This window comes from Trematomus bernacchii, unplaced genomic scaffold (assembly GCF_902827165.1).
Source record: "Trematomus bernacchii unplaced genomic scaffold, fTreBer1.1, whole genome shotgun sequence".
NCBI classification, from domain to species: domain Eukaryota; kingdom Metazoa; phylum Chordata; class Actinopteri; order Perciformes; family Nototheniidae; genus Trematomus; species Trematomus bernacchii.
Window position 1 is genome coordinate 17,749,084 of NW_022987720.1, and position 144,179 is coordinate 17,893,262.

At 41.6% G+C, this 144,179-nt stretch overlaps 8 protein-coding genes across 10 annotated transcripts; 6 read left to right on the forward strand and 2 right to left on the reverse strand.

Moving 5' to 3' along the window:
* Positions 1–29,078: 29,078 nt before the first annotated feature.
* On the forward strand, positions 29,079–36,821 carry metrnla (meteorin like, glial cell differentiation regulator a). The gene is made up of 4 exons (XM_034143460.1): positions 29,079–29,469; positions 31,461–31,849; positions 35,743–35,802; positions 35,926–36,821. Exons 1-4 carry the CDS (start codon positions 29,369–29,371, stop codon positions 36,237–36,239), a joined length of 864 nt encoding a protein of 287 aa, XP_033999351.1. The 5' UTR covers positions 29,079–29,368; the 3' UTR covers positions 36,240–36,821.
* A 9,720-nt stretch (positions 36,822–46,541) lies between these two features.
* LOC117493477 (medium-chain acyl-CoA ligase ACSF2, mitochondrial-like) lies at positions 46,542–52,557 on the forward strand. The gene is made up of 16 exons (XM_034144043.1): positions 46,542–46,645; positions 47,645–47,840; positions 48,205–48,333; positions 48,635–48,688; positions 49,013–49,131; positions 49,267–49,429; positions 49,515–49,610; positions 49,690–49,841; positions 49,926–50,017; positions 50,118–50,194; positions 50,297–50,404; positions 50,489–50,640; positions 50,741–50,882; positions 51,054–51,164; positions 51,248–51,316; positions 51,401–52,557. The coding sequence occupies exons 1-16, from the start codon at positions 46,542–46,544 to the stop codon at positions 51,449–51,451; spliced, it is 1,815 nt and encodes a 604-aa protein (XP_033999934.1). The 3' UTR covers positions 51,452–52,557.
* A 1,343-nt stretch (positions 52,558–53,900) lies between these two features.
* Positions 53,901–59,103, forward strand: LOC117493478 (medium-chain acyl-CoA ligase ACSF2, mitochondrial-like). Its single transcript, XM_034144044.1, has 16 exons — positions 53,901–54,004; positions 55,014–55,209; positions 55,603–55,731; positions 56,026–56,079; positions 56,398–56,516; positions 56,652–56,814; positions 56,900–56,995; positions 57,075–57,226; positions 57,311–57,402; positions 57,503–57,579; positions 57,674–57,781; positions 57,866–58,017; positions 58,118–58,259; positions 58,431–58,541; positions 58,625–58,693; positions 58,778–59,103. The coding sequence occupies exons 1-16, from the start codon at positions 53,901–53,903 to the stop codon at positions 58,826–58,828; spliced, it is 1,815 nt and encodes a 604-aa protein (XP_033999935.1). The 3' UTR covers positions 58,829–59,103.
* Positions 59,104–60,602: 1,499 nt separating this feature from the next.
* LOC117493479 (medium-chain acyl-CoA ligase ACSF2, mitochondrial-like) lies at positions 60,603–66,642 on the forward strand. The gene is made up of 16 exons (XM_034144045.1): positions 60,603–61,397; positions 62,408–62,603; positions 62,964–63,092; positions 63,385–63,438; positions 63,766–63,884; positions 64,020–64,182; positions 64,268–64,363; positions 64,443–64,594; positions 64,679–64,770; positions 64,871–64,947; positions 65,052–65,159; positions 65,244–65,395; positions 65,496–65,637; positions 65,995–66,105; positions 66,188–66,256; positions 66,341–66,642. The coding sequence occupies exons 1-16, from the start codon at positions 61,294–61,296 to the stop codon at positions 66,389–66,391; spliced, it is 1,815 nt and encodes a 604-aa protein (XP_033999936.1). The 5' UTR covers positions 60,603–61,293; the 3' UTR covers positions 66,392–66,642.
* A 76-nt stretch (positions 66,643–66,718) lies between these two features.
* On the reverse strand, positions 66,719–76,060 carry ndel1b (nudE neurodevelopment protein 1-like 1b). Its single transcript, XM_034142774.1, has 9 exons — positions 75,880–76,060; positions 73,334–73,430; positions 71,231–71,384; positions 70,301–70,449; positions 70,037–70,173; positions 68,847–69,014; positions 68,659–68,753; positions 68,381–68,526; positions 66,719–68,257 (listed from the first exon to the last, which is right to left on the reverse strand). Exons 2-9 carry the CDS (start codon positions 73,417–73,419, stop codon positions 68,167–68,169), a joined length of 1,026 nt encoding a protein of 341 aa, XP_033998665.1. The 5' UTR covers positions 73,420–73,430; positions 75,880–76,060; the 3' UTR covers positions 66,719–68,166.
* Positions 76,061–77,182: 1,122 nt separating this feature from the next.
* On the forward strand, positions 77,183–79,654 carry LOC117492495 (RING finger protein 222). Its single transcript, XM_034142776.1, has one exon. The coding sequence runs from the start codon at positions 77,364–77,366 to the stop codon at positions 77,988–77,990; it is 627 nt and encodes a 208-aa protein (XP_033998667.1). The 5' UTR covers positions 77,183–77,363; the 3' UTR covers positions 77,991–79,654.
* A 292-nt stretch (positions 79,655–79,946) lies between these two features.
* On the reverse strand, positions 79,947–107,103 carry si:ch211-114m9.1 (rho GTPase-activating protein 44). 3 transcript variants are annotated; one of them, XM_034142777.1, is made up of 21 exons: positions 106,834–107,103; positions 96,646–96,685; positions 95,654–95,773; positions 95,432–95,508; positions 95,132–95,243; positions 94,904–94,980; positions 94,680–94,794; positions 94,425–94,493; positions 94,204–94,285; positions 93,744–93,871; positions 92,901–93,012; positions 92,336–92,417; positions 92,083–92,163; positions 91,853–91,966; positions 91,673–91,764; positions 90,668–90,851; positions 89,759–89,776; positions 89,479–89,658; positions 85,823–85,968; positions 84,823–85,224; positions 79,947–83,093 (listed from the first exon to the last, which is right to left on the reverse strand). In XM_034142777.1, the coding sequence occupies exons 1-21, from the start codon at positions 106,884–106,886 to the stop codon at positions 82,939–82,941; spliced, it is 2,439 nt and encodes an 812-aa protein (XP_033998668.1). In that variant the 5' UTR covers positions 106,887–107,103; the 3' UTR covers positions 79,947–82,938. The 3 variants fall into 3 exon arrangements, 2 of the variants coding, with proteins under 2 accessions (XP_033998668.1, XP_033998669.1); XR_004556852.1 differs by lacking the exon at positions 89,759–89,776 and having other exon boundaries at positions 84,130–85,224; XM_034142778.1 differs by lacking the exon at positions 89,759–89,776.
* Positions 107,104–123,473: 16,370 nt separating this feature from the next.
* On the forward strand, positions 123,474–136,828 carry hs3st3b1a (heparan sulfate (glucosamine) 3-O-sulfotransferase 3B1a). Its single transcript, XM_034142401.1, has 2 exons — positions 123,474–124,253; positions 134,922–136,828. Exons 1-2 carry the CDS (start codon positions 123,760–123,762, stop codon positions 135,538–135,540), a joined length of 1,113 nt encoding a protein of 370 aa, XP_033998292.1. The 5' UTR covers positions 123,474–123,759; the 3' UTR covers positions 135,541–136,828.
* The last annotated feature ends 7,351 nt before the right edge of the window (positions 136,829–144,179 follow it).

Consider the following 144,179-nt stretch of genomic DNA (forward strand, 5'->3'; position numbering starts at 1 on the left):
CATCATTAGAAGAAAACGCTTACAATTATGCATTTTGAGACCCTCTCATGAATCTGGGTAGACTTTTCTCAAAAATCAATTTAAGAAAAAAAGTGAGAAAAAGTTCGTGAAAATAAACATTTGTGCGCTCGATCTGTTTCTCTCTCTCTGGTGTTTTTACAACTTCCAAACCAAAAGCTTTCATTGTGGTTTTCGTTGCGTAACAACTTCATCACATTCCCCATTGAGGTCACAGTCTAGTGAGACTTAAATGTAAATGGTATCAATAGAGTTGTTTACTTGTAACCTGTACCTGGAACCACACAGAAGGTGAAAGTCACACTGTGGTTTGCGTAGACTCCGGGGAAATGCTTTGCCATTTAGCCGTGTTGGCACAAACCGTGGAATGTCACTGGGGCCCGGCTTCCCCTCGGGGCCCATGCAGACCTACTTTTTCTGCATCAGTGGAGGTGCCAGGGACTGGAGGAGTCCCAGGCTGATAGGGGAGCCTCCCTGGATGCCTGTGGAACAGAGCCTGTTGTGTCACCATCGGGCCAGGCCTTCTCATTACGGGCTGATAGTGGCCACATTGTCTCAGCCAGCTTCCCTGCCTCACTGACACAGACACAAAAGTTGCATTATTTAAGAATTAGGTGGTTTCTGGTTGTTTATTGTACATTGCAGAAAACTCCCCATGCTCATAATCACAATATTGAATTACATTTTTCTGTAATATGATCAATTTAACTAGGTTTCATGGACATGGGTATTTCGGCTCATAAAACTAGGTCGAAAAAAAGTTGTTATTTTTATCCCATATGTTTGGCTTTGGGTATTGCAGCAGCTATTCTAATTGTGTGTGTGCTGCCCAATAATATGTAACATCTGACGATTATTGCCTGTAACTGGATAATCAGGAACACTTCAACTTTGATTCCAAACACTGTTGAAATGGGTCATCCCATTGTGGTTGAACTGCACCCTGACACAGGTCATGACCTCCAAGTGAGCATCACAGTTCCTGATTCTGTTAGCATAATTGCTCAATCATTTTAAGATTGAATTTAATTGTTTTTACAGTTCTTTGTACACATTTCTTTTTGCTTAAATCCAATAGAAATGAACATTGAACACGCTTCTACGAGACATCATTTTGGTATAAAAAAAATGGTGTGCAGGCGTTACCAATTTACAACGGTCAATTGTGGCCAAGAATAATGGATTATGAACTGTTGCTAGGTGTCATATCGCTAAATTGCCGCTGAGTTTGTGCCCCTGACAAGTAGCTTAGCTAGCCTCTTACCATTCTCATTAACAAGGCCACATTCACTCTTACCCTCCATGGGTGTTGTTGAATTTGTCTGGCTAGTCCAATATTGCTGCAGCCCATAATTCGACTTTAATTAATTCCCAGCCAGATTGAAATTCCTGTAGATTCTAATGAAAGAAATGGTGTGTTTCTCTCAGGGCGGATTGATGGTAAAGCGAGCAGCTTTGCTACAGTGCTCGGGGTGGAGAGGAATGCTAATAATTCTAAAAGGCTTACAGTTCGACGGCAGTAGCCATGGCGATTCTTCACATACAATGGTGGTCTTTTAGAGGAGTGGGGAGGGGAGGGCACTGCTCCCGTATTGACTCAGTATAGTGTGATATTAGGAAAGACCTCGGTGCACTTTCCACTGTTCTGGTGATTATGAGATTAAGTGGTACCCATAGCAATTTGCCCAAGGTAGCGATGATGGAGTGAAGAGGGCTCGAGATCTGTCCATATAGAACAAGGCCAGGGAACGGTCTACAGCATTTCTTAGATTAATTTCATTTTATGTCTACAAATCCAATCTGACCTCTGAAAAAAAAAAGTGACAGTGTTGTTAGTCATTATGTAGCCATCATCTCTCATATCAAATTGATATGATTTTTGACCTTTCTGAGCTCATGATTTTTATTATGGTCCAATCTTTTTTTTTTTATGGCTCGGAAGACAATGTGAGTGCTTGTGCAGTTTTACCGTAAATGGTTGTTATTGCTCAGAGTAAAACAGTGTGTTTCTAATTTCCCCTCATGATCCACTGATGGTTATCAACATCATAGAAGCATATATAATTAAAAGCTCTTCCGCTTTCACAATCAATGACTCGACTGTGGTGGACACAGAGGCACATCATAACTTTATTTCATTTTTATAACTATTATTATTTTTGTATTGCTCATGCTCTTATTGTTATTATGTTATTATGTTGCATTGTTGGAGAAGCCTGTGACATAAGATTTTCAACTGCATAATTACTCTGTAGCTATGTCAGATTGACAATAAAGAACCTTGAAATGTGACACTAATTGCCCTCCAGATAACCTGTTAATCATTCCGTTTTCTACATCTTATGTCCTGAGGCATGTCGTTTTATATCACAACATTACATTCATCAGTATTTCAGCACACTAAATCTGATAATTTTGCAAGATTGCAAACTTTGTTATTCAAGGGCTTATGCAGAAACACTGAAATGCAGAAATGTGGGACCTTTGCTTATGAAAACTGGCTTTAATCAATCATATCGTAGTTGTTCCTTATAGCAGTTTAGAGGTACTTCTGACACCTATGGTTAAACTGAATGTCTCCAGTTAAGCTTCACTATGAGATGGAGCTGCTGAGAGTTTATTATTGCCAGGTGTAACTCCTGCTGGGACTTCCTGTGTATGGCCTTAACACCTGGTGTAGGAGCAACAACCCTCCTCCAGCCTGTAGTCAGCTTCATTAGTGTTGCTCGGGCCCTAATTGCCCTAATTTATAGAGTGGGGGTACTCTGGAGCAGCTGTTACAACTAGCTTTGAGTTCAGGACTCCTACAAATGAAGTTTAAACGTATTATTATAAACTGCCACTAAGGTAGACATGTAACTTTGAGGGTTTTAGTTTTTATTTACTTATATTAAAGGTCACCTATTATGCAAAATCCACTTTTTCATGTCTTTTATACATAAACATGTGTCCCCTCTGTGTAAAGAGATTCTGAAAGTTTCAGGAAAAAAGATTCGCTCACTTTTTGTCCTGATCAATTTATGTAAAAACCTGTCTGAAAATGAGCTGATCAGATTTTGGCCACTTTGTGATGTCATAACGGTTTTTTAGTTTGTGTAACCATTAGCCAATAACCAACCAAGGTAACACCCCCCCCACCTTATCACCTGAATCTCCTCATAGAGCACCATTGTGTTATTTTTAACCAAATATCTCTCAGATGCGGCTTTCACACCAGCACTTTTCCCTTTCTAGCTCCTAGCTAGAGCTTTTCTGGTTCAGCTCCGGTTTCCCTTTTCTGCTCCCGCTCTGTTCACACCACCCAGAGCTGCCGCTGCTGCGTCATGACGTCACCGTTTACATCGCTGATTTTCTCCCCAACGGAGCTCACAACAACAACAACGGGGGACTGCGTCGGGTCGATGATCGTGTTGCTTTTAATCATACGAAGCCAGATTAAATTAAATAACGACTTCTCCAACCTTATACTTTTCTCCAGAGTGCCGTGGTTCATTGTTTATTAATGTGTTTCAGCGGCATTTACCGACCGCTGCAGTGCTGGCTGCTCTTCCACGGGAGTTTATTCTCCCGTTAGCTCCGGGTTAGCTCACACGGCTCTAAAGTATTCACTGTCTGACTGTCACACAAGCAGCTGATACATATCCCCAGTTCCCCAAGTGAATGTGTGTCAGTCTGAATTGACGCTATTTGGCATCACAACGCTGTTATGAAAGTTTCTCTGGTATAACATGGGTGATGTTAGCATAGCAACCGAAGCTAAACTGACTACTTGCTAAGCCTTTTACTACAGGCACATTTTACCGGCGTATTTTTCATTATGATTCTACTTGTGATAGTCGGACATGACAACCTGTGCAGCCCATGTATTGATTCCATCCGATAGCTGCTATAATAACAAACACTGCTCTCCACAATGATCAATAACAGCGAACGGATGGTCAAAGTAAGGTACAAATAAACAGAATCACACGAAGCCTGGTTAGTGTTGCCTGACTTTATAAAGTGTGTTTTTTTTATAAGTGTGTGGTTGCCTTCTAGTCACTTTGCTCAGCGCTACTGCTTGTAGGCAGGCATGACGAGACTCTTCAGTCGACCCATGTTCAGGGTAGGTGGGTTTAGTTTCCTGCACGCCTCGACGTAAGAGAGACGTAAGCGACGCCGCCTCTTAGCTCCAAAGCTCTTGCCTCTAGACCGACAATTTTTTGGAGCTGGAAGTGAACCGCATTCCGGAGCTATGACGCGGCGCCGCTGCGGTGTGAACAGGAAAAAACGGTACTTTTCAGGCTCCAGCTCCGAGCCGGAGCTGAAAACGTGCCGGTGTGAAAGGGGCAAGAGGGGCGTGGGGAGTGGCTCCTTATTTTCATCTAAAGTAAAAGACAGAGTCAGCACTTTTGGAACAGGGCTGAAACAAAGGGGATTATGGGATGCTACAATGCATGATCTGTTTGGTATTTCGATCCAAACACTTCAGAGACATGTTTTGTATATATCTGAGACCTATTATATATTGATGAAAAACAGTACTATAGGGGACCTTTAAGTTTATGATTTGTAAGACCGAGAAGAATATCAGGATATACTCTCTGCTGAATGCTATGGACATTGTGGATATGGAACCATAAAGATACACTTTAGGAAATTGCAGAAACAAAGTTTTTAGTAGAAATGACTGAAGATGATAATTATATGACTGATAGAAATAGCAGAGATACGATAATTACATGATTGATAGAAATAGCAGAAATGCTATAATTATGAATATGACAGCTGATGTGGTCTCCCTCCAGGAAACCACAGTATTTATACGTTTCCAAAAAGCCATAATCAGCAGCACACCAGGCATGCGCGCTCTGCCTCGGAAATTACCACGTTGTTTAGAATTATAGTAATTTTGAAATGGAGGCAGCTGGATAAGTTTGGCATTGTGGGTTAATTGCAAAGCCTGCGTCCTTTTATAGACCACAGGTTAATGGGGAGTGCGTTGTTATATCAACAACACACACATATTCTTATAAACAATTTGGCTAAATGAATATCCTGTTCTGCTGCTGGACTACGTTACTTTGTTGCTCAATCCCTACCAGAAGTCTGTCAAAAGTGATCGGGCTAGCCTAACGTCTCATAATCTTAAATGTGTTGTTTCAGTTTTTTCAGACAATAGGCACTTTGTACGTCCTTTAACCACCTTATCGAAGCAGTCTCATAGTCTGTGCGGGAGAGAATGTGGTTATGACCTGATAAACTGTTATCTGGGCTGTGTTTTCTGAGGGTAGGCTGGCCTTGTCTGAGAGCAGGCCGCCTCCAATTAGCCTTCCTTCCTTTCTGCTCCTGTCCTGTAGGAGACTGACAGCCATTATCAGCTTCAGCACTTCCCAGATTCCACTCATTTCAACAATAGTCGTAATAAGTTTGTATACAATGTCTATCTGAGTTGTGATGTACAGATGCTCCTGTGTTGTTGTTGCGTGGGGGGGGGCAGGAGAGGAGGTTGTCGGCCAGCTGGTCTGTTGGGGTTAAAATGATATCAAGAGGCCTGCTGAGAGAGCCTGGTGGGCTTCTGGGAAACGTCTTCCCTTGTCTGTTTGATTAAAGAAACTGAGGACTGCTTACTTAGCATCACTCTGGGTTGTCATGGTATTTCGTTCAGATAAGATTTGTTGTTATTTTTTGATAAGACTAAATGTAGCCTTGAAGCGGTGCTGTTTTTTTTCTTGTTTGCCTCCTTGTGCTTTTCTCCATAGCCAAATTATCTTTTCTTAAGATGTACCTCCTCTTCCTGTCATCACTCTGGCCTTGGTTGAACTGCAGAGAGTCTGAAGACTTAGTTCCTGGCCCTGTGTGCAGAGACTGTGTGCTTCTGCTGTTGTTCTATACTTGGAGAGTGACTTCATGGATGTCAGGGGCCTGGCTCGCCTCTCGTTTGGACCGCGGCCAGAATGAGCTCATCCATGACAGCAAACCCAGCTGTTTGTTTCTCGAACCCTGCACCCGGCTCTGGACCCAGGAGCCGGCTGGTGTGAGGATGAGGGGCTGGTGTGAGTGTGAACGCGTTCCCAGAAGCCCCGGCAGCGACTGACCACTGGCAGCCTGCCGCCCCCTCGGCGCCTGCTAAGCAGCACGGCCTCAGGCCTCCGCTGTTCCCTATGGAGAGGCCCAGTTTGTTCTGGACACACGCCAGCACTGAGCGGCAGGGGGCATAGCCAGGTCAGCTCTCAGGGGTGGTCTTGTAGTCAGTGTGTGTGAATGTATGTGCATGGGCGATGTGTTTGGAGCCAAAATGATTAGCTTGTGTTTTGTTTTTGTGTGATTCTATTATTTTTGCTTTAGTGTTAAGCCTTCGGGCTGTAAGATCTCTCTGTCTTTGTCGATCCTTCGCAGTGTCCTGGGAATGGAGAGGAGGGCAGAACATGAAAGAGCATGGTTCCAACTCATCTAACTTTTCTAAGGAGATTTACACTGACGTGCTACTGGTCCTGAGGGAAATAAGAGTTAGTAAAATAAATACTTTACCCACAAAATGACTGTTTTTATATCTGTTACTTACCGTGTTGCCTTGAGTTCTTGAAGACAACCTTGTTTTTCTGAAAAACTCAGAAAAGTCTTTGAGATGAATTCAAGTATGAGCCTTGGTCAACAACTGCAAAACTATAGTGAAATATGCATTAAATAAACTCTTGTGTTGTATAATCCAAATAAATGTGACGCCAGATGAATTCAATTCAACAAGACTTGATGTTTATTCGTTCCCCCTGGAGGCACACGGGGAAAAAAAAGTTTTCTTTAAGAATTAAAGGTAACAAGTGAGTCATTTGAACAGAAACGGTACATTTTTTGCTGAAGCGTTCCTTAAATGACAAAGAGATGACTGCATGACCATTCTGAGTGGAGCGGTGCCGCGCTATCAGTAATATCAGCCTGAGTTAGAGCTCTCTGGAGCATATAAGGTATCCACAGCCAGATAGGTAGCCCTCGGGGGGGGAGAGAGATAGCTCCACTGGGCTAAGTGAGATTCAGTTAGCGAGATTATTCTGTCACTCAGAGCTAACACAGTCAATCTGGTCTCAATCTGCGGCATAGATCACGTGTGTGGGGGCAGCCAAAGGTCAGGACCTCAGAAGGAAGCATTATCTCTTTGCTCCTCCTCCTCCTGTTCTCGTGCTCTACTGTGGCCACCTCCTCCAACCCTGCAAGCCGCTCCTGCCTGAACTCACCATTTGGAATCCATTATCCAACCCCACTCTGAGTTTTCAGATAATTAAAAGGAGACGTTCTCCCATGTTCCCCCTCAGATTAACGGCTGTTCCCTGGGTTCAGCCTGTTGGAGGGCTGACACAGCGGAGAGGTGGGTGGGAGCTCTGGAGACTCTAGGGCTGGGAGTAAAGGGCCTGGGGTGGGGGGGAATGGGTAGGTAGATGTTGGTGAGCCATGTGTATCAATTGGACAAGACATATTAAGTTGCTAGGATTACAGATTCAGGGAGGGTCTTTAAGAGGCTGTTGAAGAGGCTTCCTTCTGGGGTACAGTTTGGAGAAGCCCAGAGCTGTGGTTTGAAGAAAAAAAAAAGCTATCAAAAACATCTGTCACGTAGTGTAAGTCCTATTCTGGGCCCACGGGGTCAACTCTGGACCCAATTGGATCTGCTTGCAGAGTTTGGCTGCTTGACATGTAGGTCAGAAACTCTGTGATTGCAGCTTATTGCTACAATATCATAAAACTATCCCAACAGAGGTGCACTTGGTCAGATTGAGTTAATCATTCGTCTCTAAAATTGTGTTTGACAGCGATCACTTTTTGTTTTAGGTTCTGGCTAAACTGGGTATTTGCATTCCATTTCCCTTTTCCCAGTCGATACAAATGTCACCCGTTATTCCAACACCGCGTTATATGATCATACAAATCTACAGCTCTGATGGCAGCCATAAGTAACATAAAACCCCTGTCCAAACACATTTATTCAGTTAAACACACATCCATAAATAATGTATTATGAAGTATAAGTGGAAAATTTGTACTGGAGAGAAATATGTCAGAGGCAAGAAAAGAGAAGAGAGAAATGTGTTGATTATTTTTAATTAGTGAGAAAAACGGATGAGTCATACCAGATAGCATCTTTACCCACTCACACATCCTCCATATCTGTGTGCACATCTGCAGGGCTCAACCATGTGGTCTCAGACGATTATTATCAGATTGCATGGAGCAACACAGAGTTTGCTAATTTTCCCTGGAACATTTAAAAGTAACCAATTAGCAGTGTGAACTGGGTCAGAGGCAGTCAGTAGTGTGTGGTTGGGGCATGTGATGAGGCTGTAACACTGAGTGTATCTGATGAGCCACAGTTGGGCTCTCCGGGGCATGAGTATGAACCGTGGCTGGTCTTGAACTTGTGACTTGCAAACAGACGGACACTTCACAACCGCAGGGCCCAAAGATCATCACAGGACCCTCAAATCAGATGATACGATGGCTGCTAGAGTATTTTCGTTTTGTGTTGACAGCTTCTTCACAGTTACATTCACCTGTCATGTGATGCACCATATTTCTGTAGGGCTGTAATTGTTCAATATGTGCTTTAGTGGAAACACTGTTGCATCCTGTTCTTTATATAAGTTATGGTTGGGATGTATTTGTTCTTTAGGGCTTTGGAGTTCATGTTCAAAAGAGGTTAAGTAAAGGAGTCTTGATATCACTCTTCTCTGTGGACCTCACAGACGGATCCAAGCCACTTCAAAAGCAAAATGCTTTTGTGGTTAGCTGCATCTGCTATAGAATATATTAGAGGTAGCATCTAAACTTAAATTTGACTTAACAGCTAACTTTTGAGAGATCTTTGATATATTTTCAACACCTCTCACTTCAATAATCATTTCTGTTTGTCCATGTAAGATTTTTTAACATCTGAAATGTGGTTGAAGCCACTTGTCTGGTTAACCTCAGCGGCACAAATCCATGTCTTGTTGTTCAAAAGCAGCAGCCTGTCTCTCTGTAAGCCCCACAGCCTCCGCTTTCAAAAAACACTAAAGCCCCATTTCTTTACTCAGTCTTTACAACAATTTCTGCTGTTATTGGAGTAATTGCGCTCCAAATTACAGGGCTGGAAGCTGTGACTTTCAGGTGGTTGGAGTTTACATACTCTGCGTAACCTCTGCTTCCTTTGAAATCTTTCAGCTGTTCATGCCTCATTTCCCTCCAGCCTCCGGTGAACACAATGACCAGAGTAGTTGCACCGTGCCAGACGTGTGTGGGTTATTAACATGATAAATATCACACTAGCTACAGAGCTGCCATTTACTCGCAGTTGTGAATAGAGCACTTAAACACATGTTTTAATATAAACCACCCCTAGGAAATAGATTTTAGAGTGGAAGTGACTGTGATCATTCTTTTATGTCTACGGCAACATACATCAGGCTTGACTTACACACTGCTTTCCAGCTCTTTTAAATCCAACTGTAAGACATAAATACAAAGATAATATTGCTCTGAATTGTTGTTTAGGATTAAAATAATGGATTGTGCCCCAGCGAAATGTAGTAGTGCTACTACTACTGGAACACACTGGCTCTAAAGTTATTGCATGTGTCCATAGAACACATTGGACTAATGAATCACCATCAATCAGCTAAAAAGCTAGCTTCCTCAGCTATGCAGTCTATCGGCATGCTGCTGACACAAGACCTAGTATGTGCACTTATTATAAGAAGTTAACACAACATTGAATAGATTAGCCCCATTGTCACCAACCTGGTCCAGCTGTTTGATTCAGTAAGGGCCTGATATCAGTATCATATTAAAGTTTCACCATACTGATCAACCAGCACATGTGTCTCAAGGTAGATTTCTGTTGTTGGAATCTCAACACATCTGTGTATGCTGCAAGCACATGTGCAAATGTTGGTGTTTACATTCAAATGTAAGGAATGTCTTTGAAATCAATTATATGCTGCATGCGGGCAAAGCAAAGAGAGTTTCAGCAGAAAAAGGGGCTTCTGAGTGAGTGATGCCATGTCCCTCTCCCCCACATGGCAGGCCTGCTGCTGCGGTCATGGGTCGACATCAGCCTAATAACAAGTTTGCCGCTCTGCTCCAATCAGAGGAATTCAGACATCCGCCCAGGCCAGCCTCCCTCCTCTCTCTATTTCTCTATTTTAAGAGCCAGACCGAGGGGGGTGGAATTACACTCCAATATACTTAATCATTTCCATCAGTGATGTGGGATACTGAGCAGGGACTGAACCTTCCCTCAGAGCTACAGGGCTGTTTCCATGAGGCACGTCCACTAGCCACAGTAATGGCCTCAATAGGTTTAACAGAGATCACCGCACAACTACCATTGCTATAAAAAACTTTTTGAAACTGTCAATCATTTGCGTCACTCACGCTTTGAGCGGTGTGGCGTGTGCAGACCAATTTTAGTGCTGAGGAAAGAGAGAGAGGGGAGATTTGGGATGAGTAGACGAAGGATGGACACTGGATGCGGTTGCAGCGGTTAGCCAGCAGCTGTCATCCTAAATGACTGACTCAACTCTAGGAAGTGGCTTTTGACATACAGTCTAAAAAGGAAGTGTGCACGTTACTCTACAATGAACTGTTTATCAGTTATTTTATTCTCCACTTAATATCTAATGTGCCCAGTGTCAAAGTAGCAGTATTGTCACTGATGTCTACTTCACCCCATGGTTTTTCCCCACCCCCTCTTTAAGCAACATTATAATTTTCTTTTCTGATGTTCCTCAGACAGAGGAGAAGATACAATTGCAGGATGTGGGATTCCCCCTATGAAATGATCATCCCCCATTTATGTGGTTAAGGGGGTGGAATGGGGGGCAAAGGAAGGGAAAAGCTCAAAAGTGTGCAGGCGAGCTTCACTGTCGGGAAGATCACAAAGACTTTGGCGGGAGGGTGGCTGTGATGTGGCGGCCCGCTGACACACAATGCCACCAATTCTGTCCCTGGGTGGCAACAGTTGAATGCTGCTCACAGGAAAGCCCCGGCCTTCTGCTGCATGAAACAAAAAGTTACTCAAAGACAGCGTGGATGGTCCCTGAATCTGGTACCAATCTTGATAACTGGTGATGCAGAGCAGTCCAGTTTACGTAGTTTACATATGCCGTGAGACGCGTAGAGGCCAAAACAGGTTGTCCCATGACCAAAAATTAAACTACATTGTTCATAGGGGTGAAATTAGTCATTGCTGTCATATGGATGAAGTTGGCCAATCACATTTTGTTGTGGCATTCATCCAAGCGAATCAGTCTGTCATTGCTTATTACCGGCTCTCAGTTCAACCCCGCCTACCAACGCACTCGCTGACATATGATGCGTTGGTTGTAGTAAATGGCAAGTCTCTGCATGCGGACCGAACAATAACTAGTGTTTGTCATGTTGGCAAAATATCCATAAAAGTAAAACCAATATTAACACAACAGTCCTTGTTAAAAAAAAGTACTTTGTTCTACTGTGTGGTCCTTTCCGTTTTCTGTTATTCATTACTTAAAGTATGTTGAAGAAACTCTGACATCCACGTTCTTCAGCTGACATCCTGACAGCAGTTTGAGTTCAACACAAGTTCACTTGACTAATGAGTTATGGTAATTAGACCATGAAGTGTGAATCTTTAATCGTACAGTATTTACAGAAAACAACAGGAAATTATTCTAAAAGTGAGTAAGTGTGAAATGAAAAAAAAAGGGGACTTTCATTGCTATTCTGGGCTGTATGTGAGACTTGTGCTTATGATCCACTCACGCTAAGGCTTTATAGAAAGGAAACCTTTATCGTTTAGGGTTATCAGTGACTCAAAGCTACATTTGTTTGTATTATAAACAACTCAATATATGCAATCCAACAACCATAGATTCAATTCAACTTCTCTCTGATACAGTGCCAGCAACAACTTATCTTCAAGAGATAGGATTTATTCATTAGAGGGGTTTTGGTCACAAACATAATCAAATTTTATAAGAACAATTACTGTTGAAAAAATAGAACCGTAAAAATGTAGCAGCAGCCTACATTTTATATATTATGGAACACTTTATTTTATATCATAATGTCCTTTGGAAAGGTTTATTTGTGTTTCTTGGATATAATCTAATCAATTCATAATAACCATCCCCTTACAATAAGCTGACTGCGTACTTTTCCACATCCCTGAGTCAGTAACACCTGTAACCCACGTGTTGCATTTGAGTGTGTGAACCGTAGTTAGCGGTGAGGAGAGACGTTACAATAGTTTGTTTAAAGTCATGAAAAAAGTAATTAGTTATAAACAGCTGAAAAAGTCACCTTAAAGTGTATAGTATGTGTTTAAGTTGAGAAGAAATCTAAAACAATTTGGAGCTTTTAAGCCGCTCCCCAGGACTTCACTACTTGACCTTCTTACTCTTGAGCCTTATAGCTGTATCGTTGAGTACCACTTAATAAAGTCATCCATTTGTAGTCATTCATTCCCGAGGAACAAAAGTGTTTAGATAGTCCTCAGCATTTCACTCGAATGGGTGAGTCATTAACGAGGAGTTATGAGTAAAGTCCGGGGTTTTGCATCCCCTGAAGAGCAGTAGTCATATTATGGTTTCTCGACTCTGCTGTTTACAGTCTGTGATGGCCTTTGACTCCCCCCCTCCTTCGCTGACTCCCTCCATCAAATCCCGTATTTATTAAACAGCCCCACCACCTGTTTGTGAAAGAGGAATGTGTGTGCTGTTAGGACCCAAGAAACCGCTACTGCCTCTGCCAGTTTCTGCCTCCATTTTGAAGGAGACAGGAGAGGGAGAGGCAGCGAAAGGTTAACCGCTGGGCTGCTGCGGTTTCAGGCCGGCCTTACAGGACCAGGCTGCCTGCTGGGTTTCTCATTAGCCTGCGTCTTTTTCCTTCCAAAATCTCTCTTTCCCCCTCATTCTGCTGCGATGTGCCAGTGGGTTTTTGCCTGGAATACTGAAATAGCCTGTGTCTTGTTTTATTTGTCAGGCATTCAGCGAGAATTCCCCCTCCAACCCACAGCTGGCTCAGGAATGTCCCACAACTCCCCTCTCAACTCTCCACTCACTTCATCACCTCCCTATCCCCCACTCACTCTTTATTTTTCCTCTTCTCCCTCACTTTATGTCCATCTCTGTCTCCACATCGCTCCGCATTTTATCTCTTTCCCTCTTCACGTCTCTTTTTCTATCTGTGTGCTCATCTTTTCAGGGATGGCCGTTAAGAAGGCGCTAGCATGGGGAGAAGAGTCAGTAGGTGCCAAAGCTCACACACTGTAAACACAATGAGTTGCTGTGGAGATAGGATCACATATGGCTAAATTGGATTTGCTCACTTGGTCTTCCCAGCTCATTTTTTTAAATATATATTAATCCCTCTATTTTATTTTTCCCCTTCTCAATATTGCTTTTTTTTAATCTGACCTACTGTGAGACTGCAATGTACTAAAAGGACAAACATGGGCTCCAAACACCTGCCATGAGTTAAAGTGATACATAGATAAAGAATTGTATCCAACAGAAACAAAAGTGACATTGATATTGAAGGTAACAAAGAACGTATTTATACATGAAGCTATAAAAACATGAAGAATCTGCCCCAAGCACTATTTCTCACTAAGCACTCATCCACTGGAATGTATCAAGAGATACATAGTTTGTTCTGAGACCTCCAACTGTGTTTTGAAATAAAACGGTTACACACATACTTAGAATATGGAAAATATCTTTTTTTTAAGTAAATACAAGAAATTGGTGGTCTAATAATAGATGGATACATTAAAATCAGATGCAGTATTGTCTGTTTAAAAAAGAAAAGACGCTCTGAAGTGTAGTTTAAAATGATATACAGGAACATGTAGATGGTTAATTCGACTTTTCAACACTTTACCTCTGTAAAGTGTCTGTAAGCACTTGATAAAGTGCTTGATAGATCAAATGTATTATTATTAATATTATGATGGTTGATGTGTTTATTTTAAGGTTTTTACATGTGTTTATAGAAAAGAAAATGTGAGATGTAAATGTAATTGCTTCTTGGGCATCACCAGGGTAAGAACACACTTTTGATTTATTCAATTCATAATTAGTCCTTTCTCTACCAAAAACGGTTAATAAAAAAGATAACAGAGATGTGAATCCAGTAATAACACAATTTCTTTTTTTACTTTAGTTTGTTTTATGATTATTGGGGTGCAGCATAAACTGTAAACACAGCACTGACATAGTATCATCTTTTTAAATGACTTTTTTTGAAGTTGTAAATATGCCCCCCGAAATCTACCCTACGCTCAATTTGTCATCATCCATGCATCGACTGGAACGTAGCAGGAGATGTAGGCAGCTCTGAATCCTCCTTAGGGAACTATTTTGTGTGTTCAAATAAATACCTTTGACATGTCACAGGAGCGAGCGGCTGCTTCCTGCCGAGCTACCTGCAATCAGCTCCACAGAGAGCAGCAGCTGGCCGAGCAGAGAGCGCTCCGTAAGCCTAACTGTTATAAAGTACAACCAAAACCTGTGACCCCGTCTGTTTCAAATGATTTACAGCATTGGTCTCCTTCATTTTCCACTCCTCACATGAGGAACAAAGGGAGCGTTGTTCGGGACACGGAGAGCATAGTAGAAGCAGGTTTATGGATTGGGTTAGGTCAATGTTAAGGTGGTTTAGCAAATGTGTTCTTTTTCTTCTGAACGTCAAAAGTGAATATCATTCTTTTTTTATGTTCAAAGATGATTTCGAAACACATCCTTGTCTCCGGAGGATGTTTGATGCTCATGTTTGTCATTTTATCAAGCCACAATATCTTCCAGTCGCCTCATCAACCCGCCTTCAAAATACAACTCGTTTTTTAAGTAGAAAAATTCCTTTAAACTATTAACAAAAATTCTTCCCCACAAAATCACATAATACAATTATGAATAGACCTGTCTAGTGGATAAAGAGTGCTTGCAGGCTTTTGTGGACTCTAGATATTCTAATCCCCCATCACTATGCCATGCATCTATTGTTCGGCTCTCTGTCTCCCAAACAAAACAGAGCAGCATGAATAATACGGCGTCTAATGCCTCATGAAATATACATTGGGTGCTTTGCTCTCAGGCTTTGTAGCACATCATCCTCCATGATTCATATGTGCTCTGTGTGTCTATGCACTCTGGAGGTGGAAGCACTTGTTGATGCTACAGCTAAAGTGAACCAGATGTAGAGGATGGGACAGGCTGCGTTGCTCTTTGCTGAGGTCATTTTTGGGCTCAGTTTTGGCAAAAGTATATCATCTTCACACTTGCATTGGTATTAACTTTTTTAACATGTTTTCCCAAAGCGAAAAAGCACCAGGAGATGATTTGAAAATATGTTTTATTTTGGAAGTCATGGTTCCTTTATATTGTCTTTTTGGCAGAGTCCATGGCAGATTTGTGCTCCATATCCTGCAGAGTATTTCATAGTTAGATTGAATATAACCTCCCGGCCAGTGTCACTGATATCGCCAATTTTAAACAAGTGACAACCTATTGTGCAAAAATAAATTGGGCCAACGTGTGAAAAAAACGGCAGATCCTGGAATGGCTTCTTGATGCTGGCTCCAAAAGCAAGTGAATCTCCCTAGACTCCCATTATAAAGTGCCCAAAAAAAAAAACTGCCTGGTTCAAAAAACACTTTTGGTCACTAGGATAGATTTTCCCGTTCATGACAACAGTGGGTGACTTAATGTATAACTCACCCTCTTGAATTATGCATGATTAAAGGTGAGACTGCTTTGCTAGTGGGTTCCTTCACAGCATTCAGGCCTGCCTCAGCTCTTTGGACGATCGCCCACTTTGCCCATTTCTTGATAAGCAGGCAGGTTATGTTACTGGAATCTGTTCTACCAATATGGCGACGCCTGAGACAACCACTTAGGGCTTTATAATGGCTCTTCAGGAAACAAGGTGTGTCACAGAAACTAAGTCATTGTTTTATACAGCCTTCTGGTTTAAACATGTTTATCACTGGCACTGATTTACTACATTTGAAGGAAATATATATATATAATTTCTGAAATCACAGTGAAACTGTGGGTCGTGATATCCCCTAGCATTGGTTCATTCTTCTCTTCCTTTCTTTTATTTCGTTTTTCCTCTACCTCGTCTACTTGTCTTTTCCATTTGTAACTTATACAGTATTGACTTATATATTAACTCATTTATAAGTGATTCACTTTTCGTAGATAGGCAAATAGGCTTTGAAGGCCAGATCACAAGTTTCTCCACTTGTTGGATAGACAAGGAAGTGCATGTCTTATAATCCAAATAGTCCCAGCCACAGAAAGGAGCAGTGTTGGTAACAGTCAGGGTCTTATTCCCTTCATAATCTCCATGAGGAAATAATACACAAAACCAACCAGCTGGGTGTGCTTATGTCTAATGCATACATATCAGCAAAGGTAAACACACAACACACAGATAACAACCCTTGAAATGTCAGAGCAACACAAAGCATGTCTTGCGACTCTGTATGCAAACAGGCGTCACATATTTAACGTTTCCAAATGTTTGTGCTGATATCTGGTAATTCAGGTCGGACGAGCTGCGGTGCTTACCAAACCCGAAGACTCCTTACCAAAAACACCTTGTTCTAAGGAAAAGAGTTGTGTTTAAAGCTTCTGATCGCAGCCAATATGACACAGCGAGTGTGAATTCAAAACCACTGTCATTTTTCAATCGCACGCAATAATTAATGATATACTTGTTGCAATGCATTCTGATGGTCTTGAAAGAGTTAGCTTGAACTTGGGTTGGGCTGTGTAAATTACTGTGCAGTAATGATTGGAATTAGATTCCTTCTTATTCATTTGTATGAATGTTTACAAGTTATACACAAGTTGCACTTTATTAGATAAAGAAATAGGAATTGAAAGGTCTCCTATTATACTGTTTTTCATCAATATATTATAGGTCTCAGATATATACAAAACATGTCTCTGAAGTGTTTTGCTCGAAATACCAAACAGATCATTGCAGCATCCCATAATGCCCTCTGTTTCAGGCCTGTTTCAAAAGTGTTGATTCTCTGTCTGTTACTTTAGATGAAAATAAGGAGCCACTCCCAACGCCCCTCTGAGAGATATTTGGTTAAAAAGAACACAATGTTGCTCTAGGAGGAGATTCAGGTGATAAGGTGGGGGGGGGGGGGGGTTACCTTGGTTGGTGATTGGCTAATGGTTACACAAGCCAAAAAAACGTTATGACATCATAAAGTGGCCAAAATCTGATCAGCTCATTTTCAGACAGGTTTTTATATAAATGGATCAGGACAAAAAGAGAGCTAATCTTTTTTCCTGAAATTTTCAGAATCTCTTTACACAGAGGGGCAGGGGCGGACTGGCCATCGGGACGTTCGGGACGAATCCCGATGGGCCGGTACTGAAGTGGGCCGGTCGGACGAGGTGGGCCGCTCGGATAAGTCACTAGCACACCCCCCCCCACCCCCGTTAGTAATTTACCGAGGTGGGCCGGCGGTACCGAAGTGGGCCGGTTGAGAGTCCCGGGCTGATTTGTAGTCCCAGTCCGCCCCTGCAGAGGGGACACATGTTTATGTATAAAAGACATGAAAAAGTGGATTTTGCGCAATAGGTGACCAACTAGCATGGTGAAGCAAAGTGTTTTTTTTCAAATTTCTTCAAATTTCTCTGACAAATGTCAGAAAACTATGTATTTTCCTCATATATAACCACTTTAATCTCAGAGAATATCCATGTTTTTTTCCGTTTTGTACACATTTAATCTTGGAAATTCTATGTTTTTTCTCAGATTAACACCCTGCTTCTTCGTTTCTGTAATATTCTTTTAAATTACAAACAATAGCTCTATATCATCATACAATATGCCATTGTATGATACAAACGAAACCTAAGTAAAAGAGAGATAACATTTAATCACTTAATGTCTATAAAGACCGAACAGGGTGATCCACCATACTCTCATCATATCTTCACATGTCCAGTGCCCCAGGAACAACATGCAAGTCCACTCCAAGGTACACACAGAAGTTGCAAAGGGGGCCCCTGCTGTCCTAGTCCATTGTCGGGGGGGGCGGCAGGCATGCTTGGACACATCAGCCGAGGATCAGATTGCTTTTGTTGGGCTGGTCCCAGGTCCACGCTGCTCTCGAGGACTTCAAAGGGCCATGTCAGTGCGTGTTAGGGAAGATGAGAAGCGGTACGAGCGCAAGTCAGCGGAGTGTGATCAGCAGGGGCCACGGGGCACCCTCAGGACGACACCATGTTGTCTTAGCAGGCGAGGGAGTCACGCAGGACTGACAAAACACCCAAGCACTGGAGCTGAGATGAGGCGGAGAGATGGCCAACAAAGTTGTACAGGACAAGAGAGCGGTAGGATAGACAGGTGGAGATTTAGATGGAGACACTATTATAGACTACTGGATTGATGCTGTCCATTAGGAGAACAGAGGGAGGCTGTTCCAATGTGAGACGGAGCCAATGTTATCTCCTGTACGGGCCAGTGGACTGAATGTATGCACAACATGCAGCTTTTTTGATAAGAGCTACAATAGGACAGAGGTGAAGCAGGTTGGGGGAGGATAGTGGGGGTCAGGAGTCACCACACAGGAGGCAAAACATCCTCCGCAATACTCACAAAAATCACATCCCCTGGTGTCGCTGCAGCAAGCATCCTCTCCCCGCTCCAAACACAGCAACTATTTTCCCTGCACAACGAGTCTGCAACGGAAGATTGCTGCTGAAAAAACGTTTGAATTGTAATGTCTGTGGGGACTGTCTGTTATCTTGTAGGGTGTTTACACAGTGTGTACATGACAAACAGGGGGAAAAGGTGGAAGATATGTTTGCACGATATGTTTTATACGATTTTGGTTGAGTGGAAGCCTGTGACTAAACCACTTGTTGACGTTTATATGTTTGTGTTAATTAAAGAGAATATGAACTTAAAAACAAACTGAATGTGCTCAAAAATGAAAAACAGGGTCATTATTCTTCAAGATTCTTATTCTTGACATTCTGGAGGTTTGTCACCACACAGCAACATAGCAAACACTTGGGATTTGTGTCCCTTGTTATTCATCACAGTCTTGACAAGTAAAACATTTTTGTGTGTAGACTGCAGGTATGGAGGCTGCTACGAGTGTGTGTTTGGTGTTTCAGGTGACGATGCCTCGTGTGCAGAGAAAGAGGTGTTTTATCGACAGGTGTGACTCCTGACCCTGCCTCTGTCTGCCTCTGTCAACACATCCAGGCCTCATGTTTTGACTCGGGCATGGAGAGACACGCAGGGCCACCACAGGCTTTGTCTGCTCACCTGGATACAATAACCACTCCGCTGAACAGCAACAGTACACACACTAACCGGTTTTGACAATTCAGTCTTTTCGTTTGACAAGTTAAAAGCCATAGAAAATGAGGTGAATGAACATAAAGCATGTAGATATGTTCTTCTCCCTGCAGCAGATATGGCCCACTGACACAGTGGGGACGTCTTTCCATGAGTAATGAGGAGGGGACTAATCGTAAAGTACTTGTTGATGTTCAGCAGGAATTTGTGCGCTGGAAATGATGTCAAATCCCAAACATCTATTGGCAATTTACCAATGAGTTCCATTAATTCATTCGCTGGACAGTGAGGTTAATCTTTGATACAATGATAACATTCCTGGCAAACCTCCTGGAAGACACACACACACACACACCTACACACACCTACACACACACACACACACACACACACACACACACACACACACACACACACACACACACACACACACACACACACCACTTCCATTCAACCGGCAGATGATTCCAGATGTTTCCTAAACGGATGAAAGGCAGGGAAGCTCCTCACAAGCCTGCATTAGACTCAACTAAGAGTTTGGAAGCCGACCAGCTGGAACCACCCAGGCCTCCATACTGTTTCCTCCTCGCCGGCCCCTCCCAGACGCAGACCCATAGTTGTGATTTATCTCCCCAGGATGTGTAAGGCGCGTGGGGAGGACGCCGGGGCAGACATCCCTGTCGTTAAATGCAAATCCCCTTGATAAGAGACGGTCCAGTGAAAGAATAGAATAAATAAACAAAAGCAGAAAGAGAAACCCTATCTTAGAGAACATAGATGTACTCTTTTCAACACATTTGTTTATGTATCGGAACAGTAGGCTGCTTCTGGATGACAATATGTCTCATTATGGGGTTTTAGATTGGCAGCAAGGGATTATTAAACTGCTCCATTGGACTTTTCTTTCGTCACATATCACTGAACTACCTTGTGGAAATATCAGGATGTTATTAAATCTGTCACTCCAACGCTGCCAAGCTTGTGGCCCCAACCTCGGCCTAAACGCAATCGAATACAAACAGGAGCTTACTGTATCTAGGCTGCAGCCACAAGCTCAGGTGCGCGAGCCACCCACGTTTTTCTCTATTATATCTGATTCATGAAACATCACTGAAAGCCACAAAACTCTCAAAATGTCACTGAGAGTCAAAAGTGGGTGTGTTTTTCACCTGAATGGAAAGATTGTAGCAATTACGGTGTTACCTCGGCACGTACAATGGGCCCATTGTGCGACGTACAACTCCCCAGGCTGCTGGTGGATCTGAGGCTTGGCGAGAAGAGAGCGGGACGGGGTGGAGGTGCAGAGCGAGCCCACCGCTGAATCGATGGCTTTGTTTGCAGACATATCCTCGGATTTTGATCATAGGGTTGGAATCGTTGGGGCTCAAAGCTGCTTAGATTTGCTTGTAGTCTGTGCTGCACATTGTCAGACACGTGTAGGCACGTTTTTATCTTTCTATGAATATTGTTGACATCTTATCGGTTTCCAAATCCATCTGGACTTAGTTTTAGGCACACAACATACATTTCAACATTTTAAACAGTTAAAAAAGTTGTGTAGGTTGTGCATATGTGTGGTATGCTTGTTTAGCTACCGATGATGATTTTCAGCCATGATTTTTGTATCTATGAAAAGGACGCTGTTCACTCAGCACTCTGCTCGTGTCTCCTTTGTGAGGGAATGTGTGAGTGTGTTTGTGTGCGCACGCCTGTGGCTGTGTCACCTGCTGCCACTCTTTCAGCTGGCTGTGATTCACCTGCGTAGTCACATGTGTCCCGTGTTTCAACAGGTGTCAGGTATCACAATAGGATGAACTTTACATGAGGGCACATTCGGTTAAGGGATACACAAACAGCAGTCTGTCTCGTTAATGGAGTGTTCTCTACACGTTCATGTTAACTTGAATACATAGTAATCATTTAGCTTTTTTCCCTAATCTGTGACTACATATTTTAAGGGTTATGATACTTGCTGTTGAGGTCATATCTGACACCAAAAGATGATGGCCAGTGAAATGCCATCAGTGTAGCGTCTATCATACATTCACATTTAAAACGTTTTGTTTTTGGCTGTGAGGGTATCTGATTTGTTTCTACATTGTGTCTGGATATTGCGTACATATGACCCTGGGAGTGTCAGTGGAGTGTGCCAGCCTTGAGGATATGGGTGGATCACGTGTGTTTGTATGTGTGTACGTGTGTCGTACACACATAAACCGGCCGGACAACTTGCTGATTCAACCCTGCAGTACTGAAGGTGTGTGTTTGTGTGTGTCAGACGCTGCTGAGCTACTTAGGGGGGCTTAGCCCGGCGGGCAGAGAGTGGAGTACAGTGCTGCGCGACACAAAGCACAATAATAAGATCACAGAGCACAGCCTCCATGCCCAGCTCCCATGATCCCTCAGCTGATCTCGCAGCTGATCTGGCCTCCATGTTCCACTCAGTCAGCACATCAGCTTCTTTCAACCTCATCCAGGTGACCACATTTCAAGACTTGCTTTGCATTCTGTGCCAACTGCTTAAACCCTTAAATAATCTCCTGATGTGGACGTGGCCTTTCAGCAAAATCAGTCAGCCCAGTAAACCTCTTTTTGCCAAACGCTCATTTAAATGTGTTCCTCATTACCAGTCTCATTCTAGTTAGTGACTTTTGCACATGTCAGAAGAGAGTTATTCACAAGAAGCCATTTCCATCAGAGCTCTCAGGATACCTGCTTGAGTCAAAATGGCACTTTGTGTCCTCACAGGCTCTGTTGGCGGGCTGCCTGACTTAACCTCAGGATGAAGGCAGGAAGATACAGACCGAACAGGTTATGTGTGTGTTGTTCTAGTCTCAGCATGCCCGCATTGTTTTTGTTATGAGACCACAACACAAAGAACAGATCGTACTATTAAGCAATGACTTGGCGCTGAGCTCTGCAGTACTTTTTTTATTTCCATCTTCCTCTTTAGATCCCTTTACAGTGTACCAATAACCACATGATGAAGAAATGTGGTCGTTTTATACCCTGGGAAAACAAGCATGCTTACTATTCTTGAACTAATGTTTCCCAGAATGTCTGCTTAGTGTGTATTATAGTTTCACTCTGTTTAGTTTTGTAAGTGGCATTTCCCTTAAGACATTTCAGCTTTGCAAGTGGTGAGTTAGTTATGAAACATCTGCACTTCTACTCAGAAAGACACACTTTAAATAAGGCCTAATTCAATATTCTGCACATTAAGTCTGCTCAGAGCTGACATATGTTGATTCACGGTAACAGAGAACATACTATTATGACTGTATAGGAAGAGGAAACAGCTCTGACATCCCGGAAACTTTCTAACTGCAATTTCAACATGCAAATTTGAGAATAATTCAATTAAAGAATAATTATGAAGTCAAACAGAACCAGGTTTATCTTGGAAAATATACTACAATACAAACAGCGAAGTCAGCCAATTGCTAATATTTGATTTAATCATTTAAATGTATTTATGTAAAAAGTCTGTCTTTACTTTGAGCTCTTTAACAGTTGGATCGCCATTCGTAGGCTCAATAAAATATCTAACTTCACTGCAGTGGAGCAGATCTTGTTGAAAATAAGACACAAGGTTCCAGGATGTTCTTTGCAGCGGCATCAAGCTCAATAAACTGCAGGAACTCCTGATTTGAATAACCTGAAATCCTCAGGGGAGAGTGTTTGTGTTTGTTAGTAACCCCAAACATGAACTCCTCTTGTCTTCCTCAGTGACCCTTATGTGGTTTTTCTTTGACCCCTACTTTTCCCGTGAACCTGCCTCCTCCCGTCACCTGTGACCACAGCTGTCACCAGCTTGTGAATCAGCAGATGAAGTGAGTATCGCCTTCAGAGCTAACCACACCACCGACCAAACTCTGGGTTTTCCGAAATTCATCTCTGGTTAGAGGCAGAATGAAATCCATTCAGAGAGATGCCACAGGATCTTAAAGAGCCCTCTGTATCAGCGCTCTAAGAACCGTAACACCGGGTCAGAATTTCCATAAAGAGCCGTCGTGTTTTGTTTATCCTTTGACTGATTGTTGAATTGTAAATAGTTTTTTGGGTTGTTTCTCCAGGCAAAAACCATGTGCTAATATACAACTCTGCATGTGGATGAACACAATAGACCAACTGTTCTTCTCTCTTGCATTTCCTTTTCTTATTCTCTCGCTGTGTAAACACATGAGCTTGTAATGTGAATTAATGTGCTTGTTGGCTGGCTGTGTCCGCTTTGCAGCATTAGAAGAAATACGATTATGAGGTAAATGCAATTTAAGGAAAAAAAAGTACTCATTATACACAGGGGCCACTTTCAGAGAGCTTTACATAGCATTTCATTGCATTAACGGAAAAGCAGCATTTCTATGTTAATGCTGGTGAAGGTTGATGAATTTAAGAACTTCTGATGATTCAGATTTTTTAGGCTGTAAAAAATGATCTAGCTCGAACTATCAATCTATTGAGTCCTAAAAGTATTTTCTGCTTAAAGTAGTGAAAGAAAATACCTGTATTGTTGTATTATTTAAAAAGTGTCACCTTATTTGTGTTCATTCACAAAACCAGTGAACCAGTTGAAATCTTATCGCTACTCTGGCAGATAGCTTTCACTTTTTAACAAATATAAGACTGTTATAACTCAATATTCATGCTGCAGTGTGTGCAGTATGTACAATACTCTTTTAGACAAGACAAATCTAGTGCAGTAAAAAATAAACCATAATTATTAGCAGCAGAAGTGTATCCACATACTAACTGTAGCTCTTCTCACTTAAACCAAGGGAAGGAAAGCTAGGCGATATGTTCTAAAATATCTTCTCCTCAAAGTCTAAAGACTAAGAAACACAATGTTAACCATCAGTCAAAAAATGCCCAGGGAGTCTGACTCAGCCTCATCTGCGCTGGCAGATTACTGCATCTCTGATTAAACACAGGCGCCATCTCCTGCGATGTTGAAACTCCATAAAAATCTGTTTTGCTTTCTCCTTCAGAGACACAGAGATCGGCACGGCCTATAAGGAATCAATATTATTTAACATGTTTGAATGTTCTCCTGCAGTGTTGCACAGGAATGATGCCAGAGTATTTGGACAGATAGAAGGAGCTCCCTGTGTGAGCCAGAGAACTTTGGCATTCACAAAAGAAGGCGCTCTTGCCCCTCCACCCCCACAGTCTCTGAGTCTATCATGGCTGTCACCCAGCATCAGGGAGTCTAATGGCTGAGGCTTTTTGTGTACAGCATCATGGACTGATAGAGTGAATCCAAGAATGGGTGTAGGCCCAACCATCAAGGAAGCTCTCATGTCACAGAGCCATGAAGAAAACGGAGGGACGTGGGCCAGAGCTTTTTCTCCGCAGGAAGCCATGAGAATTAGATCAGTGTGTCTAATCTGGATAGCGGAAGTCGTCCTGGAGAAAGGGCGCACAACAGCTTTTTCTTAGTGAGTCAGGTTTTACCTTCAATACTGCTCCCTGTCTTCCTCTTAACATTTGGTCGCTGATTGGCCTCAAACCACCTGGATCTGCAGGCCTAATCCATATCTGATCTCTGTGAAATTCAAAGGCAAAGCGGAGTTAAGTTCACTTTTATTATGTTGCTTTCATAAGAGATGCCCACCTGCCCTGTCAAAATGAGCCCTGACCCAAATTCCTCTGAGCTCTCGGCGCTGTTGTTCCTCAGGTTTCTGTGTGCTGCTGAGAGACAGGGATATGAAGGAGCTGATAGCAGGGTGTTGGAAACAGCTTGAAGGCATCAAGGGCCAATTCAGCATGGACTTCTTGAGCATGTCGCTGAGCTGAGGCCTCTGCAACATCTAATCTCCTCTGCAAACCCTCACATGGCCTGCTATAGATACACAAGCAACAAAGCCATGATATGTTCTGGCTTCTTCCACTTTGGCATCACTTTTCTCTGTATTTCAATGTGTTTTTTCCACATACATCACCATTAGAGCTGCAACAAAAGACAGGCTTTGTCTTCACTGGCTTACAAAAACTTCAGGGAATCTTTAGCGAGATGCGCCAGTTGCTGCATACTTCACTTCCTCCCACATATTTTCACACTTACTTGTTGTATGGACTTCACTACTAGCAATACAACACTGGGGGCTGATGATGGAGACACTGTGGGCTGCACAGCTGGAATGTACACTATGTTTATTAGCATGTTGTTTAAGCAAGGTGTTAGAAGAGATACACACACCATGTCCGTCTTTAGATAAGGAAGACACTTCAAAATGACAAGGTTCCTGTTTACTAGGAGAAATGCTCATGCAGGTTTGAGCTGCAGCTGCAATTCTGACAGTCTGGAAAGCAGCCAGAGAGGGATGATGACAGGCAGACGGCCTCTCGATGATATCAGCTTCTGCCTTTGCATACCACAAGATATTGGACATGCTTGTGTGACTGCACTTCGCAGTTTATCTGGCCAAGATAGTAGACTTAAAGAAACAGGTTGAGACTGGCTCTGAAGAAGAGCAGCGGTTAAAGTCTTCATGAAACTGGTTCTGAGGGAACACAGTTTGATATTTGAGGTAAAGGTTGTTGAAAATTAACTCAAGGCAAGCTTTCGGTCACAACCGCCAAAGATCTTAGCCAAATGGACCAATAAACTCTATAATTTAAAACCCAGAGGAGAAAGTGCAAACAATGGGTTTGTTCAGAATCCACTGTTTAACGAAAATAATACTCTGCTATTGTTTAATCATTGACATGCCTGGTTTCTTGCTTTCCAACAGTGACAAGTAAAAGAAAGAGGGGACAGTGAGGACACACACACAAGTTTACACATGCAAACACACATAAAAAACTGCATCCTGTCAGCCGCCTAATTTACTTTATGACTGCTTTTTCACCTGGAGGCTAGCCCCGAAAAGTGAGCCACACTCAGCAAGAGTTTGAGACAACAAGCCTGACAAAAAAAACAATCCTACCCTTCCCCCCATCAAACTTCAGGAGCCTCCCCCTCCCTGCCTCCCTAAACTCCACTATCCCTGGCATACGTAACACATGTTTACCTCCTAATCCTCTAATAATTCAAACTGCACCTCGCTGCTTTTCTGTTGAACGTCATGGTTTCTGTGCCAACTTTCATTCTATACCTGGAACACACGGTAGGATTCACTGTCTGTTTCTAAGACTCTTGCAATCTGTCATCGATTTGTTTTCTTTCCCGCCCTTGTGCCCAGCTCTCCGCTCCCACCAAGAGTGAATCTTCTGACAGGTGCAGGGTGAGAGCTAAACCTGCTTCCTTTAAGCTGCAGTGCAAGAGAAAATAACAAACACCAACAGTAAGTGATCAAGCAACTGGAATAACAAGAAAATAACAAACACTCTCTTCTGGGAGGACTTTAATTACTATTACTCAGTAGTAGAGATTAAGTCGATACAAGACAGTCATGCTAACCAGACTTTAAGTAGGGCTGCAACTACATTAGAGTATCAAGGACTTCTTTTATTTGTTGGTTAAATGTGTAATCTATAATATGTCTGAACAGTAAAAAATGTCCATCACAATTCCCCGGGGCCACAGATAATAGTTATTAAAGTCTTGTTTTGTCTGGCTGAAATTTCAAAGGCCAAACTATTCCTTACCAACAATGTTCTAAAACAAGATAAAGACAGAAAACCTTCCTATCTAGTGACCTTAAAAAAGGGTTTTTATTTATTTATTCGTATAAAAAATGTCAATATTAGCATGTACTACTTAAGAGAGTACAACACTGATTTAGCATTGCACTTTAACATTGACGATTTTAAGATGAACGGTTTAAAAAAATGAAGTAGCAAAAATCGATGCAGAAGACACTAAATATCGTTTTTATAACACCTTCTCTCATTCTTTGGCAAAATATGGCACCTCCTTTACCCACAATGCAACTTAACATCCAAAAGTTCAGTCAAACTTTATGGTTTGTTTGGCTAGTAGCAGCTAATATTGCATTGATTTGCAATCAGCCATGAGTAGCTCGCTCCATACTTCCAGATTTTTTATTTATTTGAAGTCTTCTGCCCAAACAGACGATGACCCAAGCGACATCACTGCAGCCAAGTAATCAGATCCCACTGAGCTTCCTCTGGATTAACAAAAGGCTTTATACAACTTATTTATCACAAATACAGTCAGACTCGACAAGCCTTTGATGTTTAAAATGTGTGAAATTCCCCTTTAACCTTATACTTTAACAAGGATTCAGAAAACAAATTGTGTAATTCTAATGAACTAATTGAGAAATCCTTACAGGTGTAGCTCTGGTTTAACAGTGCAGGTGCAATCGTGACGGCTCCTCAGACATCTTGTTCGGACACGTCTCTGGTTCTGTTACTTCATCAAGAGGTATAACTGCCAGACAGCCTGTACAACAAGGACTACAGAAACCAGACACACTTCTCATCAACTGACAAAAATACACACAACATTACAAAGTTGCTCAATGGGAAGTCTGACATTTCTTGGAGTTTTATCAATTTGATCAAAAAGAGATATTCCATTAGTCAAATTTAAAACGTTTTCGCACACTCATCTTAGGTTTGTGGGGTGCTTTGGTGGCATGTTGCCCAGGCTGAGACTTGCCCCCTGCATGTCAGGTCAGTAATGCAAACATGTCCATCAAAAACAAGCCACAACCAATCCAAAATCCTACGAAACCAGAGAGGAAATGTAGCAGTTACAAACTGCTATGGATTTCCTCGTTGGACCAGTTTCTTTTCCATGCCATACACAAATAAAACATCTTGTTTCCTGAGAAACCCTAGCCCAGGATACATGAGCGATGAGTAGTTGATGTTTACAGATGCACCCAGTGGTTAACAGACCCACAAGTCTGTGCAGCTCTTGTTGAACTTGGTAACAAGGCTGAATTATAACGCTCAGTAGTGTTATCTTAAAATTTGGTTGGGACTTGTGTGTCATAAAGTTATGGATCAATGGAAAAGTATAAATAATTATTCATATTTTCATTTCATATTCTATTATGACTCTTTGCATGATGTGATTTTACAGATTTTCAAAGGTTGAAGGACTATTCTGGCATATCCTTGTATTTTTGTATACATGTTTTTAATAATGGAAATAACGCTGTTTACTTAAAGGTGAATAAATGCCAATTTTAGTTTCCTCCAAAAAAATCCATTGAAAAACAAAATTCTTGAGTTTTATGCTCACTTCAGGTGCTGTGGGAACTTTCACACTTGTTGTCAAGTGGATTATGTCAACACAGCTCAGTAAAGAAACAAATGGGCTTTGGCAGTTTCTATCATAATTGAAATGCTCAAATGTAACTAAATTAATGCAAAAATGCCAGAGAATGTATTTTAGCCTCTTTTCTCAAATGTACTTAATCAATAATAATAAATAATCACACACTTAAGACCAGCTTTTTGCATGTATGAGGACATGATGTGATTACAATTACTTATCATCCTGCAATAACAATGAGAGACAATTAACATACAATTCACACATAATGTGTAAATATCTGTAAAGATAACAATCATTGTTTAAACTCATGCAATTGTGGAGTGTTTCACATAATATGTTTAACGAATACAACTCTTGTAAAAAACAATTTTTTTTTATTTTGACCAATAGCAGAGTAGCTCAGTTGTGTTGGTTTCAAAGGTTTCAAATCAAAACCGTAAACCAATTTGTTTTACATGCAATGCACAAGTGTCCTTTTATTTTGAAAGGCTAGGAAATCGGAGTCTCTGCTGAGCCCCTGAAGGCAGCACAGTGATAAAGTGCTTTGGATGGGGTGTGACGTGGAGAGCAGTCAGGTCTGCAGGAACAGAGTCGGAGTTAAACTCACTCCACAGTTTTTACGGAGGGCTGTCCGGACTGGGCTTTACGGACCGAATTTGAATACGCGCCGTTACTCACCTGAAACTTCCTGAGAATCACAGGAAATAACCGGGGAGCAGCACCGAGCGGACCGGGGCACATGGAAACGCTATGTAGCTGGAAATACGGCGGTGGACTTCATCACAGTTTCGCTCGAGAAGAGGCGAAGTTAGCTGCGAGATAAACATGCTCACCCCGATGCTGGCCTCCCTGCTGCTGCCTCTTCTCCTTCTCTGTCGGATTTCTTTCTGCCAGTATTCAAGCGACCAGTGCAGCTGGAAGGGCAGGTGAGGTTTGCCCCGTTGTTTTTTAAATGTAAAATGTGGATAAAAATGAGTCTGAAAGTAAGTGAGCTGCAGCGACTTGAAGCGACTGTGGCCGAAACTCAGACTCCGAACGCGGCGATCTGAAATCAGGCAGCGGAGTAAAACGAGAATAAGTCTTACATTAAGGCAGGATAGGAATATCAAAGAAATGTCTTGCCTAAATGAATAATCTGTTATTGTTTTGTGATGTTAATGGGAATGAAAACGGGCATACGACAGTTTCACAGACTGGTAGGATTTATTGGTATGCTGAATTTATGAATGACTAACTGACAAAGTTATTTGATAAACATATGACTCACCAATACAAATGCGTTTAGGCCTATTATTAGGGACTTGCTCGTATAAAAATGTAAGTACATACTTAGATTTAAAGGTTTAACCCCCCACCCCCCCAAAAAAAAGAAATACTGATATATTTACAGGATTACATGCACAGATCTCCACAGAACCGTTTTAAGCATTTCGTTTTTTAACAGTTTCTAAAACCTCAGGCAGCACACTGGAAAATGTTTCCTCCATCAAACATCTGCTGAACTCTCTTTTTGCACTTGAGAGGCTGTGCTTCAAATAGTGTGGTTTTGTTTTTCATCCTCCACTCCGGAGGGGTAGGAGATATTCAGCACTTTGAGCCCAAACCAATAATCTGTTGTTCATTAGTGAGACTCTTGACTAATCTCCTTTAATTGCGTGCAGAAGTGATGAAGTTAGAAAGGACTTAATTAGAGGCGTGCTGAGGAGAGCCTGGTTATGAGGCTTCAGCTGCATGTGTTCAGCATATGCCATGGGTTACTTTAGATCTATGGCAAATTTGAATTTCAGCATCTCATTTTCAGGAAGCTGGGCGTTTCTCCCCCAAAGTCAAAACCACTAGCTTGGCATGCACATGCTGGTGGACTGCTGATGGCTTCCTGCCTCTGGCTCTGCCACAGAATGACTGACAGGCAGGAGTTTTCGAACCCTGACCAGGCATTAAGTTCTGGAGGGAGTCATTTGGTCATGCTGGCGCCAGAGTCCGAAGTGCTGCCCGGACAAGTCTCTTCCAGTCTCTTTGGTGGCTTGAAAGCAAGGGGAGGTTTGGTGCGTGACCTGCATTTGCACTTGCATGCAGCAGGCCCAGCTACTGTTGCTGTCGCTGTCTGCCCAGAAGCCCCTGTGTCCCTCCATTCATCCATTTCTGCTTCCAAACTCTTCCCCAAGGCAGCTTGCCAGTGGTGCGTTTTGCCAAAGCTCGGGGAGGATAATGTGGTATGGGGGGAGTGTGTGTGAGTTGAGGTCATTTTGGCTGCTGCGGCTCGTGACTGGTCATGCAGCCAGTCTTGCGCACAGGCAGCCATTAATGCTTCAGGAGGCGTTTAGTATAATGCCACTCCAGTGTGCCAAAGGCCTTCACCTTGGTCAGGTATCTCGGGCTGTAAATGACCAAACCATTATTTTCCGATCACTGAATAATCTGTTCATGATGAATGAAAGCAGGAATGCACAGTATTTTTTGTCAATATTCAATTTTCTGATATTTTTAACCCACAACTAATTCTTGCAGTTTTCCGATACAGTTATATCCAAACCTAATGAAATCAACATACCATGCATACAAACACAACATACAGAAGGAACTCATTCACTGGGCCAATAAGGAACAACCTAAACTATGTCCACATGCAAAACATGCCCTTTTTAATTTTTTAACTAACATCAGCCTGTCATTTTGGAGGAAATGTTCGGTTGTGGCTTATGCCAATATTTACTTTTAAAGCCTCTTCCTGCTAATATTAGTGACTTGTGACATCCTGAATCCCTAATTAAAAAAATAAAAATATCTCCACATTAAAAGGTTCCACATTGCTGGGTTTTGTGTAATTGTACACTTTCAGAAATTCTAAACAATCCCTGCCACTTTGATTTTCGAGTGGTCGATGTCTGCTGACGTCTTTCCTTCTCTTTACTTGCAGTGGTCTGACCCATGAAAGCCACGCCAGGGATGTGGAGCAGGTGTACCTGCGTTGCTCCCAAGGCTCTCTGGAGTGGCTCTATCCCACAGGGGCCATCATCGTCAACCTGCGGCCCAACACCGTCTCCTCCGCTGCAGCCCGCCTCTCCGTCTGCATCAAACCCTCTGCAGACTCTGGCGGCACCAACATCTACCTGGACCGCAACGGCAAGCTGCGGTTACTGCTGCGTGAACAGGACCATGCTCAGGGCAAGGTGCAGTGCTTCAGTATCCAGGAGGGGGCGCTCTTTATCGAGGCCGTCCCGCACTTGGACATCAGCCGTCGCATCACAGAGTTCCAGTACGAGCTGGTCAGCGACAGGCTGGGACCAGATGCACAGTCACTGGAAGGTAAGACACATTTCCACCATGATGCTTTACGGCTCGATGCTAACCTGTCGATCATTGTATTTCATTTGAGAAGCCATTATAAAGAGCTGCAGGCTTTTGAATCATTCCCTCTGTGTCTGGTTCTCTTTGTGCTTTGTCCCTGTGGTGTGTGTGCGCACTAAATGCAGCCATCTACTGGTGGAAACTGTTATTAAGTTGGACGCTAATAGTAGGAAACTCAACATTTGTTCCAGCAGACTGCTAATACTGAAGCCAAAGTCCATTTCTCTGGTCACATTGTCTGTACATTTTGGTTTAAAGGGAACGTATTTCTAGTCGGAATCAAATGCCGGCTATAAGTATCAAGACATCAACAAACTGAAGCTTTTTAAGTCTCTATGGTACTTTTCCAGGACGAAAAAATCCATTCATGCTTGATTTGACTTGGCTCTTAGCTGTAATAGATTTGTTTTTTTTGTGTGTGTGTGTGTGGAGAGGCGCAGCCAAACAGGGGGCCTCCATTGAAAAACAACCGTGTATTTTCACGCTGCGTACCTGCCAAACCTGCACAGTTTCACGCCGCGCAACTGTGCAAGCAACTGTGTTCTTTTCCACCTCAAGCAAAATAAGAGCAGTATTGGGCCCACATCTGTTTTTACGGGCTCTCTGGGTTCACATATCCACATCCTGCGTCATTATCTGGCGCAGCAGAGAGAGGGGGTTAAATGCAGAGAGCAGTGAGCGTGGAGTTGTTTTGGTCACATTAGTGTGCTCCGCTCAGCTCTGCAGTATAATCTGTGTGTGTGATGTGGCCTCAGATCGCATCGGGATGATTCACAAAGACAGTGGTCTCGTGTCATCTGAAGCCTGGGCTGGTGGATTGATTGCAGCTTTGCTTCTTCTCATCTCCTTCTCTCTCCCGTCTCTTCCCTCTTCTCTCCGACCCGCTGTGCTGGGATTGAGTTGCTCACCGTCAACTTGGAATGCATCTCCAACCAGATGTTTGGAGGAGCTTCTAGGAGCATATAGGCTTATTTCCCCCCCCCACTCCCTTCTTTTCTTGCCGTCACTCCCTCAGCCTCCCTTTCAGATCACTTAACTCATATTTGTTTCGTCTTTGTTTCACTATTTCCTACCTCTCTTTTAATGTATTGCTCGTCCATTTATCATTCTAGTATTTTCCTTCTCATTCCTCTCCCCTTCATATATCTTCCCTCTCTCTTCCTGAACGTTTGAAGTGGTTCACGTCTGTGCCGAGTGGTATTAGCAAGTTGTGCTCCATTACAGCGGAATGCATTGGGGCCCAGATGTTTTAGGGACACTACATCGTGCCTCTCCTCCCCTCCTCTACCACTCCTCCCATCCCTCATCCCTCTCAGCTCCTGTGAAGTGGTTCTGATCAGAGCGGCGCTGCATGTGCATGGGCCAGAGAGGGATGCTGACTCGGCTCTCAGCCCATTCCTGTGGTTCTGTTTCATGTCTGACATGTGAGCCCTGCTCGGCTCTGCTTTGGTGGAAAGAAAAAACACGGCTGGGTTTAGCGCTGGGCTCTGGGCCTTTCTAATGCTAAGGCAGCACGCAGGCTCACTTCAAAGGGCCTTTGCACTCGGCTCTGGGCGAGGTCGGCCGCTCTGAAGTCTCCCGGCTTTCCAGCTGTTCTTAAGCCGTCCGAGCTTGTGGCTGTTTGACCTCCGACCTCTCTGGTGATGCGGCAGAGCCTCGTGTTGCTACACAAGCTGACCTAAGACATGTTCACCCCTCACCCCTATACTCTCAAGCCAGCTAAAAATAAGGCTCCAGCGCCTACAGATGACAGAGGGCACTCGTCTCTGTTTTTGGACTTAATTAAGTAATAGTCTACAGATTTACTCTCCACATTTCTAAATGAGAAACATTTCACACCAGACTATGTAAGCTAGGGTGGTTTCCAGTGCACCAAATCCACCCGAGTTAACTGCTTTAATCATTCTTTTTCTAATTTAATGGATGAACACCCACTGACCCAAACTCAGCACATTGCTGACTCGACACCCCTCCCTCTGCTCCCCACCTGCCCCTCTCTGCCGCAAAAGAAAACCACAGCAGATCTAGGACTAATAAAGACGGTCTATCCCGGCCAGCCGCAGGACCACCTGAGTCAACTAATCATTGGTTGTCTGCTCTCATTTAGGGCCCTTTCTCCTGCTGTAAAACAGTCTGGAGGCGGGCCGGCTGAGATGCTGCGCTGCGGGGGAAATGTAGCCCGGGGCAGACTTCTACATTTCTCTCCAATTCTCTTTTTTGACAAAAATGTTGCCCTTCAGTTATGAGAGCATACCCTTTGATTGCCATCTTCTATTGTTTAAGACCAGGCATTGTGGGGATCTGCCTACTATTAAGTGTTTTTCACTTTTAAAGCTCTTCAAAACTACTTGATGTTATAGTTGAGAAAGTGCTCACTGTTTCAGTCCCAGCAGGTCTGCTGAAGTGCTAACAGAGCTCAGGTCAGCAACTTAGCCTTTCCTCGTGTCTGTGCTCCCCTAAACTTCTCATCTGGTCCTTGTTTGTCACGGAGCGTCGAGGGGCTACTCTTGTGGCGGGGAAGCTGACCGAACGCCCCCCACAAGCATAAAACCCCTCAGCAGTGTTTATGTGGATAAACTTTTTGTTGAGCAGCATGCCCAGTTCTGTTTGGTGTTAAAACAAGGCGCTCATGACAGCTGAATTCTGCTCTGCCGACTTTGTAAATAAATAATCATCTGTAGGGACGGAAATGACTGTGACCCCAGTTGTTATTGTGTGACTTTGTGTTTGTTAGGTAAACACAGGCAGTGTTCAAAATGGCAGATACTATCCAGTATAAAGTATAACGTAAATATTGTTCAGCCACCCTAAAATGAATTGTGGCTCTATAGACTGTTCAATGGTGGACAAAAAATGATGAAGCATTGGATAAAATAAATGGGAATGATGGCAAGTGACCTACAGATAAGAGGAAAACTTCTTCTAAAATATTTAAAACTTTTAATACTGGAAAAATAAAATAAAGTTGAAGAGGTAGTGTACCTTTTGTGATACAGGTTTCATTCAGAGTGTAGCTCAGACTGGTTGTCATGTGATGTAGATGCATTTAGCTTGGCTTTACTTCAGTTTGAACAGTCTGCTGGTCATGTCAAACTTGAGCGTAATTTAGTAGGAAGTAGTATGCAGTGGCTCAGTCAGTACAGTGTTTCCCACATCATTTGATTCTATCAAGAAAAGCCAAAGGCCCCTTAACCTATTCGGGTGGCCCACGCATCCACCCCCCCTCAAATAACAAAATACATGCGAGTTCATGGCTACTGTAGCAGACAACGTTCTTGTTGCTCTGTGTTGCGTTGTTAATGAGTGAGACACACCGGAGTTGAGGATCTGTGGGGTTTATTCTCCCAAAAATATAATTTACAATTTCCAAAAAAAAAAGATGATATATTATCCTCCACAAATGAATCGATGTATGAGAAACACTGCAGTAGGGGCTTGGACTGTGAGCCGTATGGTCGCCGGTTCAAGTCCCCGACCAGACCTAAATATGGAGTGTGGACTGCTACTTGGAGAGGTCCCAGTTCACCTCCTGCCCTGCCGTGGTGCCCTTGAGCAAGGCACCGGACAACCCCCTTCCCCACTCACTCCCATTGCTCCCTGGGCGCTGTACAATAGCTGCCCACTGCTCCTAGTACTAGACTCCTGGTACTAGGATGGGTTAAAAGCAGAGAACAAATGTCACTGTGTGCTGTGTGCTCTGCATGTGTGACCATCAAAGAGGGTTTCATCCCTCCGATTCTATCTATTCTATACTTATTGAGTTTAAGTAGAAAGTGGTGGAATGAATTTTCCTGTTTCTGTGTGTAGTGCTTTACCAAACTCATCCACTTTCTCTCTTTGTGTCCCTTCAGAACCCTGTCATCCCTGCAGCGACACTGAGGTGCTCCTCGCAGTCTGCACCAATGACTTTGGTAAGTTAAAACACTGTTTGGGAGAATAATAGTCTTCCTGTTTCTATCTTATGAGAACATCATATTGTGTAGCATGAAATAAAACCCGTACCTAAATCCTGTGTTCCTGCTTGGTGTTCTCAGTGGGCCGGGGCAGCATCAGGAGGGTGGAGCAGGAAGAGGAGCACTCGACAGTCACTGTGGAGATCAGCCGCCTCTACAGACAGAAGACCCACGTCTTTGCATCCGGGGGTGTGAGGGTACGGAGGTGGACTGGCAGCATCAAGATGCCCCCGCAGTGTGGGGTGAGGGCTGGGGAGGGTGAGTTCCTCTTCACCGGGACTGTGAGGTTTGGGGAAGCCTGGATGGGTTGCGCCCCACGCTACAAAGACTTCTTGCGGTTGTATAACGAGGCAGAGCAGCAGGGGACCAACCCCTGTCATGTGGAGACGGACTGAGGGGTTTACCTGCCCACTCTTGGAAAAATGACATGTCCTCACTGAGGCGGGGGCGGAGGGAAGGGGGAAGAGCAGAACCAAGCGTTCATGCTAAGGAGAGAGAGAGGCCGACAGACTGGCCCGGAGCCTCTCTCTTCTCCTGCTGTCATGTGACTCTTCGGAGACAAAGACTGGAGCTTCTGAATGTTGCCAAGCAGCATGCTGGATGAACTCCCTCTGAAAAGTCAAACGTGATGCAACAAGGAATGTGTCCGGACTGCCTTTCTCGCAGACAAAGGAACTCCCAGGATTTAAATGTAGCAAACCCTCATTTGGTTTTTATTTGTATAAAATGTGAATGAACATTGTATATTTTGGAGCTCTGTGTGCTTTGTGAAATAGCTTGATGTACAGTTTTGAAGTTATTTCTTATGACAGAAATGTATAAAGTAAAAGCCTTTTATTTTTATTTTGTTTAAAAAATGATCCACAATTTTAATGCCTGAACTCGTGGTGTTTTTGTTTTTTCAGGCGGTACAATTGTTTAAGAAAAAAAGCAAAAACGTTTTTTTGCCTTTTGAGAATAAAAGTTTTTATTCCATGGATGTGTGTTAATGTCTGTTTATATGTTAAATAAATAATTGACAAAATCTGCGCTGGGCAAATTTAAACTTTAGCAGTTCATTGTTTTTGGGGATTTGACTTTGGCAGTGAGGGATTTAAAGATGGTTCTCTCTGGACTGTTGGTAACTCGTGGACTTTTTTTGACGGTTTAGTCCAAACAATCAATTTATTTAGAAAATAATATGCAGATTAACTAATGCAGGATACGGCTAGTTTTAGCCTTAATTTAGCTTGTGCTATAAACCCTTAATTTTAGCCTCATATGGATATGGTGGGTCATTTCATATCAGATGAAATACTCTCAGTAGTGCGAACAGGTTATTTTCCCCCCTGTTCTGTTGGAATAAAAACACACTTATATGATGTGCATTAGGCCCTGCTCCGAGGTTCACCTCAGCCTTTAGCCAGGACCGTCTGCCAGGGGTAGAGATTGATATCAGAGAGTTGGAGTGGATTCCTCTGCGTTGGTTCCTGTGGTGATGGGGGTGGCCGTGTGTCAAGGTCAATGTGAAAGGCCTCTTTGTTCCAGCGCAGCAGTCTGGTATGAGAGAGAGGACTGAAGACAGACCTGAATACAGCCCTGTGACTGGGCACGCAGCAGAAAGCAGCACTCTCCAACCTCACTGCACATTTTGATTGGCATGTACAGTCGTGCTCAGGTTCCCTGTTTAAATGAAGACTTTAATATCCACATCATCTGGAATCTAACAAGGAACAGAGCAGGTTATTTTAGCGCTGAGCTGTGCTGCCGTAACAGTAGATGCAACCTGTGACCCAGGCCCGTTAAGATGACATCCATTTCATGGCCTTGTCCCTCTTTGTCTGCCTTTTCACTTAAAACGGAAATGCACCTCGAATGTCTTTCAATAGTCAAAAGTTGCCCCACATAGACAATTGCTTCTCCAGACAGCTCTGTGTATTGAATGTCTGAATTCCAGCTGAAAGCCAGCGGTCCCTGAATTGCTCACTGGGAAATGCAAACAGAGTTTCTATGGAAACGATGACTTTCTATGAACCTTCTCACTCTGGCTTTGAGACCAGGAGCCGAGGAGGAAGAGGAGGTCAGCGGGCATTACTTGGCTGGTGGTTTTCACTAGTCGGGCTGTCCTGGTTGTCAGAGCTCTCTTCCTCCGTCCTCTCCGGCCAGTAAGCCTGTTTGACACCAGGCTGGTCTTCAGGTGATTCCTATGCAAAATAATCAATATATGCATCACTGTTCAAAGTGACCTACTGAGCTGTAGTGTACTCCCATGATGCCGTGCAATTTGGCTCTTTACTTTCCCTGGGGAAGCATCTACCAGCTCTCATTAGGATTTATTTTCACTTGAGCTGCTTTTAATGAATGTGATTTATCGACCACTGCATCTACAGGCAACTCTTTTGGGGGGGAAAAATCAATTGTTCCAGCTTTTCAAGTTCAAGAATGTGTATGACATTTGAGGACATGTCCATGAGTTGTAAAAGAAAAAAGCAGCACAAAAATGATACACATATTCCTTCTTTTCTAATGTCTAGCTATTGTCACTAATACTGCACTTTCTTTCTAGAGGCTTGATAAGCCGGCCATGGGCAAACAAATCAAAGATAAAAGGCCGTTTTAGAGAATGTTTCTGAACCCCATTTCATGAGATTTTCTTCGAAAGAATGTGTTTCTAGTTTCACTGGGAGTAGTTCATTTGAAATTCTGACTAATCTGTCAAAAATGCACATGCAATCGCTTGCAATTTTAAGGGCGAGGTCAGATTTCATTGTAATACTAGTTGAGAAGGACCAGTTTATACCAGACATGAATATGTGGGGCCTTTGTGTCGTCAGTGTGATTCAGCCAGAAGTCACTGCATGGTCATCTCGTGGGTGGAATTAAAAGAGAAAGAAAAAAAAGTACTGTTGAAAACTACAGTGACGGCGAAGGGCACAGTGACTTGGCAGAAAGAAGGGCAGTCGAGTTAAAGAGCAGGAGGTCTCCAGTAGTGAGAGGAGGCCTTCGAGCGCAGTGTAGTGGCTAATATTTTATGCCTCTTTGGGAAGTGCTGGAATGTGGGGAATGTGTTGACTTCACACACACGCGTGCACAGTTCCCTCAGCGCTGCTGCCTTGATTAGCTGGAATCAATAGAGTCTCTGTGGTGTTTCTGTGTGTCTGACTGAGTGTGTGTGAGTGTGTATGCCTGCACTGTGCGCGTGGCCCTAACCCCAGCACACATAAACACACCGCCTCAGCAGCGAGATAGCCGCCACCCACACTGAGCCACGACTCTCTCTGCAGCTGCAGTCCTAACACCTCGGATCTGACATAATGCTGCCCTGACACTTCTGTTAGCAGGTCTCACAGGTTTATATTTCAGATTTAATCTGACTTTCTCATCTCAATAATATTGTGGAATATTACTCTTTTACTATAATAGTATTTGTTTTGTTAAACAACTACCCTCTTCAAAAGATTGCAAGTTCCTAGGGCCTGGCTCCAGCTCAATATCGTCTTAATACGACAGATTATGAAGATCTTGCCAAGGGTTTTAGGTTTTCAGCAGTTATTTTCCCAACAGCTTTCCTGCTAATGTTATATTACTCTAAACCACAGCCCCTACAATTCTTGTGAATGTTTACTTGATTTCAAACAATATGTCTCAAAAGTGGCTAAACTGATTTTTACAGTTCAATTGGTGATTGAAACATCCACATCCCTTCATTCTTTTGCAAAGAGAGACTTATCCAATCTCTCATGTTGGTTTGTCGAATCAAACTTCGCCCGCATAACAAGGGTACTATGAATCCTAAAACTGTAAAATAATATGGTTAATTTTTAAAAGAGTGTACAATTAGCAGTTAGCTATGTTGATATACTCAGGCTCAGCAATGCTTTAAGCTAAATGTCAACATAAGTATGCTAACTTGCTAACAAGGACAATGCTTTGCAGGTAATCTCATCACCATATGAGTTGAGCCTGATAGCATGGTTGCATTTGCTTTTTAACACCAAAAACAGAGAATCAGTTTTGTAGGCTATTGATAATCAACCATACCATTTATGATGTCTTTCCCTAAAATATAAAAAAAAACATGTTTATGCTTAAGTATCTCAAAAATAATTTCAATACTTTAAAAAAAAAAAAGTATTTTGAGTGAATGTTAAAGTAGCCTGTTTTCAAATTCCCTTTAAGTCATTACCAATTGGAGCCAGAAAGAGATGAACACATCAGAAAGCGAGGGTCAACAAGCCAATAAGGCCCCTCACAGAATGCTCATTAATCCCCAGAGGGTCATGAGTTTCCCAGTCATGAAATGCCTCAGAGCCGCCTCCTTTACCCCGCCTCTCCCACCAAAGCGGCATGGTAGGATTATGCTCTCTGGTGTTGGGTGTCCCCTCACAAAAAGTGATTGGGAGGTCATAGCTTGGTCTTGCATGTCTTAATATCAGGTATCAAAGGGGATGTGGGAATTGTGTGCTCAGATATGTTAAATGGGAAGTGTACGTGAAGTAAACCAGGCCCTGTCTTTATTAATGAAGTTTTGGCAGAGACTCATGCAGTCAGAAACATACAGTAGCATTAGTCTGTTGAAGAAAAAGCTACCAATGCATGTGATAGAAAGCTCCACACTGCTAAGCTTTATCATGTAAATGCCTCTTTCTTGGCTGACGTCTGTATTATGACTAATTATTTCTGTTTGTGAAAGGTTATTTGCTGCTCCAGTCTGCTCCTACAAGACTGTCTCCTTCTTCCTTTTGTCCCTCATCGTTCTCTTTTCTTAATGAGTGAATGTGCGCGGCTGCTGTCAGCTCACATGGCTCCCAGAGGCCGCGTTAGGGTACCCTGTTCGTTCAGCAAACACGCCAATGTCCTCCAGAGTGGGGGGTCCCACTGCACAGAGTTACTGAGAGCCCCCCAATGCTCAGCAGCCCAATAACGGAGCAGAACTTGGCTCCGAGGACATCGAGCAAACACACTGCAAATTGTACTTTTATTTACTTGCCTTCACTTCCCCGCCCCCAACAGCCTTCATTTACTGGGATCCGCAGTGCCATTTCCAGGAGCCCCATGGCAACAGTCGGCCTTGTCAACGGGGGGACAACTTTCTCATGATGTCACTATGTCATGGATATTGGCAGCCTGTTGCAAAGCGATGAAGCTCGCTGTGAGATGTTAGGATCCCAAAACGACTGATTTTTACGAAAACACGACATTTGGGTTTTGGTACTCGAGCTTAACCTTGGTTTGTCTTAATAAAGTCATTTTATTAAATGTTTTTATCTTATTCTTTTGTTGTTTTCTTGTTTCTGTGATTAACAATAGTAAAGCCGCCGGTAAACTCACACAGAACTGCTTGTTGGATTGGCTGTTTAGCTTGAAAAACCCCTCCCCCACAGACTTTTACGAAGTCTGATTTGGATGCAAGGGCTACAATTTCTATACATTTCTGAAAGTCAAAGTTCCCAAATCAGACCCAACTTATGCAGCAACAAGCCAGGGGAGACAGTCAGTTATAAACACTTCCAATGTGGTGGGACAACACACTTTGCCAACCTAGTTTCTAGCACGGCCCAACACTAAGTGATTCAATGCTTTCAGGATGGACCATTACTGAAATTGTCACTGATCACAATAACAAAAGCTGCCCCTGTCACTAATGCTCTCTTGACTTAATCTTGGCTTTGAATGAGCGTGTTGTTGCATGCTCTATACAACCTTTCACTCATCAACCCTTGCTTCTTGTCTGCTTGTGATAATGCAATCGGCCCAGGCTCCTCCGCTCTCAGGCCTGTCAGACTCAGCCGATCAGCAGTTTGCACAGTCCAATGAGCACCAGTAGATTTGCCCTGTTGGTGGACTCCTCCTTGGCAACCAGGCCGACCCCCTCTGACCTCTGGCCTAGGCTGTGGCCTTTGGTGGAGAAGAAAAATAAATGGTTCCTGTCTAAATTCAGCATTAGAATCTGGAGGAGACTGGGGCGGGCACTATATCCTCAAAAGGAAACGCACATCTTTAGGTTTTGTTGAATGACAAAGATCATCAGCCAATGGCGGGACAAGTTTAGAGCGTGATGGATTGTGTAATGGGACATGGGACATTTGATTGATGTCTAAATGAGGAGCATAATAGCTTGTGTGATGGATAGGTAGGAAGTGAACACTTAGATTTTCACACAGGAGCGGATGTTAGCTGTTTGGTTTCGTGACAGAGGATGATGGATCGACGCCCGAGAGAGGAGGACTTGGTAAACGAGGGAATAAATTGATCACAATGCTGTTTTGTTTTTAGATAATTATTTTGTTGGATGGCTTGACGCATAAACACAGTTTAAAGTAATGGGCCATCTTGATCCATTTAAAACATGTTAAAATTAAACAAATGTTGCGCTGTTAATTTAAATGAGTCAGATACCCATTAGATTAAATTATTAGATTACTTACTTAGATTCAATTAGATTGAATTACAGTATATGCTGTATAATGAAATAATAGTGACATTTCTGTCTTGAAATAATTGTCTAGGAGGTCTTTGCCAAAAATAACAACGACATTAATAATAGCTGTCAAATATTTTGAGCGTGCTTCTTCAAAATTGTGCGCACATGATATAATGGAAACCCAACCCAACAACCGCACCGCTTAATTCAGGATAGCATCACAGGAATTTAAGGCCTGTCACACACAGACTGCAAACATACCACAGCTCAGCACCTCAAAGTGTAAAACACAGACTAAATCTGTATTACTTTTGCAAAGCTTAATAATCACTTTAATTTCTCTCTGGAGGGTGCTTAAAAATAATATTGTCAGTTCAATTACAGATTCAGATGTCACAGGGTTTCATTAAAATCATTAGTGGATGTCAAACCAGCGTGCTGAGTGCTGAGTTACGGCAACAGTTATCAAGTGGACAAGTGTTGGCAACAGCTGAAAAGTCAGCTGGGAAAAGAATGGCTGAGCCCAGGGAAAGTAGAGCTGTAGGGGTCACACACACACACACACACACACACACACACACACACACACACACACACACACACACACACACACACACACACACACACACACACACACGCACGCACGCACGCACGCACACATACACACACACACACACACACACACACACACACACACACACACACACACACACACACACACAAACACACACAGTGGCATGCATGTGCGTGTTGCTGTTTCATGTAATAGTTTGGCACAGGTGACAGTCAGTGACCCCTAATCAGAGTTCAGGACCCTGTTGTGTAGTCTGGGACCTCTCTGAGCTCCATAAAGTTCAGAGGGCAACCTGATTGATTGGCATTAAGGGATGTAATCCACATCTGCAAAGTACAAAAGAAAACCTTGGTCAAATTACAATTTAGCTGTTGAGCTCACGAGAATAAAAACTACAGGACAGCGAGAGAATACAAACAGGCCATAAATGAGACCACAAACATGAGGAATCAGTTAAACAAGAAGAATATTTATATCATCCCTTTTTACTGCTTGCAGAGTGTTTGATCTCCCCTCGAGCATCGCCTTGAGAAAGAGCCGTGTGCTCATGTTGCAACACAGACGGGTCCAGTTTACCCACTTGCAGGCTGAGGAGACAAGCGCTCGCTGGTGTGACATAATGTGCACATTTTGGGGGATTATCACCGCTTTACTGTGGAATGCATAACATGTCTGAGTGGGGAAATCAGACACAGAGTAGCAACGAGGGCACAGGAGCCTCACAAAGTGCTGAGTGACTGACAGTTATAAAAACAAATGTAAAATGTAAAGCTGCTGAAAGAAATTTAAATATATGCTGCCACTTTATTTCAACAACATATTCACATTTTTCTATCAGATATGTGTGTACAAATCAGATTTGTTATTGTGTGTGGTCATTAAAACGGCATTTTGGATATGGTGTTTAAAGGGGGTCTTTTTTTATGTTACACCTAAATGTCAGTTTATTAGTTAGAAATTGTACTACTAGTCTGTTGAGAAGGTTGTATCATGTCTCCTGTGGCTTGGGAGGGCTTTTGCCATACATGAAGAAATAAACCTGATGATTTCACAAGGGTGTTTTTGTTTTGGGCATGGAGACTGCACATTTTTAGCTGCAAGCGGCATCTCTATTATTAGTTTGCTCTATCAGCTGCTACGTACATAAACAAAACTTTCCCTTCGGCTGCTGTGTACAGAAACAAAACTTTCCCTGGCTTTAAATGCACATTAAGTGTTTGTGAGTCTGTGTGTTTGTGAATGCTTGAACGTGTGGATGCAGGTATTTACATTGCAACTATTGTAACTATTATGAATTTGTGCTAAATCGCTGTAAGGGCCTGTAGTTTGACACACAAATGCATTTAGTGGTCGAAGAGGGTCTATGAAAGATGCTGACAAAATTGCATTATGAGAACAGTAAAATCCATCGTTTTTTGGGAGTTTGACCCAAGATATCTCAACACCTGCTGCTTTGACTTTAAGCACTATTTATTGTTTTAAGCTGTTTCTCACAAGTCTCCCAACCTAAATGACTGTGTGGGTTTAACTGATAGTGCTGCTGATAAAAGATGTAACCTCTCAGGCCTTGCTTGTTGAGTTACACAACATGTATTAACATAATTTAAACCTTGGGACCTTTGTTGCATGTCACAACCCTCTCTCTCTCCCATTTCAACACCATCATCTTCCAAATAAAAAATCTGTGAACACCTTCAAACACACCCTTTAGTGTTAGTACTGTCTAGTGTTTGAATGTGTCACATTTTCCACTCTGAAAAAACAGACAAATCCAAACTGCTTAGAAAAACAATGTCCAAAGTAAATGCTATATCAAAAAAGAGTTGACAGTAATACAATAGTTGAACATACCATTTAGACTGGAAACACAAGGTTTACTCATGTCTCTTAGTAAGACAGACACTGCCCCCTGCAGGACAACAGTCTTCAGCCACTGCTGTGTGTGTTCAATCCTGACACATTGACAGTGTTTAAACCAGAGTACATCTCTGTACTTATCACTATTCTGTCTTCAACAATAGACACAGTTATGTACAGTATTAGACCAAATCCAAACCCATAATAACAGTGTCATAAGAGCACAGAAAGTAGGCTTTATGTTTAAATACCGGAGAGGCCGCTCAGATTTCCAGACGTGGTGAAATGTATATTTATACTGCAGTCAAAACAAAGCCTGAACATGTCTGTATAACACTGTATAAAATAATGGCTGGAGCTATGATCATTAATACTGCTGACCTGCCATCCACACACTGATGGCTGGTTTGAGTATGTCACAGAAAAGGTGTATGTATTCAACATAACCAAGCCAGGCCTACCTGCAGACATGAGTACATACACAAAGAGATGAGTGCTGATGCCCTGCTGATGCAGAAAACTGACAACCACAAGTCACTGTCCCAAACACAACAGAGACCCCAGGAGGGAAGGAAACCTTACTCTGCTCTCTGCTGAGAGTGATTTGGTAGAGTGTATACTTAAAAACTCATCAGTGTATCCACAAGGGTTTGCTTTTCAGGGGTATTTCATGCTATATATAAAAAGAAAACATAGTCCATCAGATCAAGTTCAGTTTATAACTCTTGGGAAGAAATTCAGTAATAAAATAACAGATGTTGGCCTGCGAGGGGTCCATAGTTCATTTATAATGGGCTTGCGAACATAGACAACCTTTAACTCATTTTACTGATCACAAAAAACAAGAAAGTTGGACCATATTTTCAGGTTTTACGTTGAGGAAACACTTTATTATCTTTCACAAAAGTTCTTACAGTATTTTCTTTCAGAAGGTGGGGTGTCCTACTTCTCCAATGTGGTAATGCACTTCTGCATTGATTTGGAGTCATTATATCACAGGAAAGGGAAGCCATTTTAAACATCTATGCAAATCAATGAAACACCAAATTCCTTTTATTAAAGAATAATAATTCAAATGGACACTACAATTATTCATTGATTCAGGGTCATTCGATTACATGAGATCAAAACATAGCAATATTCATAAAATAGAAAAAGCACTACAACCATAAAGAGTTGTGTCCTGCTTGTCCAATGCAGTTATGAAGTTATGCCTGCATTCAAAAATCATTAGGTCACATGAGATAAAAGTAACAAATATGCAGTTTTTGTTTTATAAACAAAACGTAGCTATTTAAAATAAATTAGCATTTTTGGCACCAAAATGACACTTTTCATCAACATTTTTCATAGAAAATTGAAGGTACACAAATATCAAATAAAAGACTTGTGTCCCTTTTTATTCATCAAAACCCAGCACAGAAATAGGAATGAACAACACGCCAAGCATGTTAGCTGCTAGCTTGGGTTTCCACTACCATGGCAACCCACACATGAGCCCTTTTGCAGCTGCTCTTGCTTTTTGAGTTCAGACATGATATATCTTTTGTTGTTCACACCACTACTGTAGCTGGATAATCAATGTATTTAATCTCTGTATTCTGTAGGGTGATCATCATGGTTAATGAATGATATTGTTTATTTATAGTTAATGTTTTTTTTAACATTTCTTTGGAATGGTCAATGGGCTCTCGGCCAATCAGGGTGAGTGAAAGTTAAAGATTACACATGGGGAGATAAACTCCAAGCTGTGTAAAGATAGACAGGTAAGAACCAGTTCATTTGTTGTTTGGACCCAGCATATCGTCTAGCAAATATACTATTTAGACACATTTGAAACAGAGTTTAAGATATTTTAGACAAATGTCAGCCCTGCTAAGGTCCTGTGCTCACAGAATCAGATCTTTCGATGGACTCAAACACAAGGCTTGGGAATTATGCAGCACAAGTTTGCTCGAGCGATGCCGGTAAGTTTATACACTTCATGTTCACTGGTCAGATGGCAACAACATGTCACTCAGAAATGTATTGATGTTTGTATTCCTATAAGGGTTTATTGGAAATATAGAAGAAAGCACATGGCTTTTAAATCAAGTGACCACAGATCGTGCAGCTCCCTGGTGCTAAGGTTATAAAGTGTGTTATGTAGAGTCAGCAGTATTGGAATTTAAGTATTCCCTTAAAAAAAAAAAAAATCTGATGGGTGTACACTGAAGGCTTTTTCTGAATAAATGTTCTAGTATCGTTTCCTATGCTATTCCTGGCTGAACATCGTAATTACACATCATACTGGGAAGTTTGTACCATCCAAGTTGTTCTGTGCCATTAACACTGATATTGGGTCTACTCTTCTTGTCATGATTTATGTTTGCTTCTCTAATTCATTAGGCCTGCCAAAGGTTCACTTTTAAAACACTCTTATGTATTCTGTGATAGAGAAGGTACCAAACCTTTAACCCTATGGGACCCGTTTCAATCATTCATTAAACTGACCACTCTTCATGTGAAGTGATATCTTCAAATGTATTTGTAATATATTTAGGATAATCCCATTGAGATGAACCATTTCGTTTTCAAGGGGGTCCTAACATATAGTACAGACTGCAAGACAGTTAAAAAAACAAAAAACAACTAAAGCAAATTGACCAGGGTATTTAATATTATTTTCAATGCTTATCAATGAAATAACAGATTATTAAAAGAAATAAGAATTTCATCAATTTGTCTCCAAACAAATAAATGAAATTCTGAGACATACACAGCTGTATATATGATTACCCAAGAATGCCTCAAGACCCCCCAAAACGCTTTGGCTGGGAGTTGTGACCCTGATATTTTGAACTACTCAAATAGAGAAAAAGGAATCATCATCTTATTTCAAATCTGCAGTAAATGCTGATGTTCCAATCACATTGTAACTACTGTATTAAACCCATGCTCTTTTTGCTAAATCTTTGAAATGTGAGGTCCCTCCATGTGGACAGCCGTCCTCACACACCCGCACTGAGCAGCAGCTATGTGCACGGCACCTCCACCATCCCTCTGCTCCCCCTGACCGTGGGCCAGAGTCTGGACTCCACCGTTCAGCGCTGGCCCGACCGTGAAGCTGTGGTCTTCCTGCAGGACGGCATCCGGAAAACCTTTGCACAGTTTCAGCAAGATGTAGGTCTTCAGCTTCTGTTATCAAGAGCTTTCATGCATTTATTATGATATGTTAAGAGTCTCCTTTTTCAATAAAGAACACTTCGAGAACAACTTGTCAAATCATTACAAATGTTAACTTGTTATGTTAATAGGATACTTGTTAGACCTTTTGAATCCCAATGAAATGGTGGTTTGTCATTAACTCTACATGAAGCAACCCCCATTAAATGTAGTTTAATAATATGAATTGGTCTCCTCTTTGGGAGAACTCATCACCAAGCTTCTCTGAATCACAGGAATACTTGATTGCATCAGACAAATCTATCAAGCAGTCACAGTATTGAATGATTATCTGATTTATCTGTAACATTCTTTGGTGCAGGTTGACAAGGCGGCTGCAGGTCTGCTCGCTTTGGGCCTGCAGCGAGGCGACAGACTGGGAATTTGGGGACCCAACACGTACGAGTGGATCCTCTTCCAGTTTGCCTCAGCCAAAACTGGAATTATAATGGTCAGTTTCAGATTTACAATTGCATTTACAATGTAGCCTTGTGGTTAGAAAGACAGTCTGCTCATTGTTGTCAGACACCCTGCTGCCAAGTATGAGTGAGCAGGACATTGACCCTGGAAAGTTATTCTGTACCATCTGAATATCTACTAGGTCACTGTAACTTTTTAATTCATTTCTGTATGCAGTCATGTGTTTCAAATCAGGTGTATAATATCGTATGTACTATAAAGCCAATTTGAAATCTGTGTAGTGAGGGACTGTGCATACACTTGACTTTTAACCTTTTTTTTTATCAATGCAGGTTTCATTGAACCCGGCCTATCAGGTGAAGGAAGTGGAGTTTACTCTAACGAAGGTACAGTGAGTTGTGTTACAGAGTATTACTATTAGCTGTTATAATGTGCATATAGTAAAAGTACCTGTACACAGTTGGCAGGTACTTTTACTTGAGACTTTCTATTTTATGCTATTTTAAACTTCCACTCCAATCCAAAAGTACATTAGGTAGATACAGTATGTTATTATGAATATTATTGATGAAGATAAGACTTTATTGATCTTTATAGTGAAATTCACAAGCTACTTGGAAGTATATATAGTAAGAAAAGGAAGCCCCACCTTAACCTTCTGCAACACTTAAAAAAAAAAAAATCAAACACCAGATATGTGTCATTTGCAGGTCCAGTGTAAAGCTGTGCTCTGCCCTACCAGATTTAAAAGCCAACATTTCTGTGAGATGCTGAGGGAGCTCTGTCCAGAGATTGACTCGTCGTCAGCAGGAATGATCAAAAGCTCCAGGTTTGACAGAGTCAATGTCAGATATCAGATTTAATAAATGTTGTCTTCTTCTGTTACCATTATGGGAGTAACAGACATTAAATGCTTAAACATTTTCCATTGATTTAAATAAATATCCTGTCTTGGTTGTGCCAGGGTGCCAGAGCTGCGTATGGTGATTGTGACGGACAGCAGACAGCCGGGGATGCTCCACGTAGACGATGTGATGCAAGCAGGGGAGAGTCAGCACCACCAACAGCTGATGGAGCTGCAGAGAAAGCTGTCCTTCGATGATCCCATCAACATCCAGTTCACATCGGTAACCCTCAGTCACACTGTCACTCATGTATTTTATATATCTTGGACTGACACTATAAAGATCAGATCATGCTTCTTTGTTTCAGGGGACTACAGGGAGTCCAAAGGGAGTCAGTCTTTCACACCACAATATTGTAAACAATGCCTACTTTCTGGGACTCAGAATAGGTTTTAGAGAAAAAGTAAGTATATTGGTCTCTTCATCATTAAAAACACACAGACAGTAAAATGTAAGTAATTGTATTTTCATTTCCCCATCAGTCTCAGGTGCGAGTTTGTGTGCCCGTACCTATGTACCACTGCTTTGGCTCTGTGTTGGGAGGGATGGCTATGGCACTGCATGGCATCACACTGGTCTTCCCTTCCACTGCCTACAACAGCCGAGCCAACCTGGAGGCCATTCAGAGTGAAAGGTATGGCACCCTGCTCATCACGCAAATTAACTTTAAATATACAATATCTGACACTTAAGTTAATTTGTGTTTTTTTCACTCGAGGTGCAAATATGTGTACGGCACTCCCACAATGTTCACCGACATGCTAAGCCAACAGGATTTACACAAGTACGATTTGTCCTCACTTGAAGCTGGTAATAGATATAAAACACTAAAACATCTGTTGTATTGAACGTGGTGTAATTTTGAGCAAGCATTGAAGGCATCCTTTTCGTATGTGCTGCTGTGTTTAAGGCGTCATTGGTGGTTCTCCGTGCCCTCCTGAGATTGTGAGAAGACTGATAACAGAAATGAACATGAAAGACATAACGGTAACATATTCTGAATAATAATTGTGCCTATAAAACGTATTTATTATAACCATAAGCATATGCTTCTTCATCATATAACATCATCGGTTCATCATTTAACAGATAGGCTATGGAACCACTGAGAACAGCCCCATCACATTCCTTGGATTCCCACAAGACAATGAGGACCTGAAGATGAATACTGTTGGATGTATCATGAACCACACTGAGGTATGCCTCATTATTTGCCAGAAAAACCTTATTTATTCGTGCCATAACCCCTCTGTGACGTATGCCTGTGTGTCTTTACTATAGGCCAAAGTGATCGACCCTTGTACCGGGGAGATTGTCCCTCTGGGGGCCTCGGGGGAGCTGATGGTCAGAGGCAGCTGTGTGATGCAGGGATACTGGGACGACCCTCAGAGAACCAGTGAAGCTATCTCCCAGGACCGCTGGTACAGGACTGGGTAAGAGACTAGTATGTGCAATGTATACAGAAGATACAAAGGCATGTTACTTTAACAGGGTTTGATGTCAGATCATTTATGATGTTTTCCTTCTACACAGTGACACAGCCAGTCTAAACAGTTTGGGATACCTTCGCATTGAAGGACGTATGAAGGATTTGATCATCCGAGGAGGGGAGAACATCTATCCTGCTGAGATAGAGCAATTTCTCTATACACACTCGAAAGTAAAAGAGGTGCAGGTGAGACTCAAAACCACCAGGGGGCAGCAGAGGTCAGATACATTGTCTCAGCAGCTAAAAGCTAAGCATTGAAGCCATACTTGTTGTCTCTCTGAATGTTGGACATAATTAAACATAAATAACATAATAAATATATTACAGTGATCTGAGATGTTGTATTTCTCTGTCCAGGTGGTTGGAGTGAAAGATGAGAGGCTGGGTGAGCAGGTGTGTGCCTGCATCAAGCTGAAGGAGGGCCACACCTCCAGTGCAGAGGAGATTAGAGCGTTCTGCAAAGGCCAGGTGAGAGTGGGTGACGACAAAATGACTCAACATACTCAAAAAGAAATCAGCACAGCTTTACAGTTTGTGTTTTCTCCCACTAGATATCTCACTTCAAGATCCCGCACTATGTGATGTTTGTAGACAGCTACCCTCTGACAGCCTCTGGAAAGGTACAGTTCACCAACATCACTGAACTACCAAGATTTAAAATTGATAATGAGACTGAAACGCTTGCTATTTCATTTGTTTTCTAGATCAAAAAGAACATATTAAAGGAGGAAATGGAGAAGGAATTAGGCCTTTAATTGTGTGGCCCCTGGTGGACAGCTGAGGGAGTCAGACACTGAGCAGTGTTGAGTAAAGACTTTCTTTACCAACAGCTGGACTGGGACTATATCACTGATCAGCTGTTGGCTCGCTACTCCCTGAAATTCTTTTATTTGTACATCACACCTCATTACCTCTGCATGTTTAATGTTAATAATATACATCAGCTTCATGATATGTATGTCCCCAATGGGACAGGACATGGAGTTGGCAAGACCCCCGGCAGGAGAGTAGTCGGCGGGACCTCCAACGGCACAGGACATAGGTTTGGCAGGACCCCCGGCAGAAGAGTAGTCGGCGGGACCCCCAACGGGACAGGACATGGAGTTGGCAGGACCCCCGGCAGAAGAGTAGTCGGCGGGACCTCCAACGGTACAGGACATGGGGTTGGCGTCGACCGTAGAGCCAACAGGACACGGGGGCCTGTCGTCGGCCGGTACGCCAAAGGAGACGAGGTGCTGGAGTCGGCCGGACCACCGACAGGACACGAGGGGCTGGAGTGGGCCGAACCACTGACAAAACACGGGGGGCTGGAGTGGGCCGAACCACTAACAAAACACGGGGGGCTAGCGTCGGCCGAGGAGCCAGTACTGGAGCCGGAACGTGAGCCAGAAACATGGTTGCTGGGTCTCGAGGTTTAAAGCAGGCGTGCAGTTTATCGGGAGGAGTCACAACGTCCCTTAAAAACTCAGTGAGCTCCTTAACCAGGGCTTATCTGCAACTTCCCGGCGTGCTCGTGAAAGAGCAGCCTCCTGAGCCTCTTTACCATGAGCCCTCATCCACTCTCCAAGAAAACATAAAAGTTTGCAGGATAATTTGCCAACCTCATCCTCAAAAAACACTGCTGGGTCCATCTTTGGTTAGATCCTTCTGTCAGGGTTGAGTGAAGCAGGCAGGACCCAAATGCAGATAACAAAGAAAATACCTTTATTAAGGTTTAAGCGGTGACAAACAGAACACTAACCCGTGAACACAGTCACAGACAAACAAGGATCTAACAAAGACAGACAGAAAAACCAGAACTTAAATACACACAAGACTAATCACACAACAAGACACAGGTGAGGAGGGAGGAGAAAACACAGGGGCACAAGGTGAACACAATCAGGAAATCAGACACAGGAGGGCAAACACACAGAAAGCAACAGGCAAGACAGGAGATGAACATTTTAAAAAATAATACAGGAAACCAAAGACAGAAAAAGACAAGACAAAACACAACACAGACAGATCGTGACAAAATCGCTGTAAGGACCTGTAGTTTGACACACAAATGCATTTAGTGGTCGAAGAGGGTCTATGAAAGATGCTGACAAAATTGCATTATGGGAACAGTAAAATCACTTTCAAATTACTGATCACAAAAAACAAGAAAGTTCAGGTTTTACGTTGAGGAAACACTTTATTATCTTTCACAAAAGTTCTGACTGTATTTTCTTTCAGAAGGTGGGGTGTCCTACTTCTCCAATGTGGTAATGCACTTCTGCATTGATTTGGAGTCATTATATCACAGGAAAGGGAAGCCATTTTAAACATCTATGCAAATCAATGAAACACCAAATTCCTTTTATTAAAGAATAATAATTCAAATGGATACTACAATTATTCATTGATTCAGGGTCATTCGATTACATGAGATCAAAACATAATTCCTTCATACACATTTTTATACAAATAGTCATAGGAATATTCATAAAATAGAAAAAGCACTACAACCATAAAGAGTTGTGTCCTGCTTGTCCAATGCAGTTATGAAGTTATGCCTGCATTCAAAAATCATTAGGTCACATGAGATAAAAGTAACAAATATGCAGTTTTTGTTTTATAAACAAAACGTAGCTATTTAAAATAAATTAGCATTTTTGGCACCAAAATGACACTTTTCATCAACATTTTTCATAGAAAATTGAAGGTACACAAAAATCAAATAAAAGACTTGTGTCCCCTTTTATTCATCAAAACCCAGCACAGAAATAAGAATGAACAATATGCCAAGCATGCTAGCTGCTAGCTTGGGTTTCCACTACCATGGCAACCCACACATGAGCCCTTTTGCAGCTGCTCTTGCTTTTTGAGTTCAGACATGATATATCTTTTGTTGTTCACACCACTACTGTAGCTGGATAATCAATGTATTTCATCTCTGTATTCTGTAGGGTGATCATCATGGTTAATGAATGATATTGTTTATTTTTAGTTAATGTTTTATTAGAATAGCCTCTTGCTTAAATGTCTTTGGAATGGTCAATGGGCTCTCAGCCAATCAGGGTGAGTGAAAGTTAAAGATTACACACGGGGAGATAAATTCCAAGCTGTGTAAAGATAGACAGGTAAGAACCAGTTCATTTGTTGTTTAGACCCAGCATATCGTCTAGCAAATATACTATTTAGACACATTTGAAACAGAGTTTAAGATATTTTAGACAAATGTCAGCCCTGCTAAGGTCCTGTGCTCACAGAATCAGATCTTTCGATGGACTCAAACACAAGGCTTGGGAATTATGCAGCACAAGTTTGCTCGAGCGATGCCGGTAAGTTTATACTCTTCATGTTCACTGGTCAGATGGCAACAACATGTCACTCAGAAATGTATTGATGTTTGTATTCCTATAAGGGTTTATTGGAAATATAGAAGAAAGCACATGGCTTTTAAATCAAGTGACCACAGATCGTGCAGCTCCCTGGTGCTAAGGTTATAAAGTGTGTTATGTAGAGTCAGCAGTATTGGAATTTAAGTATTCCCTTAAAAAAAAAAAAAATCTGATGGGTGTACACTGAAGGCTTTTTCTGAATAAATGTTCTAGTATCGTTTCCTATGCTATTCCTGGCTGAACATCGTAATTATACATCATACTGGGAAGTTTGTACCATCCAAGTTGTTCTGTGCCATTAACACTGATATTGGGTCTACTCTTCTTGTCATGATTTATGTTTGTTTCTCTAATTCATTAGGCCTGCCAAAGGTTCACTTTTAAAACACTCTTATGTATTCTGTGATAGAGAAGGTACCAAACCTTTAACCCTATGGGACCCGTTTCAATCATTCATTAAACTGACCACTCTTCATGTGAAGTGATATCTTCAAATGTATTTGTAATGTATTTAGGATAATCCCATTGAGATTAACCATTTCGTTTTCAAGGGGGTCCTAACATATAGTACAGACTGCAAGCAAAAAACAAATAAAGCAAATTGACCAAGGTATTTCATATTATTTTCAATGCTTATCAATGAAATAACAGATTATTAATTCATTAATAATCCTAACAAAAAAATAAGAATTTCATCAATTTGTCTCCAAACAAATGAATGAAATTCTGAGACATACACAGCTGTTGAGGCATTCTTGTTACCCAAGAATGCCTCAAGACCCCCCAAAACGCTTTGGCTGTTGGTTGTGACCCTGATATTTTGAACTACTCAAATAGAGAAAAAGGAATCATCATCTTATTTCAAATCTGCAGTAAATGCTGATGTTCCAATCACATTGTAACTACTGTATTAAACCCATGCTCTTTTTGCTAAATCTTTGAATGTGAGGTCCCTCCATGTGGACAGCCGTCCTCACACACCCGCACTGAGCAGCAGCTATGTGCACGGCACCTCCACCATCCCTCTGCTCCCCCTGACCGTGGGCCAGAGTCTGGACTCCACCGTTCAGCGCTGGCCCGACCGTGAAGCTGTGGTCTTCCTGCAGGACGGCATCCGGAAAACCTTTGCACAGTTTCAGCAAGATGTAGGTCTTCAGCTTCTGTTATCAAGGCTTTCATGCATTTATTAACCCTCAAACCCTATTCATGATATGTTAAGAGTCTCCTTTTTCAATAAAGAACACTTCGAGAACAACTTGTCAAATCATTACAAATGTTAACTTGTTATGTTAGTAGGATGCTTGTTAGACCTTTTGAATCCCAATGAAATGGTGGTTTGTCATTAACTCTACATGAAGCAACCCCCATTAAATGTAGTTTAATAATATGAATTGGTCTCCTCTTTGGGAGAACTCATCACCAAGCTTCTCTGAATCACAGGAATACTTGATTGCATCAGACAAATCTATCAAGCAGTATCTCAGTAAGTCACAGTATTGAATGATTATCTGATTTATCTGTAACATTCTTTGGTGCAGGTTGACAAGGCGGCTGCAGGTCTGCTCGCTTTGGGCCTGGAACGAGGCGACAGACTGGGAATTTGGGGACCCAACACGTACGAGTGGATCCTCTTCCAGTTTGCCTCAGCCAAAACTGGAATTATAATGGTCAGTTTCAGATTTACAATTGCATTTACAATGTAGCCTTGTGGTTAGAAAGACAGTTGTTATCAAACACCCTGCTGCCAAGTATGAGTGAGCAGGACATTGACCCTGGAAAGTTATTCTGTACCATCTGAATATCTACTAGGTCACTGCAACTTTTTAATTCATTTCTGTATGCAGTCATGTGTTTCAAATCAGGTGTATAATATGGTATGTACTATAAAGCCAATTTGAAATCTGTGTAGTGAGGGACTGTGCATACACTTGACTTTTAACCTTTTTTTTTTATCAATGCAGGTTTCATTGAACCCGGCCTATCAGGTGAAGGAAGTGGAGTTTACTCTAACGAAGGTACAGTGAGTTGTGTTACAGAGTATTACTATTAGCTGTTATAATGTGCATATAGTAAAAGTACCTGTACACAGTTGGCAGGTACTTTTACTTGAGACTTTCTATGTTATGCTACTTTAAACTTCCACTCCAATCCAAAAGTACATTAGGTAGATACAGTATGTTATTATGAATATTATTGATGAAGATAAGACTTTATTGATCTTTATAGTGAAATTCACAAGCTACTTGGAAGTATATATAGCAAGAAAAGGAAGCCCCACCTTAACCTTCTGCAACACTTGTAAAAATCAAACACCAGATATGTGTCATTTGCAGGTCCAGTGTAAAGCTGTGCTCTGCCCTACCAGCTTTAAAAGCCAACATTTCTGTGAGATGCTGAGGGAGCTCTGTCCAGAGATTGACTCGTCGTCAGCAGGAATGATCAAAAGCTCCAGGTTTGACAGAGTCAATGTCAGATATCAGATTTAATAAATGTTGTCTTCTTCTGTTACCATTATGGGAGTAACAGACATTAAATGCTTAAAAATGTTCCATTGATTTAAATAAACATCCTGTCTTGGTTGTGCCAGGGTGCCAGAGCTGCGTATGGTGATTGTGACGGACAGCAGACAGCCGGGGATGCTCCACGTAGACGATGTGATGCAAGCAGGGGAGAGTCAGCACCACCAACAGCTGATGGAGCTGCAGAGAAAGCTGTCCTTCGATGATCCCATCAACATCCAGTTCACATCGGTAACCCTCAGTCACACTGTCACTCATGTATTTTATATATCTTGGACTGACACTATAAAGATCAGATCATGCTTCTTTGTTTCAGGGGACTACAGGGAGTCCAAAGGGAGCCAGTCTTTCACACCACAATATTGTAAACAATGCCTACTTTCTGGGACTCAGAATAGGTTTTAGAGAAAAAGTAAGTATATTGGTCTCTTCATCATTAAAAACACACAGACAGTCAAATGTAAGTAATTGTATTTTCATTTCCCCATCAGTCTCAGGTGCGAGTTTGTGTGCCCGTACCTATGTACCACTGCTTTGGCTCTGTGTTGGGAGGGATGGCTATGGCACTGCATGGCATCACACTGGTCTTCCCTTCCACTGCCTACAACAGCCGAGCCAACCTGGAGGCCATTCAGAGTGAAAGGTATGGCACCCTGCTCATCACGCAAATTAACTTTAACTATACAATATCTTACACTTAAGTTAATTTTTGTTTTTTTCACTCGAGGTGCAAATATGTGTACGGCACTCCCACAATGTTCACCGACATGCTAAGCCAACAGGATTTACACAAGTACGATTTGTCCTCACTTGAAGCTGGTAATAGATATAAAACACTAAAACAGCTGTTGTATTGAACGTGGTGTAATTTTGAGCAAGCATTGAAGGCATCCTTTTCGTATGTGCTGCTGTGTTTAAGGCGTCATTGCTGGTTCTCCGTGCCCTCCTGAGATTGTGAGAAGACTGATAACAGAAATGAACATGAAAGACATAACGGTAACATATTCTGAATAATAATTTTGCTATAAAACGTATTTATTATAACTATAAGCATATGCTTCTTCATCATAGGTTCATCATTTTCTAACAGATAGGCTATGGAACCACTGAGAACAGCCCCATCACATTCCTTGGATTCCCACAAGACAATGAGGACCTGAAGATGAATACTGTTGGATGTATCATGAACCACACTGAGGTATGCCTCATTATTTGCCAGAAAAACCTTATTTATTCGTGCCATAACCCCTCTGTGACTTATGCCTGTGTGTCTTTACTATAGGCCAAAGTGATCGACCCTTGTACCGGGGAGATTGTCCCTCTGGGGGCCTCGGGGGAGCTGATGGTCAGAGGCAGCTGTGTGATGCAGGGATACTGGGACGACCCTCAGAGAACCAGTGAAGCTATCTCCCAGGACCGCTGGTACAGGACTGGGTAAGAGACTAGTATGTGCAATGTATACAGAAGATACAAAGGCATGTTACTTTAACAGGGTTTGATGTCAGATCATTTATGATTCTTTCCTTCTACACAGTGACACAGCCAGTCTAAACAGTTTGGGATACCTTCGCATTGAAGGACGTATGAAGGATTTGATCATCCGAGGAGGGGAGAACATCTATCCTGCTGAGATAGAGCAATTTCTCTATACACACTCGAAAGTAAAAGAGGTGCAGGTGAGACTCAAAACCACTAGAGGGCAGCAGAGGTCAGATACATTGTCTCAGCAGCTAAAAGCTAAGCATTGAAGCCATACTTGTTGTCTCTCTGAATGTTGGACATAATTAAACATAAATAACATAATAAATATATTACAGTGATCTGAGATGTTGTATTTCTCTGTCCAGGTGGTTGGAGTGAGAGATGAGAGGCTGGGTGAGCAGGTGTGTGCCTGCATCAAGCTGAAGGAGGGCCACACCTCCAGTGCAGAGGAGATTAGAGCGTTCTGCAAAGGCCAGGTGAGAGTGGGTGACGACAAAATGACTCAACATACTCAAAAAGAAATCAGCACAGCTTTACAGTTTGTGTTTTCTCCCACTAGATATCTCACTTCAAGATCCCGCACTATGTGATGTTTGTAGACAGCTACCCTCTGACAGCCTCTGGAAAGGTACAGTTCACCAACATCACTGAACTACCAAGATTTAAAATTGATAATGAGACTGAAACGCTTGCTATTTCATTTGTTTTCTAGATCAAAAAGAACATATTAAAGGAGGAAATGGAGAAGGAATTAGGCCTTTAATTGTGTGGCCCCTGGTGGACAGCTGAGGGAGTCAGACACTGAGCAGTGTTGAGTAAAGACTTTCTTTACCAACAGCTGGACTGGGACTATATCACTGATCAGCTGTTGGCTCGCCACTCCCTGAAATTCTTTTATTTGTACATCACACCTCATTACCTCTGCATGTTTAATGTTAATAATATACATCAGCTTCATGATATGTATGTCCCCAATGGGACAGGACATGGAGTTGGCAAGACCCCCGGCAGGAGAGTAGTCGGCGGGACCTCCAACGGCACAGGACATAGGGTTGGCAGGACCCCCGGCAGAAGAGTAGTCGGCGGGACCTCCAACGGCACAGGACATAGGGTTGGCAGGACCCCCGGCAGAAGAGTAGTCGGCGGGACCCCCAACGGGACAGGACATGGGGTTGGCGTCGACCGTAGAGCCAACAGGACACGGGGGGCTGGCGTCGGCCGGTACGCCAAAGGAGACGAGGTGCTGGAGTCGGCCGGACCACCGACAGGACACGAGGGGCTGGAGTGGGCCGAACCACTGACAAAACACGGGGGGCTGGAGTGGGCCGAACCACTAACAAAACACGGGGGGCTAGCGTCGGCCGAGGAGCCAGTACTGGAGCCGGAACGTGAGCCAGAAACATGGTTGCTGGGTCTCGAGGTTTAAAGCAGGCGTGCAGTTGATCGGGAGGAGTCACAAAGTCCCTTAAAAACTCAGGCAGTGAGCTCCTTAACCAGGGCTTATCTGCAACTTCCCGGCGTGCTCGTGAAAGAGCAGCCTCCTGAGCCTCTTTACCACGAGCCCTCATCCACTCTCCAAGAAAACATAAAAGTTTGCAGGATAATTTGCCAACCTCATCCTCAAAAAACACTGCTAGGTCCATCTTTGGTTAGATCCTTCTGTCAGGGTTGAGTGAAGCAGACAGGACCCAAATGCAGATAACAAAGAAAATACCTTTATTAAGGTTTAAGCGGTGACAAACAGAACACTAACCCGTGAACACAGTCACAGACAAACAAGGATCTAACAAAGACAGACAGAAAAACCAGAACTGAAATACACACAAGACTAATCACACAACAAGACACAGGTGAGGAGGGAGGAGAAAACACAGGGGCACAAGGTGAACACAATCAGGAAATCAGACACAGGAGGGCAAACACACAGAAAGCAACAGGCAAGACAGGAGATGAACATTTTAAAAAATAATACAGGAAACCAAAGACAGAAAAAGACAAGACAAAACACAACACAGACAGATCGTGACAAAATCGCTGTAAGGACCTGTAGTTTGACACACAAATGCATTTAGTGGTCGAAGAGGGTCTATGAAAGATGCTGACAAAATTGCATTATGGGAACAGTAAAATCACTTTCAAATTACTGATCACAAAAAACAAGAAAGTTGGACCATATGTTCAGGTTTTACGTTGAGGAAACACTTTATTATCTTTCACAAAAGTTCTGACAGTATTTTCTTTCAGAAGGTGGGGTGTCCTACTTCTCCAATGTGGTAATGCACTTCTGCATTGATTTGGAGTCATTATATCACAGGAAAGGGAAGCCATTTTAAACATCTATGCAAATCAATGAAACACCAATTTCCTTTTATTAAAGAATAATAATTCAAATGGATACTACAATTATTCATTGATTCAGGGTCATTCGATTACATGAGATCAAAACATAATTCCTTCATACACATTTTTATACAAATAGTCATAGGAATATTCATAAAATAGAAAAAGCACTACAACCAAAAAGAGTTGTGTCCTGCTTGTCCAATGCAGTTATGAAGTTATGCCTGCATTCAAAAATCATTAGGTCACATGAGATAAAAGTAACAAATATGCAGTTTTTGTTTTATAAACAAAACGTAGCTATTTAAAATAAATTAGCATTTTTGGCACCAAAATGACACTTTTCATCAACATTTTTCATAGAAAATTGAAGGTACACAAAAATCAAATAAAAGACTTGTGTCCCCTTTTATTCATCAAAACCCAGCACAGAAATAAGAATGAACAACATGCCAAGCATGTTAGCTGCTAGCTTGGGTTTCCACTACCATGGCAACCCACACATGAGCCCTTTTGCAGCTGCTCTTGCTTTTTGAGTTCAGACATGATATATCTTTTGTTGTTCACACCACTACTGTAGCTGGATAATCAATGTATTTCATCTCTGTATTCTGTAGGGTGATCATCATGGTTAATGAATGATATTGTTTATTTTTAGTTAATGTTTTATTAGAATAGCCTCTTGCTCAAATGTCTTTGGAATGGTCAATGGGCTCTCAGCCAATCAGGGTGAGTGAAAGTTAAAGATTACACATGGGGAGATAAATTCCAAGCTGTGTAAAGATAGACAGGTAAGAACCAGTTCATTTGTTGTTTAGACCCAGCATATCGTCTAGCAAATATACTATTTAGACACATTTGAAACAGAGTTTAAGATATTTTAGACAAATGTCAGCCCTGCTAAGGTCCTGTGCTCACAGAATCAGATCTTTCGATGGACTCAAACACAAGGCTTGGGAATTATGCAGCACAAGTTTGCTCGAGCGATGCCGGTAAGTTTATACTCTTCATGTTCACTGGTCAGATGGCAACAACATGTCACTCAGAAATGTATTGATGTTTGTATTCCTATAAGGGTTTATTGGAAATATAGAAGAAAGCACATGGCTTTTAAATCAAGTGACCACAGATCGTGCAGCTCCCTGGTGCTAAGGTTATAAAGTGTGTTATGTAGAGTCAGCAGTATTGGAATTTAAGTATTCCCTTAAAAAAAAAAAAAATCTGATGGGTGTACACTGAAGGCTTTTTCTGAATAAATGTTCTAGTATCGTTTCCTATGCTATTCCTGGCTGAACATCGTAATTACACATCATACTGGGAAGTTTGTACCATCCAAGTTGTTCTGTGCCATTAACACTGATATTGGGTCTACTCTTCTTGTCATGATTTATGTTTGCTTCTCTAATTCATTAGGCCTGACAAAGGTTCACTTTTAAAACACTCTTATGTATTCTGTGATAGAGAAGGTACCAAACCTTTAACCCTATGGGACCCGTTTCAATCATTCATTAAACTGACCACTCTTCATGTGAAGTGATATCTTCAAATGTATTTGTAATGTATTTAGGATAATCCCATTGAGATGAACCATTTCGTTTTCAAGGGGGTCCTAACATATAGTACAGACTGCAAGCAAAAAACAAATAAAGCAAATTGACCAAGGTATTTCATATTATTTTCAATGCTTATCAATGAAATAACAGATTATTAATTCATTAATAATCCTAACAAAAAAATAAGAATTTCATCAATTTGTCTCCAAACAAATGAATGAAATTCTGAGACATACACAGCTGTTGAGGCATTCTTGTTACCCAAGAATGCCTCAAGACCCCCCAAAACACTTTGGCTGGGGGTTGTGACCCTGATATTTTTGAACTACTCAAATAGAGAAAAAGGAATCATCATCTTATTTCAAATCTGCGGTAAATGCTGATGTTCCAATCACATTGTAACTACTGTATTAAACCCATGCTCTTTTTGCTAAATCTTTGAATGTGAGGTCCCTCCATGTGGACAGCCGTCCTCACACACCCGCACTGAGCAGCAGCTATGTGCACGGCACCTCCACCATCCCTCTGCTCCCCCTGACCGTGGGCCAGAGTCTGGACTCCACCGTTCAGCGCTGGCCCGACCGTGAAGCTGTGGTCTTCCTGCAGGACGGCATCCGGAAAACCTTTGCACAGTTTCAGCAAGATGTAGGTCTTCAGCTTCTGTTAGAGCTTTCATGCATTTATTATAATATGTTAAGAGTCTGCTTTTTCAATAAAGAACACTTCGAGAACAACTTGTCAAATCATTACAAATGTTAACTTGTTATGTTAGTAGGATACTTGTTAGACCTTTTGAATCCCAATGAAATGGTGGTTTGTCATTAACTCTACATGAAGCAACCCCCATTAAATGTAGTTTAATAATATGAATTGGTCTCCTCTTTGGGAGAACTCATCACCAAGCTTCTCTGAATCACAGGAATACTTGATTGCATCAGACAAATCTATCAAGCAGTCACAGTATTGAATGATTATCTGATTTATCTGTAACATTCTTTGGTGCAGGTTGACAAGGCGGCTGCAGGTCTGCTCGCTTTGGGCCTGGAACGAGGCGACAGACTGGGAATTTGGGGACCCAACACGTACGAGTGGATCCTCTTCCAGTTTGCCTCAGCCAAAACTGGAATTATAATGGTCAGTTTCAGATTTACAATTGCATTTACAATGTAGCCTTGTGGTTAGAAAGACAGTTGTTATCAAACACCCTGCTGCCAAGTATGAGTGAGCAGGACATTGACCCTGGAAAGTTATTCTGTACCATCTAAATATCTACTAGGTCACTGCAACTTTTTAATTCATTTCTGTATGCAGTCATGTGTTTCAAATCAGGTGTATAATATGGTATGTACTATAAAGCCAATTTGAAATCTGTGTAGTGAGGGACTGTGCATACACTTGACTTTTAACCTTTTTTTTATCAATGCAGGTTTCATTGAACCCGGCCTATCAGGTGAAGGAAGTGGAGTTTACTCTAATGAAGGTACAGTGAGTTGTGTTACAGAGTATTACTATCATTAGCTGTTATAATGTGCATATAGTAAAAGTACCTGTACACAGTTGGCAGGTACTTTTACTTGAGACTTTCTATTTTATGCTACTTTAAACTTCCAATCCAATCCAAAAGTACATTAGGTAGATACAGTATGTTATTATGAATATTATTGATGAAGATAAGACTTGATTGATCTTTATAGTGAAATTCACAAGCTACTTGGAAGTATATATATTAAGAAAAGGAAGCCCCACCTTAACCTTCTGCAACACTTAAAAAAATAAAAATCAAACACCAGATATGTGTCATTTGCAGGTCCAGTGTAAAGCTGTGCTCTGCCCTACCAGCTTTAAAAGCCAACATTTCTGTGAGATGCTGAGGGAGCTCTGTCCAGAGATTGACTCGTCGTCAGCAGGAATGATCAAAAGCTCCAGGTTTGACAGAGTCAATGTCAGATATCAGATTTAATAAATGTTGTCTTCTTCTGTTACCATTATGGGAGTAACAGACATTAAATGCTTAAACATTTTCCATTGATTTAAATAAATATCCTGTCTTGGTTGTGCCAGGGTGCCAGAGCTGCGTATGGTGATTGTGACGGACAGCAGACAGCCGGGGATGCTCCACGTAGACGATGTGATGCAAGCAGGGGAGAGTCAGCACCACCAACAGCTGATGGAGCTGCAGAGAAAGCTGTCCTTCGATGATCCCATCAACATCCAGTTCACATCGGTAACCCTCAGTCACACTGTCACTCATGTATTTTATATATCTTGGACTGACACTATAAAGATCAGATCATGCTTCTTTGTTTCAGGGGACTACAGGGAGTCCAAAGGGAGCCAGTCTTTCACACCACAATATTGTAAACAATGCCTACTTTCTGGGACTCAGAATAGGTTTTAGAGAAAAAGTAAGTATATTGGTCTCTTCATCATTAAAAACACACAGACAGTAAAATGTAAGTAATTGTATTTTCATTTCCCCATCAGTCTCAGGTGCGAGTTTGTGTGCCCGTACCTATGTACCACTGCTTTGGCTCTGTGTTGGGAGGGATGGCTATGGCACTGCATGGCATCACACTGGTCTTCCCTTCCACTGCCTACAACAGCCGAGCCAACCTGGAGGCCATTCAGAGTGAAAGGTATGGCACCCTGCTCATCACGCAAATTAACTTTAACTATACAATATCTTACACTTAAGTTAATTTGTGTTTTTTTCACTCGAGGTGCAAATATGTGTACGGCACTCCCACAATGTTCACCGACATGCTAAGCCAACAGGATTTACACAAGTACGATTTGTCATCACTTGAAGCTGGTAATAGATATAAAACACTAAAACATCTGTTGTATTGAACGTGGTGTAATTTTGAGCAAGCATTGAAGGCATCCTTTTCGTATGTGCTGCTGTGTTTAAGGCGTCATTGCTGGTTCTCCGTGCCCTCCTGAGATTGTGAGAAGACTGATAACAGAAATGAACATGAAAGACATAACGGTAACATATTCTGAATAATAATTTTGCTATAAAACGTATTTATTATAACCATAAGCATATGCTTCTTCATCATATAACATCATAGGTTCATCATTTTCTAACAGATAGGCTATGGAACCACTGAGAACAGCCCCATCACATTCCTTGGATTCCCACAAGACAATGAGGACCTGAAGATGAATACTGTTGGATGTATCATGAACCACACTGAGGTATGCCTCATTATTTGCCAGAAAAACCTTTTTTATTCGTGCCATAACCCCTCTGTGACGTATGCCTGTGTGTCTTTACTATAGGCCAAAGTGATCGACCCTTGTACCGGGGAGATTGTCCCTCTGGGGGCCTCGGGGGAGCTGATGGTCAGAGGCAGCTGTGTGATGCAGGGATACTGGGACGACCCTCAGAGAACCAGTGAAGCTATCTCCCAGGACCGCTGGTACAGGACTGGGTAAGAGACTAGTATGTGCAATGTATACAGAAGATACAAAGGCATGTTACTTTAACAGGGTTTGATGTCAGATCATTTATGATTTTTTCCTTCTACACAGTGACACAGCCAGTCTAAACAGTTTGGGATACCTTCGCATTGAAGGACGTATGAAGGATTTGATCATCCGAGGAGGGGAGAACATCTATCCTGCTGAGATAGAGCAATTTCTCTATACACACTCGAAAGTAAAAGAGGTGCAGGTGAGACTCAAAACCACTAGAGGGCAGCATTGATTGATTGATTGATTGATTGAAAAGTTTATTAACAGCTTGTATATTGGGTACAGTACAGTACAGCTCAAAACATACAATTGTTAAGGGGATGCAGACCAGAGAAAGACTTTCGTCTTGTTTACATCAGGGTCCCCCATTTCCAATTCATCATATCATTTAAGACATATAAGACATATTTGACAGAGGTCAGATACATTGTCTCAGCAGCTAAAAGCGAAGCATTGAAGCCATACTTGTTGTCTCTCTGAATGTTGGACATAATTAAACATAAATAACATAATAAATATATTACAGTGATCTGAGATGTTGTATTTCTCTGTCCAGGTGGTTGGAGTGAAAGATGAGAGGCTGGGTGAGCAGGTGTGTGCCTGCATCAAGCTGAAGGAGGGCCACACCTCCAGTGCAGAGGAGATTAGAGCGTTCTGCAAAGGCCAGGTGAGAGTGGGTGACGACAAAATGACTCAACATACTCAAAAGAAATCAGCACAGCTTTACAGTTTGTGTTTTCTCCCACTAGATATCTCACTTCAAGATCCCGCACTATGTGATGTTTGCAGACAGCTACCCTCTGACAGCCTCTGGAAAGGTACAGTTCACCAACATCACTGAACTACCAAGATTTAAAATTGATAATGAGACTGAAACGCTTGCTATTTCATTTGTTTTCTAGATCAAAAAGAACATATTAAAGGAGGAAATGGAGAAGGAATTAGGCCTTTAATTGTGTGGCCCCTGGTGGACAGCTGAGGGAGTCAGACACTGAGCAGTGTTGAGTAAAGACTTTCTTTACCAACAGCTGGACTGGGACTATATCACTGATCAGCTGCTGGCTCGCCACTCCCTGACATTCTTTTATTTGTACTTCACACCTCATTACCTCTGCATGTTTAATGTTAATATACATCAGCTTCATGATACAGTATGTAATGACAACCCACTGGTACAAGCCATACAATGTGACTGCAAGCTTTAATAAATGTCCAATAAGTGTATATTGTGCTGTATCCTCTTTAATTTCAGTACAGTAAATGACCCAAACACCACAAGGTTATTTTTCATCTCAATCTTTATTTACTTAAACAATTTTGACAATCTGATATCATAGAACAATGGCTTTAACCATTCATTAGCTGAACATGCCATACAGAATCTGAAATAAATAGGGCTTTTAATGCCAAATGTCAGTATGTACAAATTACCATCCATACAAGCTACAGTATATACACTGACTGAAGAACACACGTTAGTAACAGGCTCATCGAGTGCCCAAAATGACATATTATATTATTAAATAAAACAAATACTGAACTTTAAATTATTATTCAAGATTGAGACCCAAAGACTTATGAAAGGGATATCAGGAGAAATGTGTTTTGGCATGTAAAATGATTTGCCAAATCCAACCTGCTTAAAATCCAAGACAAAGTCAAAGAAACATTTAGGTCACAAGTTAACAGAGAATCATTACATATGCTGCATGACACAAAGGCCACAATAGACCATAAATCATACACCAGCCAAAATGAAATGAGTATCCTTTGTTTAAGTTTTATGGAGCCAAATTCACCTACTGGATAATTTCCCTTATATCAGAACGAGGTAAATGAGCCTGTCACAAGATTAAAAAAAAAAAAGAAATGTGTACATAAAACATAAAAAAGGCAAAACTGTTCCCTTGAAATTTCAACAGATGTCCACAGAGGAAAAAACACTCGACTGCAGCGAAACATTTGAGGAGCAGTTTGTTTAAGCTTTCTCCAAGCTTCAACATGGCGACTACTTCCAGGTTAATCACAGGAAGTAGCCGGTAACAAGAGGAACAACTGCACTATGGCTACATGGCTTTGAACGATCAACATTCACTTCAGTCGTGAATATGGGGTCCGACCACACCTCTCAGACACCACATTACAAATGCACACATGCAAGAAAATATTGCATTTTAAAGCATACTGTGAGATAAATTAGTTAATATGAACACATCCCTTTTTAAATATAATACATTCTAAATTGAAAGTAGCTTAACTGTGCAATTTTGAGTGAAAATACAGGAGGAAAAAAGGTCAAGAGGAAGCTTTGGTCTGGTGGAGACCGTTTGTCAAGGTTTCAGAAGAACAGTGGAACTAAGAATATAACGGTGCCACTTCAGAGTTGACGTCTAGAAAGCAACACATTTGTAACGACATTCATACAAGCACAGTAAAGCACAGCTTTAGGCACATGCAAGTGTGTGGTAGGAACGTGTGCACACACGACTGTGCACCTACTCACAGATGCATTCAGAGCTGCAAACTGGAGGCAAGTTCATTGTGAAGTCCAGCCTCTCTTCCACACGTCAAAAAATGCACAATCCCAAACAGGCAAACACACGCGGCATCGGTTTCCTTTCAAACTCTTTCTCTCGCATACACACACCTAGCACACAATGTAAAGGTCATTCAAGTGTCCTCTGGGTTCCCACAGTGACAGTAGAGGTTCAGGTGGTGTGGGGTCGCCTCACACACTCAGAGGCAGCAGAGCTGGTGGAGACACGGCTCTGGATGTGGTGATGGAGGTCAAGGAGCTGGGGTCCAACCCGTTTACAGTCCTGCAGAAGCCACATGGACAATATTAGCAAACGCAGACACGTATAAGTACAGGGCAGACAGAACGGTTTATAAAACCAGAAGGAACTCTCTGGAATAATTGAACCACTTGATAAAAGACTCACGTTTTCTCAAAGTAGGTCGTGTGAAGAGAGTGTGAGAACTTTGTGGCATTGCTGTTGATGAGTTTGCCGTTGTCTGTGGAATAATTTTTTCTAGCTGCTTGGTCTTTGGCAAAGTTCCTGCAGGCGGCGATTTTGGACTCCAGAGCCTAATCACAAAACAGGAGATACCGTCAGTCTTTAGTCCGATCATAAACACATTTCTGTTTCTGTTGCTGAGGACATCAGTGTTCTATCCAGGTATTTATCCTTCTTATGTGTTACAAAGCAATAAGACTCACCCCAACCTTCCTCAAAAGGTCGCCAACAATATTAAGAGCAGAGATTCGAGCAGAAGGAGTGAGGGACGAGTTGCCGTTGCAGCCGTTGGACAGTGCTGCAAAAGACACAATCCAATGTCAGGATACAGATCAGACAATTTCTCATTTCACATGAGTCATAAAGAGTGAGATTCATTTCCAACCCTGACCTTTTTGCGTGATGAAGGGGTGCTCTATGCTCTTTCCTACGGGTGTGGCTGGGAGGGATAAAGAGGCCTGAACTGCAGAGTCCATCTTGTCGATGTCAGAGGTGGGGGAGCTGGGTGCTGACATCCTGTCGGTGGTCCGCTCCCGTACCGCCAGCTCCTGTCTCAGGTCTGCAGAACACAGAGTCAAACTCATGAGATAATAATAATAATACACTTTATTTATATAGTACCTTTCATGCTTGACGCAGCCCAAAGTGCTTGACAGAGTATGACAGAGTATGACAATAACAAATGAGGAACACAATTAAAAACAGAAAGCGTAATATCCCTGAACCATAAAACAATACAACATAAACAGTGACGCAGCGTCCACACGGCAGCGTGCGTTGAAGCTTGCCGGCGGGCGTGTCTGAAACTCGACCAACAACCAATCACATGAATCTCCCGCCCTGGACACACAAGCACGCGGTTTGATTGGCTAGCGCTTGTACTGGTATATGATTTGATTGGCTGACGCTTCCGTCGAAGCTTGAAAAGTTGACATTTTCTCAACTTTTCAAGCGAGCAACGGAGGCAAAGTGAAGCGACGGAACCACAATGCAGTACGGCAAAGCGTGACGTCACCCCATTCAAAGTGAATGGGAAGCAGTGTTGACGCTTCAACGCACGCCGCCGTGTGGACGGGCCGTGATACTACTAACAAAAATTAAGCCAAATTAAAAAGATAGGTCTTTAATTTACTTAAAGAAAATTCCAATTGAGTTCTAAGATGAAATGGGAGTTTTCTTGTAATGCACTCTAGGTACTTCTAAAAGTAAAATATAGGAGGATCTTAGTGTCCTTGCAGGTTGATAAAATGAGAGACAGTCACTTACATATGTTGGGGCAAGGTTATGCAAAGCCTTGTAAAGCATTAAAAGCACTTTAAAATAAAATCTGAAGGACACCGGTAACCACTGCAGTGATTCAGGCACGGGCCAAATGTGGTCTTTTTTTGTGTTTGTTAAAATGGCCGCAGCATTCTGAACTAATGCGATTTCTTTATGGACTTTTTAGGGAGACCAGTAAAAAGAGAATTGCAATAGTCCAAGCGAGTAATAAAGGCATGTACAACCATTTCAGCTCCTCCACTAACCCTTACACACATGATGCTGTGCCTGCCAAAGGGTTGAATAGAGTTGTGTCTTTACCTCGTGCTTCGTCTTTCAGCCGCTGGACCGACTCGAGGAGAGTCTCCTTCTCGTCCAGCTCACTTTCCAGGAAGGCATTTCTCTCAATGGCCTGGTTTAGACGGCCCTCGAAGTCCTCGAGAGAAACAATCGTTGCCCTGCACACAGGTAGAGTTTGGAGGGTAACATTGTTAAAACATGTTTTGTCATTTAAGGTCCAATAGCTTGAAAACATCTAAATAAACCCCCCCCCCCCCCCTATTGAGCAAGAAGTGTCAGTCTGACCTCTTGGCTCTCTCCAGGTCGTCGTTGGCCTGCTCCAGTTCTCGGACGTATTTGTTGAGCTGATCTTTGATGCTGCGTGTCTGGCCCAGGTCGTCCTCCAGCATAGAAACCTGCTTATAACTCTGGGCATGCTGATGCTCCAGCTTCTCCTGTGTGAGGGGGAAAGAAAAGGACATGGGAGTGAATGTGTGGAGAAAAGACAAGGAAAAGACAAGGACTGAACTGTACTTTCATTAAATGTTTATGGGTCATGCAGCGTGTAAGTACCGTATTATATACTAAACAGTAATCATCAGTACTCCGACTGTTATGATGACAACCTGGTGAATCACAAGACAGTTAGTAAAGATGATCTCCCACACACTATGTTATGGTTATAGAGCCTCTTGTGGCTTATTTGCCCTGTGGCACTTTACAGTACAGTTAGCATGCTAGTGTTGTGGCCCCTGAGGCACAAAGCATGATTCACAGTATTTTCTGGTTCATTTACACCGTCTGTTTTCAGCATGAGCTGCTGTAATCACACTCACATGATGGGGTCATGGGAAACATCACAATACTTTTCTGCTCTGTGGTGGATACGGTGTTTATCCTGAATGCATACACAGCCATTGGTTTACCTATAAACATGCGAGCGTGACTACAGCACATTGAATACATCTGACCACTGTTAATGCCTGCATTGATTTAGAACCAGACTTGTCTTTGCAGTTCTCTATTTTCTTCCAATCCAATTAAAGAGTGCCGGAGGATTACCTCACGACTTGTTAACGCCTACATTAAAATAAGACATTGAACTCTGTCCTCGGGATCCAACAGAGATCAGATAACCTCCTAAGACCGCAAATTACTTTATTGGTCAATAGATCATAAAAACCCAAGCCAAATCCTAAAATATTAACCACATGGCAAGTCACCAGACCCAGTTACCTTGAGGTTGACCACCTCGTTCTTCAGTCTCTCATTTTCAATCTGGAGGTCTCGAAGGCGGTATTCGGCCTGACTCAGCTGCGCCTCCAGCTCGGCCTCCAGCTCCCGGCTCCCCTCCTGGAACTCCTGCAGCTCCTCCTGGGCATCGTAGCAACTGTGGTGCACACAGTGAGGACACACGTAAACAATCACTGTCAATTACCAGCTGCCCTGTTCACTGCCACCATTCAGCTCTGTATCGCTGACTGGCTGAATGACCACAGGCCTGAGCTCTAGAAACGGTCTGGCTTTTGTCCCGCAAGATGAGCCAGGCTCAGGCATGTTCTAGCAGCTTCATCTCCAATGGCCAGGAATAAACCTGCATAAAAAGCCCTGTCAGACATTTGTAGATTTTTAACCTTCAACCTTGCCGCTGCCAAACAGGAATCTCAGTGCTGTCGAGTTAAGCATTCTAAATATACAGCCCTAAAGAGACAGCTGACAGTAGGAGGTTCAGAGGTAGCATGAAAAATAGGCCTGCTGTCAAAGAGTCCTCAGCTGTGGGAGAGGTTAAAAGGTCAGAGGTGGGGAGAAAATGAGAGGGTGCAGGAACAGGACACCGTGGTCAGGGATGACCCCATGCAGAGCATCTTCAAAACACACACAATAACTCATAATGGAACATGTGTGGAAGTACACATTTCAAATAGAAAATAAAAGTAAAAATAAATGTTGTGGTGATTAATGTAATGCAAATGTATCCTAACCTTTTTCCAATGATGACACTGTGGTCAACACTGTTCTCAGATCAGCTGATTTGTGCTGGGATAATGGCCTCACAGTGGCTCTACTCTGGAATCCATGAATCAGTTGTTGTGGTGGGGTCGTTCCACACATACCAACGCCACAGCGGCTGCTTCATCAGCACGCTGCGTCCTGCAGCATAACTTTCATACGCCTTTCATGGTTTCCAACAACCCACAGCACTCTGGACGCGTGACGCAGAACAGCATTAAATAGCATTAAATGCTGGTCAAGCATTTAAAATTAAATCTTTCAGGGGATGAACAGAGGGAAAGACTCACCTTTTTTAAATTAATTTTTGTATTTATTTACTTTATAATGTATTATTGTTATTAGTATTAATCGTACTTACCTTAATTGAAGTGCTACATGTCAGTTTTGTAATTGTTTTTTGGGTTGTTTTTTTGCTTGTAAATGTAATCAATTAATAAAAATGAAAAAATAAAATATGTCAGTGTTCAGTTTAATTATAAACTGTATTATATCCAAGTGTCCTTGTCGAGGTAAAGCGGAAAAGTAAAACATCTCTTCTGGTAGATAACCTTTCAATAGGTTACAAATAAACGCTGCCTGCTGCCACAGTGAGCGGATTGCTGTTAACGTGATCCTGAGAAACTGCATGAACCAAAACATGTGTGAGACACGCCACTGTAAACATGGAGTTCTTTTTCCGTGGGCTGGAGTCTTTCCGCTATGTACCCACATGAGGAATTTCTTAGAAACCCAGCAGGACTTTAACCCTCACTGCGCCGGTTTACACTTCCTTTGAGAGTATGATGGGCCCCAAGTCCATAAATAGAAAAGACAGACAGACTGAGTTCAACAAAGATTTACAAACAACAACCCAAAGCACCACGGCTGCCTACTCCAAACACAGACTGAGCAGATGTTGTCATTTCCTCCTGAGCAAGCCACAGCTGACTTTAAAAAAAGCCTGTCTTTTCATTTGCCTTATAAGGCTCAACACGGCTTTTTGTGATGAAACTTTAAACTGTGACATATCAGGAAAACGACATATTCAGCATTTTAACATCTGCCTATTATGTAACAATGAGCGACTTATTTCTAAACGTATTCATCTCCTGCTGTTTCCGAGGGTTGTCTGAGTTTGCTTATTTCAGTTTGGGTTTGTTGCCATCTTCTATTTGATTCAAAGATTTGGAAAGACAGGTCACACATTAAAATATAAAACATTGTTACATAACCCATTTTGGAAGATTGAGCTTGGCTGGCAAACAGTCATATTCTCACAGTACAAAAAGCAGAGAAGATAACTTGATTTGATAACTTGTGAAATGAGAAGTAAATCACACTGCCTACCTTTTCTTATATTTGAGGGCTTGGGACTTCCAGTAATCAACTTCCTCATCCTTTGACGTAAATTTGGGAATCATCTCTTTGTCCATGTCAGGGCACCCTGAGGAACAAAAAGACAGATGTATTAGCCTCACAGCAACTCACAAGTACATATTATGGGAAGCAAGCAAGGCTAGTGGCCATGGGGTTAAAACAGGAACAACAACAGTGTACAAAACAAACCAGCGTGGCTCTAACCTGGTCCAATCATTTCACTATGTTCATCCTTTTGCATGTAGAAACATGCACAGTGCATTCCCGTCTAATCTCAGAGCTGAACCACGGGGCAGATCAAGATTTAAAACATTCCCTCATTCCTCACTGCAGAAGATAACAGAAGAGACAGCTCTTTTTTTTATTGGAAGTAGCAAACAAAGCCAGATCAGCCTGGCCATGTCACCGAGCCGCTCTGAGGTCATGTCCTCCTCAGTTACTCATGCATCACTGAGTATAGTGTCTTAAGGGAAAAGTCACCCAATTATTTAGAAGCTGGGTTTGGATAAAGTGCCAAACATGACAGTTTTTCTTTTTTACAACTGAATAGACTCAACGATATGTGTGCAGTGCATAGTAGAAGTGTGTCTTCTTTATGAAGTGTCATTAAATTACCCCTCATGTGAGGTCCAAATTACTTTAATGTTTAAAATGTCTCCTCTTCCGTCCCGTTAGCGGAAACAACACTTCACTAGAAGTCAGTTCCTCTTTTCTGGTGAGCTAATAAACTCTGCCTGTGATCTCTGTGGACCAACAAGGCAGGAAATGATTAAACACATCTGGAAAGAGCTGTTTTGTGTGGGGGGGAATACAGCTGCTACTCACATTGCTGTACCTCCAGGAATATTCATAATCCGGACAGATACTAACCTACAAGGAGTTCCTGCTGATAGGTCAGACAGCCAGTGAACGCAGCACAGGAAACCTCTCAGCTGGACTGAAGGTTAAGCTAACTACGCTCAACAGTTTGAGGAAGGTATTATTTTGACTGGACAAGCCTGTCTTGGGCTTAGGCGAGGAGGAGGAGGAGGAGGAAGGCGTGTTCGTTTTGACTCAGTGGGACGGAGGCTCCGGCAGAACCGCCCGACCGCCTGCTCTTCCCTTAAACATTTCTCTGGGGTGGCGTCATCAACAATTTACTTGCAAAAGGCCGCTTATGTGTCAGTCCTTTGAAAACACAAAGGAAACTGGAAACCAAAACACCCAGAGGATCAAGAGAGGGAAATGCCCTCAAGCTGCTACTGACATGTTAGATGTGTCATATGATAAGGGAATCTAGCAAACGCGTGTGTTGTGATGCTGATGGGTGTAAATGGGATCTGGTGTTTTCTACTGATCCCTGTGAGTCTTCAAAAAGGCATGAGCGACAGGCAACTGTTCCCATGGTGATTCAGATCAAAGGCCTTAACAGTAAAATTGGTTATTTATTTTTGTCCGCCCACTGACATGACAGGAGCTACGGAAGCAGTCTCACATATTTAGCACAGATGTGGACACCATGGTGCTGTACTGGTAACATGATACACCACTAAGATTGCAACAAAAAGGTTCAGTTACATAGTGTAACAGGTCAAGTGCTGAGAACAAATGACAGTTCCTGTTATCTCTCATTTCAGCATCCTTTGGAGCGGTGTCAGTTTGACCCCTGGGTCTGTTTTTCTGTTGTTACAACAGGCAGCAGGGCTCAGAGCCAGCAAAGATGGAGGTGAGAACCTCACTTACTGTGTGGAGCCATCTGGAAATTACAGACATGGGAAGGTAGCAAGGAGAGAGTTTCCTTTCCCACATTGTTGAAGATGACTCTGTGCTTACTAAGAGTTTAACTGCTGACTCAGATGGAGTATTTTTTTTATAACGGGGCCTAAGAGAGGGCTGAGTCAAATCCATCTGTAGTGTTATTGGTTTGCTCTAATGAGAATAATAATCAGACGTACAGCTTCACAGGGTGTGGTGGTAGTGTTCCCCTGACTATGTTTGGTCCTTTGTGTTATGCTTTAGCTTCGAGAGGACACTTCATTTAGCTGAGCAAAATCAAAAGGATAACAATCATACTATGTTATCAGAATCATCACCAAAAACTCCCAAATAACAATTGACATGCATCACAAATAACTGCCATTTACAGATAATACACACCTTTTCGAAATAACAATCATTACACTGCCATTTATTTGATTTATCAGTTTTATCTGAATAGCGGCAGGTTATCATTTAGCTGTAGGTATGTTAGCTAATAAACGCTGTCGTCAATGTGTGGATATTTATAAAACTGCGTTGTTTGACAGACGGTACACAAGCTTGGGATAATGCCAAACTGTACGCTAAATGCTGTTAAAAGAATGCGGATATTACCACATACAAAACGTTCAAATGAAGAAAGCGAAATATCAAGGCGAAAATGTCTCTGGACATTAAAGCCGGGCTCGAGCTGTCATCTCGGTTTTCAAACAGCTGAACGCGACACACAAACATGTCAGACGTTAAAACTAAATCATGTTTACGGTTAAATTCGTTACCTGCTCATGTCAAATCGGTGTCCAGCTATCTTCTGTTTCAGGGGGTCGCCTTCCAGCTGGTGTTATATCCAACACACACCTCTCCCCTGCTCTGGCCTCGGATATATTAGTGACTGAGCTGTGTTTAGGAAATTGCCAACGCGTCTCCCGGAAGCGACGTAAATCCTGACGGGAAAACGTGCTGACGTAATTCACGTTTACGTCGAAACTGGGCAGGGCTGCTCTAGAAATAGATGTACCAGAACCCGCCGCACCTTTTTTCTGACTGTAGATGTATTCCTACCTTTATACAGTCTATGATTCCGCCTACTTTTAACTACAGTGACCACAGGGTGGCATATGATTGCCAGAAACCACCAAACAGGGACTCCGAACTCAGAATTTCTTCATGTTACATTTTTGTATGACTTTCTGTTTACGATTTTTTTTTTACAACCATTCTGTGAGCTGAAAATAGGCTAGACTAGAATTTAGGCTATTGCAGAAGTGGGAGAAGTACTAAGATCTTAAGTAAAAGTAGAAGTACCAGAGTGTATATATAGGCCTACTCTGTTATAAGTACTGTAAAAGTCCTGCAATCAAAAGGTTACTCAAGTAAAAGTAGAAAAGTATTAGCCTCAAAATATAAAGTACCAAAAGTAAAAGTATACTTATTATGCAAATTGGTCAATTTCAGAATAATATATATTATATGTTTTGATTATAATTATTGATGCATTAGAGTGTTATCAAAGCTGGTAAAGATTCAGCTAGTTTTAATGACTTTGTATATTGCTGGGTAGCTTTCGAATTTTACTCCAGGTCTAACTAAAGTCTTATTTAAGTGTTATTTACATTTCACATTATTTATCCAAGTCTGTAAGCTAACTATAAGGGATACAAAATAAATGTAGTAGAGTAAAAGTACACGATTTACCAATTAATTGTAGTGGAGTAGAAGTACAAAGTAGCATCAAATGGAAATACTCAAGTAAAGTTAGAACCTCGAAAGTAAATGTACTTAGTTACTTCCCACCTCTGGACTATTGACACCATTTAAAAAAAAAAAATGTCTCAAACTTAACATTGGTCCTAAACCCCCAAAACAGCCTTAGCCTATAAAAACACAATTTTTATGAAAGAAAAATAAGTTGTTGCTGTTTTCTTGAACATCTTTTAATTTGCAGTGACTCACATTAACACAACTGAAAAGGATGTTCTATGTTTTGCTCATATTTAAGGAATGCACGTTAGCAAGCAGTGCAGTATGGAGAACATGAAACGCAAACCAGCTTGGCCACTTGAACCGTGGTGTCTCCCGGGGACCCAATCAGTGAAGGCCCTGCCTGCAGTCAGAGGTGGCTGGCCCTGTTTGACAAGGCGCAGCTCTTGCCTCCACCCTCAGCCAAAGATAAAGAAAGGCATGCGCTGAGGGAATTCAGTCTACATTTTCAAAGGATTCAACTTGTAGTCAACAATTGGCTGCAGTGGCTAATTGTCATTCAATGGAATTTCCTAAGGAAGATAGTCAAGAGGACGCACCAGAGTGTCCGGTGTGTTATGAGTGTCTCTCGGGCACAGAGAGGACTCTGAGCTGCGGACATGTGTTCTGTCACGACTGCCTGGTCAAAACGCTGGTCAGCATCAACAGCGATGGAAATATCAGAGACACTATTGTTTGCCCTATCTGCCGACATCTTACATTCATCAAGAAACAAAAGGAAGCGCTTGTGTCCCTTGCGATGGACAAGGATCAAGGTGGAGGGCAGACCCTGGAGGTGCCCCTGCCTCCACCCCCGAGACACATCCAGAGCGCACGGCGCAGCTCCAGTTTGCCGGTAGAACTTAATTGGATGTATCGCTGCTTCAGGGAAATGTCTGAACGAATCCACCGACAGAGGTTGATCAGCCCCAGCCATAAAGCATCTCAGATATTTATCATAAGCGCTCAAGGGCGACCCATGGCAGAAGACGATGCGCTTAGTGTTGTGATGACTGTGGTTCCACCGCAGCGCAGGCAGAGGCGAAGGCGCAGGATTTGCACCACTGCAAGATGCCTTATCGTTCTGCTCTCAGCTTTTACTATACTGGCATTAGTGGCTGCAACGCTACCCTGGATTTTGTTGGCATAGCACCGTGATGTGGGTGTATGGATTATGATGTGCCAATAGGGGATGATACATTGACAATTATAGCGAATATATTCTTATCCATGGCATTAAGTTTATGGTTGCTAAGCAATGAAGTGTGTGAATAAATGTGTTTGTCTTTCTGATGAAAATAAGGCATTTCCTTACAGAATCAAAAAGTTAAAAATGTTAAATTAAGTGAATATTTTTAGTTGAAAAGTGGGTTTAAGATATAATTAGGTATCGTGATTCCTCTCCTGGTTTTCAGGTCAGAAGTCAGAAGGTGTATGCCCCTTTGTGTGCATTACCAAGCAACAGTCCAGTAAAGTCAAGTCAAGGTTGAAGCTTTGACAGTCTTTTGTTTTGCATTCCTGTCTGTGACATGTTCGACATGTTTGATTAGAATAAAAAATGCAATACATCCTAACAATTTCAAAGCACACTCAAAGGTTACTAAATCCAAAACGATTGAACATCTTAGAATTATTTCAACAACCAAAAAAAGGGGCCTGCCAGAAAAAGTGCAATAAAAACCATGTAACCCAAATCCCATTGTTGTTAAAGCAGCTCAAGTCAATGTTGTGTTACCCTGTTGTTGAATACACTGTTTCCAAGCAGCAAAAGCTAACATCTATCCTTCAGGATTATTTTTTATGTCTGTCCTGAAAAGTAAAAAGGGGTTACGTTCTATACTGTAGCAGCCAGAAACGAGTTTGGTTTATTGAGGGAGCGTGACATAAATGACCCTGTTTAAACATTTGGGGTATCATGTTAAAATACTTTCTCTCCTCTTAAAATTACAAAGAAACATGTCAGATATTTGAAAAAATCCACATTTCATTTTTAGACTTTAATTGTACACATGCTAAATGAAAATGTTTGATAAGAAGATTGAAGGGAGTTAGATACACAGTTACATATACAGGCTCACATTGTAGTGTGTATAAGGACGCTGTAAACAGAGACACCTTTAAGAAATAATTGATGCACCCTGTGCAGTCTGAAGGAGATATACTGTAGCAGGTATAATGAGCTCTGCCTGGCTGTTTGCTGTAAGAAGATACGCCGCCTATACTGTGGCATTAGATTACTTGTCTGTCTAAAGAACCAAGATTAAGATGGAGAAGAAAGATATGAGCATGGCTTAAAGGGGGAAAAAAGTAACAACATAAGTTATATAACAAGTAGAAATTACACAATCACTGGTTTCTTTGAAAAAAGACTTGCTCTTGAAAATGAGGTCAAACAAAGAGAAAGGCAGAGTGACACCATGATAAATGTGTACACTCCTAGTTTCCTCCTGTGACAATCCCTCAGCCATCCTGCTGGGCTGGTCCTACAGGTTACACACCTGAGGGGCGTTTGTTCTGCAGCCAAACCCGTTGCTAAGAAAGTGAATAATCATTATTTAATTTGATGAATCAGATTTTAAGATGGTATTCTTGTTGGTGGCTTGCACGGCAGTGGTTAGAGCCGGATTAACTGAGTTATAAATGCTAAGCAGATACAATATTTAAGGCAAAGATATAATGAGTGAAAACATTATAACTCTAGTGATTTATTCAGGTTAAAATGATGACAGTACCGATTGAGAGAAAATTGCTTAAAAAAGCAGCAATTAGGTTTCTGCATTATGTTCATAATGTTGAATAAATTCGAAATTAACCTCCAGGCAGAGTGAAAGTCCTAACTAGTTGACATATGTATCATCATTAAAATGTACTTGAAGTAGTAATAAAAGTAATACAACTTGATTGTGTACTTTAGCACTATATGAGTAAATGTATTAATTTACAAATGACACCAAATGTAGTGGATTAAAAGTACAACATTTTTTCCTTTAAATATAGCAAAGTTTAGGTTGCTTAGAAATACTGAAAATACTCCAGTAAAGTTAGTAGTGTGCATCCCAGAATTGACCATCAACTGTACAATTTTCCAAAACTTTATTTTCCCAGGAAAACAAAACACTGCAAAAAAGCCACATGAACCAGGTGAGATATTACAAATGTAGAGTTTAATATATATATTTATTTCTGACATTCTGATAAGGATTGCAGGTAGGCTTCACAGTACACACTGTGTTCCACTTGATATGCTAAGCAGAGGAGGGAGGGGTGGGCATGGTGGGCTTGACAAGCGGCAGGTTTTGTTTTTGTACACTAGTAAGCAGAAGGAGGCAGTACATCCACAGGCAACAACCACTCCTCTACCGTATTGCTCAGAACCCCACATAGGACCATTCATTATGATCCACATTCTCTAGAGTCAAACTCTACATTTCACCCCTCTTACAATCCCTAAAAAGACAGTGATTGACACAAAACGTGGATTATCAAAAGACTATCTATAAGCGCATGCATGACACTTTTTCAGATTCCCCCATTTTTTTTCATTTCAGATTCCTCCCAGATGTAAACAAATTGAGCTTTACTTTAGACCAACATACTTGGTGGTAAGGTGAGCTATAAAATGTAGTTCTACAGTAGTTAAAATGCTTGATAAAACTACAGTGTACCATTTGGTGCAAAGTGTAACTCTATGAATATGCTATTGAAAATCGCTGTAAAGGTAGATGATCTGAAATTAGATATGTGATGATATTATGACTCGAGCTTTGGGGAGGGTACATGTGTTCTTTTTCCTTTTGAGCAGCATTATAATCACACTTACAATGAACAGGAATGCATGCTTTTAGGTGGCTGTAAGTTCCAGTTATGATGCACAAAAGCATTACAGTAATACTGCCCTGCACTCATAATAATACATGCCAACAAGGAACCTTCATCCAGATGTACCATGTCCATTTGCCTTTTTGCTATTACAAAATCAGGTAGCCTACCATTGGAAATCTTCGTGAGTCACATTCAGTCTGCACACACAGAGAGAGAAACCCTGCCTTCTCGTATAAATGTATGGGTCCAGCACAGAAAATAAAACTTCTATACACATTATTTATGCCTATAGTTCCAAAATAACAACCAGAGTGAGGGCACTTGCAATTGTTTTCATATAATCACCACAACTATCAATATAAGTATCAACATCACCAAAATCTTCATAAACATAGTTCATTGAGAACACACACAGAGCATACCATCACTTTTGGAGAAAGGTTCATCTAGAATGAATAACTGAAAAAAGAAAATACTTGCTTTATAATAAAACAAATGGCTTTTTCTTCTCTAGGGTTGGGAAGGGTAACACTTTTTGGACTGAGGTGGCTCAAAACACTGTAATTGCACTTTAATTGACAAAATGATAGTCCTGAAATATTATATAGGTGATTAAAAAAGTTACACTGCAGCATCGGTTATCTGATAAACAAACATCAGAATAATTGTCTGCAGTTAGAATTACAACAAAGGACAAAATCATTTTAATACGGTGATCAAGCGAGTGTGCCAAATTAGCGATTATATTCAAATGAGCACAACATGTAAGCCGGTCCATCAATATATATGCTAAAGACTACATTATCCTCATTGTGAATTGATTAAACGAGTTGAATGTTCTCAAAGTAAACTCATTATTTACAGAGGAATCTATTAAATAACTGATTTCGAAGAAAAGATAGGGCAATGGTGTGCAACTCATTAGTGCTAGAGTATATTTGAAGTCAAAGCTCAGGAGACAGAATTAGAAAAAGCCACAATAGATTTCTAGCAGAAATAACATTCTGCATTTCTGCTGCAGCATCATTGTTACCTGGTGTTACAGAGAAACATTATGAATCCACAATAAACCTGTTCATTGTGTGCAGGGACAAAAATAACAGCACATTTTTAATCATTACATCTTCTAGACATGATAAATATCAGCACATATATTATTATTAATATCATCATTATATATATTTGAAATATGCATTTTTACATATACTTTTACTCTCAGATTTATATACATCAATTTATGTACAGTCTTTGTATTTACATTAGGGGTCAAAGGTCACTGAACCTGAAGCACTTGAAACAAGGTTAAAAGAGAGAATCATACGAACCTAAAGGCAGTGAAGTCATCCATCCATTTTCATCAAACTGTAACAGCACATGGGTGGTCTACATTTACTCTCCAAGGACAACAACAACCAACACACTCACACAAAATAACATACTGCCATTCGGAGGCCCTTGATCAGAAGCAGTTTGTTTATAGTGGCTTGTCATGCAAACACATTGTGGTGCTTTCGTCCAAAAAAAATGTAATTTACAGTAACATTCTTCTCATACTGTGCTGGTATAAAGTGAGTTAAAGTGAGCTTACCTGTATGAGGGTAAATGTCAGATAAAGAACAGTTGTAATATATGATAGCAGAGGGGAAGTAAAGATTGGGTGTAACGATAAGAAGTAAACTGCATTAAACGTTTCATCCTGCATGCAAAACCTGTCTCTACGGCTCAGCATTATCCTAATGTGCACAAAGCTTAAATACCCTGTGAGCAATAAAACACGACTACTCTCTGGAACACCCTGAGGAGGGGCTTTGCTCCTAACCATGTCAGGCTCTGAGTTTCCCTTACCAAAAGTTGCACAACTTGTGAATATCATATTGCAATATGATTGCATGTTTTAATAAGGCAAAAATAAATTGAAAAAACTCACAAAAATACAGACCACTTCATCAAAGAACATAGATGAATAAGCTAAATAAATTAAAAAAATCTCTTAACTTAATACTCATTCTACTATACTTATTCCAGTCTTTCCTCCTAAAGGCAACTGTTTCTCCGCTATGGCATTTTGGTGTTTTTCTTTGTAGTCACATTTAAGTTCTAGCAAGCAATTGTAAGAGATGAGTTTCTTTGCAGCCTGTAGCAGATGTGTTCGAGTTGTGGTTTCAGGTGGGCATTGGTGAGGCCAATTGGTGTTTCCATCAGGCCTTGATGGCGACAGTTAAGAGCATGTATAGCCACAGGGGTGCTGGTTAGCTGTGATGCCTTAGGGTCAAAGGTCATAGAGTGGTGCTCTGTGGCTCCTCCTCAGGCACAGCGTCCCCCTCTGGAGAGTCTGTCACTGCCAGGGACCTCCTGCAAGGGGCACCGCTGAACTCATCGATGAGGCTGTCCAGATTGACATTGATGGAGGGGATTTCATAATTGAAGATATCTAATGGTGAGCATGGTGGGAGAGGTGAGTATGATGAGCAGAATGGTGGGAATGGGGATGAAGAGCAAGAGGAGGAGGAGGAGAAGAGGGCATATGAAGATGATAATGAGGTGTAAAAAACGGAAGAGAGCAGAAATAATATTAATCTTTTTGAGACTGAACTCATGGTAAGTGGCATATGATGTCTGTCCTGATTGAAGTAATCAGTAGATTACATGTGCTTCACATTCTACACAGGGATGTTTCAGTTTGTTCTAGTCACACCTGAATGACTAGTGTGGTATTTCACAGCTTTTTGTGTCTTTTGAGACAACAACAACATATATTTTTGCTAGGTAAAATAAAATAACAGCTCAAAATGACTGCACAATGACACATTACTTTTCACGTTACAACAATGGTCAGGTAAACCAACACAGAGGCAACAAGATGTGTGTGGAACTCTGTGGAAGAATGGCACCAAGACACCAAGTGGGCTTGAAGTAACAATGGCAATCTCATAAGGACCTGATACTTGCTCTTAATATATCCTAATGTGCTGCTGCATTGACTAGAAGCAGCAGGTCCAAGCAGAGACTACTCCTGTGTAGGAATGAGATGGAGCGTGGCAGTGTAGTAAGAGGGAGCAGAGGTTATAAAAAGCGATGAATCTGCCAAAGGAGGATTGGGGGTTACCTGTGCCCCCCCGATACCAGTGGCAGACGCGTTAGAGGGGGATGTCTGCTGGCATTGGGCTGGGAATGGGGTACGAAAAGAAGGGGGGCTTTAAGATGGACCTTTGTAAGCGACGGCGTCTGCAATGTGAGCGCAGTGTGGTGCACTCTGGGAAGTCCTTAAGCCATGCATTTTCGGTTGAACTGCAACACCATGCAAAAAGTAAAAAATGTCAACCTGCTCAAAGACGAAATAGGGAACGTGTTCTGATTGAAAGCTACAGGTAGATGTTTGAGGCAGGCTGCAGGAGACCCCAGAGGCAGCCACAGCACGAGGCCAGGCAGTGAGATGGAGCGCATGGGGTGGGGACGGTCTGGCTTACCCTAAAAGTCCCCCTCACACTTAGCCCACACTGAATCCCTGGCCTCACACAGCTGCAAGGTACACAATAGTAGCAGGGGGGAACAAGAGAATGATAAATATAGCAAAGTGACAGAATGATTGGTATATCATGACAGAACACCTCATCATCAGAACATATACTGTAGATAGAAGGTGCGGTTTGTCTGGCTAGGTGTCTGCGCCTGTTACGCAGTAAGAGAGACTGGACTGTAAAGTAAGCCTCTGACCTACCTCTGCCATGTGAGGGTCTGGGTAACACAGATAAACAGAGAGCACATGATGAATCTAATGGCAACTTCCATACAAGCAGGATGAACTATGCTTCTCTGATGTTTCCACACATTACCCAGAAACATCATCACATAACACAAGCAATGAATACATAGGTCAAGGAGGTTTGCTCACTACAGTAGCAGCAAAAATGCTTATATTTACATAATTCTTCAGGCATCTGTGTCTAAAGGCAACTTTTTTTTCATTCAGACATTCGCTTGGGAACAGTCAATAAGGGTAAGGGGATCTTTTATATCTACATGACATATGACAAGTCCTACAGAGTTCTACACTCGTCCGCCATCTCCATTGGACAGAGCCACAGCGAGTCTGAGAGAGGGCCGCTGCAGCCCCATCTGAGGGGGCGGAGGGGGTGTTGTTGCCAATGGCTGGTGTTTACCTGTAGACATGCTCTCCCCGGGAGACAGTCCATCCAGGAGGCCCTGCTCCAGGGGCTGGGGGACTGTGGCCATGGCCGAGCCTGTGAACAACTGGGGGGCTGTGGGCGGCTGAGGAGGGGGCAGACTGGGTCTCTGCCTGGGCTTTGGGGCGGGCCGCGACTTGGTGAGCGTTCCGGTCAGGGAGGGAGGGGACGAAAGGGAGTGGGACGCCCCAAACAGGGTCTGCCCAGGGGAGCAAGGCGGCACTTGCCCCGGAGGGCAGGCCAGTCCATAAGGGGAGGGGGTGCTAGGAGGTGTGGGGGACAGGCTGACCGGTGACGGCTGACCTGTTGACTGGTCGGACATCCCGCAAGACTGGCTGTAAGGGACCTTGGGAGGCACAGGGGCCAACTTCTTGGAACCTGAAAGCACACAACACACACAGTCAAATTCCTGTTAGATATCAATTAGCAAAAATACACAATGACTTAGATTGCAAGCACTAAATATTTCTTTTTTTCTTTTTAACCTTATAATAATTATAATTGATTTATTTTGTTAGCGCTTTTACAGGTGCTCAAAGACGCTTTACAGATATAGTGAAAAGATAAACCTTATTCTGAAAAAGACATAGCTAATCAAAACGAATACTCCACTAATATTCCTGATTAAATGCAGACCTGCATACTATGATTTACATAAACCCCCCCGGTTAGTATATCCTAGCTTAAGCCTTTTAAGTAACTTTAATCTCCAAAATCCTCTTGATTCCAAGTCTTTCATAATGTTTCAAAGTAAGTGTGTTTCTCCTTCCAACCAGAATCTTTTTGGCATGCATCTCTATCCCAGCACTGCAAACTGCGCTGTATACATGTGCAAAGAATGATCCTAAAACCTGAATAATAAGGCCATATCCCACATGACATGATTAGGAAATGCTGCATTAGAAATATTGTGGAATAGTGGAATATGTGCATGTCAACACAGTCATTGTAAACTCGGACTGAGAGAGGTGCTGACCTTTGCGCAGGGAGTGTGGACTGTGCTCTGTGGAGTGGGGGGACTGGCTGCTGCTCTGAGGACTACAGCTGAGGGGGACTGTCGGACCGGCCACCTGGATGCCTTTGTGTCCAATTACAGGGGAGAGCTCTTTACTCTTGAATGAACTGAAAAAGACAGAGAGACATTAGTGTGTGAATAGTATTACAGTAACTTTCAGTATACCTCATGTGCACTACTTTAGAGCCACAGCAGCCATCATCACCATCATCACCATCACCATCATCATGAGTTTCACTTTGTTAAAGAACACTGTTACCAATATTACCATATACTGTAATCAATATTAATTAATACAATTAACCCAGAACATGTTGTAAAGCAAAGTGTTGGATTGGCATTTCAATCAGAAAACTGCAGCCTAACAAACCCGATCTTTATTTAACCACTATTATTATTATTATTATTATTATTATTATTATTATTATTACATCCAGATTGATATAATAATCGTGTATGTATAACAAAAGCACAATACATTCCAGTTTCAGCATGTTTTATAGAACATCAATAAATTATATTTATTTGTGTGCTGTATTGTAAGATACAGTATATTAAAAAAAAACGTTCAACTACCTTCCTCTCTGTATATAAAGGAGCTTATCATGATCTAAAAATACCAATGATGTTCAGAGACAGCTGGGATCTCACGACAGTGTAAGATTTCCACTGGATTCCTCACAAAAAGGGACACCGAGCAGAACAGAAGGTGTAAATATTTGTACCCAGCAACAGATACAAAGCAGAGGCATGAGTGTGTCACTGTGTGGAACCACCTTGATTAACATCAGTATTATTACTTACGTTGAGTATTGAGGATGCACCGTAAATATGGTAGGGATTCTGCATGTAACCATATATGAGCAACTAAATCTAAATTCTGTGCTATAAGCAAAGAGTAGGTAATGTATTGTATTATCTTCTCACTTTAAATAACGTGTTTCTGCGATTTCATGGCTGTAATAAGGATATCCTCAATAATATAGACATAACGTTGCAAAAACTCATATGAACTCACATCCACAAAGACAACCATTTTGGATTATATGACATCTAATTAACGGCAATTTCGGGCAGTCCCTTTGAGATGTCTTTCCCCGAAAAGAATCCATCTGAATGGGAAGCATTGAGCTACCAGATCTCAAGACAGAGCAATATCAAGCGAGCTTGTTCAAAGATTTGCAGTAATGATTCACACTGTCCTGTTTGTAACACCACAGACAGATGAGTCAGGAAACTGCCACAGTCACTCTATACAAACTCTGCACTTTGGGTCCAGCTGAAAGATTGTTGAAACTGCAGGAAGAAGCTTACCAGAACAGAACGGTACTACAAAACTAACCTTACAAATCTCCAACTTAATTCTGCTGGTTAGTAAAGAAAACAGCTGCAAACTGTAGAATAAATACATTCATATGCTTTTTGATAGCCATATGCAGCATTGTCCATGTATTTATCATCTACTCAATACCAGCCTGAAACCGAGCGCTAAATATGAGCCAGTAACATCCCTTGTTGCTAGGCAACCCCCATGAGAGGCATTCCTGGACAACCTGATGTTACAGAATCTGAGGTATGTAATTTGAAGGGGGAGGGGGGAAAAAAGCAAAAGAAAATATGATCTAGCGAGCTAGAGGAGAGGAGAGATACAGATGCCACTCTGTGATGCATCCATCGTGGGCATGGGTGTGTTGTATTTACCTAGTCAGCCTGGGGGGTCCTCTCTCTCGGGCACATGGACAGGCAGCCCACGGCGGGGGCGGGGGGGCGGACGAAGGGAGGCTAGGGGGGTTGCCAAGGGACTGGTCATGGCGGGTTAACACCAAGGTGGTTTTGATGTAGAGTGGTGAAGCATTAGTGTCCGGTGGGGGGGCATGCGACATGTCACTGGGCGGGCTGTGCTTGGGGAAATGCAGACAGCTGGGTTTGGGGTTCGAATTGATGTCAAGTGACGAGGAGGAGGAGGAAGAAGAGGAGGAAGGGGGCGGGGCCGGGGGAGTGAAGCCAGACCAGCGCAGTGGGGGCGGGGGGGAGGCAGGGGGCTGGGACTCTGGACCCGGTGCCACAGGGCGAGCGCAGGGTGGGGGTTTGGGATAGAAGAGGTGGGGGGCAGTGTGGCACGAGGAGATGGGGTAAGGGGGGGGGTGGGCGGTCCTCCCCTGGGGGTGGGTGGGCATGAGAGGTGTCCGGCCGATTTGGCGACACGTTGTCTGAGCTGCAGATATTAAGAGAATAGACAGCACAAAAGAAACAGCTCTAGTGATTGAACAGGGAGACGCATTGGAGCGAGATACCAGAAGCTGTTTTGATGGTTAGTGTGTTAGTGTGTCCGTAGCCAAAATAAAAAAATACAAAAACTGCATTTTAGGGTGGGCGGTGGGCACCAAGCTTAGCACACAGTCAGCTTAGTGCAAATACAACCACAAGCACAAAGAAACAGCAAAGGAAAAGAAAGTTTTATTGCCGAAGGAAAATAATAACGTGTATAGGACTCCCTCTGTGTTCACCTTGTGTCTGCACACTGCATGGAGCTGTGAGGATCTGTCTCTAAAGCCAAAGTGCTGGTCTGCAGCTTACAATATTATCCAGCTGAGCTGATGACTAAATATCTCTCTGCAGCATATGGAAACCCTATCTGCCCTTATCTGACAGTATAAGTCTTGTTTGCATGGCAGGTCCTGCAGTCAGCCCAGGGCAGTGTGAAACAGACACAAAACCCTTTCATCGGCTGAAAGAGCCACAGGATAGGAGGGAAAAGCCAGCCAAGCCAGAAGCCATATTATCTCATCTGCCACACAGGCAGAGCCAGCGATCATGAGGTGATTATTCACGTGTTTAACTATGATAATCATACCAGAAAATGGTGGAATCAGTGTCAACAGAAAAGGAAATAATTCACAACCAAAGCCGAGAAAGCCAAGCCACAACAATGGGATATTGGAAATATTAGCATGCTCGCAAAGGACTTGCAGATTGAAGCTTAGTGCCAGGTACAGAATCAAAACTTCCAAACAGTAGTTGGATTAAAACCCTTTAGAGTTAGAGTCAAAAGTGTCATTTTCCTTTTGAAAGGTTAACCCACAAGGACACAAACCTGACAAACCACAGGGTGAATATAAGAGATGTAGAGAGTGAGAAATTATAATAACAGAATGAGACCTTAAGGTGTTGACACGATGCACAAACAAAAAATACAAATTAAAGTGGCAATAGGCACGTATTTAATTTGAACTATTATTAATAAATCTTAACCTCACAATGTAATGGCTGTATATTACAACATGAGCATTTAGATTGCTTCCATATAAGCATGTGCTAATTCTGTACCTACCACCAGGTACAATTTGCAATGCATTTCTTGTTCTATCTATAATGATCTGAATAAGGCCATATATTTGTTTCTAGTAGGCTCTGAGGAAAACAGCGAGCAGCAGTATGGATGGAAAGTTGAACATGGTTCCATTGCCACTTTAATGGAAATATGATTAAAACAGCCAAGGATCTTGTTCACACAGAGCTGAGAAAGTTGATGATGGTGATGATAATGGGGATGACAATTAAATAAACAGGAGTGGATGTGTGAGGAAGAGGGGGACAAGGTCTCCACTGTGACTTACCAAATCCTTTCTCCCAGTGGGGGGGTCGCAGACGGGGAGCAGGCGAGCTCTCCGGGCTGCTCGGGTATGAGCGTGTCCACGGAGCCCTGCAGGCCTGGAGGGGTGGAGGAGGTCTTTCGCGACAGAGTGGCCGAACCCTTACGAGACACCCAGGAAGTATCCATAACCCGCACGCCCATACTAGATACAAACACATCAAGGGTCATATATAATGATGAAGAAAGGGCTGAGTTGGGGAAAGGTAAGGAAAGAAGTGGGGAAACAGGGCATGATACGGTACCTTTGTATCTTCCTAATGCTGCGTTAGTAGGGGGAAGAGAGGCAAAAGGAATATGAGGTCAGTGATGCAGACAGGGTTCACAACAGGGTTCACAAACACTCAGTACACTTTATGATGGGGAGATGAGAGCACCAATGGCAGGGAGGAGCAGAAGGGAGGGATGTTCCAGAGGTGAGAATATGTCAGCCCACATAACCTGCCTGCACTTATAATGAACCGGTTTGCACTTATACTGAACCGGTCTGCACTTATACTGAACCCAAATTAAAGGCGTGTTTTTGGCTAATGCTGGTCTAATAAACACCTGAAAACATAGACAAGGAACACTCTTTATCCCAAGCTGCTCTTTGCTCCAAATAGTACAAAAACACTTTATTTGTATATAGGTTTTGTCATTTTATTTTCTATCTAGCAATATGGATATAGTCTTTTGAGTGCTCCAATTCTACCAGTGATTTTCCACCAGCTGGATGAATGACTCAGGCCAGGTGACGTGCTAGCCAGACTGTGAAGGAGGAGCTGGGTGTGGGAGGATGGTAAGAAATATTTCCTGAGAAAAAAAAAGAGGTAACCAGCAGCCCTTCATCAGAGACTCGTTGTCATAGAGACAATGCCACTCAATTTGATGCAGCGCCATGTATTCAAATGAGACTCAGGCTTCTGTGCTCCTAATAGTATGGGTTGTATGTGCCAGAATTAGTGAGATATGCGGCCTAATCCACACCTCTGCGTGACCTTTGGAGGGTCCAGGGATTAAAATATAGGTTAAAGTTGTTAATGGCTTTATAATGGCTGCCTCGAATATAAGAACAAATTAAATTAGATGCCTGTGAAGAGGTGTGGGTGGAAAGAGAGAAAACAGAGTGAGAGTGAGATGTGGGCAGCAGAAGGATGCACTTGGCATCATACCCATCCTTCTTGTAAAACTCCAGCATCATGTTGTCCGTGGCAACGCTCAGTGGCCGTCGGCTCTGGTCGTGCTGCTGCTTGCGCTCCGATTGGTCCATGTCTGGTGAGGGCATGGAGCTGTAGTTGGAGTTGTGGTTGCTGTGGATCGGGCTGCCGTAGCACCCTGTCAAGTTGAATTCAATCTCTGAAGAAGGAGCAGACACACCATCAGCATTCATAACTGTTATGGACATTGTGGTGTTGGTGTGTGAATGTGTTTTGGAGTCTATCACTTTTATGTGGGAGTTACTACTACTAGTCTAGTCAATCTCTACTTAAATCCACTTAAAGTCTTAAAAAAGTTATACTTTTTTTGTTTTAATCTACTTAAAATAAAATGTATGTATCAAATACAGTATTATAATGATTGTTAATGTTTTGATTATTTCAGAGAGTAACATTATTGCATGGTTTTAATCAAAAGAGTAACACAAAAATATATGGAGAAGAATTGCTGGAGTTTTTACTGTATATGAGACTTGTGCAAACAGGAAGTGACTGCATGGTCTACTGCCTGAAGTCAGGGGTTGATGATGCTGAAGCTTTAAAGACATCATGATCAGATCAGTTTTAGCTTCATGTATGTTTTTGTTGTGACATTTGGGTATATGTTGTTTGATGTGGTGCTTTTCTTTGTGAACTGACAGACATGAAGGAGAAACATCTTATTCGTATAGGTCTGAGCCAAAGGAAGTGACAATATATTAATATTCTATTAAGTAGTTCATACTAGTACAGTTAATACGTTTTTCACGCATTTTTCAGAAAAAGTCTATTTTTACAATTGCTTGTAATATTAATTAGGTCGAACTGGGTTGTACAAATTGCAGGTCATACCCTAAAATATATATAATTGAATTTCTATTTATTTGTTAAAGCCATTATACCAAAGGAATGATTGAAGATCAATAGATATATGGCGCCCAGCCTTACTACAATTTTACATACATAGTATGAGATCCCCACCTCCAGGGAAGAACCAGTCAGCATGCTGAATAATGGGCTCAACGATGCTAACAATCTGTAGGGACAGGGTGGTCATCATCTCCGTCATGTTCCTGGAAAGAAAACAGATCATTAAACCGCAGTAAAATCTTATGCGATAAGTGAAGGTAAGGTAGATGTGTTACAACAAGAAATACATACGGTTCAGTGTGTGTCCAGAGCAAGTTAGGACCAAGAACAATGGCCTGGTTACCGGGAGTCATCTTATTGTCGTCTTGGAAGTCGGTTAGCCTGGCTAAGAATTTGATTAGATATCTGTGGGATTTGAATAAAAGCAAAATAATAAAATGAAACTTTACTGTATTTTTTAAAAGTATTACAGCCACATGGGAACATTATTATCGGACAGAAAATAAGGGAAAGTGACTGACCTGAAATTGTTCAAGTTGTCTGTCGGGAGTTTTTCACACACTGCCATTAATGCTTGAAGCCTCTTCTCCAAATCTGGGATGCTGGAGAAATACAAAAATCATGATGGTTACACTGTTGCTCTATTACTAAATAAATGTCACAATCTTTCATTTTAGCAGTAAAGACTCCCTTTATAATGGACTATTCTGTGTTTTATCTAGGCCAATGACATAATTGAAGAAAAGGCAATTTAAAAAGAGAACAGCAACTCACTTGGAGGCCTGAATCCATTCATCATAAAGTTCAGTGGTCATCAGTGGCTCAGGGAGCTCACGGAGGTATGATTTCAGAGCCCCTTTGGTGAGAAAAACAGGGAGAAGGTGAAGACCAGTTTGCTCTTTTAGAGGAAGGGAGGGTGTTGTTCCCTCTTCAGAGTACTGGTGAGGCGATGCCCCATATCTCCACTACCCTCCAGCAGGCCCTTGCAGCAAGTGTAACTGCCAAATTCAGATAGCTCAACACAGATTTCATGCCAAAGTGTGAAATGCACAGCAATATCAGAACAGAAAGGCTTCAGGAACATAGCACTAGGGTTAGAGCTGATGAAGTTTGCACAACGCTTGTAGACAAATAACAGTATTTTCTGGCAACCACGTCCAAAACCAATCAAAACTTTTGATATGACCTTTAACAAAATTGCAGATTCCACATCATAAAACAACTGGCAGATGTAAGTAACAACCATTGCCTTTAACATAGAAAGATAAAGAAAGTGTGTAGGGGTTGTTGTTATGGAAATAGGCTTTGAACAAGGCATTCGTGTGGGAGTGTTGTTCACCTGCGATGGCGTGTGGGTCGGAGGAGTACTCCTGCACATCCAGAACTCCACAGTCCAGGGAGGCTTTCAGCTTCTTCAGCTTGGAGGCTGATGGAGCGATTCTGAAGAGGCCCTGCAACCCACACGCAGGAAACACATAATCATGTGTAATTATCACATCTAACATGACCTGTGCATAAATGCTGTGCAAAATGCATAGCCATTATCGTTGAACACTTGACATTGGCTGATGATAAATAACACAGAAACAAACTGCTGGCTTTACATACTTTTGTCCATTCATATTTTAATGTAAACCATCTTTATAGCTTGCTGTCAGATTTTAATTGGTTAGCACAAACATATTAAAATCGTAAAGATGATTAGTGAGCTCAGTCTCCCACACATGTTTCCTGTTGCAAAGATGTTGCTACTCGGACTCTCAACTTCACAATTTTAATTTTAATTAAAAGGTCAAGAAGATCAGAGCCAATTAAAACTCTTAAAAATGAGTCATTCCAGGCCGACAACGTCAGGTTTAAACTATGTACTGAATAGTGGAAGTACATCTCTGTGTGTTGAGATAGTCTAAACTAAATAATATAAAGACAATAAACTTTGAAAGGTATTTTTAAAATGTATATTAACTCCCATACAGTACGGCATCTTTTTAATAGAAAGATTGATAAGTTTAAGCACCAAGTGACACATACACAAGAGGACAAATGCATATTAACTTACACCAAAAATACCTAAGCGATGTGTCTGTCAATTTGTATGTGTATGTATATGTGTGTGTGTGTGTGTGTGTGTGTGTGTGTGTGTGTGTGTGTGTGTGTGTGTGTGTGTTTGTATGTCCTCTACCTCCTCTTGCATGCCACACTCTAACAGCATTGTGACACAAGCTTCAATGGGGAAGGCAATCTCTCTCCCACTAATATTCAGGTGATCCTCCAGAGACTTGCCATACGACGGCTTCTCCACCCACGCTTCTGCAACACAAAACAGTCGCTTGAATTGCACATAGACCTCAACAGCAATTACATATATGTTTCTTGTTATTTAGCACCTTAAGAATAGCAGTCAGCATAAGTAGGGAGGTGAAGGTATAGCTTAATACGATTGTTATATGACATTTCAAGGCTGTTAACTCTGTCATTTCTCAGCCTAATATTACTTCAGTGCACAATTGGAGCATATTTCTTCACACACACGCATGGGCAAACACACACGCATATGCACGCATTCATACTCACACACACACGCACACACAGGAGAAGTAAACTGGACACACTCAAAGGAGAGCTTGACACGGTAGACTTACCTTGGTGAGCTTTTATCTGGGGCAGGATACTCTGAAGAATCTCTAATGACTTCCTGTGATACTCTGCCTGCGTTTCTATTAGCTGTGGAAGGAGAAGAGATTATAACAAACACAAAATGATGAATGAATGAATTGTGTATACTGTACAATGTTAATTGTAACCTGTGCTAGCATGGGATCAAATGTTTTATTTGCAAAAAGTAAGGATAATATATACTTACTGTCTGGAAGTAATTTGCATAGTCTATTTCTTTGGCCACAAAACTGTACATATCTGCTGACAACTGATCCTGAAACAGAAAATAGAGAGCAACCATCTCATACGGTAAGAAATAATCTAATATATCGTAAATGTAACTGTAATATCATCTTGATATAGTGGTCCATTTGTGTCGGATACATTCAGAATGGCTATAAATCAAATGGAAGAGCTGGAGGAGGGATATATATCAGAATGGCTCTGATTGGAGACTTACCCTACATATCTCCATCCGATTGGCTGCCTCCTCCATCTCCTCTCGGAGAGACTCTGCCTTGGCGCCGGGCTGCAGTGTGCTTGGGTGACTAGATGACTTGGATGATTGATGAAATCTATAGAATAGAGTAAAAAACAATGACCACTGCACTGGATATAATAGCTTCCTGAGCATTTATTTTTAAAATAAATTAACAAGAGGCTCTTAAATAGGACGTCATATACCTTGTTCTAGCTGAGTCCATGTCCAAAACAAGTTTGGCTAAGTGCTTCCTCTGTTTCTGGATGTTTGGAATGTCCACCTTTAAAAGAAAATAAGTGCTTGATTAAAGTCAGTTAATGTAATATAAGTGTAGCACTAAATGAGGACCATGTGCTGTTTGTCATTTTTGGAAAAAAGAGAAATAGCTTATAGAAATATTCTTAGGTTGATATGTCTTAATTGAAGCTCACCTCAGCGAGCACATACATAGGCTCCACCACATCTCTTTCTATCTGAAACTCAAACAGGATGAGCTCCTGGGCCAACTTCTCCTCCGTCTCCCCACACATCATCAGCATCTTCCTGTTTGACGACAGCCAGACACAAAGTCAAAGGCATCAAACACAATTAAAATGCAGACAAGGGTAATGAGGACAGAGAAGAATTCAATAGCCGAATCAATAATTAAAGATGACTCCATGTGTGTGTATGTGTGTGTGTGTGTCAATGGAAAGTGTGTGAGCTAAGTCCTGTTAAATACAGGGACTTACCCCAGGAGAGAGTCATCCCCCAACACAGCAGCTCCTTCTACCATACATTGTGCAAGGATGGTGAGCGGTAGTTTCTTCTAATAAAAAAAGATAATAATGCAAAAGCTTTGGTGAGAATGATAGACGGTTATGAATACTTTTAAGCTGCATCATCGCACATATGTTCACATCAGTTTGCATCAGTATTCAGTGTCTGAGAGGATGATGGCTGCAGTTACTCACAGAAGGAGACTTGACAGATCTCTTCTCGACATCGGCCCCCTGCTGACCCTGCAGGCAGGCCGTCAGCTTCTTGTGAGTGCTGTGTGTCACCTGCTTGACCAGATCCAGACGCTTCTCCACCTGGAAGAACACACACACATCAGAAACGTCTTGCTGTCACAACACACACCCATGTATAAACACTGTGCTCCGATAACACATCTGACATTTGTTATGCAGCGTCAGACATCTGCACCTGCTATTATATACATGGTAAAGTTTATCAGTGAAGAAGTTATGGATATTCACAAACTGCAATGATTTATATTCAATTGAAATGAGGATAACTGGATGTTGTGATGGGCCTTTTTCATTTTTCATTCATAACATTTTATTAATTAAAATAATCATCAAATATTGGATGATTGAGTGGAAGATCCAGACTGAGCCCATTACAAGGTTGTAAATAATCAAAGAAAAGGTGAAAAGAAAAAAGCTTTTCTGCTAAAAAACTAATTATACTTTCTTGTACAGATTTATGAAATACTGGATAGTAGCTCTGTCTTCCTTTAAAACGTTTTAAATCAAACAACCAGAGAATCAATCTTTAATTAACCAAAATACAGAGGTATGTACCCTGTGATAAAATCTTGCTTCCCTTTGGAGGGGCCCAAAGACAATACAATCTCCATCATAATCACATTATTTACACCTGTTAATTTAACACAGCATGAACACTGACGGCACTAACTGCTTAGAGTCCATCATTTCATCAAGCACCTGGGGTCACACACACACACACACACACACACACACACACCCACCCACCCACCCACCCACCCACCCACCCACACACACACACACACACACACACACACACACACACACACACACACACCACACACACACACACACACACACACACACACACACACACACACACACACACACACACACACACACACACACACACACACACACACACACACACACACACACACACACTCACTCACCTGTAGAAGGTCCTCGCTTAACACCTCTGTTTTCTCGGCCCTGTAAAGATGAACATGTAGAACAGTAAGGGTATTTATCTAGGGGAGACATTATTAGCATTATTTGGTGCTGGTATTTTAAAACATTCTCTCTATAAACATTGAAAATCAGGAGACTGAAATATCCATTTCCTATTATCATCATCATACAACTTGTTTTGCCACAAGGGAAAACTTACATTCTCAACTAGAGAACATGAAGATATGATATTACATAACAAAACTTTTGCAATAAGGTAATTCTAGGCACAAGCAGTGGTGTGTCTTTTCCAAAGATAGTTGTGAAATAAAGTCCCAGCTGTATTGCACTGGATGTTGACTCATTCCCTGAGTTTCTTTGCACATCATCAATGTGGCAGTGCTCCAAAGTTGGCGGGCTGCATCCATGCACTTGTCCCTTTAGCGCATGTGGGGGTGTGCATGTGAGTGTATGGGTTTGACTGTCTCTCTCAGTCATGATTTAAGATGATCCATAAAGGGAACACATTAGTTATCAGGCGAACTATTCATGTTGTAAATTCGCCGGAGTTTTCTAAGCGTAAACAAAACAAGCAGGACCGCAGCGAGCAAAGGCCGCTGATACAAATATGCCGTTCCCACTGAGGAGCATCACATCCCACTGTGAATCCAGCAGACTGGGGACTTAGCCAAAGACTGAAGGAAAGGGCAGAGAGGTACTGCTGCTAAAGCAGATAAAACTACTCATCCGGAGTATTGAATGAGCCATGAGCTTAGAAAAGAGCAAACCACTGGATATCATAAATATAAAGTGTCCAGTCAGTTAAACAGCTTATATTTTAAGACTTAAGTCCTTTTCCTGAGGCAGATTTTCCAACAGAGATTAATATCGATGTAATGGCAAATTGTCTTAAAGCAGCACTAATTACATCATTTTGGGTTGTTTTTTGGAATTCCATTAAACATTTTGACTTCCACAACACACAACAATGCACACATCTAAAGCAACAATCCAAGACTTATCAGGACCGCCTTATCAAAAAGGAGGAAAACATTTACTTCCTGCTCAAAAGGTCAGGTCCAGTAGGGTCCTGTAGACCCCAAGCAACCACCCAGTGGGGCGCATTTCTCTCTCTACGCTTTCCCTTCCCGTCTGTACAACCTCTTCCTGCTATTGTGCGCCAACCATGCCAATGCCAGTTGTGAATAGTAGTTTTTTTAATCATTTATGTTTAAAAATAAATCTGAATTCATCTCTCTGTTGCCCAGGAGAATGGAACAGACTTTGTTTTGTGCTCTATTATTCATCAGCAGGATCAAAACACATCAGCAGCACAATACTGAAATGCTCTTTTCATGTATGATGCCTCGTCACCAAGTCAATCCAACACATCGCATAGCAGCTCTGTGTTGCCCCCTGCATAGTGTTGATGGAATTTTTTTTTTACAAGAAATGACAGTTTGAGAATGGCAGAAAAGAAATGGACCACCGTTTGTCTGTTTAATATTGACATGATGTTGTGTATTTACATATTCCATACGATATGGCCTACAATACAACGCTGCTTTCCAGTAAAGAAGTCTGTTATTAGCTGCTCTCAGTGCCAAGATGTGAGTGTGGTGCCAGGGGAACTGGGTCAAACCATGTACCAATGGATCTAATCACAGTCCGCCTGCTGGAAAACTGCTCTGCTCACTAAGGGAGGAGGAAGAAATACAGGAAATGTGTGCAAGTTAAAGAGGGAAAGAGAGCATGATGGTAGAGCAAGGAGTCTGGCATGATTTGTAAGGATAAGTGTGATCGCAGATTGCTGATTACATGCGAGGGATAAAAATAACCCAAGCACTAAAGTTTGGCTCAGTTTTGCTGCGACACTCCAACAGCCGCTAGAAATCTGTAAAACGCAATGTTCCATAAAATACCTTGTAGGCAGGACTGTCAAATGTATACCATGCTGAGTGTGGAGCCTGCAGGTCTGCAATGCAGCTGTGAGTTTGTCACTGAAGTGTCCTTACATTGACTGGCCGAGATGTCCCATAGGAGACTCTGGCAGCAGAGGAGCTCTAATAGGGGCCCAACAGCACAGATGGGACAGGAGACAGTGACAGGGACGTGGAGAAGTGAGCGATGTGCAAGAAGTTTTAATAGTGGGGGCCGTCCTGCCATCTCCAGGGAAAGTGTGGGAATGTTTCCTTGAAGGTTTGACTCCACGCTGAACTCATGTAAAGTACATGTCTAAAGGGTGGGTAAAACATACAATTATTTGATTGCATGTTAAATTATTTATTATTCTTAGTTAAGAATAAGAGATTGAAATTGATGCGTTACAGTTATGAAATATAGATTGAGACTGCGACACAAACTGTTGAGCTCTCATTACGTTAGGATGCAGAATCTCAAGATGACTGCTAATACACCGGAGATTGTCATTCAACTTGTCAGCAATGTGGAGATTGTTCCTATTAATTTAGTTCAGTCTATAGGAGGCTAATTTATAAAGTTAATCAACCTCTTTGGTTTTAAATGTGCTTAAAGTGTTGCAGTTTTTCTCAGCTTGTCTTGGTTTACATCACTAGATTCAAAGTTAAACGCAGGCATCTGGTGTTCTGGCTAACCACAACTGACGTGGCCATTATGACCCAGAAGACTTCAAACAGATTTGATCTTCAAAGACAGGAGGCCGTGTTGTTCTTTGAGCTTGTTTGTTTTCAGACAGTGGTATTTCCTCTTAGGAAAGCACTACCCCACATCACCAGCCTGTGAAGGCACAGAGACAAAATGCAATTGCATAGGCTGGATTGAGTACAGGGGGTGATGGAGCTGCTATACACTCTGATGTAAAGCTAAGCCGCAGGAGATTTTGGAGGTGAGGAGTGAAATTCCTCCTCAAATAGTGTGCAGAATGAGTCCTGCGGGGAATGTAAACACGTGGGAGAGTTGGCAGCCATGTGGGCGGTGTGCACATGGAGAGAGAGGAAGACTTTGCCAGTGTTATGCCAACCATCTGCCACTTTGCAGGCATTCGTTTACCTGGAGCTGATGATGACTCAATACAAATATGCACACACACACACACACACACAACACACACACACACAACACACACACACACACACACACACACACACACACACACACACACACACACACACACACACACACACACACACACACACACACACACACACACACACACACACACACACACAACACTCCTATAATACAGATTAGTTATATCAGGTCAAAAAGCTGAAATGTATAATCAAATTAAAATAGACAAAAACTAGCTTTCTTTGAAACATCAGTGGAAAAAAATCGAACCAACGCAACAACAGACAACTGGATTAACATGAATTTGTACAGAAAATATTCACACATACAGATGTACGGCCAGACTTTGATAAAATCCCTCTCCTCCTCTGGTGAAATTCACAAAATGCTGATATGATAAGAAGAAGAAAGGTCTTGGTATCTTGACAACATCTGGGCTTTTGTGTTTACAGCTGGCTAAAGAAACAAAAATACTGTGTGCATATTTTCCGAGGAACCTAATACATTACAAGTAATTGTTGGAAGTGAAATACCAAATATTCTGTTGATCATTTATAGATCAGCTGCACATTATACAAATATTTCTTATTTAATAAACACGTATAGTAATATGTTAATGTTGGAACCCCTTGTGCTCAGTCCCCCACAGCAATGTGCATGGTTAATGAAAGCATGAATAATCCATGTTGACATAATCAAACTGTGAATTAAATAACATCCCTAGTCTTGAACATGTCGCCATGGCAGCTAGCCAACTGTTTGCTGTAACACCTTCCGTTCACAGTTCCACCTGATTCGTCAGAACAATAGGAAAGTGGTCATGCTCTGGTTTGCTCACACTGCTAGCCTGGCTAACAAAAGCGCTAACTCCTGGACCAGTTAGAGCTGATCTAGATGCTAGATCCGGTGCTGCGAGGGGGGGTAGTGGAGCAGAACGGTGGCCCTGGGCCTCAGCAGGGCACCACGCGGCCTGGAGCACTGGCATGAGATGCACAGGCAGCCACATACACACAGTGACACACACACACTGATACACAACTATTTTCATGCTATATGCCCTCTAAATATTCCTCCATTTACTTTTTTTTTCTCCCTCCAGACCTTTGCCGTGCAAACGTGTTTAGAGGCCCACTAGGTTTCCTCCCAAATGACAAGGCGGAGGGCTGATGGGACTCAAGGTTACTAAAACAGAAAACCCCACTTACTGTAGTTGTCCAGCAAACTAGGTCACAGATCTGTTAAGTATGCAAGAATAACTGAGAGGAGTGTACACACACATACATACGAGCATGCGCGCACACACAAGACACACACATGTCCAGAGAGAGAGAGAGAGCGAGAGAGAGCGAGAGAGAGCCTGCAGCATTCAGCAACGTTTCACTTGAAACACAAGCAGTGAGTTATCTCTAATAACTTTACTCATGGTGAATAATCTCCACAAGAAGCACTGACTACACTGTGTTTTACACTTGGCATCTGTCCCAACACAAACACGCTGCCCCTGAACAACAAGTCAGATCTCCAGAAGAGAGCATCATTTAAGTTGGAGGCAAAAAGATCAATGTTTTTACTTCATGATCACCCAGCCATAGATGGAAACATTGTCCCATGCCATAAGTCGTTGTCAGTTCTCAAAAAGAGGAAATATTCTTTTCCCCTTTTGAAAATGTAACATGTGGGTTGGCAAAGCCGAGTGAACGTGATAAAACAGCCAATACCAAATGAGCGTATCTAAGCAACCAAAGCGCAAGTACAAGATTTAACATTTACTGCACAGAAAAGAGAGATGGAGTACTGTCTTCTTTTATCAAAGAGCAAGACTTTAAATTAACAATAAGAAACTCTTATTAGTGGAATAGTGCTTCCTGTTTTCTGCCTATTGGCATTCCTGAATGGAAGGAAGTGAGCATTTCGATAGGGAGTCGCCCGTCTCCTTTGGAGAACTTAGTTATTTCTAACAACAATGCCACTCTCTTACTGCAGTGTATTACTCAGAATAATGCAGCAGTTTACCGAATGAAGGCCTTGGGTTGTACAGAACAGAAATAATAAGCCTTAAAGCAGAGCACAAAACACTATGAGAGTAACATTCTGATGTCTCACTTATTACCTATTTCTGAGTACTCTTACAGCTCTATATAACACTGCTTTTATACTAATAAAATGTTTCTTTTGGTGAAGAAAAATATAAAGCTACCTCACCAGTAAGTGTATAATCCCAAGGTTATTGAATTTATTTATCAAAAGGAAAACTAATAATAAATGTAAATGTATACACTCTTTAGATGCTGCCTTGCTCCTGAATGCATTGCAGATTGAATGGCATCTGGTTCAATTGCTGCATTTCAGTCAGGCTCTAGGTGACATTATGAGCAACAGACTAGGTCAACCCCGACATCTGTAACACAAGAAAATCAAATATCAAAACCAAAATCAGTGCAAATGAGAGTCTGTTGGCACCAAGCAACCGTCCCCAAAGCTGTATGTGTGCCATGCTGTTTATCATATTACAAACATGCACAATACACTTTTGCCGATTTTGTAGTTGACTACCAGTACAGGGGCTCTTTAAGAGGTTAGTCCTTTGATTGAATGAGTGACAGAAAGGGAGAAACAGGGCTTCTGTCAGATATTACATCATCTCTCTTTTGATGGCTAAAATGGCCCCCTGACAAAGGCTCTTTATCACTAATTCAATCCTATAGTATGCTGTCTGTGAGAGGCACTGACGGGGTTTTGGGTAAGTTATCAACAAAGACCTCTGACACTATCACTGAATGACTCTACAATTTAGCAATGGTCTTGGTTAAAATAAAAGATACACTGACACAAGTAATATCTGATTTGTGATTAATACTGCCTCAGAAATACATAAAACTCTTGCCCCGGATGGGCTTTGTCTTGTTCAACTGCATGCTGAAAGTGTTCCATTAAAGTATATAATCAGCCAGAAACGATACTAAAGTAAACCCAGAAAAGCAGTGAATCACCAGCTCTGTGAAGGCCACTCGCTCCGAGATCTCCAGTGTTGTCGTCATTTGCAACGCCAGCGATTCAAGGCTACAAGGTGGAGGAGGAAGAGGCAGAGGAGAGGATGAGAATGAGATGCTGCATTGGCATTCAACAGGGATACCTCCTACATCTCATGTTACCTGTAAGCTACCATATGCTCGTTTAGAGGGTGACACACATTCTTGCCATGGGGTGCATATGTTAATGTTGTGCTCAATGGAACAACAAGAAAAGACGTTCATACAGAAATGTGTTAGAAGATTAATCTTTATTTTGTGTCTTTGAACTAACATGAGAGTGAATGAGTACTACAAGTACCTAAGTGCATACACATTTAAATGCAAACGTCCCACTTAGGTATACACACAAATGCACACATACATGTATGTTTGCTATGTGTCCTTTTCCTCTTACCATCATCCCTCTCATATAACTACTTTGTATGGACACTTAGATTATATGAGGCCAGCATGCAAGCTTATTGGCAACACATTCACCTACTGCGTCACATAGTCAGATGGAAGGGAAAGGGAGGAAGAGTGAGACAATGCGGGAGAGAGAGAAAGCCTTTTTAACCCATCTGCCAGCCCACAAATAGCTGCCATTTTCTGATGAATGCACAGTGGATGAGGAGCTGAAGCCTAAAGGTATGAGCAGGAAGAATGCTATTATCACACACTAGTGGTACTGGTGAAAATCACACAGGTGAGTGTGCAGAGTGGGAGAATGGATGTTCATTTGTCAGAAGGTAAATGCTGGAGACAATGGCTCCCCTTTTAAGCGTGCTCTTCCCCTTTCTTTCATGTGTGAAAATCACTGACAGATGTAGAGACTTCTTAAAGGGATCTTTATATCAGGCTGTCCTAGACCTAGATAGGGCAGTGAGTCGGGAATAGATAAATAGGTCAAGAGAAATGGAGGGTGGGAGCTGGCTGGAACAAAGCACCCATTTCCTGGCTTGTTTGGTGTGTATGAAGGCATTGGAAAAACAATTCAATGAATATTTAAGAGAAACCCAATTACTGAACAATGATAGCTTTAATTCACAAAGATCTAACAAAATGCACACAAACAGAAGCCCAAGACCTCTCTCTTCACAGAGCTGTTACAATCTGTTGTCTCTTACTGTGCCATAACACATTTCTTTTAGCTATAGAGTATGCATGGCTGCACATCCTCGGTATGGAGTCTTGCTTCACGGAGGCGATTGGTCAAGCTGGCGGTCACATGACATGGATCTCACCCAGGCGAGCAGCAGCAGCAGCAGCAGCAGCATCAGCCCCGGAGAGCCAGAGAGCCAGAGAGATGCTGACACAGCACACTTGATCGTCAACCCCCCACTAGAAAAGACCTTCAATCTCCATCACATATATAAGACACACATAAAAGAGACTCATGGTAATGTTGTCAATGCGGTAGGACACCATTTAAGACGTGATAATACATGCCTGAGTAGATTGAAAGACTGCGGTCCTATTCGTTACCTCATAACAGAGACACACGTCTGCTAATACATACAGATTCTTCTTATCAAAGCATTTCCAACATGGACAGTTTTGTCTTGTGGAGTTGTTGAATTGTTTTGAAAGGCGAGGAGGACTGGTCAGCGTTATTACCAGCTCTACTGAGACTGCTGAGGTTCAGGGGGGTCAGACGCTCTAACCAACAGGGTAACCCCCTGTTCTACTCCCAAGATGGGTGAGGCTGAGTCAGCAGAAGGATCTATACATTATCTGAAGCCTCAGTGAGAACAAATGGAGCGTAAGTGAAACCATTAATGAACAGTTATGGACCAGAGGATACAAATACAGCTAAAGTTTAAACCCAAAGCCACAGTTAAACACAATCTCCATGGGACGGTTTAAGTAATGATTAAAAACACGAGGGCATTTTCTTCCTCCTGGAAAATAAATGTTGTTGGAAGAAGTAAAAACAAAGAAAGTAGTAGCATGATAGGAATGCTTGCTGAATGTTTACATAAAGATGCCTCATTAATTTGCACTTGCACACATTTGTCCGACCCCTGCCTGCTGATCCTGCACTAACACACCATGGAATGTGTGTGGATCTAAACACACTGTCACTACATTATATATGCAAACACACACTCACATAAATCTCCTTTGTGGGTGGTACTATCAAGGGATATTATCGCCCTTCTTGGTTTCGGGCAAAAACATAAGAAACAGCCATTTAAAAAACGTAAAGCACCTCTTGAACTGCTTCGATTTATCGAAAGAGGGGAATGTGTCTTACATTTGAAGATAGTCTTCAAATAAATGCAAGATGAGATGACAAAAAACAAGCACAGCATGCTGACCTTTATGGAGCACATACTCCTCCAGATTTCTTTAGAGAAATCAAAAAAGTGTTAATGGATAGTTTTTGAAGAGCACATTATTATACCATAATTGTGTGTCATTTTTGCACATGTGGATGCAGAATTGTTAGTTTCAGCCACGATATACTATGTCGTAAATATACCAGGAAAACTGTGGCTTCATTTAACTAGCCAGCAGAGGTTTCTATGGCACAGCTTTGGCTTTTCTTTCTATAAATCTTTCCCTGTGACACCGCCAATGTTTGACACTGCTCAAGGTCACCGGGTCAGATCTGATACTTCTTGCCACAATCCAAAACTCAAATCAACTGTTGTTTCACCCCCTTTGTTCCTCACTGTGGATAACTGTGAATTCCCACAGTTAGGGTTTAGAAATGAAAATCTTGACTATGAACTTAAGGCTCCATAATGCTGCTGGTGATTATGGTATGTTGGCACAGGCAGATCCCCTCAGCAGCTCGCTGTTGCGTCTCTTAAAAAAAACAGTGTGAGAGTGATATTATATTCATAACATGGCTTTCAGTACATGTGGGATGTTCATGGAAATAAGGCTATAAGTGCATACATACACAAACACATGCAAGGAAGAACTGCCTTCTCTGCTAACATGAAGGCCAACACCGTGTCTTCCCACACACATATCCAGAATCAAACCCACACACACTATAATGAGTCACACAGAAAATTAATTTAAAAAAAGACTGGAGCTAGATAAAGCAGCCTGAACCAGCTGACAATGATAGCACAAACAGAGGCTGCAAGGTGTGTCGCCTCCCTCCTAGCCTTCTGAGTGCATGCAAGTCACACAGCCTTGTAATAATAATGACCCAAACCTCCTGCTCCTAATCCCCACCCTGTACACTCAGCAGAGAACACCCTCTGGCTCAGTGCTGCTTCACAAGCTGCTCTGCCTCCCTGTGAGGTGAACGAACAGGGTGGGGGGAGAGTGGTAAACGCATAAGACCTGTGTAAAAGGTCACAACGCATCTATTTCTGTAGGTGGCAGGGGAACTCAGGACCACCCAGATGCAGGGCAGGTACAGGAGATGAGGAGAGGAAAGGAAAATCCTCCCACATTAACCTCAGATAGATCTGTTTTAGGGAACTACAGAGACATGATAGCCTATTTTTTTTTTTTTTAAAGGGTGCTAATATAATCGCATTATTCAAGCAAAAGTATGTTAGATAAGTACCAGATGCGAAATACGACCTTCAGGAATGCACGGACTGGATAACCCACGCCTAAGAGGTGCTTCCCTGCTCACAGCTGATATTACTGCGTAATGAAAACATTGCGCCTTTTCCCAGTTTCCCTCACGTCGCAGCCCACACCGCATCAGTCTGCATCACGCTCACCTATTGACAGGTTCTGTGACAGGAGGTACATTTAATCACATCGTAACTTCACAATTACATGTTTTACCAACTTGAAACGTGAAATCTCGTCCTAAAGAGGATGTTGTATCTGCGTAATGTTGGTAATGAGATGGTCTTTTGCCTATTTTATGTATTTCCGTGGGCAGGTTGCATTGGGGCAATGCGCCTACACGCTGCCTATGCGGTAGCCTCTGCAATGGACATTACGCACCAACATGAACATGGGGAATTCTATTGTTCCTCATAATTTCAACGAGTGTACTGACCATTGTCTATTCCATATAATCAGCCTAATCACATGTAATAGCAATCATATCTGCATGGATGAGATTCACATCCTAAGTGGGCCAAACAGGGGGTCTCTTCCCTTTGGCCCGGCTAGAATAGCGCACGGAGAGGGTTTGCTTACCTTCCCACAGTTTGGTTGGCAAGCTGTCGCATCCGATTGAATTGCTTCTTCATCTTGAATTTTCTGCGTTAACACCTACTGGGGGAAATATTCCGCATTATTTCTCTCAATATAACGGTCCGTGCTCCACAGAGGTGCAACACAAAATCCAATCTGCCCTGTTTTCCTTCCCTCATCGCAAGCTGCCAACGCCGAAAACCTATTCCACACGATTACATATTTTCTAATGATATTTTTACATCTACATTTGCCCCACTGCCTGCGCAGGGATGCTGGACCAATTCACCGCGGGCAGAGCGCGACAGCAGTGACAAGAAGCGGCTGCGCAGCAATGCAGTGTGGGAAATGTAGTAAATCAAGGCTGACGCTCAATAAAGAACCAAATCTAGGGGCTATGAGGCGTGATCACACAGGCGTTTATTTTACTACGTGTTTAAATACAATTTATTAGCCTGCATCTCAGCAGTTGACTACAACAGTGGGATTTGCTGTAGTATGGTGCTAAATTCTTTAACTAGTAGATACAAATACAATTATAATGTATGGGAAAATACCAATGCGTCTGAAACTGGAGGATTGCAATCATAAATATTTAAAAATCTATAAAAAAAAGTAAATGGTAAAGATACAAATATATGTCTTTCATTTATGTTTTCATATAGACATTTGTATGTTTTAGATGCTTTTGAGAGATTACGGCAACGTTGTATTTTCTCAGTTTTATCTTACTACACCCCGCTAAGGAATTCACTGCTGTAACTCAGCCTCGCTAAGAGCTCCATCTGGTGTCTTCTACGTGCCAATGCACTTACAATGGTACACATGGGAAACAACAAATTATACATTTCAAAATTGTCAAAAAAGTGGTACAGGCAGGTAAGTCAGTCAGGTAATTGTTTGACTTTTAAAGTGATCTAGCTATTTCACTAACATGCTTATTTAGTACACTTACATTTCAGTTTAGGTAACTCAAAACAAATGTATAGCCTACTTAAAATTACTTTTTAAAGTGGACCTATCATGCTATATTTGAATAATATAGTGTAGGACCATACCTATATAAGGCATATTTATACTTTAAAAAAAAAAAAAATACTAAACAGATCATGCATTTTAGCCATGCCTCATTTTGCTCAATTTGACATTTTTTAGATCTGTTTTAGCAAGGGCAGATTCAGTGAGAACAGCACCATCTACTGGCCTGGCATATGTACAGCGTCTCCAGCGCTTTCGAACGGCAATGGCCTGATTGGTGGAGTTGGCCCAATAGCCGTAGCACCACCGTCCTGACGTCAGGACAGTGTTCAAATCTGGATCAGTTTTTATCAGATCCGTTGCAGCCCCTTTTTTAGAGATTTGGGTATGGAGGAAAATAGAGAAGGTTGTGTTTTCTGACACTTGGTGAGTTCCCTGGAACACCGGGGACACATATTCATGTATAAAAGACGTACAAAAGTGCATTTTGCATGATAGGTCCCCTTTAAATAAAATGACCATTTAGTTCACACAGAATTATCATTTCAAACAGCTAAATACTTAAGATTAAATAAATGTAGTTTGTATATTCCAAACAACACATTTATTTAAGTTAAGATATCTAATGTGAAATTTCCAGTTGCAAATAACAATCAAAGTATAGTGACACAGTTTAAAGTTCAATTGTATGCCTTTATTTAGATTTGTATTCCTTAAAAAAAGAAGATGTTACTCATCATGAACAGGAGTTTGCAGTTTGGATTTCTTTCTCTCCCAATATAACTACAAAATCTCTCTCTACAAGGATGTCAGAAAACACAGGGTCAGGGTGAAAAGGAGTTGGGGAAAGCTAACCTTCACTGAGGACAGTCATCACCCCACAGATACTTGTACCAAGGCCTCATCACTGTCAGAATCCTGTAACCAATCAAAAACAACATTACAACAAGTCGATCAGTAGTTAGAGTATCGTCATCTGTCCTTTTTTCACTGCATATATCAGCCTTGCACGTTCAAAAGCAAGAGTATTAGTAAGCCCAATGTTTGATTCTGACATGTTTACACAGTCCAGTAAAGAACATAGAGAAATTATGCATTAAAGTATTTTACAAGTCTTGTTCTCTAGTAAATCCCAGTGACATGGACTGTAAACAGAGTACATTTAAAGTATAAGATATGATAAGATAAGATAGTACTTTATTGATTCCAATTTGGGATTTTTTTTTTGTTGCAGCAGCATAAAAAGACATGGCATTGTATACAAATTAAAAGACAAGAAAAAAACAAGAAAGTAGAAAATATATATGTTGAATTTACAAATTAACAATAACAAGATATAAAGCAAGGTATTATATATACAAGAGTATTTGACAATATTAAATATTAAACTGAATATATAAATGTAAAATGTACAGTGTGATTTTATTCCAAGAGAAACTATGGAGCAGAGACTTTGGCTTTGTTTTTAACGTTTGGTGATGCTACTAGCCTACAGTAGCTCAAGTAAAGTGACTTTCAACATCTCCATCTAAAACACAAGTAATGTTTAGTGTCCCCACCAGGTGAACTAAGGCGCCCAATTGGATCTAGGCCTACATTTAAAGGTCCCATGTCATGGCCATTTCTACTGATCATAATTCCATTGTTGAGGTATACTAAAATAGATTTATATTGTGCAATTTTCCAAAATCACATTGGTTTCTCATACAGCATCTCTGTATCCCAGCCCGAACACACCCACCCACCCGCAGCCTGGCTGGGAGTTTGTGTGTGTGCTCACACACCGACTCACAGCCTCGCCGCGTCCCGCCGTCTCAGGGAGGAGAAATCGGCGGAGCTGGAGCTGAGAAAATATTGAGTGTGTGTGTGTGTGTGAGGAAGTCTGCAGATTGGTCCATTTGGACCAATCCACAGACTTAACCTAACGGCTCCGCGGTCCATTTGGACCAATGGGTCCATTTGGGTATGGGCACGTCACTGTACCCAGGTAGAAAACAATGGAAAAAGAGAAATCTCCAACGAGGCGTTTTGGGGCAGCATAGACAGGAATTTTCTGTGTTAGAGTTTTACTCGCTACAGGGTGTACTTTGAGGGTTTGTGACTTTGCAGACCGTTTACATGCATAAAAACCTTCATAACACACAAGGGGACGGGTAATAACCGGAAAAGCATGACACGGGACCTTTAAAACTTGCAGCTGGTTTTTGCTCATCATATTAATGTAGCCTACAAGGTCTAGTAAATAAATAACTATGGATCAAGGCTGGTCGCTTCACCCTGCTGCCACACGCAAACTGTCAGAGTTTCACTATACACAGAGCAGGATTTGTTGGAGGTAAGAGATCACCTCGTAACAAAGGCCCCGCTCACACGGGACCGTTTGCGTTTATGCACAGTATGCGTATTCAAAAAAGTCTTCCGTTCACATGCATTCGTTTCATTTAACGTGTCTGTTCAAACGAGGCCGCTGGAAACGCTGTAGTACATATGCCGGGACTGTAAGTGGCGCTGTAACTTCCGCCAAAATACACAAAAAGCCGCGAAGAAGAGCAGCCCGAGCAGCCCCGCCGCAATGTTGCCATGGCTACCCTTCTGTTTAAGCCCCGCGGTGTATTTAGCAACATGTAGTTCATGTAATTCTCCATGTCCACTTGTTGCTGATGGTTGTGGTAGAGGAGCTGTAGATTTTGCACTAATATCTGTAGCATGGTCAGTAGCAGTAGCACTAGCAGTAGCTACTGACAGGAGGAAGTGTGTGTGGCGATTGCTGGTATTCAGCGGGATATAGTCATTTCCTCAGCATATGGATAAATGCAACGGGGAAGTTAACTGAAAGAAACCGAATCTGTGGATATTGCATCGACCGACCAAGAAGCACGTCTCTGTGGAGAGGACGGCTCAGAAAGAGAGATATTCTCTACAAACACCGGGTGAGATCGCACCTTTGTCAATATAATGGATCAATGCATGAAATCTGACTCTGTTTATTTTGTTTAAGGAGTATATTGGGCGTTAACAATTCTGGTTTGCCTTTTATAATATTATTTCATTCAAGAACCCCTTGTGCGTTTAATTAACACAGCTATTTTTGATAGTTGCTACAGCAGTGAGCAGGAGAGGTGAGGAGAGGTGGGGCTATCGCTATTTTTTCAGGAAATATTCGTATAGAGGTGATTACACGGACTCGGTTGACCCCCCAGAGCGTTTCGTTTGCAAATCTATCCACCTTGGGACCCGTTATCGTTTGTGGGGTCAGTTTCTATCGGCCTCGTGTAAATAATAGGGCTATAGCACGCGAAACTATGCAGATACAAGCAGTTTTCTCCTCGTGTAAACGGCGCCAAAGTCTACTGACCAATCAAAGCTCCGTGCACAGATCGTAAAACAATATTACATCTGTACGAATGTTAAAGGCTAAATCCTTATGCAATAATGTAAACAGTCATGTAAAGCTCTCCGTTACAGCGGCACAAATAGTCATTACATACACCAGAAGTAGCAGACCTAAATGTAAACACACTAACATTAAGTGTTGCTTTCACTTATGTTATGTTAGCTAGTTGAACGTTTGGCAGCAGTCAGAAAAACTAACTCACACACGAGTACTTGCTTGATAACTTACCTTTTTATTTTTTTGAATGAGAACATTATACTTTACGAAATGGTCAAAACCCTGGCCTCTCTTGCTTTCTCAGTTTCTGTATCCGCGCCAATCCACCTGAGCACCAGGTACTGAGCATGCGCAGTAACCTTTGCTAGTACGCATGCTTAGAACCGTGGCTCTTTTTTTTCTAGTGGTTTTGTTCCGTTTTCTTTTTATGTTTTTAAGCCATTATTTCTTGATAGTCTTCATTTAGCTTCAATTAAAAATAATATTAAATCGTTTTTATTCCAATTAACTATTACTTCATTAAACATAATAAGAAGTCGTTTTTGATGAGTAAAATGTATTACAGTTTATTCAAGTCCAGCTATTAGTGTAGCTACATTCAATACACAATGTGTTTTCTTTTCCTATAACATTTTTTATTTATGCAGATTTATTGAAGTATGAAATGGGCATTATCTTTGCATGGAAATTCCTGACTTTGTTTTGATATATGCTTGGGTACTGCTCTAACTGTCCAGAAGGGAGCAGTGTCTTCTTCTAAACTACTTAACGTATTCAGCACCACTGCTTGAAGCACCATGTATGAGCTGTTTACTCAGGATATTTGGCATGTGTTTTTCTGTTTTCAAACACAAATGGCATGCCATAGTATTAAACACTTGTCTTATATGTGTATGTTTGTATTTTCACCAATTGGGAAATTCAAGGTGTGTTTGTTAGTCACATCATGAAGGCTTATAAGAAGTGTTTTAAAAGCATCTTGAAAGAATAACCACTGAGCAATTCATTTCCAAATTGAATATTGAGTGAGGGGATATACTATATCCTACTAGTAATTTAAATGCAGCCATCTTGTGTTTCCAATATTGTATAAAAATTGACCCAAGATAATTCGATGGCTGGCTGCTGGAAGCCTGTCTGTACCATGAACACCGGGCCGTTACGGGCCTGGATCAGGACGGATGCCCTCTGGCTGGTGTCATTAGGCCTTAATGGGCCAACAGGTGGGCTGCACACCACCACCAGGGTCCCGAGGCCTCAGGGAGTAAATGATATAGAGAAATGGCTGTTCTCGGCCTTCATTAATCTCCCAGGTTGGAAAATTGAGAGGGGTGGAGGATCCTTCAGCCTTGATCTCAACCTTTTGACCTTGTCAGATCATTTGTTTTCATTAGTCCCCACTCAGACAAACTGGTTAGTCCCAGTCCAGACACCTACCCTGCCCCCTGTCCAAGCAGGGAGCATTTCTAAAAGCATCTCCAGGGGTCTTCTCAACTCTAACCCCAACCCCCAAAACGTACTTCTCTATAGTGTCTCTGGACACTTCTAAATCAGCCTGGTTGATTTTTCACATCCGCTGACCTGTTTCAGAAACTCTCTCACCGGTAATCCCTCAACAATGAACATGAGTGAGCAAGGGACGCCATAAAGACCATGAAGTCAATCCATAAGAAAACTCAGAGGTGGATTTCAACCTCTAAATATCATTATTCATCTGCACTCCTGCTGATTCTCTCTGTAGGTGGGATGACTGAGGGTTCTTCCTCTGTCTGTGCTCCTCTACTGGGCAGCTGGGGACTAATTGGCTCCCAGTTCAGCAAATGACGTCTTCTCTTAGGTCATAACCTCTCCACCTGATGACCCATTCCTGCTACTGATATGTGGGCTGCACTTTGACAGTGGTCAAAAACTTATTCAGATATTTTAGCCTAAGTGAATGTACTACACTACAATAACAGGAAAAGTCCTTCATTCAAACCCTTACAACATTATCAGCTAAATGTGCTCAAATGATATACATCTAAATAATTCCTTTTGCAATCAAATGTTCCTTGTCAGTGTTTATATTATTCTGTTTGGATCAACATCACTTCTGCATGTATGTTGTAATTTACTGCTGAAAATGTTTAAGGTTGTGCTTTTTTAACCCCTTTATATACTCATGAGTAGTTTACTCTCCAACAATGCATCATATTATCAGATTCGATAATAATCATTATGTGTTTGGAGCGTCTCAGTTCTGTGAGAACCACTGAGTCAACAGCTCAGAAAAACAGCCCTTTTTTTTCGACTTTTAGAGAAAGCATTTTTTCAGCTGCTCCAAGAGGGGCTTTAAATAATGTATGTATCTTAAGAAGTCAGAGAGTATTCTCAACCCATGAAGGAACAATACTTACATTTTTTCACAAAGTTAGAGATACATATTTGTTTTACTGAACAGGCAGGGTAGGATCAAATTAATCGACTAATATACTAAAGATTTTCCACTTAGATGTAGTGGGGTAGAAGTACATTGTTGTATACAATTGAAATGAAATATAAAAAAAGTAAAGTTAGAGTGCCTCTAATTGGTGCTTAAGTCAGTACTTAGTAAGGCAAGGCAAGGCAAGTTTATTTATATAGCACCTTTCAACACAAGGCAATTCAAGGTGCTTTACAAAAATGAAAGACATTCAGACAAAGGCATTTCAAAACAGTCATTAAAAAGAAAAGATAATAAAAGAAACATTAAAAGAAAAAATACATTAATAATAATAATAATAATAATAATAATACATTTGATTTATATAGCACACTTTAAAAACAACGTCATCTCAAGGTGCTCAATAAAAAGTACATGAATAAAAAAAGTACATGAATAAAAAGTTACAGTGCAGTTTAAGATATGAATAGTTCACACAGAAGTTCCATTTGAGTAAGTGCACTTAGTTAAATTTCAGCCCTGACCTTTGCATGCACTCATTAGATGGGTTAGGTCTTGCCATAAACAAAATGTTGAAGTTTCAATTGTTGGCTTTTCTAGAAGAAAAAAACAAAGACTGAGTACAAGGATGGACCCTAATGGCATGTTATGTGCTCATGTTAAAAGCTGCCCAGTCAACAGAGCGTTGGATTGGAGGGAATCGCCACGTACATCATGCTTGTGTTTTATCTATAGACACATGGCATCACATTACCAAGATCAATCAGTCTGGGTGTGAGGGGTGTGAGGGGTGGGTCACTACAAGCCTTTGGTCTGTCATTAAAGAAAAGTTTGACATATTCATCAAGGATGTGTGTGCCAGGCAGCAGGCAGGCGTTGTGAATCATACACCCTCTGTCCTTAACTCACATTTCATCTACAGGAATGTACTTTTATATTGATTGCCCATCCAAAATAATCAAGGATCAATCACTGATATTACAATTGGAGTCAAACTACTTGCAAAAAGCAGAGATGCACCTTTTTCTTTGAAGTGTTTCTCCCTTGCAGACTGGGTGTGGAGAAGCAAAGCTCACCATTACCGTCAGTCCTTTCAGGTAAGCCTGAGCGCAGAGGCCAGACTTTGTGGTGTGTTCTAAAGGGTTATCCAAGGACATAATGAGCCCCAGCAAACCCCAGCGCCAAGCCTAATGAAAACGCTGTGACATCTGAGGGGGAAGGATATTACAGGTCTAAACTACAGGGGCTGTTTTAACTTGCATCAAATGACAGAAAATGATGGTTATCACAAGCACCTTTTAGAAGGTAAATGCCGGTCTGCTGTGTGTCGGCCCTGAGTAGAGAGACACGAGCTGAGCACTAATCACTGGTGGCATGTTGGACACTCAGCACAACATCTAGAAAAGAGATCATTTAACAGGAAAATGCTTCTTATTCTGGCCTAAGTAGAAGATGGGGGTTTGATCCTCATTCTAACAAGATAACTCGTGGAGAAAATGGTGCTTTCACATCAGCAATCAAGGTGTTACCTTTCACAGCACACCTTTCATCACTGGATCAGGATTCAAAAGATACAATACCAACTCAGTAACTGCTTGTTTGGGTGTGGTGAGCTCCAGCTGCAGTGTATTGTGAATATATTTGTGCTCAGAGACAGAGCAAGCACATACATGCAAGCAAATAATACATTATAGTTTTTCCTTTATAGAGACCATGAATAAAGAACAGATGGGAAATGTGGCCTTTCTGTTTGAGCTTACAGTAAAACGGATCATTTTAAACACAAGTTGAAACAGTGGGACCATGAATGTAGTCAGGAATGATCCGTTGTGTGTGATTGATCAATCATTATATGTAATAATAAGTATTATTTTTTATTTTGTTTGCTGTTTGCATTTATTTTTGTATATATTTTGTATGTGTTTAAATTCCACCAAGGAACGGGCACTGTTTTTGTTATGTCCTGTTGTGTCGTGTTTTTTAGCATTTCATTGTGATACTCTTTATTGCATGATACTAAACAACCTTTAATATTTGTACATGTTGGTTTGAATCTTTGAAAAGACCAATATTTGTAGTATTATAAAGTACTCGTACAATATTGTAAAAGTACTTTCATTAGATAAATGTACTTTCCACTTTTGCAGACCATCGCCTATAACAACTAGACATCTTGAAAGTGTTGCAGGTGGAGATGAAACATCACCACACACACACACACACACACACACACACACACACACACACACACACACACACACACACACACACACACACACACACACACACACACACACACACACACACACACACACACACACACACATTTTATATGAAACCAACACTTGTGGAAAATAAGGCCTTGAGGTAGCCTTGGCATTTCATGGATCTGAAAGACAGATTGAGCTCAGAGGGTCCAGGATTTATGATGTGAGGCGAGCAACCCTAGAGACAAGCCAACTCCTCCCTATCTTGGCAGCCACTTGTGATAGAGATATTTAAGGCAGGATATTACAGCTGATTGCTCATGGATCATGGGAAAGTAAAATGTACACAGAAAATGAAGCTGAATTAGAGCGTTGGATCCCAAAACACTTGTTCTAACCTAAAGCTTTAGAGACTCAGGGTCAAGAATGGCTCTGCCAAACTGAACGCTGAAGGGTCCATAAATCAAATATTCAGAGAGCTCTGAATCCCTGAGTTGAGACCTGTGTGTGTATATTTGGCAAAGTCTTGATCATGACCAAAGGAAAGTATGTATACCAAAGGTGGTGCGTGTGGTTTGTGGTGTTTGCCCACCCTTGCTGTAGTATGCGCTGTAAATCGGGAGGGAGGTTGAATTTTCAATGAACTGTCACAACCCTTATGAAATATGCATCCACTAAACATGTTTCAAGTGCAGCAGTGTGTTTATCCAATGCTAATGAGCGTGGTTAGTCTTGCAGGGAGACTTTATAAAAGTCAATGCACTGTTTGTGTTGGCTTCAGACAGCTTTTTCATGTGGAATCAGTATATTCAAATGAGCGTTCTTTGTGGACACAAAGTACAACTAAGTTTTTCCTCTCAGAATTTGTGTTTAAAAGGTTGAACTTAATGTAATAATCGACCTCCTTTCCTGTTGACATTGGTGTTCAGGAATGTAGGAAGCATCAAGGGCAGTGTAGCTTCGATGACTGACTGACCTTACTTCCCTCAACCCTGCGCTGAACTCCATTAAGAGCTGCCTGCAGTCTGTAATTTAACCAACAGCCTCTTATCATGTTTGTCTTGTCTCCTCCTCAGGGGGTTGACTGCTTGCCCACAGACCAGCTTTACTTCATTTCAGCCTTCAGATTTCCACTGAAAATAAAGCAAGGGGATATGACAACTGCGTAACTGATTGAAAATACAAATGGACGGCTGAAAAATGACTGTACATTTTTTATGAGTGTGGTTCAGACAACCAGCATGTGTATTTGAACGATTTATTTTAGTGGGCTTCCTGGAAATGTCTTGAGTTAGTTACTCTTCGATCAGGGCGGTGATTTTATTTGGCTCCAATGGCTATTTACTGTTCACAAGGAATTACAAACCACATCCACTACATGCACGTCTGCAGTTTAGTAAAGCTATAGTTAATTATGTTATGTTATTTATTGTGGACGGGGAAGTGCCCAGGCCACATGGACTTTATAAGAGACCAAACAATACCCTTGCAGTGCTGAAACACTTTCAGACATAAACATAACGTAACTGAAATAACTTCTATAAATAAAATATGCCACATCAAAAGGTTCCAATTAAATAATGAACCATAATATATTAAATAGGCTCCATTTTAATGTAAACCTAAATCACAGTACAAAGTATTTTCGCTGGAGGGAGACCAGTAAACATGTCTGTTTCTATAGCTTATGGTATGTAACTGTACACACAGAGAACTTGGTCTTTAGGTTCATTTTGCTTCATGCAAGGCTCTGCACTATTTGTTTTTTATCTGACAATAATTAAAGCTGGTACCAAACATCAACCTTTCCTTTAACATGAGGAGCAAATTGTGCCTCAGCTTGGGGCTCTTGGCAGTTTTTGGACATGTCCCCCCTCACCCAATCATACAGGTAGATTGGAGCCCCTGTGTGTTCCCTCTGTCCTCCCCTGAGTGACCTTGTCAATTTCTGCCTATGGTGACAGAGGAGGCCTGGGGCGTTGGGACCACACAGCCTTGTCATCTCGGCCCAGATCAAAGAGACCCTGCTCTGGCCTGACAGGAGCTATGGCCCTGGAAGGCTACAGTGAGCATGGAGCTGGAGAGCAAAGCTTGATCCACATCATGGGTGGCAAGAGGCAGAGTAGCTGGTTACCCTGAGTGAGGAAGCTTTAAAGCCAATGGTTCTTCTAACTTGGCCGAAGAGATGCTCAAGATTTTTGAGCAAGGAAGCGAGACTTGTAAGAACCCGATGAGTGAAATTAAAGGGAAATGAGAGAAGAAGCATGCCAGGAATGCTGAAACAAAAGCAAAGGGAAGGAGAGGTGGTGGAAACGTGGAGCCTAACACGTCTTTAGAGGACCTCCACCCAGTTGGAACTTCTTTAGACATTTTTCTTGGCCACAGATATGCTTTCTTGTGACCCCAGAGTATTTGCTGACATTCACAGCCTCTCCACTGAACAATAAATACCGGATGAGAGTAAATATCAAATAATTAAGACTCAAAAGTAAATGGTTTATGTATCATACTTCAGCATGTTAGGCTATGTTTGTTTTATTTCCTGTGAAGTAACATTTCATAAAGTAAAGTGGATGAGATGATTAAGAGGGTTTGGAGAGCATTCTGTTAGTAACATTTGCTTGTATTCATATCATTTGGATTAGTTATTGAAATATAAAACAATTGCAAGATGTTTATGTGTTTATGTGCCCTCCAGTCATGATAGTTACAATAATGTGAGCCATCATATATGGCAGATTTAAAATTACTTTTTAAAATGTTGACGTTTGCCCAATAAACTTGATGTGAGCTGTTCAAGAAAATGTCTTCCATTCCTGCTTGACGTTAAAGAAGCATTCTTTGTTTTTTAATCTTTATTATTTCAATGGCTTCTAGGTCGACTCCCAACCTCAGCATCTGATGTGTTTTGCTTTCAAAAGGCCACATCATAAATTCCTGGACCTTGATATTTTCCCTCATTTCCCACAGGACCATAATGATGCAGCGTTCTTTGTTGAAAGCACCTGTTCTCAGCTCGAATAATGGGCTACATTTTTATCCAAGGTATACCCCCTGAGGGACGCCCAGCCTCCAAGCCTCCACTTGAGGGTATCTAGTTGCCGCCGTTGCCAGTGAATGTTAGCCGCAACCTTTGAACACATTCAACATGTGTTCTTCCACTAAGGTCTGTTCTTAAAAACGGTCGAACGGCAAGGCTGCATTATCCTTTGAAGCTATTATCTCAAATTAAAAACATTGACAATAAAGCAATGGTGGGGGGTTGCTGACTGTGTGTGAATGACTGTGTTCGAAATGAGCTTGCAAAAGAGATTGAGAAGTGCAAGCATTATATTCCCATGCATTAAAAAACTTCACCAGATGTGTTCATGTTAAGCATACATATTTGACAATTAAAGATTGCTACCATAGGCTGCAGATATATTAATTGGAAGAAATAAATAAACTAAACTGGAGCAGACCTGAAAATAAAGTTGTATTATACATCCATGATAAACTTGTAAACAACCTGGAAATTGTGAAAAGGATCCGAACAACTAAGCTTACAGGAAAACACAACTTGTGTGTTTGAGACTTTAGTGCTTTAAAAAAGCATGGTCTGTACTTTATACAAAAAATATTCCTTGTAGGGAAATAAAAGTGCAAAACAAATAGAGCATGTCAGCATGAGGTAATATTCCTAAACCAATACATTGAAATGTGTTTGAAAAGCTTTTATTTGTCTCACCGGATCCATTGTGTACTGTAATGTGTGCCATGTTTTAGGAGATCCTGCTTGAGGGTTTTCAAGTGTTGCATTCAGACGCCAGTTTAATCTTAAAAATGCTCTTTCCCAAAAGCATTAATGTCAGTGCATTCTTACTTTTGTTAATGGTATAGATTCACTTCGTCACATTCACCTATGAAAAAGTAGCTAACAGTATTACAGGAGTTCTTTTTCGATTGGGTAAGGCTTGGCAGGATCAGAACATCTAAGCCTGGTTGAGCCCTTCAACCTGCCACAGGGCTGCTTCCAGGTACAGCAGATAAGACCTTTTATACAGGATCAAGTGAGGAAATCCACTCAGGTTACGGCTATTCCCCAAGATAAGATGGTCTCTAGCACGGCTCCAGAGCATTTATAGACATTGTAAATGGCCTTAGCCTGAGTTGAAGACCTTTAAGGAGGACTTAAGGAGTCCGAGCAGTGTCTTGATCTGCCTCTCAGCTCACCTAATAACCCTGTAATTACATTGAGGGCTTTGCGTGTGTAAGACCACGTCAGCCCTACTGTTGTTTGCATTTGTTTGTTCTTTTTTGGATAGAGCGGCGGATGAGATCATCCATCCTCCACTTTACCCTCTAATAGGCTCAGATCTCTGACATCTGGACGTTGCTCTAACAGGGACGATGTGTTAGTGTATTTGTGTGTGTGTTTGTTTGTGTAAAAGACTGTTTGGGCACATTTTGAACCAGAGATTGCAATTGTATGCCCACACCTATGCACCGGATTCACACTTTATTTACACAACAGCAGGAATGCTGACAGATGAATGTTTTGGAAGGTGATAAGCAAGCACAGGTTGTTAGCAGCATTAAAGATGCATTTTGGACCCCCCCGTGTATCCTTGTTAGGTAGAAAAGTCACAGATTTAGCATAGTTTTTCTTTTTTCTCGCTATAAAGCAACAACTTTTCTTTGTGAAAACCCAGAAACGTGTTGCTTTCATTAAATTAGAAAATGGCTCGATGATGGCAGACTGACAACCAAAATACACAATGGATGGATCAGGTTGCATTCCTTTGTGCTGTAGATAGATAATCAGTGTGGGTCCTGATGCAGGACTTTATTTAACTGTCTGGTTTTCATGAGCTAGGTGCTGTGTATGTCATCTGTTTAGACTGCAGAAGTGGAGTGTGTTAACATGGTTCAGTTAGTGTAATCTTATCGAGGATGTGAAGAAACAGTCAAGCACTCCTTTAGTGTGTCCGGTTTACTTCTCACAGAGATGACACAGAGTGAACATGCTTGTGAATGTATTAGTGTGTGTTTTTGTGTGCGTGTATGTGCATGTGTGTGGTGTAGTGTTGTGTGCGTGCGTGCATGTGTATGAGGTATTGTCTTCCTGCATCATGAAGCACAGCAGATGGAAAAAATCAGAACACAATTTTACGGAAACCTGGAAGAGCTGTGTCTGCTTATGTACCCTGTTGTGTGTGTGTGTGTGTGTGTGTGTGTGTGTGTGTGTGTGTGTGTGTGTGTGTGTGTGTGTGTGTGTGTGTGTGTGTGTTTATTCTCCCTCAGGTGTCTTTTGTTCTAAGTCCCTTCCTTTCTGCTTTGAAGTCTGTCAATCCCCTCCATGCAGACAAGAATGAAACCTCAGAAAGAGGGAAGATATTTCCCATTTTCTATATGTCATATTGCAGTGAAAACATGTCATCCTTCAAAGGATCAATAAATAATTAGCTTTCTCAGTACTGTCATCAAACTCTAACTCAACACATTTGTAATAGTGTTCTGAATGCTAAAAGATCTCTGAATATTTTTTAATATAAAAAAAACTATATTATATACCTTTATACATTTGAGTAATGTTTGACTGTAAGATTTTTTTTTTCAAATTACCTTTTATTGACCCACTTCACATGACATGTAGTAGCACATTTCCTTTTATTGTTTTTAACAGTCCATGTTTTTATGTCATCTACAACATGTTTGGACATAATATCTGAGTTGTGCTTCATAAGAATGCTTCAGTTTTCTTATTTGGTAAGAGTTCACTGAATTAAACAGAAAAACCCTGGTTTGACTAAAACTTAAAGGTCAAAAGTAGTATACTATGAGCTCTAGGTAGGATAAAGTGTTGTGGAAACATGGCCACATATACATGACTTCCTCCTGTAAACACTGGAAACGTTATTTTTTGGACTTCAGAGAGACTATAAAGTTAATACTCTAATAAGACTTGGACTCAAACATTCAACCTCCACCCAGAGAGTGACAAGTACACATTGCAAAGACAAACATTGTCTGTAGACATAGCAGAAAGGGCAAACCACGACAGGTTAGCAAAAACCTAACCCCTTGGCATCCGCACATTTTCTCTAACAGGTTATCTTGTGCTCGTGCACTGTGGAAAAGCAACTATTAGGATTAGAAATCACACACACACACCACATATATATCATACATAGTGGTGTCTGAGAGATGAGATAAGGGGATTAGATGAAGGGGGCAGGGTTGTCTCTGGTGAAACTCTGACTGACATGGCAGCTCTGGGGTAATCCTGCTAATCCTCTGCTAGCTCAGGGGTGCAGTGGGACTAAAGGCCTTTGACCCTGCATCGGGAGGAGGTGCCAACACACACACACACACACACACACACACCACACACACACACACACACACACACACACACACACACACACACACACACACACACACACACACACACACACACACACACACACACACACACACACACACACACACACACACACACAGAGCAAACCTTTGGTGGCATTTCAAAAGTCCTGGTGACACATCTTCATCACCACCCACTCAAGAGTAAATTATTAACTTTTATAGATTCCCCAAGATACACTGAAAACATTTGTTTATGTGGAACGGTATGCTCACTTTGTTTGGAATGATAACAAGGGCAATTACGAAGGATTATGATGCCAATTAGCCTGGACCCACTCAACCATTCAGCCTGTAGCAACAGGACTAAGTGTGAAGCTGTTAAAGGAAACAGCTGATCCGTGACAGATATTTACAAGTCATGTCATTTATTTGTCTGCTGTAGCTGATGTTTGGGTGCTGTTAAGTGATTCAACATGCAAGTATGTCAGTTGTTTGGGGATACTTTTTTGTTCTTTTTCAAAAGTTCAAGAGCCTGGGCAAAGACATTCTCTTTTCTCTATTTTGTTTATAGTTCGAAAATTATTTGATTTCCAATTTGTAACCAACATTCAAAACACAGGAATTCCGTCCAGCCTTGTATCAAATAAATGGAGACTTTTTGGATGATCGATTTCAAGTTTTAAATCTCAAAATGCTTTATTTTCCTGTTATAAAATAGACGTTTTCTCTTCCCTTGACTTTCTGATGTATTGCTTATTCAATCATATTTAAAAAAATATATATTTTACATTTTACCTCAGATAGAGACTTTGTTTGTAATGTCATACAATGTTTGTATTACAGTCATAAAAAAGACTGTAATCACGCTCAGGTTGGAGGAATAGCTCATCTCCACTGTAATTCGCCCTTTGGTCTCAGATTTTAACAACTGTGTACATGTATGCAAACAGAGACATTACCGGAAGCTTTGCTGCTTTCAAAATAAAAGCGATGTTAGTAAGTATTTTGTACAGAACAGACTACATCATGACAGTACATTTTTCGGCCATGGAGTATATGAACATACGAAATAACTTTAAACATACAAGGTTTTCAAGGCCCATATGCTAATTTTCGTAGGACTTGGAGGACTTTTTTTGTTCGCAGAGCCTTTCGCACGTTTTCACCAGATTTACTTCGAAGGACCATACCGGAAGTAGTGTTTCATAATCTGGCACACTTGATTCTGTTGCCTGGTGTAGATAACTTGGTGCTCCTCTGAGAGTGCACACACACTGAGAGCAAGTGATGGGAGGCAAACTTCGTCCCTGACGCGCGCATTGCTCACCTGGCGATATCTTAACTACCTGTTTTGTGATTTATTTTCCCGTTTCTATGAAGAATTTGAACATTCAATATTCTCCAAACAGAACTGAAGCCAATGCAGGGGCTGAACGTCCGGCGTAACCTACATTTCAATTTCAGTTTGAATGTTGGCTATAGTTTGTGTTTTGGGAAATTGTGCACCGCTTGTCCAGGATCCGAGGAGTGAGGCACGTTTGCCAAAATGCCTGTTAACTGGAATATAACTTTGTCACGGTGGTCCTATGGAATATAGTCCGATTTTACACAATCTACATGTTGTGCCATCATCCCACGTGAAAAACAAACTATTTGTGTTCTGCATAATGCTGTCCCTCTGGGTGTATATGATTTATTGTTGTGTTGGCTACTGCTCAACTGTGCCTAACCTGACGTACCGCTCGGTAAACAGACACGAGAACGATTCAGAAATTGACAATCAGGACTCCTCTGTCGGGGCTTCCAGGGACCTACTGAACAACGAAAATTATTTGGACAGCAGAGGAGATGAGTGGGATGAAATTAGAGGCGAGGCGAAGGCGTTGGACGATAATGCCATGTCAGGTTTCCTCAATGAGTCGGAAAGTAAAAAGTTGCCCCAGGCGATCATCATCGGGGTGAAGAAAGGAGGGACCCGGGCGCTGCTGGAGTTTCTGCGCCTTCATCCAGACATCCGAGCGGTGGGAGCAGAGCCGCACTTCTTCGACCGCAACTACGACAAGGGACTGGAGTGGTACAGGTATAACACTGTTTATGTATACTAATCCAGATATAGATGGCCGAGTAAACTCTACTTTGCATCATTTACCGGTTTAAATAAAGGGGACTTCTGCATCTTGTGCCACATGGCTATTTGGGAACATTTCTATTTTACAAAATGAAAACACAAACATCATTATTCTTCCTCTGGAATCTAAATCCAACTTTAATCTACTTATTATTTGTATGATGTAACCTTATGAAACCACAAAACAGTATGTCAGAATACAAAAAGATTAATAAGAAGTCAACGAATTAAAAGAAATGTGTCATTGCTCCTATAAAGTAATGTTTTCCCTTATTATACCATAGCACCATAGCAGCATTGCATTACCTTGATATGTCTTGTAACATGTTCTCAACTACAATGATATAAGTATGAATTAAATGTAAGAACATAAATGTGTTAATCCGGTGGTGAATAGGATCATATTGTAGTCAATTTTCAAGACTGCAAGGTGATAACATAAGTTAATACAAGCTTTAAAAAGTGAGACATTAATGAAACTTTGCAATGCAATTAAAGACATTTCCTAATACTGACAAATGCAAATATTATGGTAGATAAGTAAAACCTCATAAGACTTTAAAGAATGCTCATCTAATAGTATATTACGGTTTTGTAGTAAAGTGTAATACATACTGTATTTTATGTCAATTAAAAAAAGGACAGTAAACTAAAGGTGACTTTAAACTCCAATTTAGGATGTTCACAGTTTGTCATGTTAATAATACAGTTTGACATCTGCAGGTGCAATCAACCATAGAATGTCAGCATACTTGACATAGGTGTCAACACTACCTGACAACATTTGTATAAAGTTTGGCATTTTATGCAACTCTTATCAGTCATGTTTACATGCAAAGCACAATTGATTTTCTGCTTGTTTGCATGGCCTTCACTCAAAGTTCCTGGAATGTTTCTACATCCGTCCTTGGATGTGGAGTTGCCGTTGCTTTTTGACAAGTAGGAGGCACCAGGTAGAAAAAGGTTAAGCGGAGCTTCCATTTAGATTTGACCTGAATTATTGATGTAGTTAAAGAAAGAAAAACAACCCCTGGTTTGTGGTTAAGACTCAGCAAGTTGCATCATGCCGTCACCCTAGAGCAGCCAGGAGCGTTATTCAAGATTATGAGTTATTGTGTATTGATACAGTAGCAGTAATTTGTTTTGATCTTCAATTCAAATATACGTCAATGTCAAAGAGAGAGATCTAGCACCTGAGACGGCTTACACATTCAACATTGTGTGACGTAACATTTTTATTGTTTTCCCTGCCATGGCAACTGTTGTCCTTGTGCCATACATGCCTCACTATCTCAATAAGCAAGCTCTTTACTATTGACTCAGCTGCACAGTTACACAACTTGCTGCTCTTAGAGGAAATAAATCACAAACTCAGTTCACAGAAATTATTGATCTTTATATGTACCTATAATGTTCCCAGAAAAAGGTTTTGCAATAATTGTTTTACATCAGAGCGTCCACATTGTTAATAAGATATGCTGTGTCCAATAGACTGAGCCGAGGGATTAACAAGCGATGTCAAAGGATCTAGACACTGTTTCAAAGCAGGCTTCATAAAGCTACAATAGGGGAAGTGAAGCATTGTTCAAAGGACTTCTCGCTTAAGCCCCTTTAAGAATTTCCGGACAGGTTTAGGACATTTTTGGATGATCAGTGTGTGGAGAGAGGTCTTTGTGTCCATCCCTACAGACTGAGCAAGATGAACACATGTCCTTTCCATAAATATGTTTTACTTATCACACAAAGGCTCATGCTGTTTGTACAATACATGTGATGCACGAGTAAGCAATGCAAATTAACAATGAGTAATGTCCGAGAAGGAGGAGAAGCTATCATTAAAGATGCAATGAAATGTTATATAACAATCAAAGAAGCAGTTGTATATAATTGAGACATGCTAGTGACTTGTTCACAGTGGCAGCTTGTGAATAATGGAAACTATTTAATCTTGAGACATGTATAATGAAGACTTCCTCTCCCAGAGAAGTGATCTGGCTAATTAAAACAACTTGGCTTGAGTTGTCACAGTGAGAGCACTGTGCCAAAGATTGACCCCATTCTGCAGAGCACCAACGAGTCATCTCTTTAATGATCATTTAGTGAAGCTCAGAAAGAATCCCTCACCTGGGTTTTGTGGTGGATAGTTGAGATTTCTTTGTACCTACTTGTTGGCTTACTAAGTAAACATTTATAAAATGGTATTTTTGCAGTATGGCGCATCTTTCTGAAGCCTGTTGAAATCCTAGTCCTGCAACCTGTCAGCACAGTAGTCACTCTTGAAGATAAGCTAAGGGCATAAAGCCAGTTGAAGGTGTGTGTGGATTTGTTTCCCCATATGTTTCACATCATTGCCCCCAGACCAATGGTGTGCAGACGCTGGGGGAGAGGAGCAGTCCGCTGGGTGGGCTTATCAGCTCCTGTGGTGGCATTGAGTTGTGTCCATGCTATTTATCTGCTGTGAGTGGTGTGTCCGTCCTGCTGGAGGTTTGCTGTGTCCATCCTGCTGGAGGCCCCACATAGCGGAGAGGCCCCTGCACAGCGGGACCCCCGCCACAATACAGCACGTTGTCAGCCATCGGCAGACAGACAATTGTGCTCGCTCACACAGAAGGCAGCAACTCCTTGGCCCTGCCTTTTCTCTCATAACTTCCTCCCGTAGGTCTTATTTTGGCAGGTTAATGCTCATTTGCTGAATGCATGCTCAAATCAAGGTCCTCTGTGTTATATACACTAGATGTGACTTTATTGCAGAGATTGTGTTTTTCCTCTTGAGGCTTCATATATTGAACAAAGAACAGCCTTCTTAACTCACTGAGGGTGTCAGAGAAGAAGGCCTAATCCTCCTCAAAGCCCCAGGGAAGCTTACTGCCGGCCAGTGGCAGATAGAGGGCAGTAAATTTAAAGTGAGTCTTTAGAAAGCGCAACAGTATTATGGAGCTCAATGAAAGGGGATGCTGGAGAACCCCTGAGGTCTGTATTAACCCTGACAATAAAGGAGCAGACAATTAGTGTGAAACATGTTTTCTCTGCCTTCACTTTGTATGCAAATGTGCTCAGAAGGGTGAAAGTGCCCTTTGACGATGCCCAGCAGGAGTTCATCAGAAAGAGCATTCATTGGAACCTGCCCAAGAAAAGACTCAAACGCTTCAGTTTTCTATCCTGAAAGTTGACTTTTCACAGATCTCTGTGTGGAAAGTTGTGTCTTTCCCAAGAGAAGGTTCAATTAAGTCCACTGGTGGAATATTGCTTACTCAACACACTTTTAGCCCTTTGCGAGAACACAGGGGGATCGATGTACGTGAGAGAGCTCTAGATATACGTATAAACCCCAGCTTGAACTAATGTGTCAGCACACTGACAGGAAAAGAAGGGAAATGTGCGTCGATAATGAGATGCTTCAAAGAAACCATTCACACATGCTAGCTGTTGTTTCAAACATTCCTAAAACATTTCCAAAAGCCGTAAAACCTTGCAATTTCAGACTCCACTGATAGACTTAAATGATGCTAGCACTTCTAGAATTAATCCACTTGATTGTCAATACTGTTAATGTGCATCTCCCCTCCCTATTCTGGAGATTGAAGGTTTAATTTGCTGCAACAACCCCCTGGGCTTTAGCTTGAAGCAATTTGTCAAACCACAGCACTTATTACAGCACTTTGGAAACGCTGAAACAAAACAAGTTCACTCCATAATATCCCCTTGAGTTGTTGACTTCCTCATCCCTCCCTTTTGTAGTATCTTCAGAGAGAATGTGTTGCTTCCTGCTTCCATCTTTCTCTTCACAGCAGAGACTCACTGACAGCATGTCAGAGCAACTTTAGCAGCAATCTGCCTCAGCCATCTTTGGTTTACTTCTTTGAAGTCTTGTTTGCGTTTGCAGTTCCCTTAAGACCAGCATGCATCTGTTGGGAATTACCCAATCGTACCAATCATTCTATATGTTGGAAATACACATTTGATGCAAAGAATAGATCATCTAATTCTATTTGAATAACATTTTAACATTATAATTGCAGATGTTTTGACAAAGTAATTAATGCCAATGTTTATATTAAAGTGAAATACATGTGTTCGAATAACTACCGTCTGTAGTCGACCAAATGTTTTGATTAGCATCACTTTGCTCTTAACTGTATAACAACAACATTATTTGTTGTATTAGTACCAGAATGTAGTCGAAAATTACATTATTATTTTACATTGTTTTTTTTATATATAACCATATTTGGTCAAAGGAATACATTCACGTTAGTCACCTGCTCTCTTTTCTTTCTAGGCTAGCTGTTTCTTTCAGTTTTTCTCAGAAGGCAGTTTTCGTTCCTTTGTTCGTTCAGAACTCGTCCAACCCTTTATTCCAAGAAACTGTACTTAAGCTCACACAATTACATTGGTTAGTCATTGTTCGACAAGGCTGATGTCTTTCTGCATTTTGCTGAAGTCACTTTGTCACACTTATTCAGTTTTTCTTTGTACTTTGTGGCATTCTTAATGCCAATTGTGAGGTTTCTGGTGATAGTGCTGCTGGAATTAAAAGGTCAGGCAAACTGATTCTCTCTCACTACTAACTTTCAGATTTTTTCCATTTAAACTTGTATTCAGACTCAATTGATATAATTAGACTATATGACGCAATGTATCAGCTCCATCTGGAGTATATAAAAATAGTACAAATATTTTTCCTCATCTTTAAAGTCAGAGTCACACCTGGTAATTATTCCCCCTGAGTTGTCTTTCGGAAAGTAGACATAAACAAACTGTTTACAGCAGGGGTGCGGAACCTTTTTCCTCTCAAGGGCCATTTCAATTTTTTCAACATCCTCCGAGGGCCGTACAAATTATTGACCTCTGCTTAAAAATACTAAAATCACAGCCCATTCATTTCACCTTTCTTTCATGCTGTGCAAAGAAAAAGCAACCTCTTAATCCAGATATCTTACCATGACTCACGTATGCATGCACGTGCACGGTTGTGGCATGACCACAGAAAGATATGGACACAAGATGTGTGCAATTTAGTTTCCTATCCATGTGAACATGATTTAAGTGGGGGGGGGGGGCCTAACTTCCTCTAGGGGGGTCCAGGGGCATGCTCCCCCAGGAAGATTTTTTAAATATTGAAGTTAAAAGCATCAATCTGGTGCACTTTGAGAGCAACATTAGCTCTATGGATACATCTCTCAACACCCATATGAAACAGAACTGTAAGCAGATTTATTTTTCTTTATGGATATTTTACAAATCACTCCCCTTTCAAACTGTATTCTTGTTTATTAATAACAACTTTATTTTGCTGTCATATAGTATTTTATACCTGTTTACTTTATTCTCTTATTTTTTTATAACTATAATGATCATATAAAGATGTGCCTCTACCTCACTGGTTGTAGAAAAAGCTTCTTATATTCGTTAGCGTAGCTAGCTAACCAGATGCTAATAACAACAAAGTTATTGACTGTATGATCAGTATGACAGATGAACAGATCGCCACTGGGCTTACAACTAAAGACACAGACACGCAAAAACAGCGGCATGTGTACAGCTCCTTATCTGAAGTGCCGGAGCCGCGTTCTGGTGCTCTCCGTCAGAACTGCACCCCTGTCAGACGAGACATATACCACGTGATGACACGTTAGGCTCGTGTTGTGTTCAAGGACCTTGACCTTGGCCAGGAAAAACAGGCACTGGCTTGTTCAATTATTTTGCGGTCAAGATTTCTTTTTTGCGTGTGTTTATAAATTACCTTGAGGGCCATGTCAAATTGTCTCGCGGGCCGTATACGGCCCGGGGGCCAGAGGTTCCCCACCCCTGGTTTACAGGGAAAATCTTTGTAATGATACTTTTTTGCACCATTTGGCTAAGCTTCTCTTAAGGCCCTGACACACCAGGCCGAAATCGGCCGTTTTCGTTAGTCGGACGACGAAGCGTGCCCTGTCGCCCAAACTCAATTTGGTGTGTCCCGCACCGTCGGCCGTGACACGCCTTATTTGGCCTTTCATGGCCGACGCACGGCCGATTCAACATGTTGAATCAGCCGTGCGTCGGCCACAGGCAGTCGAACAAAGAAATCACTCTGATTGGCTGTTCAGCTAGCGAATCAGTGCATGAGCAGCGAAACGGTTGCTTGAGAATGTCTTCCACAAGCAACACTCCAATGGCTGATCGCTCCAGCACCGCACGAAACATGTCTTCGATGGACGAGAGTGAAAATGGAACGCACACGCTATTTGTTGTTTGTTTAGATCACGCAGTCTGTTCTTCTCTGTCTTCCGGTTGTTGCCTCTTTTGAATGACGAATACACACTACCGCCACCTGCTGGTAAGGAGAGTTATTGCCACTCACGCATGCGCAGTTCGTACGTGCTCGGCTGAAGTCTTTGCCGTGTGTTCCAGTGCGACACATGGCCAAGACGCAGGAGAACACGGCGACGCAACAGTCGGCGTCGGCGTCGGCGAGTTCTCTGGTGACTGCTTGGTGTGTCAGGGCCTTTAAATTCACTAAATATATGTCTTTTAACACAGTTTTTAATTCAATAGCCTCAAACATCCATACATACTGATATTGATTCCATTCAATATGGATCGTCATCACAAATCCAATGTTAGTGGTTTGGCATTGTCAGTTTATGTTTTTCAGCCATACAACCCTGAAAAATAGGTTCCATACACAACTTATTGCGACTTTCCAAATTGTTATGTGTTAATGTTAGTCTGACAGTTGAGTGGGGGAAGCCGGAATTTCCCATACACTGTTTCTTATCCTCTTCCTTCTCCTCCTCCTCTTCCTCTCTTCAAACTGGGCCTGTTTCCCCAGGCAGCCAGGTGGCCTTGAGTTCTGCATACTGACGGTAATAATCATTGTTGTTCAGGAATGCTGTTGAGATACTGAACGCTGTTGGACCTCATATGAGAAGGTCCTGAGTTCAAAGCGAGATGGTGATGACTTTCACACGCATGATAAGATGAGCTGCAATGACCACAAACGCCTCCACTAAAGATGCATTCTTTATTGTATTTCTGTCTGGAACTCATCCCACAGTATACTGTCTGATTAGTACAAGTGGCTGCATACCACCACCTCTCATCCTGTTCTTTGAAAATGTTTCCCACAGTAGCTCAATCCCTCTTAAAGCTGCAGTGTGAGATTAGGACTCATCATGACATTAGATAATGATGAGTTTTTTTCCGGAGCAGTCCCTTGTCAGAGTGGTCTGAAAAGCTGAAATATAGATGCCAATTAGAGTCAGTCAAGCCGAATTCTGCAGGATACAAAAAGTTTTGTTGGAGTTTTCTTCACCTTACTTACTCCGGTGAACTCATCATTGAGGGCATCATCCATCAGTCGAGCACAAAGCCACACGCAGCGACGTTGTAAATTCCTTACCTTTGAACCTGCTTCCTGATAACGGTAAATGTAAACAAGGCAACAGCTTTCAAACGCCGTCTCCCCAGCAGCCAGTTTAATGAACACACCTGACTGCCCAGCAGAGAAAGATTACGCAACAAACTGCTCCTGGATTTATATCTGTGTGTAGGTTGCAGTGAGGGTGATATTATTGTGCTACCGCTGCAGGAAACTGCTGACACAGCATCCAAAGTGGCCAGCGACTTAAAACTTTGACTTAGGCTTCTGGGTCAGGGGGGTCGACCATGCTGTCTCCATCCTCCAACAGTGCACCTGATTCCATCTAATCCTGTCTTTGCTCATTCCAGTCCTTCCTCTCTTGCTTTATCTAATTCTACTAGCAGTCTTCCTCTCAGCCTCCCTCTGTTATCTCCTCAGACCCTGCTGTTCTCATGTGAGTTTAACACGACATGTTAGAGCAGAGGAGGGTTATCTGTATGCCCAAGCATCAATATAGATTCATTTTAGTGCACTAATTAGGTACACACTCTAGAAGCTTCCTGGCTTTATGACTTTAGAGCTCAATTAGATGTTATATGTTTTCAGCATTATGAAGTCCAATACAAACATGCTTAATCTGTGAAGGGGTAAAAGTCAGCTCGCTGTGGTTTAATTCTAGATAAAGGACTGCTTTTTTTGTACTGCCTTAAAGCTGAATGATGATGCGTTTGCATGGCTGATTGATAGATGAGGATGCACTGAAACCTATTGGTTCCAGGCGACATTGTTTATTAAGCAGAACAAATTGTGAAAGCTTGCTACATCTGCCCCCCTAAGGCAACTCTCTCCCTCCTCGTTCAGTCAGAGATGTTCTCCCCTGCTCTATCTCTGGTAAAATGAATAATGCATGTTCTTCTTACACAGATTGTTTTGCTCTGGGACTAAGTGGAACGTTTGATTGGTAGTAAGTTTGTATGTCCCTTGAGGACAGGCCTACAGTGCTACACTTGTGTGTATCCAAGAGATGCTGAGGATAATTGAAGTGGGTTCTGATGGATTTGTTTGTGTCTCACACACCTATTACCTTGACAAGGTGTGTGTTTTTTCCACTACATACAATGGTGACTAAGACACTCAGGGAGAAGAATAAATGTGTAGAGCCTCAGGCCTCCAAAGATGGGAAAGAGCAGAAGACATAAGGTGGTGAAATTGCATAAGTAAGGGAACCTCTTGTGTGCACTAATGAACGATGGGTGATGCATACTTTTCCCATAATGACTAGCTCTTTCCAAGTGCTCTGCTCAGCAAAGACCATTTTCTGCTTGTTTTCACCACATGCATTTGTAAGATGAAAGCTGCTGGGTTTGGTGAGAGATATTGATGCTCCTTGTGAGTGTACCAACATATGGTTGAAAATGATTCTAATACCTTTAATGACATGGCTCCTCTGCTTCCCGTTGTTCGATTTAGATGAAAAGCTTACAATCAAAACATGAGAATATTACCAAATTCTTTCATTATTTAAGATTTACAGTTGACTGATTTACACTATAATGTGGTATGTTTGGGAGGCTGATGCTTCTGAATAATGGCGTATATTTATTTTCCATCTTTAGCAGGAAGCAATATTTCTGCACGCTGCTTTTGCTTTCAAGACCTTGGTTGAATTTGTAAGAGATAAGCACTGCAGGGACTGAAATGTAAGTTTGATGCAGATAATAAATAAATCTCTTGAATCTCCTGAGTGTGTGAATCTCATATTTTTCTTCTATGCAAGGCAATAAAACATGTATGAGTGATGTTGTGTTCACAAGCATCCGTCCCCAACAAGAGTAGTAACATGCGGAAGTGTTCACAGCTGGTGATGAGTTTATTATTTTATTTTACTCGGTTTACACTGTAAATAGGTCAATACTCGGTTAGTCTAATTTTTTAGTATGCAGTCTGTGGTGGATTGAATAACATTGTTATATTGTTGGAGTGAATGTGAAACAATTTCATATAAAATGCAGTTTGCGTAGAGGCGGGCCGCTCCGACACAGTCTTGAAAAAACAACATTTGGGTTTCATGCAGCTGTACAGGAGTTTGTGGGATCACATGTATTTCTTCATGGATTAACTTCTTACCATTGAGTCTCATCATCGTGGCCACATATCTCTCTCTCTCTCGTTCTCTCTCCCGAGACAAGCCAGCCACCCAGCCAGCCAACAAGGCAGTCAACCAGCCTCTAATGCTCCAGCGTGTTTGGCTTAGTCCTAATCCCCCTTGGCTCACTTTAGCCATTATCCAGTCAGGGCTGCAGTTAACAGGCTATATTATGATCAACCAGAGCCGTCCAGGGTCAAGAAGAATATGCAGTTATGGGGATAGACACCTCCCAAGCTTTGCATTTTCTCCTGAGAAATGCTCCAAATCCTCCAAATCTTTAAATTTCACAAAACATTACAGACAAGTATGAAGAGAAAGGTGCAGTCGCTGTCATCTGTCTTGGCATGACGTTAAGAAGCATAATTCTGCCTATTCACAGTTAAACCGCCCTTTGTATAATGTCATGAAGGTGTGGAATATTTCAATGTGAGGATTGTGGGGTTTGAAGAGGCTTGAGGTCTTAAGGTAGATTAAATTCAGCAGCAGGAGATGAATGTATTCCTTCAGGGTTTGTTTTTTGGAATAAGGCATGAACTGTGCATTGTCACCAGTGATTGATAGCACCCCAGATTTACCTACCAGGCCCTGTCACTTTTAGTACACTCACGGACTGTTAATGTTGCTCATGATGTCTTCAAGTGTCTTCTTGATGATGATTGACTTGCTTCAGCCTGACAGTACTTTAAACCTGCCATGGAGCTACTGCATCAAAGTTAATCTCATCTCCCTCTATGTGTCTTTTGTGGGTTGTTACCTTTTTTGAATTGTCAAGTCAAAATCAAGTCAAAGTCAACTTTATTGTCAATCTTTCCGTTTGTGTGTGCAGACAGAGAGATCGAAATACCGTTTCCCATAATCCCGAATACAAAAATAGAAATATATATATAAAAATGTGTATACAAATATGTATATACCTATATATACACACAATCAACAGACACATTTATACATATGCAGACATTAAGACATAAATAAAAGCACAACAATCAATATATACAAAATAACAGTCACTTCAATATCTTTGGGAAATGGAAGTGGAAAGAAGACAGTGTACAGAGTTGGTTTTGCATGCCATAGAATGCCTGCAACACACATTTTAAATAAGTTTGTTTGCGTTCTTTTGCAGGGAATTAATGCCAAAGTCATCAGAGGGCCAGTTGACCATGGAGAAGACCCCCAGCTACTATGTCACCAAGGAGGTCCCCGCAAGAATCTACACCATGTCTAAAGACACAAAGCTGATTGTGGTGGTCCGGGATCCTGTCACCCGGGCCATCTCAGACTACACCCAGACTCGCTCCAAGAAGCCGGACATCCCGTCTTTCGAGAGCCTGACCTTTAAGAACATCTCAGCGGGTCTGATCGACACCACATGGAGCGCCGTTCAAATTGGCATGTATGCGAAGCACCTCGAGCGCTGGCTCCAGTACTTCCCCACAGAGCAGCTGCTGTTTGTCAGCGGAGAGCGTCTGATCAGCGACCCCGCAGGTGAGATGGCTCGCGTCCAGGACTTTCTTGGGCTCAGGAGGGTGGTCACGGAGAAGCATTTCCACTTTAACCCAGCAAAGGGCTTCCCCTGCCTTAAGAGACCCGAGGGGAACAGCAAGCCACACTGCCTGGGGAAAACCAAAGGCAGGACCCATCCTAATATTGACCCAGAGGTGGTCCAGAGGCTAAGAGACTTTTATAAACCCTACAACAGAATGTTTTACCGAATGACCGGCCATGATTTCGGCTGGGACTGAGAGGGAAACTATGATAACAAACTGCTGCTGGTCCCTTGTCTGTGTTTCATTCTGGAGAAATTGTTATACAATGTGTGTACAGTATTTGGTGGATGTGTAAAAAGTTCAGAAGTCTATTTTATGATAATTTATTGTTATGATATTAACTCACTTAGCTGCCTAACCAGGTTTATTCATGACCCACCCAACATTTCATGATCAAGTTTTAATTATTATTTGAGTACATTAACATTATTCTAAAAGCACAATGTTTTTACGGGTATAATGCGTAAGGGTGGTATCCTTTCTTTTTACAGAATGATACTTTTTCTTGGCTTCAAACCCCCTTTTTTTTTACTTTTCCAAATGCTGCTTTTGCTTTACCTTAAGATGAACGAGATCTAACTTTACAAACAACTGGTAATATCCCCTTAACATTTGCCTGACCCTCAGAGGTCTGTGGACCCACTTAGTCAGGTCGATACAGGCCTCAGCTGATCCAGTGCCACTTGCCAGGTGGATCAATACAGTAATAGCTCCTCATCATGTCAATTAGACCTGAGTGATGGCATTGGCTTGATCTCTCCACAACGCAATAAGACATGGATCCATTAATGATAATAAGTTTATGGTTGACCCTTGAGCCAACTTAAAATAAATATAATAACATACAATTCCAATGCAATGTTTTGACTCAACCATTATTTATATGGTTCCTACTGTACAGAGGAATGTTTTGAGAGGTTTCATCCAAAAGTCTCTTGCGTAGGATTCATTATGCCTAGTCATTTATTGCTTTTTTAAAAGAAAATGATTAATATGATGTAATCACATTCATTGATCTGTACTGAAATGGCTCTAATGGATCATCCTGCAGAGACTTTTTTTTTTTACCACAGGTAATAATTGATGTGTTAATGATGCCCTTACCCATGATTCACCAGCTGAAATAAGCATCTTTGTATTTTACTTCCAGTCGTTAAGAAGAGTAAAATAACCTACCTTGGGCTAAAGTCCTCGCTTAAATGTCATGTATGATTGAGTTTTATTCAATCTTTATCGAAATACATTTGTAAGCATTTTAACAGACGTCATCTGTGTAATGATGTACTGCAACCCCGCTGCACTACTTTGCTGTATGCATTGCTATACAAACTTTAAATGAAGCAGGTTTGATTGAGAAATTCATTAATAGGTGCGGTGATGCCATTTTTATGAAGTAAGAAATAAACATGTTTTACCAAAAGCATTAACGGTTATCTTTGGCTTTATTAAATAAACATCATTTTGCTATAGTATTTTAAAAACATTGGTTGGTGTCATTGTTTTATTTTCCGAAAAATGCTGAACGTGTGGTACTCAACCCCCACCTTACCTGTATGCTTTTCTGCATCCCTGCAGGCAAAGGTGCACTGCTGAGTCTAATTCACCATAAACTGGCTAATTAGCACAGCGTTGTTAACTACTTTTAGCTTCCACAGCCCATTACCCCCCCGGCTTTTGTTGCCATGACCCCAAGAAACACACAAGATTCAGGTTACTCATATGGTGAGACATATGAAAAATACTGGGTGACACTTGACACTCCACAGCCGATAATATGAAGTGAGGTCAGATTTCAAGCCGCTGTTTAAATGTGTTTATGTGCATGTAAACAGGGATATATTTTCCCTGTCCGTGTGTTTGATCCATGACATGCTGCTGCTGCAATATTCTGTCACAGACTCACAGTCGTATGCACATTCGCTTTTGTTCCCCGAAGCATTCGCTAATCTTCTGTTAAAATGTTCTGTCATTTGTTAAGAGAAGCACCACAGGTTGTCTATGTACTTGCCCTAAGCAACCTGTCCCATCTATCATCAAGAGCAAAAGGTTACGGTTCAAGCTAGATATGAATCACCCCGCTCTATTAACGAAACAACCTTTATTTAACTCTCCAGCAAAACACCCTCATTTTCCTGGGGCTGCCAGAGGTGATGAACCAGTCTCCCTGGTGGCAGCCTGCTAGTCTGATCACTGAGGAAGCAGCTCCCTTTGCAATTACAGGGATAGAGGAGGGGTGCTGTAATTGCTATGCTTCCAACTGGGGAATTGCTGTTAGCACACATCCCTCCAGGCTGTTGTAAAGGAGGCTGCTGTTGTTTGAAGGTTGGCAAGACATGAAAATAAGACACCTGGCAGCCCTCAGCATCAAGCGACTTTACGCATTCACTTGGCAGCTACCGCTCAGGAATAGAATCAGAGCCGCTGAATATGAGCGAAGGAAAATAAAACATCATACAGCAGCTCAGTGTTTGGTTTAGAGAACAGATGTACAGAAATGTGGAGATTGGGTGCTGGCAGCGGGATGAACTGTCACCTCATTATGATGTCAACGAAAAGCCTTTATGTTACAAAGTGTCACTCATGCGAAATGTGAGTTTGACATGTTCCTGCCGAGAAGTTGCAATTTATTCATCCACTCTAACAATAACATTTAGTCAAGTTCTCCGAAATCACTCTGTGAGGTTAATCATTTAGCCTTTATGTGACATTAGCAAGATATGCAGAAAGAAAGAGAGAAATCGACAGAGTGAGAGAGAGGGGGGGGACATAGGTGCCTCTATAGGGAAATATCTCAAGGACATGGTACATGCCTCAGCTTACTGTAGTGCAGAGATATATAAAGGCATATACTTCAAAATGTAGCTTACAAATGAGAAAACAAGGGGTGTAATCCTGTCATATACTGTAATGTCTATCTTATTTTGTTCTCTCACTGACTTCAAACCTGCAATGTATTGAGTTCTGCGGAGAATATGACATGTTTGCTAATGCACCTCAACTTTTCTTTTGGAAAAAGGTGAGAATACTTTATGTTGTTTATCTGCACAAGCTCTTCTTTGAGAATCTACAGAAGATAATGAAAGTTGAAAAGGTTAAAGGGCAGCAGATGTTTAACATTGACAACAAGTATAGTTCAGATAGCTGAAGCTTCTGCATCTGTAAATAGGTGTGTTTCTTCAAACAAAGTCCTATGCATCAAGCCTGTTATATGATCATGAAACTATTGTCCCCCCAGTAAGGTTTCAAATAGCATTAAAAAAGCAAAAAAGCTCTAAACTTGAAACTACTCTTATCTATAGGACAGAACTGACAACTCTGTAACATAGCACAGAGAACAGGGAGATAGTGTGTCCTACTGTAGTAAACTTTGTCTCAGTAGTTATCAGGACAATTGTCTTCCCTTAATCTTCTGTTCTGCATTGTCCAAACCCTTAATCCTAATCCAATAGGAAGGGCAAGCAATAATCTGAGACAGTAGATTTAGAGTTGACATATATGTGCTGACATAGCTAATCCACATCTAATTCCTCTTCCAAAATGGCTTCTTAGCAATGTGTGGGACCAACTTGATGTATGAAACTTCAAATAAAACCTGGGTGGGAAATAATATTTCAAAATGAGGAAGATGTTTTTCTAAATTACAGATTTATGCGCCACACAACCACACCCCGGGCTTGTTAGGTCAAATCTAGAGGTGCTGCTAATACATCAGTTCTACATTGGCAGGATACGGTAAATGCTCTATTGCATCTGAAAGCAACTTGTCATAACACATAGTGTAACTAAACATTTCTCAACATGTTGTTCCTTTAACAAGACAGGTTTCTAAGACATCTGTTGAAATGCAAAGGAGCTGTGGTTAAGTACAATTAATTCTCTCCAGTGGATATTATTGCTCCAGGGCCAAGTATATAAAAGGATAATTCTGTGTACAACTTAATTTTCATCATTGTGTAGGCTTCAACAGTTCATTAAACATTTGAGAATTGGGTGGAGAAAACCTTTGTGATAATGCCATAAAAGTATTTACTGTTGCACAACATTCTAGCTAGAGAAATTATACAAAAATCATATAACAGATGTTCACTTTCACATTATTGCGGTTATATTTTAGGATTTGTGAAAAAACCTTTGACATACTTCACATTTCAGCTGTGAATGTGTCAAGACCTCTATTTTTATACTTCTCATTATCACTTACTTAGACTTATATTTTAGCACATAATTTGCTGAATATGATAGGTGAAGAGTTGTGAGACATCTTTTCAATCACATTTTGGATTCAGTAATTGCTTTGACACTAATTAGCCTTCAAGCATTAGCATAGCTCCATGGGTGAGCTGTTGGTATTAAAATGCCACTTATATGCTCTCATCTTGACCTTAGAGCAACACTGTTTTCTCCGGATAATGTTGTGGTTCAAATGTCCAGAAGACAAAACCTTTTTTTTCTATGTCTTTAAACCATCAACCTTATGCGACACAGCTGATCTTCTCCCCAGTGCTCTCCAATAGTCGGGGCTTCAGGCTTTGTCCCAGGAGATTATTAGACTTCACATATGGCACTCAACATGGCTGTTCATTTGTGAGCTTTGAAGTTTCTTGGAAATGTTTCTTTCATTATCGTGCAAAGCATTCCAATAAGCAAACAATGTCTCAAATGCTCCATTTTGATCAGCACTTGTTAATATCACATGTTTTTTAGAGAACAAACAGATCCTGTGATGTTGTGAAGACTGGATATTGCATCATCATCTGCGGTGTAACCGGAGTTTCCCTGGAGAAAAGGGATGAAGGAAGAAGTGCCATCTAACCAATACAGGCAGTTCTGTCATTAATGCTCAGTCTGTGGTCTCTCAGCACTCATTGTTGCAGTCGCCCGCCTGCCTGGTACCACTTTAGACTGTCCATTAGGCCAGACCAGTCCTCCAATCCCAGCGGCATGCCATTGTAATGACTTTATCACTCCACCTTATTCATCCCGAGTCCTAGATCGCAAAACAATTTGGGCTGTGGAACTGTTGCAGAAATGTTGGTTGCTGGTCTTATCTGATGTCTTTAATTTTCTTTTATTTACATCAATCACATGGAGCCTGAATTTGAAAATCAGCATTATATGCTCAGACTCTGCCACCTGTGAGGCCACCCAGCTCAGACATTTAAAAGCTTTCTAGTCTTATCCTGCTTTCTCCGTAATGAGGCGTGCACAGCCCCCTGTTCTATATGCACCAATGTCACCTTCATAATCCAAGATTTGGACCTTGAGGGGTAAGGGTTTTGTGGGACTCTCAGTGGGATTATTGACTGGACTGACTGGGGCATGGTCTGTTGTCTGTCTGCAACCTCCAGAAAGGCCAAGCAGGAGGATTTCTGCCCTTTAGCCGGTGCTAATCTTGAGTGGAAGGCATATTTTACTGTCTAAGCTGGCCTCAGGACCAGACAGTGACATGTATCTAAACATACTGTATGTGTGTCCTATAGGGATGCTCTTTTAAAATAGCGCTCCTGACTACAGAGCATGGCATTTTTATTTAAGCAAATTATGTTGCGGAACATATTTGATTATGGCTGTGTACAAGAATAAAAAATGCAAGATGTGGGATTTCACGACTCAAGGACTTGTTGTCTTCTAACAGAGATCTTACAATAAAAAGTAACTAGGGACAGTAATATGTGTGCCTTGAGCATCGGAGGAACACTTCACACAGAGATAATTTCAAGGCTTTCAGGGATTTAATCTGATTTTGCAATTAATTGGTTCGTTAACTCCTGCTCCTGGGATTAAACGGAAATTAAAGCAATGCCAGAATGGAGAAGGGAATTTCCCAAGACAACCCCTGCACCAGGCTGTTTATCTCCCAAAACGTATCACTTATCTCTCCTTCAGTATTTTTATGTATTTGGTGCTCATTTTCAATACGCCTCAAGATTGTGCCTTGCAAAAAAAACCTTATATCATATATCTTAATATATTTTTGGTGATTATGGGGGGACCAATAGGATAAATAAATGTACCAGTCAACATGTGATTGTGTTATTTTTAGCTGTCAGTTGCTTCAGGCTACGTTCAGGTTAACGTTAGTTGTAATGCCATGTAACATTATCTTGCAGAAGACTACATTGGCCAATCAAATGTGTGTTTGTGCACACAGAGGATGTACAATGTAGCATTTAAATAATTCAGTAGTTTGACAAAAGTTGAAATAAGAGAAAAGATAACCCTTCAAACTGGATTTTATTTTATCATCATGTATTCACTCATGTCTAGTAGCCTTCACTCAAGGCCATATTGGGCCAATATACTGCAAATGAAAAAGGGCATTGAACGCCACAAAGGGATAAATGAACATTTGCGGCAACTGAAATTAGATGCCTTCGTGAAACCTCTTACTTAGCCTTGTGAACTCCTCGTACTCCAACTTTTAAAGTGTGGCAATAATTCATAGTGAGCCCTCAAATTGATTCCCAATGAGAATGACATTCACTCTCACGATTACATTTCATATCTTTATAGAGCCTGCTAACTTTTCCGTATCTGAAAGAGTCCCATCCTTGATCTCCCTCTCCATGCTGTCCTCAGTCGAAAAGCAGCATACATCAAGGTCTCGATTCGTCATGGGCTCTATTGAGTAGAATTCCTTGTGTTGCCATGGTATCAGGGGAATGCTGTCACTCATTGTCACTGAGATGACAAGCTCTCATTTCCTTCTTCGCTACTATATTTGCCCTTTTGTAAGTGTTGTTGATGCTCAAACTCGAAACAAGCAGAAACTTGATATGAGAGAAAAACAGATTATCAAAGTTTATCTGCATGATACCAAACTCTTATGATTCATTTAGCAAAACTGCGGGAATGCCAAATAATGAATCCCAAATGAAGCTTTCCTCTCACCAGGAATCCTCCCACTCGTATTCCTCTTTCCTTCCATATTCAAGCCAGTGCTGCTTCATCCCACATCTAAAAGCCTCAGCAATTATCTTGTAATTCATTCAAAACCTTACTCTCTTCTGCTTTTCCCTTTGATGACTTCCATTAAGTCACATTGTGAGACAACATGCAGAACCCCAAAGCTCAGTTTTTCCATTCTGTGGGTGAACACCAGCTGGTCGAAGTTATACAGAGGACCTATTATAGAACCTCCTCTGATCTCCTTTCTCCCAGCTTCCCAACACAGCCGCTGGCGCACAGCGTATCGAAACATGTGCTATCTCAAAACGTGGGTGCTGCTAGAAGTGGTTCCCAGTATCATTAACATCTCCAGTATCTATTGTTCACTGGGTTTCCCTTGATGATGGCTCAACGTCTTGGGATTAACAAGGTGCAGCTCCCATTCTATCTGCCTACGTTTCAACCAATTAGTGGAAATTGGTACAGTAAGGTGGTCCTAGTATGGAAATTAATTTCAGTCATTACCACAAGAGAGATCCTTATCTAGGTCATGCATCCTATCTATAGGGCAGCAACTGTCTTAGTTCTGTTGTTTTCCTTCATGTGTCACCTTCCATTCAACTGTTCAGTGAGTGAGTGAGTGTTACGTTGACGGGGGGGCTGAGTGCCGCTATGCTAGTTTGAGAAGTGTAGCTCCAGACCCATCAGGGTTTCTATCAATCAAACAGCTCCAATCTTTAATAGTCACACACTTTAAAACATATCTTCTCACCTGTCAGAACGTAAATTAGGAATATAAATAGGTAGCATCTCCTCAAAGAGAAGAATTTAGGGCTTTTCGACATTGGCAGTCAGTCAGGGTTTCATTATTTTGATATCATATAGAAAAGGTCTTCACAGGTTCAAAAAAGTGTGTACTAATTTTTCCGTAAATAAGTGTTTCTGTTGACTCAATGCTATGACACGTGTGTAATTAAAAGAAAAACAGTATCCCTTTTAGCACAAGGCCAAATATACTTCCTAACCTGATGTACAGAGATGTTTTATTGAGTGGGCTCGCAGATGACCACCCGCTCGATCCTGTTCAGCTCCGGCTCATCTGACTTGGCTGTTGCTGCAACCTTCAACAGTACAGAGAGAAAAGGGTGGGAGGGATAATAATGTGGTGGGTGGGCTTTGTAACTCATGTCCTCATTGCTTCAACCACACACACACACACACACACACACACACACACACACACACACACACACACACACACACACACACACACACACACACACACACACACACACACACACACACACACGCACACACACACACACACACACACACACACACACACACACACACACACGCACACACACACACACACACACACACACACACACACACATACACGCACACAAACACACACACACACACACACACACACACACACACACACACACACACGCACACACACACACACACACACACACACACACACACACACACACACACACACACACACACACACACACACGCACACACACGCGCAAACACTTTCTAGATGTCATCCCACATTAACAGCACTGTGACATGGTCCCTGCTACATCCAGTTATTAGCTTCGCACAGTTAAACAGTTTGTGTTCTTCTCCGGTCACTTACTGGAGCATTTCCACCAACCAGTGACCCATTACTCAGAGGACTGGGTATGCTCTATATTCGGAGAGACAGGACAGACTAATTCAATTATTTCTCCAGTAACACAGCTACTATTATCATTGTAATGACTTTCTTATTTTCAAAGAATAGGCTGTATGTGGCCATTTTGACTCATTACACACAATTATTATAATAGTGTTCTTTTATGATTATTGTCTAATCATTTTGCCATCAATTTTCACTAATTTCCTAATTAAGCAGTTTTGTAAGAGAAGATGTCCTTTACACGTCACATATT

Excerpts from the sequence above, each read along its gene's own strand:
- metrnla (XM_034143460.1), top strand. The coding sequence starts at position 29,369 with ATGCTCACCCCGATGCTGGCCTCCCTGCTGCTGCCTCTTCTCCTTCTC. Across the intron at positions 31,850-35,742 it reads AGATGCACAGTCACTGGAAG|AACCCTGTCATCCCTGCAGC; the intron begins GTAAGACACATT and ends GTGTCCCTTCAG. Across the intron at positions 35,803-35,925 it reads AGTCTGCACCAATGACTTTG|TGGGCCGGGGCAGCATCAGG; the intron begins GTAAGTTAAAAC and ends TGGTGTTCTCAG.
- LOC117493477 (XM_034144043.1), top strand. The coding sequence starts at position 46,542 with ATGTCAGCCCTGCTAAGGTCCTGTGCTCACAGAATCAGATCTTTCGAT. Across the intron at positions 49,132-49,266 it reads GGAATGATCAAAAGCTCCAG|GGTGCCAGAGCTGCGTATGG; the intron begins GTTTGACAGAGT and ends TGGTTGTGCCAG. Across the intron at positions 50,195-50,296 it reads TGAACATGAAAGACATAACG|ATAGGCTATGGAACCACTGA; the intron begins GTAACATATTCT and ends ATCATTTAACAG.
- LOC117493478 (XM_034144044.1), top strand. The coding sequence starts at position 53,901 with ATGTCAGCCCTGCTAAGGTCCTGTGCTCACAGAATCAGATCTTTCGAT. Across the intron at positions 56,517-56,651 it reads GGAATGATCAAAAGCTCCAG|GGTGCCAGAGCTGCGTATGG; the intron begins GTTTGACAGAGT and ends TGGTTGTGCCAG. Across the intron at positions 57,403-57,502 it reads TTTGTCCTCACTTGAAGCTG|GCGTCATTGCTGGTTCTCCG; the intron begins GTAATAGATATA and ends GCTGTGTTTAAG.
- LOC117493479 (XM_034144045.1), top strand. The coding sequence starts at position 61,294 with ATGTCAGCCCTGCTAAGGTCCTGTGCTCACAGAATCAGATCTTTCGAT. Across the intron at positions 64,595-64,678 it reads GAGGCCATTCAGAGTGAAAG|GTGCAAATATGTGTACGGCA; the intron begins GTATGGCACCCT and ends TTTTCACTCGAG. Across the intron at positions 65,396-65,495 it reads GACCGCTGGTACAGGACTGG|TGACACAGCCAGTCTAAACA; the intron begins GTAAGAGACTAG and ends CCTTCTACACAG.
- ndel1b (XM_034142774.1), bottom strand. The coding sequence starts at position 73,419 with ATGGACAAAGAGATGATTCCCAAATTTACGTCAAAGGATGAGGAAGTT. Across the intron at positions 70,174-70,300 it reads GACCTGGAGAGAGCCAAGAG|GGCAACGATTGTTTCTCTCG; the intron begins GTCAGACTGACA and ends ACCTGTGTGCAG. Across the intron at positions 68,258-68,380 it reads ACGACCTACTTTGAGAAAAC|GACTGTAAACGGGTTGGACC; the intron begins GTGAGTCTTTTA and ends TGGCTTCTGCAG.
- LOC117492495 (XM_034142776.1), top strand. The coding sequence starts at position 77,364 with ATGGAATTTCCTAAGGAAGATAGTCAAGAGGACGCACCAGAGTGTCCG.
- si:ch211-114m9.1 (XM_034142777.1), bottom strand. The coding sequence starts at position 106,886 with ATGAAGAAGCAATTCAATCGGATGCGACAGCTTGCCAACCAAACTGTG. Across the intron at positions 95,774-96,645 it reads TAAGCGAGGACCTTCTACAG|GTGGAGAAGCGTCTGGATCT; the intron begins GTGAGTGAGTGT and ends GTGTTCTTCCAG. Across the intron at positions 85,225-85,822 it reads TCCACACTCCCTGCGCAAAG|GTTCCAAGAAGTTGGCCCCT; the intron begins GTCAGCACCTCT and ends GTGTGCTTTCAG.
- hs3st3b1a (XM_034142401.1), top strand. The coding sequence starts at position 123,760 with ATGGAATATAGTCCGATTTTACACAATCTACATGTTGTGCCATCATCC. Across the intron at positions 124,254-134,921 it reads AAGGGACTGGAGTGGTACAG|GGAATTAATGCCAAAGTCAT; the intron begins GTATAACACTGT and ends GTTCTTTTGCAG.